The sequence below is a fragment of the Hyperoodon ampullatus genome (genome assembly GCF_949752795.1).
Source record: "Hyperoodon ampullatus genome assembly, chromosome: 1".
Taxonomy (NCBI): Eukaryota; Metazoa; Chordata; class Mammalia; order Artiodactyla; family Ziphiidae; genus Hyperoodon; species Hyperoodon ampullatus.
The window spans coordinates 117,333,141-117,456,475 of record NC_136914.1 but is presented as its reverse complement, the minus strand read 5'-3'; the positions used below and the strand labels follow the sequence as shown (position 1 = coordinate 117,456,475).

The following is a 123,335-nucleotide window of genomic DNA, read 5'->3' as shown; positions in this document are numbered from 1 at the left end:
CAAAAATGAAATGGATAAAGCATTTTCTGCTTTATCATTTCAAGGTGCGCTCAGCTCAGCTATAGTTCTAAATGTCTCCACAGTCTATTGATAGAAGCAGACTTCCAGGAAACGAGACACAATTGTGAAGGGGCGAGTTTTTCTCTCTTGCCATTTGTGGTACTTTCTGCCCTTTCTGGGCAGCACTGCTGAACTCTCTCATACCCCCCGACACCCTCCCTCTCCCTCTCAGCAGATGTCCTTGCTTCCTCCACTTCATTGGTGACTCTAAAAAGCCATCAGACAGAAGCGCCTCATCTTCCGGGGACCATGCCCACAGCCACCCAGTATCTGTGCACGTCTTCACCATCCCCCCACCCTGGGAGCCCCTGCCTCATCCTTATGTGCTCCGATCCCGTTCCCTTCCATTTCACACACACCTTCCTCCCTATTTCTCATTTCTTCCTCGAATGCTTCCTCTCCTGCTCTCTTCTGGATTGTTTCCCTCCACATTCAAATTTGCTCTAATATGTTCTACTTTTCTGTTTTCCTTTCTTTTTTCTTGCCTTTTTATGGATAAAATGTTTTCTTTTTTCCTCAATCCAATTTTTCCCCTTTACTACTTTGAAAGTTATACACCATATTTCTATTCTGTTAGCAGTTAGGTGGGAATTACAACATGATAACTGCTAACTTCTAAAGTTATACAACATCTTTAACTTCCTCCTGGACCATGCAAGGACTGTAGACCACTGTAATGCTGAGCACCTGTTCCTGATTTATATGCTATTGTCCTCATGCCTTTAAATATACATGACAGGGACTTCCCTGGTTGCCCAGTGGTTAAGAATCCTCCTGCCAGTTCAGGGGACACGGGTTCGAGCCCTGGTCCAGGAAGATCCCACATGCCGCAGAGCAACTAAGCCTGTGCACCACAACTACTGAGCCTGCTCTCTAGAGCCTGCGAGCCACAACTACTGAGCCCACATGCCACAACTACTGAAGCCCGCGTGCCTAGAGCCTGTGCTCCGCAACAAGAGAAGCCACCGCAATGAGAATCCACCGCAATGAGAAGCCTGCGCACCGCAACGAAGAGTAGCCCCCGCTTGCCACAACTAGAGAAAGCCCGCACGCAGCAACGAAGACCCAACGCAGCCAAAAAATAAAATAAAAATAAAATTTTTTAAAAATGTAAGAAAAATAAATACACGACATAAAAATGTATAGCAAAACATATATGACATAAACTTTACCAGTTTAACCATTTTTAAGTGTACAGCTCAGAGGCATTAGGTACAATCACATTGCTGTGAAACCATCACCAGCATCCGTCTCCAGACACTTTTCATCTTGCAAAACTGAAATTCTATACTCATTAAACAATAACTCTCCATTCCCTCCTCCCCCAGTCCCTAGCAACTACCATCCTACTTTCTGTCTCTATGAATTTAACTCCTCTAGGTACCTCGTATAAATGGAATTATACAATATTTGTCCTTTTGTGTCTGGCTTATTGCACTCAGCATTAAGTCCTCAAGGTCACCTATGTTGTAGCATGTGTCAGAATTTCCTTCCTTTCTAAGGATGAAATATATATGTGTATATATTTCACACTTTGCTTATCCATTCATCTGTCCATAGACACTTGGGTGGCTTCCATCTCTTGGCTATTGTGAACAGTACTGCTATAAACATGGATGTACAAGTATCTCTTTGAATCCTTGCTTTCAAGTTTTGGGGGTATATACTGGATCCAGGGTAATTCTATATCACTGGATCATATAGTAATTCTATATTTAATTACTTGAGGAAACTCCACACTGTTTCCCACAGTGGCTGGACCATTTTAAATTCTCACCAACACTGCCCAAGGGTTCCAATTTCTCCACATCCTTACCAACACATTATTTTCCACGTGCGGGGTGGCAGATTTGGTTTCCTTTTTTTTTTTTTTTTTTTTGCAGTATGCGGGCCTCTCACTGTTGTGGCCTCTCCCGTCGTGGAGCACAGGCTCCGGACACGCAGGCTCAGTGGCCATGGCTCACAGGCCTAGCCGCTCCGCGGCATGTGGGATCTTCCCGGACTGGGGCACGAACACGTGTCCCCTGCATCGGCAGGCAGACTCTCAACCACTGAGCCACCAGGGAAGCCCTGGTTTCCTTTTAAGTAACATGATGCTTCCATACTCAAATTTTGTAAAACATTATTGATGGAAAACACTGTAGATGATGAAGTCCTCATTTCTTTGTGGGATTTTTCAAGAATATACCTCTGTGTTCATGCAGGTAGTCTGAGTGCTCTGACACTGATTTCCCTCATGAGGTTGGGGCTTTGTAAGATCAAGTGACTTTTGGGTAATAAAGGGAAAATGAAATTGTGTTCCAGTTACCTGTGTGTTCTTTAGGGCAGGAGATGGCTCACTTTGACTGTAAAGGGCTAGATAGTAAATATTTTAGGCTTTGTTGGCTATATATTGTCTCTGTTGCAACCAGTCAACTTATTATATTTATAATAATATAATGATTGTGCTTACACTTTGTACTTATAATAATACTCCATCATACGTGTATTCTATCTTGATTTTTTTTGAATTTTATTTTTTTATACAGCAGTTTCTTATTAGTTATCCATTTTATACATATTACTGTATATATGTCAATCCCAATCTCCTAATTCATCACACCACCCCCCTATCTTGATTTTTTAACCATCAAGACATTACTATTTCTGTTTCACACAGTTAAAAAAATTTTTTTTGTTTATTTTTGGCTGTGTTGGGTCTTCGTTGCTACACACGGGCTTTCTCTAGTTGTGGCGAGTGGGGGCTTCTCTTGTTGCGGAGCATGGGCTCTAGGCGTGTGGGCTTCAGTAGTTGTGGCACTCGGGCTCTAGAGCACAGGCTCAGTAGTTGTGGCACAGGGGCTTAGCTGCTCTGCAACATGTGGGATCTTCCCGGACCAGGGCTCGAAACTGCGTCTCCTGCATTGGCAGGTGGGTTCTCAAACACGGCACCACCAGGGAAGCCCTGGCTTCCATTGTTGATGTTGAGTAGTTGTGAATCTACTTGTTGTTTCTTTGTGGTAAACTAACTGTGTTTTCTAATTGACTAGCATCTCTTTCTCTTTGTTGCTCTGCGGTTAACCATGAGAGGTCTAGGGATGGATTTCTTTTCATTTATCCTGCTTGAAATTCAATACATTTCCAGCATCTTTCACCAGTTGGGACAACCTCATGTAACGACTTCTTTGAAAGTTGCCTCCTCCCTCCTATTCTCTACTTTGTCCTCCTGCAACTCCTACTGGTAGTACCTTAGACTGCCTCACACTCTCCATATTTTTTAAACTTTCTTTCATATTTTCCATCTCCTTTTCTCTATGCTGCCTTCTGAGGTTTTTTTTCCCCCACATCAATCTCTAAGTTATTTATTTTCTCTTCAGAATATCTGGATTCATTTTCTATTGCTGCCATAACAAACTACCACAAACTTTGTGGCTCCAAGCAACACATTTTTTTTTTTTTTTTGCGGTATGCGGGCCTCTCACTGTTGTGGCCTCTACCGTTGCGGAGCACAGGCTCCGGACGCGCAGGCTCAGCGGCCATGGCTCACAGGCCCAGCCGCTCTGTGGCATGTGGGATCTTCCCGAACCGGGGCACGAACCCATGTCCCCTGCATCAGCAGGCGGACTCTCAACCACTGCGCCACCAGGGAAGTCCCAAGCAACACAATTTTATTGTCTCACCAATCAGTAGGTCAGAAATCCACTGAGCTTGGTTGGTTTTCTCTGCCCAACTCCCATAAGGCTGAAATCAAGAACTTCGCAGGACTGTGTTCCTTTCTGGAGGCTCCAGGGGAGAATCTGTTTCCAGCCCATTCAGGTTGTTGGTAGTACTGAGTTCCCTGTGGCTGCAGGACTGATGTCCCCATTTTCTGGCTGGCTGGTAATCAGGATTGTTCTCAGCTTCTAGAGGCTGCCCTCAGCCCTTGGCTTATGGTCCCCTCTGTCTTCCAAGCAAGCAACAGTGGGCTGAGTCTTTCCGACCCTTCTGATGTCTCTCTGACTTCAGCTGGGAAATGTTCTCCACTATAAAAGGCTTGTTACCATAAAAAAGAATGAAATAATGCCATTTGCAACAACATGGATGGACCTAGAGATTACCATACTAAGTGGAGTAAGTAAGACAGAGAAGGACCAATATTATAGGATATCACTTATATGGGGAATCTAAAAAATAATACAAATGAATCTATTTACAAAACAGAAACAGAGGACTTCCCTGGTGGCACAGTGGTTAAGAATCCGCCTACTGATGCAAGGGACACAGGTTCCAGCCCTGGTCCGGGAAGATCCCACATGCCATGGAGCAACTAAGCCCGTGTGCCACAACTACTGAGCCTGTGCTCTAGAGCCCACGAACCACAACTACTGAAGCCCGTGCTCCGCAGCAAGAGGAGCCACCACAATGAGAAGCCTGCGCTCCGCAACGAAGAGTAGCCCCTGCTCACCGCAACTAGAGAAAGCCCATGCACAGAAACAAAGACCTAATGCAGCCATAAATAAATAAATAAATAAATAAATAAATAAATAAATAAATAAAAACAGAAACAGACTCACACATGGAAAACAAAGTTTTGGTTACCAAAGGGGAAAGGGGGAGGGAGGGAGGGTAAATTAGTAGTATGGGAGTAACAGACACACACTACCATATATAAAACAGATAAGCAACAAGGATTTTCTGTAAAACACAGCGAACAATATTCAGTATCTTGTAATAACCTAGGGTGGAAAATAATCTGAAAAAAAAATATATGTATATAACTGCATCACTTTGCTGTAAACCTGACACTGACACAGTATTGTAAATCAACTACACTTCAATAAAGAAAATTAATTAAGTTGAATTAAAGGCTTGTTACTGAACCAGGTTCATTTACCTGACGCACAGCAAGCTGAACGCCGAGATGCTAAGGTCTGCATCAGAGAAAAGGTTTATTCACGAGGCAACCAAGCGAGGAGAAAGGAGAACAAATACCAAATTGTCCTCCGCCAAGACACAGAGCTCAGGATATTGATGGGATAAGGAGCAGGATGGGCCAAGGCGGCGGGGGCCTGTGGCAAGGTGAATGTAAATAAGAAAAAGGTGAGGTAATCATGGTTTTGCGCAGGCGCAACTAAGCTACAGGCATCTTCACAGGACACGTGTTCAGAAATTTGGGCATTAGCATGATCTGAGCGTGGAGCTTCCAGCCCTCTGTTGTCAAAAGGTCATGGAGCGGGGCTTCCCTGGTGGCGCAGTGGTTGAGAGTCCGCCTGCCGATGCAGGGGACACGGGTTCGTGTCCCAGTCCAAGAAGATCCCACTATGCCGCGGAGCGGCTGGGCCCGTGAGCCATGGCCGCTGGGCCTGCCCGTTCGCAACGGGAGAGGCCGCGACAGTGAGAGGCCCCCCCACCAAAAAAAAGGTCATGGAGCGGACACTCGCGCATGCCAGGTTGGGGGGTCGGTGGTCCTAACCAGTCAACTGGCTCAAGCTCCAACTGGACACGGTTGACTCCAGGTTCCTAAAAATCAGCTCAGGCAAACATCTTATTGTTTCTGCCACGTGACGCTTGGAGGACAGGGAAGTCTTTTGTAGCAACAATTAAAGCGAGCTTGATCGGTAAAGGCAGGTCACAGGTGTAAGAGATCTCGCTGATGACTGATTGCCCTCAGTTTCAAGCTCCCAAGATCCATAACCTTAATTACATCTGCAAAATCCCTTTTGTCGTGTAACATAACATTGTCACAGGTTCTAAGGACTGAGGTATAGACATTTGAGGGGAAGGATATTATTTGATTTACCAAAGTATACTTTCAGCTGTGTTTAATCTGTTGTTAAATTCCTTTGGGTTTCGTTTTTTTGCGGGGAGGAAGGTGTTTGGCATGTGGGATCTTATTTCCCCAACCAGGGATCAAACCTGCACCCCCTGCAGTGGAGGCAGGGAGTTTTTACCATTGGACCGCCAGGGAAGTTCCTCCTTTGGGTTTTAATTTTCCATTATTGTAGGCTTATTTTTTTAAGTTTTAATTTATTTCATTATTTTGCAGTATTTAAAATTATTTTACAGTCCTTTATATCTTCTTCATGTTTTTATTTTATTTTATTTTTTTTTTTTTTTGTGGTACGCGGGCCTCTCACTGTTGTGGCCTCTCCCGTTGCGGAGCACAGGCTCCGGATGCGCAGGCTCAGCAGCCATGGCTCACGGGCCCAGCCGCTCCGCGGCATATGGGATCCTCCCAGACCGGGGCACGAACCCGTATCCCCTGCATCGGCAGGCGGACTCTCAACCACTGCGCCACCAGGGAGGCCCTTCATGTTTTTAATTATCTTTTATTTCTTTAAACACAGGAAGCATATTTTATTTTATATTCTGATTTTGTTCATTCCAATATCTGAAATGTTAGTCTGATTTTGATCCTTAATTTTTTCCTGCAGATTTTTTTTTCTGCCTTCCTTCCTTCGGTGTTTTGGGAGTTTCGAACATGAGCTCAGAATCCTTCGAAGCTGATTGATGGGAATTTTTCAACCCCAGTGTTTAAGGTTTCTGGTCTTCCAGACAGCATTTGGATTTACTTCTACCAGGAGACGGTGGGCACTAGCGATTGATAGCCCTTTATATTTTGTTTTGTTTTGTTTTGCTTTGTTTAAAATATATTAAGGCATCATTAACATAATGTATACACATTTAAAATGTATAATTCAATAAAGCTGACATATGTATACACCTGTGAAACCATCACCACAGTCAAGATAATGAACCCCTCCAAAGGTTTTCTTGTGCCCTTTGTAATATCTCATTTCTGCCCTTCCTCACCCCCAGACAAACACTGATCTGCTTTCTGTCTCCATAGTTTGCATTTTCTAGAATTTCACAGAATTTCATAGAAGTGGAATCATGCAATATGTACTTTTTTTTGGTCTGGCTTCTTTCACTTGGCATAATTACTTTGAAATTTAGCCATATTATTATGTGGATGAAGTGTTCATTTCTTTTTATTACTGAATAGTATTCTCTGGTATGTATATTAGTTTCCTGGGGCTTCTGCAACAAATTACCACAAACCGAATGGCTTAAAACAACAGAAATGTATTCTTCCCACAGTTCTGGAGGCTAAAAGTCTGAAATCCAGGGAGACCACTCTTTTTACACGGGCTCTAGGAGAGAAACTATTCCTTGCCTTTTCCAGCTCCTGGGGAAAGTCTCCATTCCTTTACTTGTGACTGCATCACAATCTCTGCCTCTGTGGTCACAGTGCCTCCGCCTCTTCTGTTTGTCTTCTCTTCCTCTTGTCACTCTTATCATGTCACTTACGGTGGTATTTAAGGCTCATCTGGATAATCCAGGATTATCTTTTCTTCACAAAATTCTTAACTGAATCATAAAAACAAAGACGCTTTTCCCAAATAAGGTAACATTCAGAGGTTTCAGGCATTGGACTTGGGTGTCTTTGGGGGGCAATTTTTCAGCCTACTGCAGAATGGATATGCCACAATTCTTTTATCTGCTCACCTGTTGATGGACATTTAGTTTATTTTCAGCTTTTTGGCTACTACAAATACTGTAAGGACATTCATGTATAAGTCTTTGTATGTACATATGCTTTCATATCTCTTGGGCAGATATCGAGGAGTGGATTGATTGGAAGATATGGTAGGCATATATTTAACTTTTAAAGAAACGTCCAAACCGTTTTTCATCAGCAATGTCTGAGAGTTCTGTTTCTTCCATATCCTGGCCAACACTTGGTATAGTAAGTCTTTTTAATTCCAGCCATTCTAACACACATGTGATGTTATCTCATTATGCTTCTGATGTGCATTTCCATAGCAACCACTGATGTTGTGCATATTTTATGGTGCTTAGTTGCCTATATTTTTATTGGTGAAGTGTCTGTTTAAATATTTTGCCCATTTTTTATGGGATTGCTGGTATACCTAAATATGGGTATTTTACCGATAGGATTTGTAAATATTTTCTCTCCTGTGTAATTTGTCTTTTCATTCTCTTACCAGTATCTTTTGAAAAACAGAATTTCCTAATTTTGAGGAAGCCCAATTTGTCAATTTTTTCCTTTCATGGATAATGCTTTTGGTGTCATATCTAATATAATAATGCCAGCTCATTAATGCATTTACAAAGATGTTTTAAAATATTACGTCCTGTCTCTTAATTGATTTATTGTATTGAACTTCTTTCAATCCCAGGCTCCCATTAGAAAAATTCTGACATTTCCCAGATAAGATAATGAAGAGGATGGAAGAAGCCTTCCCATCATTTCATAAACCTCACTGTGCAGGTAATTACCTCTCTCTATAAACAAAACTCATCCTATCAACTTCTCGAAGGTACTTTGTTCTACTATCAATAGAGTCAGGATTATCCCCCCCCTTTTTTTTTGTGGTACGCGGGACTCTCACTATTGTGGCCTCTCCCGTTGTGGAGCACAGGCTCCGGACACGCAGGCTCAGTGGCCATGGCTCACGGGCCCAGCCGCTCCGGGGCATGTGGGATCTTCCCGGACCGGGGCACGAACCCATGTCCCCCGCATTGGCAGGCGGACTCTCAACCACTGCACCACCAGGGAAGCCCTATCCCCTTTCTTAAAAGTTGCTTCTCTATAATAAACGTTTACAAAGTTCTTTTGCATGTATTATTTCATTTGCTCTTCATAATACCCCTGATGAAGTATGCAAGGCAGGAATTATTCACATTTTACAGCTGGGGAAGCTGGAGCTTGGGGGATAATTTGTCCAGCATCACGCAAATAATAAGTAATAATTCTGGGCCTTGAATCTAAATTCTTAAGTCCTGATGATGTGAAATGTGAATTTTATCCGAACAGTAAGTAATTTGTTTATATATGCTTCTAATTTATGTTTTTTAAGTTTAAACACATTAAATGTAATGTTAATATAAATATGATACATAAATAATATAACTATAAATAAATAAAAATAAATAATATACATATACATATAATGTTAATATAATTAGAGTGTTTGTGATCAACACTACAGCACAGAGTGTTTAAACACAGTGATTCTCAAACTCTAAGCCAGTAGTGGATCTTGTTAAAATGCAGAGTCTGATTCACAAGGTCTAGCCTAGGGTTTGACCCACAGGCTCTGCTGTATAATAAGCCCCCAGGTGTAGCTGAAGGTCTGCAGACAGACCACTCTTTGAGTAGCAAGTGTTTCACAATTTTTGCAAACAAGAACTTACGGTGTGAGGGGCAGTAAAGTGTGGTTAAAGTGTCCTGGACAAGCGACCAGGTAATTTTGGCTCTGATCTTAAAAAAGCCACTTGGGGACTTCCTTGGTGGTTCAGTTGTTAAGACTCTGCGCTACCAATGCAATGGGCACGGGTTCAATCCCTGGTTGGGACGACAAAAAAAAAAAAAGCCACTTGGCTGCTCCCCATAACCTTCCCCAGTGTGCACCTCCCTAGCCCCGAGACCTTGGTGGCCATTTGATTGAGGCAGTGGCACGCTCCCCCAAGTTCACATGGTGGTGCAGCACTGTGCATGCAGGCACAATTAAAATAAAAAACAATAAAAAGCCCAACCAACCAACAACAACGAAAAACCATTGTCAGGATGCTGTCACTTGAAGTGATAGTAGAGATTTTATAACCCAGGTTTTTCTTTTTTACATGGATGGAAATCTAGCTCAGAGAGGTAACTAAAGCTACCTGAGGTCTCAGAGCAGGACCAGAAGCTGGGTCAAACTGGCTTTAGTACCAGTTCTTTTCCTGCCACCACACATGGCCTCTCCAGACACCAGTGATGATTAGCCCTAGGGCAGGCCCCTAAATCCATCAGCCTCAGTAAGTATATCCTCACCTGTAAAATGAGAGGGTTAGACATGATCACTATGATCCCACTACCTCTAATACTCTCTGAAAGTTGTATCTCCTTTACTTCTCATGTTGGAAAAGAACAGAAGGACAAGAGATGGGTCCCCCCTCCTACTGTAGCAATTTAGACCTAAGGCAGTTAACCCAAGCACAAAGTGTTGTTTAAAATAAAATTTCAAGTGGGAATGTACTCTTTCCACTGTTAGAAGAAAGTCCCCTGATTCTCAGTCTCTGTCAAGTGAGAAAATTGTTTTGCCTTTTGCCTCGAAGCACTTGTGTTATTTTCAGCTGAGTTGCCTTAAGGACAAATTATAGGGTGGGCTTGGAACTTGGCTTCTTTTTTGTGACAAAGAGATAACAAAAACTCATCATCCTATTCCTTTATCACTGCCAGACCTCCCAGGAGGGAGCTTTAATAGCCAGTTCCGTTGTGGTCTTCCTACATTTCCTCCACTGCTTGACTTTTTATTTTGTTTAAACTGTCAGGGTCCATTACTAGTGATTGGGAAAGAGACAGAGTGGAATTGGTCTTTAGAAGATGTATTTGAAGATTTCTTTTAGAAGAAGGAAATAAAAATTCCTAATGATTTTATAACTTTCTAGAAAAAAAGCATATTTGTATGAACATTCAGAAAAAGAAACCGTATTACTCAATCCCACATACAAAATAAAGAAAAAGGAGACTAAAATAGAGTAGAAAGTTTTCTGGCTTTTTGCCAAAGAAAAACAGCTAGCCTTTTGGTATATTCGGTAGATCCATGCATCCTGATTAAATTCAAACCAACAATAGCTATTTTGAATCTCTACTAATGAAAGTAGGATGCCATTAAAAAAATGATTGTCAAATCAATGAGCAAATCTGCCCACAACTAGTTAATGCTGCAGTCAGGATTCAAACATAGATCTTTCTGATTTAAAACTCCTTAGCTATTGTGGTATACTGCTTTTCTCAAGGCAGTAATCTCAGTCTATCTCATTTTAACTGGTAGATTCTGATGCAAGCTAGGCAAATATCCTCTGATGCAATTTTTTTTATTTTACTTTTTTTAAAAATTAAAGTATATTTGATTTACAGAGTTGTGGCAATCTTTGCTGTGCAGCAAAGTGACTCAGTTACACACATACATTCTTTTTTTTTTGTACTCTTTTCCATTATGGTTTATCACAGGGTATTGAATATAGTTCCCTGTGCTATTCAGTAGGACCTTGTTGTTTATCCACTCTATATATAATAGTTTACATCTGCTCATCCCAAACTCCCAGCCCTTCCCTCCCCCTTCCCCTTGGCAACCACAAGTCTGTTCTCTCTGTCTGTGAGTGTGTTTCTGTTTTGCAGATAGGTTCATTTGTGCCATATTTTAGATTCCACATATAAATGATATCTTATGGTATTTGTCTTTCTGACTTACTTCACTTAGTATGATAATCTCTAGTTGCAGTTTGATGCAATTTTGAATTTAGTGATTCTCCCCAAGAGAGCATAAGGAAACCCAAAGCAAAAGAATTTGCCAGACCTGTGCTTGGGGAAAAGCAGGTTCAACTCTTGTTCTTGAATGATCCACTTCCCTGGGCCACTCCAATTTAGGAATACTCCCGTACAAGTGAGAAACTTCCAGAAGTTCCTCTGTTCTCTGAATCAGCTCTGTGGCAGCCAAACAATCCGGACAAGGCAGGTCAAGAAGGTCACTCCTTTACTCAGCAAATATTTTTTGAGCAGGTTCTAAGTACCAAGGACTTGAATAGGTGCTGGGGATACGAAGAAGAAAGCAAATTGCTCTTACCTTCAAGGAGCTCACAGACTAAAGGGGAGAGAATCACAAATGAAGGGCTGAACGGTAGAATCATTTAGTAGCTGTGATGGGAGTTTGTACAAATGCATGGGTGTAAAGGAAGATGGGACTCAGGTCTGATCAGGTGAGACAAGGCAGACTTTACAGAGGAGGTGGGGTTTGAGCTGAGATGTGAAAGTTGAGCAGGACTTTTCCAGGTACCTAAGCTGGAGTCAGTATTTAGGAAGAAGGAAAAACACATGCAAAGGCATGGATGCCTGTTAGAGCCCTGACAGTGAGAATCTAACATGAGGTGGTGGGGTGGGGCAGAGCAGGAAGTAAGAGCAGACACATCACTCACTCGAGGGCTGGTGCGGACCCTGAGGAGGGGCCTCGTGTACTGCACTGGACAGTGTAGACCTGGTCTATAAGACAGGGGGGAGCTACTGGAGAATTTACTAAGGGCTCATAATTGGATTATCATGTTAGAAAGATCCAAAATTCTGGCCCTGGCACCCTACAGAACCATAATCTGCATTAGAGAGCTTTTAAGGAATTATTCCAGCTATTACCCAAGTTCTATCAAAATTACAAAGTACGTAAAAGTCTTCGCCCACCTTTCTCACTTCCTTCTTCTCTTCCATCACTGTGTTCTGTCCTTTACCATCTAACATCCTACATCCCACCCACCCAGGCATTCCCATTTTCCAAAAGTCCAAATTAAACCTTGCTACCTAGAACCTAAACTCAAATTCACAAGACCATCTCAGACATTGCCTCAATAAAACAGTTGGCACAAATGGATGTTTATGAACAGGTAGGCTTACCACTGTGTGTCCTCCGGCCTTCTACCATCCCCCCACCAGGTGTGGGGGAATGCTGTCCTGGGGTGAACTTGGCTTGAGTGAATCCAGAAGGGCAATTCTGGCAGGGAGAGGGTCCCTTCTCTGGAGATTACCTATCAAAAATTGTAAATGTGCTCTTTGACCCAGAAATTCCATTTTTGTGAACCTACCCTACAGATACAGACAAATGTCCATGTGTAGGGGGTTGATTAAGGAAATTATGGAACATCTCTAAATGTTGATGTCTGTGATTTAGAAATGAAAAGCAAGTGGCAAAAGTGATTTCTTTTCTGGAAGAAAATTACATATGTCTATAAAATGTTTGTATTTAGAAGAAAACACTCCAAGCTCTTCTTATCAGCAAACCTTGGCAAATGGGTAGGGGGTGGAAAGATGCGGGGACTTCGACTATTTATTTCATACCATTTTGTACTATTTGTATTTTTACAGGGAGTACATCACATTTATAATAAATGATAGCCTTTATTACTCCAGCTGTGTTCTCGCCAGCTCAGAGAACAATGCATCATCTAGAACTGAATATCACATCTATTAATCCAGTTTAACTTTGCATTTGATTTTTTTGGTCCGCCTACAGTTGGCTTCTATTGAATTTGCTGTCAGTTAAGACACCTAGGTCTTTTTCACAGAACCAGAAAGCAGTGTGGGTAAAAAAACAAGATAAAATTCAGTCCAATTATTGTTACTTATTGTTAAGAACAGACTTAAAACAACATGAAATCCTTGGCATTTCCAACGTTTATTCATGCATCAACCCACATTCTCTTTCCTATTGATGATGTTTACGGTTTCCTTGAGTTATCATGAGGTTCAGAGTCTCTTAAGAGAGTGAAAAAGGGCAGGTGGGTGGCGTGTGCAGGTAGGGCTATTTGACTGTGCTGGGGGTGTTTCAATTTGTTTGTTTTTTTATAAATGTACATTTTAAAATGTGATGCTTTTCTTTTTTTTTTTTTGCGGTACGTGGGCCTCTCACTGTTGTGGCCTCTCCCGCTGAGGAGCACAGGCTCCGGACGTGCAGGCTCAGAGGCCATGGCTCATGGGCCCAGCCGCTCCGCGGCATGTGGGATCCTCCCGGACCGGGGCACGAACCCGTGTCCCCTGCATCAGCAGGCAGACTCCCAACCACTGCGCCACCAGGGAAGCCCCCAAAAATGTGATGCTTTTCCATAATTTTTAAAAAATTTAAATAAGATTAAACTATATGAACGATTGTACAACTTCCTTTTTTTAATGTAACACTATCTTGGATGTGTTTCTATATCACTGCATGTAGATCATTCTTCCTAAAGGCAGCATTGTCTCAATAATGTTGATTTAACTTCTTGACAGTCAATCTTTTTTTAACTGAAGTATCATTGGTTTACAATGTTTTGTTAGTTTCTGGTGTACAGCAAAGTGATTCAGTTTTATATATGTGTGTGTGTGTGTGTGTATTCTTTTTCAAATTCTTTGAAATATTGAACTATTGAATATACTTCCCTGTGCTATACAGTAGGTCCTTGTTATTTATTTTATATATATGGTGTGTGTTTGTGAATCCCAAGCTCCTAATTTGTCCCTCCCCACCTTTCCCCTTTGGTAACCATAAGTTTGTTTTCTATAACTATGAGTCTGTTGTATAAATAAGTTATTTGTATCATATTTTAGATTCCACATATAAGTGATATCATATGATATTTGTCTTTCTCTTTCTGACTTCACTTAGTATGATAATCTCTAGGTCCATCCATGTTGCTGCAAATGACATTATTTCATTCTTTTTTATGGCTGAGTAATATTCCATTATGAATATACATATATATATATATATATATATATATATATATATATATATATATACCACATCTTCTTTATCCATTCATCTGTCCTTGACCAATCTTTACATGTAGGTGGGAGGAGTTGGGGAGAAGGGGCCAAAGGAAGGGTAGAGATTTTATAAATTTTATTGTTTAAAAATGCTAACCATCTTCTGAGCCTTCAGCAAGTTGTAATTTTTTTGCTGGTGGAGGGTCTTGCCTTGATGTTGATGGGTGGTGGTTGCTGAGCCTGGGGTGGCAGTGGCAATTTCTTACGATAAGACAACAAGGAAGTTTGCCATCAATTGACTCTTCCTTCCATGAACAATTTCTCTGCAATGCTGTTTGATAGCATTTTACCCACAGTAGAACTTCTTTCAGAATTGGAGACAGTTCTTTCAAACCCTGCTGCTGCTCTATCAACTAAATTTGTGTAGTATTTAAATCCTTTGTTGTCATTTCAACAATTTTCGTAGCATCTTCACCAGGAGTAGATTCCATCTCAACAAACCACTTTCTTTGCTCATCCGTAAGAAGCAATTCCTCATCTGTTAAAGTTTTATTGTGAGATTGCAGCAATTCAGTCACATCTTCAGGCTTCACGCCAAATTCTAGTTCTCTTCAATTACTTCCTCCACTGAAATCTTGAACCCCTCAGGGTCACCTATGAAGGTTGGAATCAACTTCTTCCAAAGTCCTGTTGTTGATATTTTGACCTCTTCCCATGAATTGTGAATGATCTTAATGGCATCTAGAATGGTGAATCCTTCTCAGAGGTTTTCAATTGACTTTGTCCGGATCCATCAGAGGAATCACTATCTATGGCAGCTATAGCCTTAAAAATATATTTCTTAAATCATAAGACTTGAAAATTGAAATTACTCTTTGATCAATGGGATGCAGAATGGATGTTGTGTTAGCAGGCACGAAAACAACATTAATCTCGTTGTACATCTCCAGCAGAGCTCTTGCATGACCAGGTGCATTATCATTGAGCAGTAATGTTTTGAAAGGAATTTTTTTTTCCTGTGCAGTGCCTCAACAATGGGCTTAAAATATTCAGTAAACCATGTTGTCAACAGATGTGCTGTCATCCTGGCTTTATTGTTCCATTTATAGAGTCAGAGAAGATTTAGCATAATTCTTAAGGCCCCAGGATTTTTGGAATGGTAAATGAGCACTGGCTTCAGCTTAAAGTCATCAGCTGCATTAGCTTCTAACAAGAGAGTCAGCTTCTCCTTTGAAAATTTGAAGTGAGGCATCGACTTCTCCTCTCTTGCTATGAAGGTCCTAGGTGCTGTCTTCTTCCAATATAAGGCTGTTTCATCTACATGGAAAACCTATTGTTTAGTGTAGCCACCTTCATTAATTCTCTTAGCTAGATATTCTGGATAACTTGCAGCAGCTTCTAGATCAGCCCTTGCTGCTTCACCCCGTACTTTCATGTTATGGAGATGGCACCTGAGAAGAAGCTTCCTCACTTCTCTCAGCCATAGAATTGAAGAGTTAGGGCTTTGCTCTGGATTAGTCTTTGGCTTAAGGGAATGTTGTAGCTGGTTTGTTCTTTTATCCAGACCACTACAACTTTTTCAGTCTTAGCAATAAGGCTGTTTCACTTTCTCATCATTCGTGTGTTCACTGGGGCAGCACTTTTAATATCCTCCGAGAACTTTTCCTTTGCGTTCACAACCTTTGCTCACTGCTTGGCACAAGATGCCTCGCTTTTACCCTGTCTTGGCTTTTGACATGCCTCCCTCCCTAAGCTTAATCATTTCTAGTTTTTTTTTTTTTTTTTTTTTTTAGTTTCTGCTTTATAACAAAGTGAATCAGTCATACATATACATCTGTTCCCACATCCCCTCCCTCATGCATCTCCCTCCCTCCCACCCTCCCCATCCCACCCCTCCAGGCGGTCACAAAGCACCGAGCTGATCTCCCTGTGCTCTGCGGCTGCTTCCCACTATCTATCTACCTTACGTTTGGTAGTGTATATATGTCCATGCCTCTCTTTCCCTTTGTCACAGCTTACCCTTCCCCTTCCCCATATCCTCAAGTCCATTCTCAAGTAGGTCTGTGTCTTTATTCCCGTTTTACCCCTAGGTTCTTCATGACATTTTTTTTTTTAATTCCATATATATGTGTTAGCATACGGTATTTGTCTTTCTCTTTCTGACTTACTTCACTCTGTATGACAGACTCTAGGTCTATCCACCTCATTACAAATAGCTCAGTTTCGTTCCTTTTTATGGCTGAGTAATATTCCATTGTATATATGTGCCACATCTTCTTTATCCATTCATCCGATGATGGACACTTAGGTTGTTTCCAGCTCCGGGCTATTGTGAATAGAGCTGCAATGAACATTTTGGTACATGTCTCTTTTTGAATTATGGTTTTCTCAGGGTATATGCCTAGTAGTGGGATTGCTGGGTCATATGGTAGTTCTATTTTTAGTTTTTTAAGGAACCTCCATACTGTTCTCCATAGTGGCTGTACCAATTCACATTCCCACCAGCAGTGCAAGAGTGTTCCCTTTTCTCCACACCCTCTCCAGCATTTATTGTTTCTAGATTTCTTGATGATGGCCATTCTGACTGGTGTGAGATGATATCTCATTGTAGTTTTGATTTGCATTTCTCTAATGATTAATGATGTTGAGCATTCTTTCATGTGTTTGTTGGCAGTCTGTATATCTTCTTTGGAGAAATGCCTATTTAAGTCTTCTGCCCATTTTTGGATTGGGTTGTTTGTTTTTTTGCTATTGAGCTGCATGAGCTGTTTATAAATTTTGGAGATTAATCCTTTGTCAGTTGCTTCATTTGCAAATATTTTCTCCCATTCTGAGGGTTGTCTTTTGGTCTTGTTTATGGTTTCCTTTGCTGTGCAAAAGCTTTGAAGTTTCATTAGGTCCCATTTGTTTATCTTTGTTTTTATTTCCATTTCTCTAGGAGGTGGGTCCAAAAGGATCTTGCTGTGATTTATGTCATAGAGTGTTCTACCTATGTTTTCCTCTAAGAGTTTGATAGTTTCTGGCCTTACATTTAGGTCTTTAATCCATTTTGAGCTTATTTTTGTGTATGGTGTTAGGGAATGATCTAATCTCATACTTTTACATGTCCCTGTCCAGTTTTCCCAGCACCACTTATTGAAGAGGCTGTCCTTTCTCCACTGTACATTCCTGCCTCCTTTATCAAAGATAAGTTGGCCATATGTGTGTGGGTTTATCTCTGGGCTTTCTATCCTGATCCACTGATCTATCTTTCTGTTTTTATGCCAGTACCACACTGTCTTAATTACTGTAGCTTTGTAGTATAGTCTGAAGTCAGGCAGCCTGATTCCTCCAGCTCCGTTTTTCGTTCTCAAAATTGCTTTGGCTATTCGGGGTCTTTTGTTTTTCCAAACAAATTTTGAAATTTTTTGTTCTAGTTCTGTGAAAAATGCCAGTGGTAGTTTGATAGGGATTGCATTGAATCTGTAGATTGCTTTGGGTAGTAGAGTCATTTTCACAATATTGATTCTTCCAATCCAGGAGCATGGTATATCTCTCCATCTATTTATATCATCTTTAATTTCTTTCATCAGTGTCTTATAATTTTCTGCATACAGGTCTTTTGTCTCCTTAGGTAGGTTTATTCCTAGATATTTTATTCTTTTTGTTGCAATGGTAAATGGGAGTGTTTTCTTGATTTCATTTTCAGATTTTTCATCATTAGTGTACAGGAATGCCAGAGATTTCTGTGCATTAATTTTGTATCCTGCTACTTTACCAAATTCATTGATTAGCTCTAGTAGTTGTTCAGTAGCATCTTTAGGATTCTCTATGTATAGTATCATGTCATCTGCAAACAGTGACAGCTTTACTTCTTCTTTTCCAATTTGGATTCCTTTTATTTCCTTTTCTTCTCTGATTGCTGTGGCTAAAACTTCCAAAACTATGTTGAATAAGAGTGGTGAGAGTGGGCAGCCTTGTCTTGTTCCTGATCTTAGTGGAAATGGTTTCAGTTTTTCACCATTGAGGACAATGTTGGCTGTGGGTTTGTCATATATGGCCTTTATTATGTTGAGGAAAGTTCCCTCTATGCCTACTTTCTGCAGGGTTTTTATCATAAATGGGTGTTGAATTTTGTCGAAAGCTTTCTCTGCATCTATTGAGATGATCATATGGTTTTTCTCCTTCAACTTGTTAATATGGTGTATCACACTGATTGATTTGCGTATATTGAAGAATCCTTGCATTCCTGGAATAAACCCCACTTGATCATGGTGTATGATCCTTTTAATGTGCTGTTGGATTCTGTTTGCTAGTATTTTGTTGAGGATTTTTGCATCTATGTTCATCAGTGATATTGGCCTGTAGTTTTCTTTCTTTGTGACATCCTTGCCTGGTTTTGGTATCAAGGTGATGGTGGCCTCGTAGAATGAGTTTGGGAGTGTTCCTTCCTCTGATATTGTTTGGAAGAGTTTGAGAAGGATGGGTGTTAGCTCTTCTCTAAATGTTTGATAGAATTCGCCTGTGAAGCCATCTGGTCCTGGGCTTTTGTTTGATGGAAGATTTTTAATCACAGTTTCAATTTCAGTGCTTGTGATTGGTCTATTCATATTTTCTATTTCTTCCTGAGTCAGTCTTGGTAGGTTGTGCATTTCTAAGAATTTGTCCATTTCTTCCAGGTTGTCCATTTTATTGGCATAGAGTTGCTTATAGTAATCTCTCATGATCTTTTGTATTTCTGCAGTGTCAGTTGTTACTTCTCCTTTTTCATTTCTAATTCTACTGATTTGAGTCTTCTCCCTTCTTTTCTTGATGAGTCTGGCTAATGGTTTGTCAATTTTGTTTATCTTCTCAAAGAACCAGCTTTTAGTTTGGTTGATCTTTGCTATCGTTTCCTTCATTTCTTTTTCATTTATTTCTGATCTGATCTTTATGATTTCTTTCCTTCTGCTAACTTTGGGGGTTTTTTGTTCTTCTTTCTCTAATTGCTTTAGGTGCAGGGTCAGGTTGTTTACTCGAAATGTTTCCTGTTTCTTAAGGTGGGATTGTATTGCTATAAACTTCCCCCTTAGAACTGCTTTTGCTGCGTCCCATAGGTTTTGGGTTGTCGTGTCTCCATTGTCATTTGTTTCTAAGTATTTCTTAATTTCCTCTTTGATTTCTTCAGTGATCACTTCATTATTGAGTAGTGTATTGTTTAGCCTCCATGTGTTTGTATTTTTTACAGATCTTTTCCTGTAATTGATGTCTAATCTCATAGCATTGTGGTCGGAAAAGATACTTGATACAATTTCAATTTTCTTAAATTTACCAAGGCTTGATTTGTGACCCAAGATATGATCTATCCTGGAGAATGTTCCATGAGCACTTGAGAAAAATGTGTATTCTATTGTTTTTGGGTGGAATGTCCTATAAATATCAATTAAGTCCATCTTGTTTAATGTATCATTTAAAGCTTGTGTTTCCTTATTTATTTTCATTTTGGATGATCTGTCCATTGGTGAAAGTGGGGTGTTAAAGTCCCCTACTATGATTGTGTTACTGTCAATTTCCCCTTTTATGGCTGTTAGTATTTGCCTTATGTATTGAGGTGCTCCTATGTTGGGTGCATAAATATTTACAATTGTTATATCTTCTTCTTGGATCGATCCCTTTATCGTTATGTAGTGTCCTTCTTTGTCTCTTCTAATAGTCTTTATTTTAAAGTCTATTTTGTCTGATATAAGAATTGCTACTCCAGCTTTCTTTTGATTTCCATTTGCATGGAATATCTTTTTCCATCCCCTTACTTTCAATCTGTATGTGTCTCTAGGTCTGAAGTGGGTCTCTTGTAGACAGCATATATATGGGTCTTGTTTTTGTATCCATTCAGCCACTCTGTGTCTTTTGGTGGGAGCATTTAGTCCATTTACATTTAAGATAATTACTGATATGTATGTTCCTATTCCCATTTCCTTAATGGCTTTGGGTTCGTTATTGTAGGTATAGTCCTTCTGTTGTGTTTCTTGCCTAGAGAAGTTCCTTTAGCATTTGTTGTAAAGCTGGTTTGGTGGTGCTGAAGTCTCTCAGCTTTTGCTTGTCTGTAAACGTTTTAATTTCTCCATCAAATCTGAATGAGATCCTTGCTGGGTAGAGTAATCTTGGTTGCAGGTTTCTCTCCTTCATCACTTTAATTATGTCCTGCCACTCCCTTCTGGCTTGTAGAGTTTCTGCTGAGAGATCAGCTGTTAACCTGATGGGGATTCCCTTGTGTGTTATTTGTTGTTTTTCCCTTGCTGCTTTTAATATGATTTCTTTGTGTTTAATTTTTGACAGTTTGATTAATATGTGTCTTGGCGTATTTCTCCTTGGATTTATTCTGTATGGGACTCTCTGTGCCTCCTGGACTTGATTAACTATTTCCTTTCCCATATTAGGGAAGTTTTCAACTATAATCTCTTCAAATATTTTCTCAGTCCCTTTCTTTTTCTCTTCTTCTTCTGGAACCCCTATAATTCGAATGTTGGTGCGTTTAATGTTGTCCCAGAGGTCTCTGAGACTGTCCTCTGTTCTTTTCATTCTTTTTTCTTTATTTTTCTCTGCATCAGTTATTTCCACTATTTTATCTTCCACCTCACTTATCCGTTCTTCTGCCTCAGTTATTCTGCTATTGATCCCATCTAGAGTATTTTTCATTTCATTTATTGTGTTTTTAATCGATGCTTGATTCATCTTTAGTTCTTCTAGGTCCTTGTTAACTGTTTCTTGCATATTGTCTATTCTATTTCCAAGATTTTGGATCTGGGAAATAGAATCTTGGATCAGCTTTACTATCATTATTCTGAATTCTTTTTCAGGTAGACTGCCTATTACCTCTTCATTTGTTAGGTCTGGTAGGTTTTTATCTTGCTCCTTCACCTGCTGTGTGTTTTTCTGCTTTCTCATTTTGCTTATGTTACTGTGTTTGGGGTCTCCTTTTTGCAGGCTGCAGATTCGTAGTTCCCGTTGTTTTTGGTGTCTGTCCCCCGTGGCTAAGGTTGTTTCAGTAGGTTGTGTAGGCTTCCTGGTGGGGGGGACTAATGCCTGTGTTCTGGTGGTTGAAGCTTGATCTTGTCTTTCTGGTGGACAGGTCCACGTCTGGTGGTGTGTTTTGGGGTGCCTGTGGCCTTATTATGTTTTTAGGTATCCTCTCTGCTAATGGGTGGGGTTGTGTTCCTGCCTTGCTAGTTGCTTGGCATAGGGTGACCAGCACTGTAGCTTGCTGGTCGTTGACTGAAGCTGGGTGCTGGTGTTGAGATGGAGATCCCTGGGAGATTTTCGCTGCTTGATATTATGTGGAGCTGGGAGGTCTCTTGTGGACCCGTGTCCTGAAGTTGGCTCTCCCACTTCAGAGGCACAGCACTAACTCCTGGCTGCAGCACCAAGAGCCTTTCATCCACCCGGCTCAGAATAACAGTGAGAAAAAGTAGAAAGAAATAATTAGTAGAAGAAAGAAAGAGAGATTGAAAGAAAGGAAGAAGGGAAGTAAGGAAGGAAGGAAGGAAGAAAGAAAGAAAGGGAGGGAGGAAGGATGGAAAGAAAGGAAAGAAAGGAGGGAGGGAGGGAGGAATGAAAGCAAAAGGAAGAGTGAATGGAAGAAGAGAGGGAGGGAGGGAGGAAGGAAAGAAAGAAAGAAAGACAGGAGGGAGGGAGGGAGGGAGGAAGGAAAGAAAAAGAAAGTGGAAAGAAGAAGGGTGGGAGGGAGGGAGGGATGGAGGAAAGAAACAGAAAGAAGGAAAGGAGGAGCGGAGGGAGGGAGGAAGGGAAGGGAGGAAAAAAAGAAAGAGCAGGTAAAGTAAAATAGAATAAAGTATGAAATATAGTAGCGTTATTAAAATTAAAAAGTAATTATTGAAAAAAAACACGGACCGAAAGAACCCTGGGACATATGGTGGAAGCAAAGCTATACAGAGAGAATCTTACACAGAAGATTACACATACACATTCACAAAAAGAGAGCAGGGGGAAAAATCAAAAATCTTGCTCTCCAAGTCCACCTCCTCGATTTGGGATAATTCGTTGTAAAAAGAGGAAAAGGGCGAAAAGTCTGAAATCTTGCTAAGTCCACCTCCTTAATTTGAGATAATTCGTTGTAAAAAGAGGAAAAAAAAAGGGGGGAAAGTCTTAAATCTTGTCCTCAAGGTCCACTTCCTCAATTTGGGATGATTCGCTGTCCATTCATGCACTCCACAGACGCAGGGCACATCAAATGGACCGTGGAGCTTTAATCCGCTGCCTCGGAGGCTGCACAGAGAGATTTCCCTGTCTCTGCTCTCACAGCTCCCGGGTCTCAGCCTTGGACCTGGCCCCGCCTCTGCGCGTAGGTCGCCGGAGGGCGTCCGTTCTTCGCTCAGACAGGACGGGTTTAAAGGAGCCGCTGATTCGGGGGCTCTGGCTCACTCAGGCAGAGGGGAGGGAGGGGAATGCCCTCTCCTCGCGCACCAGGCAACAAAAGGGAAAAAAGTCTCTTGCCTCTCCGGTAGCTCCAGACCCTTTCCCCGGACTCCCTCCGGGCTAGCACTAACACCTTCAGGGTCTCTTCCTGCCGCCAGCCCCAGACCTCTCCCTGCGCTCCGACTGAAAGCCGATACCCGAGCCTCAGCTCCCAGCCCCGCCCGCCCTGGCGGCCGAGCAGACAAGTCTCTCGGGCTGGTGTGTGCCTGAGGGCACCGATCCTCTGTGCCAAAATCTCTCTGCTTTGCCCTCCACACCCCTGTTGCTGTGCTCTCCTCCGCTACTCCGAAGCTTTCCCCCTCCGCCACCTGCAGTCTCCGCCCTCGAAGGGGCTTGTAGTGTGTAGAAACCTTCCCTCCTTCACGGCTCCCTCCCATTGGTGCAGGTCCCGTCCATATCCTATTGTCTCTGTTTATTCTTTTTTTCTTTTGACCTACCCAGGTATGTGGGGAGTTTCTTGCCTTTTGGGGGGTCTGAGGTCTTCTGTCAGCGTTCAGTAGGTGTTCTGTTGGAGTTGTTCCACGTGTAGATGAATTTCTGATGTATCTGTGGGGAGGAAGGTGATCTCCGCGTCTTACTCTTCCGCCATCTTCCTCCGGCTCCCCATTTCTAGTTTTTGATTTAAAATAAGAGATGTGCAACTCTTCCTTCCACTTGAACACACTTAGAGGCCACTGTTGGGTTTAAGTGGCCTGATTTCAATATTGTTGTGTCTCAGAGAATAGGAAGGCCCGAGGAGAGGGAGAGAGATGGGGAAATGGCCAGTCGGCAGAGTAGTCAGGAAACACACACAACATTTACTGATTAAATTTGCCATCCTGGGCACAGTTCATGGCACCTCAACACAATGACAACAGGAACATCAAAGATCACTGATCACAGATCAGCGTAACAAATATAATAATAATGAAAAAGTCTGAAATGTTTAATTACCAAAATGTGACACCAAGACATGAAGTGAGCAAATGCTGTCAGAAAAACATGGCACCAATACACTTAGCTCAATGCAGGGTTGACACAAACCTTCAATTTGTAAAAAAAAAAAAAAAAAAAAATGCAGTCTCTGCAAAGAGCAACAAAGCGAAGCACAAGAAAACAAGGTAAGCTGGTAGTATATCCTCTCAGGTGAATTATCTGTCAAAGCCATTTGACCATATTTTTACTGGGTTGATTGTTTTCTTAGTGTTGCATGAAGAGAGTTTTAAAAATATATTTTGGATATAAGCTCTTTGTTGGATATGCGATTTGCAAATGTTTTTATTCTTTTTATACATAACCAGTTCAGTTTGCTAATATTTCATTGAGGACTTTTGTATCTAAGTTCATGAGGGAAACTGGTCTAGTTGGAAGAGACCAATTGGAATAGACTAATTAGAATAGTTTTCTCTCTCTCCCTTTTTTTTTGCACTGTCTTTGTCTGGTTTGGGTACCAAGATAATGCTGGCTTCATAAAATGAGTTGGGAAGTGTTCCTGCCTCTTCTATTATCTGGAAGAGAATGTGTAGGATTAGAGGTATTTCTTTTTTAAATTTTGTTAACATTTGCCAGTGAAGCCATTTGGATCAGGATATGTCTTAATACAGTTGATTTTTTGTATACTGATCTTGTATCCTGCAACTTTGATAAATTAACTTATTCTAGTAACTTTTTTGATGATCCCATTGGATTTTCTACATAGATGATCATCGTGAATAAATACAGTTTTACAGGACTTCCCTGGTGGTGCAATGGTTAAGAATCTGCCTGCCAATGCAGGGGACACGGGTTTGATCCCTGGTCCAGGAAGACCCCACATGCTGCAGAGCAACTAAGCCCGTGCGCCACAACTACTGAGCCTGTGCTCTAGAGCCCGCGAGACACAATTACTGAGCCCTTGTGCCACAACTACAAAAGCCCGTGTGCCTAGCGCCTGTGCTCCACATAAGAGAAGCCCCCGCAATGAGAAGCCCGTGCACTGCAACTAGAGAGAGCCCAGGCACAGCAATGAAGACCCAACGCAGCCAAAAATAAATAAATAAATAAAATAAATTTATTTAAAAAAATACAGTTTTACTTCTTTTCCAGTCTTGATCACTATTTCTTTTTCTTGCCTGATTGCCCTGGGTTAGAATCACCAGTACAATGTTGAATAGAAGTTGTGAGAGCAGACATTAACAGTTTTGTTCCTGATTAGTTCCTGATTTTAGGGAGAAAGCATTCAGTTTCTCAAAATTAAATATGGTGTTAGCTATAGTTTTTTTTTTTTAAATAGATGCCCCTTTTCAGGTTCAGAAAGTTCCCTTCCATTTCAATTTGCTGAGAGTTTTATCAGTAATGAATGTTGGATTTTTTCAAATTTTTTTGTATCTATTGAGATGATCATATGGTTTCTTTTTAGTCTGCTTATATGATAAATTAATTGATTTTTGAATATTTAAATCAACCCTGAATTCCTGGAATAAATCCCACTTGATCATCAGAGATTGAATTGGTAAAATTTTGTTGAGGATTTTGCATCAATTTTCATGAGAGATATTGATCTGTAGTTTTCTTTTTTTGTAACATCTTTACCTACCTTTGGTATCAGACCAATACTGGTCTTATAGAATGAGTTGGGAAGTAGTCCCTTCTCTTCAGTTTCCTGGTTATGTATAACCAGGTCTTCCCTGGTGGTGCAGTGGTTAAGAATACACCTGCCAATGCAGGGGACACGGGTCCGAGTCCTGGTCGAGGAAGGTCCCACATGCCGTGGAGCAACTAAGCCCATGCACCACAACTACTGAGCCTTTGCTCTAGAGCCCACGAGCCACAACTACGGAAGTCCGTGTGACACAACTACTGAAGCCCATGCGCCTAGAGCCTGTGCTCCGCAACAAGAGAAGCCACTGCAATGAGAAGCCCGCGCACCGCAATGAAGAGTAGCCCCAGCTCGCTGCAACTAGAGAAAGCGTGTGCGCAGCAATGAAGACCCAATGCAGCCAAAATAAATAAACAAATAAATAAATAAATAAATAAAATTTAAAAAATGTTTGATTGAATTCACTACAGAAGCCATCTGGGCCTTAAGAGTTTTTGTATGCCTGTGCTGGGGGAGAGGGGTGTTTTAAACTACAAATTGAGTTTCTTTAACAGATATAGGGCTATTCCAATTTTTTACTTCTTCTTGAGTGAATTTAGTAGCTTGTGTCATTAAAGGAATTTGTCCATTTCATCTAAACTGTTGACTTCATTGGAATATAGTTGTTAATAGTATTAATAATAGTTGTTATTATATTTTAATGTGTATAGAATTGGTAATGATGCGACCTCTTTCATTCCTGATACAGATAATTTGTGTTTTTTCCCTTTTTTTTTCCTGATCAACAGTGTGGCCTGAAGTGGATCAATTTTATTGATCTTCTCAGAGGACCAGCTTTAAGTTTACTGGGTTTCTGTTTTATTTATTTTATTGATTTCTATATTGATCTTTATTATTTCCTTTCTTTTGCTTACTTTGGGTTTACTCTGCTCTTTTTTCTAGTTTTTAAGGTGGAAGTTGAGGTTACTAATGTAAGATCCTTCTTCTTTTTTAATATAGGCATTTAGTGCTATAAATTTCCCCCTAAACACTGCTTTAATGGTACCCCACAACTTCTGATATATAGTGTTTTCATTTTCCTTCAGTTAAAAAATGCTTTCTAATATCCCTTTTGATTTTTCCTTTCATCCTTGGATTACCTAGAAATGTGTTATTGAATTTCCAAATATCTGGGGATCTTCTAGAAGTCTCTTTGTTTCTGCTTTCTAATTTAATCCTATTGTGGTCTGAGACCACACTTTGTAAGACTTATATCCTTTTAAATTTATTGAGAATTGTTTTATGGCCCTGAATATGGTCTATCTTGCTGCTCATGCTGGTTTTCCATAATTCATAAGTCCTATTGGGGTGATTCAAAGGATCCATAATGGAAGGCTGCACACACTGTGGGTTTCATTATAGGAGAGGAAGACTGAGCTTGGGGACTCATGACTTTCATAGCAAGCAGAAGCAAGAACTGTTCTTTGTTCAAAGGGGTGAACATTACCTCATCTGTCAAGATTGCTCATTGCAAATACAAGCTGGTGAAATTGCCTGGATAAAGTGGCCAGGTTTCTGCAATTTTGGCATACCTGCGAGAATGTGCAGGCATACTCAGGACCCATGGTGGATTACACCCCAACAAGGTCACTGAAGTTCTTTTGATTCTTCTGGATTATTTTTTTCTTTCTGTATTTCATTTTGGATAGCTTCTATTTTTTTAAATTAATTAATTTATTTTTGGCTGTGTTGGGTCTTTGTTGCTGCTGGCGGGCTTTCTCTAGTTGTGGCGAGCGGGGGCTACTCTTCGTTGCGGTGTGCGGGCTTCTCGTTGCGGTGGCTTCTCTTGTTGTGGCACACGGGCTCAGTAGTTGTGGCTCGCGAGCTCTAGAGTGCAGGCTCAGTAGTTGTGGCACACGGGCTTAGTTGCTCCGCGGCATGTGGGATCTTCCCGGACCAGGGCTCGAACACATGTCCCCTGAATTGGCAGGCGGATTCTTAACCACTGCGCCACCAAGGAAGTCCCTTGGATAGCTTCTATTTTTATGCTTTCAAATTCACTGATCTTTTCTTCTGCAATCTCTAACCTGCCCTTAATCCCATCCAGTGTATTTTTCATCTCAGATATTATAGTTTTATTACTAGAAGTTTCATTTGAATCTTTAAAAAAAAGAATCTTCCATGTTTCTCTTTAACTTTTTGAACATATGAAATACAGCCATAATAACTGTTTTAGTGTCCTTGTCTGTTATCTCTAACATCTATGTCAGCCCTCGATCAGTTTTGATTGATTGTTATTTTCATTATGGGTTGTGTTTTCCTGCTTTTTTGTATAGGTGGCAATCTTTGATTGGGAGCCAGATATTTGTGATTTTTACCTTGTTGAGTGCTGGATATTTTTGTGTTCTTATAAATCTTGAGCTTTGTTCTGTGATGTAGTTCAGTTGCTTGCAAACAGTTAACTTGCAAACAAGTTACTTGGAAAACAGTTTTATACTTTAGGGTCTTGCTTTTATGATTTCATGATTGTTTTATGATTTTTTAGGCCAGTTTAGAGCAGTGGTCATGCTAGGACTAGTCTAGGAATAATTAATTCCATACCACTACCAATCTAGGAATAATTCATTCTACACTATTGAAGCAAGACCTTAAGTCCTCTACTCAATGCTCTGTGAATTAAATGTTTCTGCAGTCCTGTGGTTGAAGCAGGCACCCACCTGGCCCTGTGTGAATGCCATACACTGCTCCCTCTAATCCTCTCAGATGGCTCTTTCCTTGGACTTGGGTGGCTTCTTCACAAGCATGCTTTGATCAGCACATGCTCAGGTGGGACACTCTGAAGATCTCCAGAGCTCTCTCTGTGTGTGGCCCTCTCCTCTCTGATACTTTATCCTATGAATACTAGCTGCCTTCTTCTCCCCATACTCTCAGCTTCATGTCCTCAACTCAGGGAGCCCTCAGGACTCTACCTCAATGGTCTGGTCTACAAGCCAAGGCTGTAAACTGAGGCAGTTATAGGACTCTTCCCATTTGTTTCCCATCTCTCAGCATTCCTGTCCTTCATTACATGATTTCTGGTGTATTGGAAAACCATTGCTTCATATGCTTTGTCTCTTTTTTCCCCCACAATTGTTTCAAGAGGAAAGGTGATTCCAGTCCTTATTACTCCATCTTGGCCAGAAGTAGAAGTCGCTTTATTAATTTCTTAACTTTAGCTGTTATTTCTTCAAGTTTGTTTGTTTATTTCCTATCCTCCCACTTAAGGGACTTCAATTACACAAATATTAGGCTGCTTAAAGTTTTCCCATCTCACTCATCCTCTGCTTATTTTTTTAAGTCTTTTTTTTCCTCTCCATGTTTCATATTGCATTGTTTCTATTGCTAAGTCTTCAAGTTCATTCATCTTTTCTTGTCTACCCTGTAGTTAATCCCATTCAGGGTATTTTTAATCTCAGATGTTGTACTTTTCATCTCTAGATATTCAATTTGGGTCTTTTTTTAATCTTCTATGTCTCTACATAGCATGTTCAATCTTTCTTTTAGCTTCTTGAATACATGGAATACAGTAATAGTTGCTTTTAGTGTTCTTTTCTACTAACTCTATCAATCATGTGTCAATTTTGGATCCGTTTTTTTTGTTGTTGTTGTTGTTTTTTGCCATGCCACGGGGCATGTGGGATCTTAGTTCCCTGACCAGGGATTGAACCTGTACCCCCTGCATTGGAAGCATGGAGTCTTAACCAGTGGACTGCCAGGGAAGTCCCCGGATCAGTTTTGATTGACTGTTCTCCTCATTAGAGATCATACTTTCCTGTTTCTTTGCACACTTGGTAATATTTGATAGGTGCCAGAAACTGCAAAATTTACCTTAAGTGTTGAATGTTCGTGTATTACTACGTGTTCAGCTTTGTTCTGGGACACAGTTACATGACTCGGAAACAGTTTGACCCTTTCAGGTCTTGCTTTTGCGCTTTTTCAGGTAGCACCAGTACATCTAGTTTAAGCCTAATGCCCCTTCCCCCACTCCCCCACTTCTGAACACTCTATCTAATGCCCTGTGAATTATGAATGGAAACAAGAACTATTCCCAGACCTTTGGAAATTCTAAGAATCATTCCTTCTAATCTTTTTGGGTGCTTCCTTCCATGGCCTCAGGTGTTTTTCTCCCACACATTCACTGATAAGACTCAAGGGAGACCCTCTGCAAATCTCCAGGGTTCTCTCTCTCTTTGCAGCTCTCTCCTCTTCTGCAACTGGCCTTGAAAACTCTACCTGCCTCTGTCTCTCTGAACTCACAGTTGAGGAAGACCACTGAGCTATGCCTGGGTTCCCCTTATTCTGGTACATCTTGGAAACCTTATCCAGGCAATTACCTGGGGCAATCAGAGTGCTCATGTCATTTGTTTCCTGCCTCTCAGGGATCATCATCTTTCATTGCCTGATGGTCAATGTCTTAAAAAGCTTTGCTTAATATATTTTCCTCCAGATTTTAGTTGTTTCAGGCAGGATTGTAAATCTGATGTCTTTTAATACATCTCATCTGGAACCTGAAGTCCCCACAATTTTTGAAGCCTAACATTAACAGTTTTTGTAATTGCTGGTCCAGTTTCTAATAATTAAATTTACTCATAAACTTGTTCACAGATTATAATTTTAATCCAAAATTTAAACTTTAAATTTTAAATTTAAATCCAAGCAAATTAGCTCAGTTACTGTTCCTAAGGATACTTATTTCGTCAACAAATACTTGAGCACCTAGTGGTTTCTGGGGATTACAGCTGTGAACAGGACAAGAGCCCTGGCCTCATGGAGTTCATATTCTAATGGGCATGTTTTAAAAAAATGTTAGCATGATGTATTTGCTAATTTGTCAAAGTTTTTTTGCAGAAAGCTCAAAAAAATAAAACTAAGTGATGTAAAAATTCTAAGGAACAATGATGAATCCAGGCATACTTTTGGCTTGAAACCTGTCAACAAATTAGTAGCCCTGAACCACAGTTGTGTAGCAGCGGTGGGCAACTTTTATTCAATTTGGACATAAGTTGCATGAGGCAAGTGCCCTGTCAGCTGGCCTCTGGATTCCCAGTGTCTAACACGTATGTGATAAAAAAATTTCAACCTCCTCTTCAAGGGACCTCATCTTGGTTCCTACAGGGGCATAAGGAACAGGAAACAGCCAGCCAGGACGATAGGGAGGAAAAGCCTTAAGTGCAACACATCAGGGGGAGATGGAAATGTAACATGAAGCTGGCTGCTTGTCCTCAATTGTCAGTTGTTTTAAGACTGGCGGTGAGAGCAGACACTTCCTGCCTTTGGTTTGGTTCCTCACTTTTTAACATGGCTGGGCCAACTCGCTTGCCTCGGTTTCCGCAGGTGAGGGCAGGGAGGACAGGAGGAAGAAAGCTTCTAAACTTTACTTTTTAGGGGTGTATGTGCGTGGTATCTATGAATATATGGGAATATGTGGGAATATATGGGAATATGTGGGAATATATGGAAAACGTGAATACGCTGGACAACTTGGATGTGCTGGGGATGGTCAGGAGCCCAGGCCGTGTCCCTCCTCTGATCCGCGAACATCCACTCACCCGGGTAACCCACCTGGGCGCCCTTAAGTCCACCCGCGCAGCGAGGCACAGCGTGGGTGGGAGGCGTGGGCTGGTGCCAGCGGCCTCAGCTCGCAGCGCCGGAAGTTTGGGGCAGCATCAGGAACGCGGACGCGAGCCGCCTGGCCCCGCTGCCCGCCAGCAAGTGCTCGGACGGGCGGGGGCGGGCGGAGGCCGGGGCGGGGCGGGGCGGGGCGCGGGGGGCGCGGCAGGGCGGCCACGTGACGGGCGGCGCGGGTATTAAGCGGCGCGGCCGCTGCTCCGCAGCTCGAGCTGGTGCTTCGCCCGCGACCCATCTCCCAGGCGTGCCGCCCCGAGAGGACCGCGCGAAGGTCACCCCGCGCCCGCCAGCCCGTCCGCCGCCCGCGCCTCCGCCGAGCCCCGCGCGCCTCGCCGGCCCCGCCGCGTCTCCGCCCGCCCGTCCGACCGCCCGAGCCCCGCGCGCCCCGCCTCAGCCCGGCCACCCAAGCGCCATGAACCAGATCGAGCCCGGCGTGCAGTACAACTACGTCTACGAAGATGACGAGTACATGATCCAGGAGGAGGAGTGGGACCGCGACCTGCTCCTCGACCCGGCCTGGGAGAAGCAGCAGAGGAAGGTCAGCCAGGGCCGCGTGCCCGCCGTCTGCGGGCTGGACCCGCGTGTCTCTGTGTCGCCTTCCCCGGGGGGCGACCGCCCGGGGGCGCCGCTGACCGTGTGGACTAGCGGGAGGGAGCTTGATGGAGGGTCGTGTTGTCCCATGTCCTCGTAGCCCGGGAAAAGTCCAGGGACAGGCACGGACCTGGGCGTCGTGAGTGCGCGCACGCGCGATTGTGCGTGGGTGAGCGCGTGTGTCACATAAGAGTCACAAAACGAAGAATGTTAGGGGAAGAACAGTGCAGCCGTTTCTGTTTTAACCTGCATTAGACCAGAATGTGAAAGTCTCAGGTCTGCTCCTGACCCCTTGAGTCTGTGACCTTGGCCACAGAGTTGTGTCTTCTGGTCCCGTTGTGTCCCATTTCCCCCTAACCCGTCTCTCCCCAGATAAAAGAGGTCAAAAGAACATCGGCTTCATTCCGATTTTCACAGGGCTGCCCCAGAGAGTAATTGAAAATCATTTATTACATGTTTTGGGGTTCCCTGGAGAGAGATGCTGTATGAACACTAGACATTCACCGATAAATTAATAGTTATTTCACACTCTATTTACGGTTCATTGAGGTAAGCGCACAGGGACGAGGGAGTCAGCCAGCTCTAAAAGTTCCCTTCCCATCTTGGTTGGCGCTCTCTGGGGGCCCAATGGAACATTCCACTATCTCAAGGTTTCTTCTTGATCCTCTTGGCTAGAATTCTAGGGACTGCTCACCAGGAGGCTAAATCTCGCCTCCTGTTTGGGCACAGAGCCTGGCCGGGTCAGGGATGCCAACCCAGACCTGCTCACCCAACCTTATGATGACAGTGTCCTGGCAAAAGCAAAGTGCCCTCTGCTTTTCCCCCCTATTTTTCTCGGGGTGGGGCAAAGTGGGTTTCCCTTCTAAGGGCCTGCCATTAAGTGGATAACGTCTGTTGACCATCTGTGTGCCTGGGAATGCTCTGTGTAGCTGCCACTGTGGGTGATTATCTGATAGTGCCTGGTGAATGTGTCTGACTATAGGAAACACATACTCTCAACAAACAGTGTTAGCTGAAGGAGAGAGGTCCCATATTTGGATAATTATCAGATAACCATTTTAGGGGTTTTTTGTTGTTATTTATAAAATAACCATGATATTTTCAAATCAAGATTTTTCTTCTGTTGTCTATTCTCTCTTTTAAAACCACTTACTATTATTGTTTTAAAGCTCCAATTTAGCTACATTTCATTCTCCCCCTTAGTTCCATCATCCCTGCCTTCTTGGAAACAGTAGAATGGGAGTGATAAGTAGAAGTTGAGTCTATATAGGAGAATAAAATTTCAAACCTTCTACAATTTTTTAAACACCTGGCTTGAGGATTATTAATGTGTTGTTATTATTATTATTAGTTTGTCATCTGGGCTAATTGCTGCATCATCAATGAGAAAGAAGTTAAATAGTTGCTTTAATTTTTAACAGTGAGTGTTTCTTTTTAAAAATTTTTCCCACAATTTTGATTACTACATTTTTTCATGGATTTTTAAAGTCTTAAGTCTTTGTTGCAGAGATTGCTTTTTTTTTTCCTCATGAGGAAGAGCAAAATAGTTAAGGAATTGGACGGGTAGTCTGCCCATCATTTTTGAAAGTAATAGTCTAATCACAGTGGTTTCTGTTGACTTTTTAAAATTACAGTACAGGATAGAGTTAATTTTAGTTTCCAAAGACCACATTGATATATGTCTTCTGTCATATACATATAATTTTAAAATTATTTTTAATATATGATATATAATTATATATATTTTTTAATTCACAGTATTTTTGGATATAATTTCATTGTGATTTTTTAAAAGTTTGGGGTTCCTGTGTGAATATATTATTATAATTGTATAGCACTTGTATATTATATATTAAAAAACAGACATATGTCATTTTTTTTCTCAGGTAGGTTGAGTGCTGTGTTGTGACTTTACTGACAAACAAAACAGAGCCAAACATTACGTTAGGACACAGACCTGAACAGATCCAGAAGATCCTCTGTTTCTACTTTTGGTAGAGAACCCACTCAAGTCAGTAAAGTAATACTGAACTGTGAGGTCCGGGCAGCCAGAGCAGTAGCCTCTATTTATGTCCTATGAGCCAAACTGCTGGAACAGGACAGGGATAAAATGCCATTGTTTCTATTGTGGGCTACCTTTTCCACACTTGCCATTTCAGTGATATGCCGGGTATGAGATCTGTCAACAGATGCTGGTAACACATGATGACGTCTGTAGCGTTATAATGGATGAGGGACCTAATTATATCCACAGTTCACAGAGTCTTATGGGCTGTGGTAAACCTTGCTCTGGTATGGAATGCCTTGCTACAGAAGGACTTAGTAAAACTGTAGTGCTGTGTGTGTGTGTGTGTGTGTGTGATGGGAGATCTTTTTGTTTTACATAAAATTTACCATCTTAACCATTTTAAAGTGTCCAGTTCAGGCGTGCTACGTACATTCACATTGTTGTGCAATTGATCTCCAAGACTCTTCATCTTGCAAAATTAAACTCTGTATAAAACAATAACTTTCTATTCTCCCCACCCCCCAGCCCCTGGCACCACCCTTCTACCTTCTGTCTCCATGAGTTTGACCCCTAGGGACCTCATATGGGTGGAATCATACACTATTTGTCCTTTTGCATCTGGCTTACTTCACTTAGCATAATGTCCTCAAGGTTCATCCACGTTGTGTCATGTGTCAGAATTTCCTTCCTTTTTAAGGCTGAATAATATTTCACTGACTGTATGGACCACGTTTTGTTTATCCATTCATTGATTGATGCACACGTGGATTGTTGCTACCTTTTGGTTATTGTGAATAATGCTGCTGTGAACGTGGGTGTACAAATACCTCTTCATGTCCCCGCTTTCGGGTTTTTTTGTTTAGATACCTAGAAGTGGAATTTCTGGATCTTGTGGCAATGATGGGTTTACAATTTTTTGAGGACATGCAGTGCTTTTTCCAAAAGAAGGCAATTTAGAAGATGTTGAATTTAGCATGAGTATGTACAGGCATTTCAAAGTGCTCTCCTACTTCAGGGGTGTTTAAGAATATTTGTAGTCACATAAATGAAGCTCTCTTTAGTGGACTTCTGAAACTTCTGGAGCTTTGATGTTTAGAAGTAAGCTTCTCCTGGAAGCAAAGAGCACATTCAGCCTTTAATTCAACTGCGGCCTAATCGGGAGGTGACTTGTCAGAACAGCAATGCTGAATATGTGTGCTATCTCCGTGGGCACAGGGCGCTGTCCTTCACCACTCTGGGAGGCTAGAACAGACCTTTTAAGGAAATGACTGTGTGTTTCAATACATAAAGGGCCCTTACTTCCTTAATCTGTATAGGGCTAGGTGATCGATACTCTTTTTCACCATTTGTGGAGAGCATAAGAGAGTCGTTCATTTATTCCACATTCAGAATTCTGATTAGTTTTCATCGTTCCTAAAGAAATCCAAGTTCTTCTGCAGAGTCACAGTTTAGATGGAGCAGCTCACTGTTCTCCTCAGCACACCTGCTGCCTGTCCTGTCATCAGGCTGAAATGTTGCCACGTGGGGTCAGGCAGTGGGGAAGGATGCTTGTGTGGGAGCAGCTGCGCACAGGTTGGATTAAATAGAGGATCCAGAACCTGCCAGTTTCCCCTTTCTGTGTCTCAAGGAGCAACTGCTGGTTAAGGGTGCAGCTCAAGGCTCTTCTGAAGACCTGCACAGTGGAGTATGCCCTTGCGGGAATTTTTCTTGGGGAAAAAAAGGCACGAATTGTTCCAACGAGGTGAACGATTAACAAGGGGCCTGGGAAGTGTCTCAGATTCCTGAGACCCAGGTGAATCTCAGCTCTGCCTGGTACCCTCTGGCCGTAATCAAGTCACTAAGCCTTTTGAGTTCCATCTCTTCATCTAGAAAATAAAGATAAGGGATTTTTGTCTTTCTTGCCTCAGAGAGTTTTTCAGAATCAAATGGTCAAAGTAGTTTACGTCAAAGGGGCTTTGTACTCTGTACAAGGATCTGTAAATGTTCAAATATTATTACTATCCTAGTGCAGCCAATACTTATTAATTTCATCAGGTGGTGTAGTAATTAGCACTGTGATTGAATTTGTGAGGATGAAGAAGCACGTGATTTGTTCCTTAGTGACTTGGATGTACTTTTCAAAAAAAATTGTGTAAAATCTACATAACATAAAATTTACCATTTTAACCATTTTTAGGTGTACAATTCAGTGACATTAATACATTCACGTTGCTGTGCAACCATCACCACCATCCATCTCCAGAACTTTTCCATCTCATCCTCAAGTTAAACTCTGTGTCTATTAAACAGTAACTTCCTATTACCTCCTCCCCCCATGTACCTTTAAAGGTAGGGTTTACACGCTTCCACACTTAGAACAAGAAATTGTTTAATAACAAGTGCCAGGTGCTTGTTGTATAAAGAACAAAAATTTTAGGAGATGAAATAAGGAAAACCATTGTGGGTGAGGATAATGGGGAAACAGCTTTACAAGGGAGTAGAACTTGGGGTGGGTGTTAATTTGAGGAATAACTAAATACTAGTTGGTTGGCGAGGAGAGAGAAACAGAACATTCCTGGCTAGAGAAATAGAGTGAACAGTCTAGGCTTAACTGAAGCTAAAGATACAGATTCAGATTTAGAGAGAAAATTGCATAGGTAATCCGGGGCCAGTTTACAGAGGACCTAGGATGCCAGGGTGAGCGTGGACTTCGTTCTTCAAGCAGTGCAGAGCTCTGGGAATATTTGAGCCAGGAAGAGCCATGCTTCAAGTAGAATATTGTTTGCAGAATAAATCGGAGTGGGTGAAGGCCTGAGGTGGGGGACCCAGGTAGAAGCCCATTACAGGAATGAAACATTTAAAGCGGTGAGGATTAGAAGCAGTGGTGAGGAAGCCATCAATTTGAGAGTGATCAGGAAGGATTATAAAAAGTATTAAATAACCCCATGTTGTTGCATGGCAGGCTGTTGTATAAATCCAATTAAGCAGACATGATCTCACCATTAGAGCTCCTGGGCTTAAAACTCAAGATAGTGATGTTGACAAGTAATAAACTACTGAGGAGTGTCTGCTTATCTAACCAGGAGAGGTGTCTGGGTGGAAAGCTAACCATTTACAGGATGTATCATTCAGTGCAGGGGCTGAGTGCTGAGGGGCAAGTTGTGTGTCCAGGTGGCCATTGCCTAAATGCAGGGCTGGAGTTTCAGGCAGCCTTTGATGTCCAGAGAGAGTTGCTGATGGGCAGGCTTGCAAAGGCAGAATCTTGTATGAGCCCTAAGAGATCTCTGCCCCCAGAAGGGCTGTTGTTCTCAAGATGCCCTTGGTTTGCTATGGAGAACCACAGGTGCGGGAGTTGTAAGGTGGAGAAATCACTCTTTGTGATTTCTGCATCTTCTCTCAGGCACTGCAGTGTGTCCTGGGGTCTGCCCTACCCCTTCAGCCACATTCGCCGAGGAAGAAACTTGAACCCAAGATACGATTTTCCGGGAGCGTGGGAGGAGGCATAGAACTCTTAGCTGGGAAGCCTAAAGAACAGCAGCTTCAGAAAACTGTCAGAAAGCCCTGCAGCCGGTTGCTGCAGCTGGGCTACAGAAAAGGTGCAGCTCTCGGGTGGGTGGAGGCGCTCCCGTGATGAGCAGAGGAGTTGGTACGGAATACGTTGGAGGACAGTCAGAACTGTACCGCTGTTTCCGTGGGAACGGTACTAGTTCTTCCAGAAAGAACAGAAAGCAAAGATGAGGGGGAAAACGCTTGCTAACTACTGTGCTAGACTTAGTTCCAAGGAAGGAAAATCTTGAGTGCCAGAAACGGGTTTTTCTAAAGAAGCTGAGGAACGTGTTTTACACAAGCACGTATCAGTGTGAGCACTTGCACACTCGCCTCTGAGCCCACACCACACCTGTACCCCTCCCCACAATTTTCTTGGTCAGAAACTAGATGTTTTCTCCTGCAGCCGTACTGAAGGGCAGAATAGAAGTGGAACACAAGCATAGCTGTTTATTCTTTTCATTCCTTTGGTCCTGCTAGAGGCCCGGGTTAGGGAATGGAGTTGACACCACCCCAGGCTTTAAGGAGCTTGCAGCTTAGTTCAAGAGACAGAAAGGGCAGTGAGAAGTACAGAGGAGGGACACCCAGTTCACCCTGGCCGGTGGAAGGGAGTGGAGAGTATTTCCAAAGCCCCTCCTGCATGGTCCCCTGTCAGGGTGCCTGGAAGCATCTTCCTCCCGGGCGCCCGTGCAGGGAAGCTGGGAGTTACCCTTGAGGCTTCCCTCTCTCTCACCTCCTGTGAGCCCACCTCCTAAAGTCCTCTGGACCCTGCCCCTTCCTCCCATCATGTGCTTTAAGGCCTTCAGGGCCTCTGCACTTCCTGCCTGGATGGGGGTGGTGGCCCCTGCTTTGTCACCCTTCCACACACCGTACTTGCCTTCAGGCTTTTTTCTGCCTGATGCTGCAGGAGTGATCTGTATAAAACACAGGCCTGGTCATGGTATTTCTGCTTAAAGCCCCTGTGTGGTTCTTTATCGCCTTCAGGAGGGTGTTGGGAGCCAGGCCTGAGCCAGCCTGTCTGCTCCGCCTCTCCCCCTAGGGCTCCTGGAGCCCACGTGTTTGATTCTCCTCTTTACCCGAGACTACCTCCTCTACCCGCCCTGGGAGTTCTTCTTCCTCGGGCCCCTCCTCTAGAACATGGGTCCCTGGGTGCTGTTCTGGTCTCCCCTATGAGCAGACACTGTCCTGTGGCCCCCTGGCCCTGCAATGGTCCTGCTTAGAGTCTGCGCTCACATTTGTGAAATGCAGGAATTATAAGTCATATTTCTGAAAAGAATTTAGTACAATTAAATTTTTTATTTTTGCAATCTTTGCAACTCCCTTGAGCTACAAATGTATTAACTCCAGCTCATACTTGTTTAATGCTCCTTAAAGATGTTTTCTCAAAGCATTTTCTCAGGTTCCCCAAACGATGGACTTCTCCGACTTAGCTCTTATTCTCAGACTGAGCCTACAAAGATAAGCTGTTTAATTAAAAAAATAAGAATAATTTGTAATTTAGAGATTTGGGGAATAAAATAATATCATACATGTAGATTTATTTAAATGATAATAAAATGTGTCACCATATTAATGAACAAAGCTCTGGTAGCCCAAATTGGATTGGAAATGACTGTTTTGTCCAGATTGAAAACCTTTACCCACATCATAGAGAAGATTCCAAATTCATTTAGATTCAGAGAAGTATACATTTAAATTTGTTCTTCTGAATGTAAAACCTGGTAAGACAAAAACTTTTGGAAGACATGCTAGGCTTCACAGTAGTGGAAATGGAAAAGAGAGAAGAGATGAAGATGATTCTGCAGAGTATGTGGACCCTGGAAAAGAATTGGCCTGGGCGGTATTGATATAAGCCGAACCCAAGACTACAGAGTTAGCATGGCTTTGAGTTGTCTTGCTGTGTTTGTTTGTTTTTGCTAGGGGATAAATGTATTAGTCATCATTCCTAGAAATTACTATATAATGAAAATAGATTCTCATTAGCCTCTGTTATAACCTTTTCATTAAAAGGCATGCTATCTCGGGAAAAACTCTTATTTTTTTAGTGATTGTGAGGATCAAGTGGGCAAGTAAGTGAATATGAGGTTGAGGGGAAATGAGAACAGTATTTGATATTGAAGGTATGACTGAGTCTTATACAGACAATTATAATTGAGATCGGCAACTCAAGAAATCCTCAGGAATTCCCTGGCTGGCCAGTGGTTAGGGCTCCATGCTTCCACTGCAGGAGACACGTGTTGGATCCCTGGTTGAGGAACTAAGATGCTGCATGCCATGCAGCACGGCCAAAAAAAAAAAAAAGAAGAAATCCTATCTTTTAGAGTCATGAAGAGTCTTCAAGTTTCTTCATTATAGTCCAACAGGATGGGAAGATAATAATTATTTAGAAGGTAGGTAATTTAATCTCATTGTGTTTTATTAGGATTTTAAGATATTTTGTATGCATTAGGTTGAACCGTAGGAAATTTTTGACACTGACCATTTTGACCTCCAAAAATTGCAGTTTCTTATGGCTCAACCCAATAAAACCACTTTACCACTATTGTCCCACTGTATTCAAGGTACTTGACCAAGACCACAGCACAGCCAAGCCATAAAACTGAGTTCAGCTTGTTTCTAGTCTTACCTCTAATGCCTTTGGTATTCATTTGGGAAAATAAGGGGTGGTTAGGTTTTGTAGAAGTTAAAAATGTGAGGTTTGGATTGAGGGCTTGACAGCCCGTGGAAGTATCGAGAAGGAAGGTCAAGCCTAGAGATTTAGGTGTGGGAGTTATCTGCTCAGAGGCCATGGTTAAAACTGTAAGGAGGGGATAGTGGAAGAGCTACCTGCCAGGCGCTGAGGTGAGCTAACATCGAGGGCTCCCAGAGGAAGCAGTGATTACCGGAACGTGGAAGCATCGCTTCTCTGGATGAAAACATGCATTTACCGGATGACTTAAAACTAGATGAACTGTCGAAATGTCTAATTTTCTTCCGGGAGAAATCTCACCTTGGTATTTCTCTGGAACTTGGCCAGTCCATCTGAATCTGGCATTTGAATCCGTTTAGTCACTGGAACAGAAACCCAGGGCTTTGGCACCGTGGAATGGGAGATCTTTTAGCTCATGAGATAAGTTATGCTTGCAAAGGAAGTGAAAAGCTGTAAGAAACTATTTATGGCGGTGTGCTCAAATCTGTGACATAAAATCTTTTTGCAGCTGGAATGGCCAAGGCTGGGCTTTATTGAGGAAGACTTTATTGAAAATTTGTAAGGATTACTGAAGAAAGTAGTTTCGTTACTGAAAAGAATTGGTTTCATCTTAACATACCAAGTGTAGCATTCAACCACAAGGTGGGTTTCCCTTTTCTGTTTTATCATTTATAAAATTAAGAAAATAGGATGAGGGTTTCCTTGGTGGCGCAGTGGTTGAGAGTCTGCCTGCCAATACAGGGGACACGGGTTCGTGCCCCGGTCTGGGAGGATCCCACATGCCGCGGAGCGGCTGGGCCCATGAGCCATGGCCGCTGGGCCTGCGCGTCCGGAGCCTGTGTTCCACAACGGGAGAGGCCACAACAGTGAGAGGCCCACGTACCGCAAAAAAAAAAAAAAAAAAAAAAAGAAAATAGGATGAGTGATGGTCCTCATTTAGGGGGTTTGTTTTAAGGTTTAAAAAAATATTATTGATATTTTGGGTGTATCAGTCATGAAAATAGTAAAAGAGATAACAATTGCAATCAGTTTTGAGATTACCCATTGAGGGTAATATTTTTCTATTTTAAAACAAATCCATTTTGGAGGGGTGGCGAGGGTAAGGATCAGGTTGGGCTGGGACATGAGGAGGGGATATTCATTGGAAAAATGCAAACCATGTGTTTTACCTTTTGTAAACCGTACAATTTCTATTCTGTTACTGCAGTTTATGAAATAGGAAGTGTCTGAATATTTCATTGCATACCTTTCCTGTTAAATTTTGGGACAAAATGATGTTTATTTTCATTTTTTCAGTATAACAGCAAAACAAAAATATTCCAGTAAGACAGTAAAAGTGATATTTTAATATATGGATTTTTTTTCCAGTGGATTAAAAAAAGAATGGGAGGGGATTTGGCATATGTTTCCCAGTATCCCAAACTATTTAGTATATAGGGAAGAGCAGCTATTTATTGAGAATTTTCAGGCACTGTTTTGACCATACGTATTATTTTATTCGAACGTCACAACAGTCTTAGAAGATGAGTATTGTGATTCTCATTTTTCAACCAGGGAGGCTAAGTAACTTACCTAAGGGTGGTTGAGGGTGGGGAAGTGGTAGCTGGAACATGCACACAGAATTTTGTCTAAATTACAAAGATATTCTCTCTCACAATCGAAATTTTATAACACATGGAGATGCTAATTATTTTATTGCACATTTTGGTCTGCAAGCGGCAGAGCTGAAGTTTGGATCCGGGATGCTTAACTCCAGAGGCAGTGCTTTTATTTTTATTTTTTTAAAATTTATTTTGTTGAATTTTAGTTGATTTATAATGTATTAATTTCTGCTGTACAGCAAAGTGATTGTTAGACATATAGGTTCTTTTCCATATTCTTTTCCATTATGGTTTATCACAGGATATTGAATATAGTTCCCTGTGCTATACAGTAGGACCTTGTGGTTTATCCATTATATATATATAATAGTTTGCTTCTGCTAACCCCAAACTCTCAATCCGTCTCCTTCCCCCTTGGCAGCCACAGGTCTGTCCTCTATGTCTCTGAGTCTGTTTCTGTTTTACAGATAAGTTCATTTGTGTCTTGTTTTACATTCCACATACAAGTGATACAATATGGTATTTGTCTTTCTTTTTCTGACTTATTTCACTTAGTATGATAATCTCTAGGCCCATCCATGTTGCTGCAAATGGCATTATTTCATTCTTTTTAATGGCTGAGTAGTATTCCATTGTATATATGTACCACATCTTCTTTATCCATTCCTCTGTTGATGGACATCTAGGCTGTTTATTGGCTATTGTGAGTAGTCAAAGGTGGTGCTTTTTAACCACTAAATTTTTCTGTTTTTGTTGCTTTTTTGCTCAGAGTTTTAACCAACAACCCAGAGAAAAAGCCTGGAATTCAGTATTCCTAAGTTTTCACTTATCCAAAACCTACTGCCCATGCATAAGGGTGTGTGTGTGTCTGAATTTTTAATTTCTAAATGGGTCCAGGGGGAACATCTGATGAGAATGTGAAGACTAAATTTTGAGTTATGGAAAATACTGTCCTTCCAAGGTAACCCCAAGTGAGGGCCTTGCAATCACTCTGTCCCACAGAAGTGCCAGAGGAGGAGGAAAGGGATGACAGGAAAAGCCAACTACACCTCTCAAATGGAGGCTTACAGGACATGCCATTAAGGGCACATCTTTGGAATTACCTGCTGGTCTGTCTGACACAGTTCCAAAAAGAAGCCAGAGTTCAGGATGCCTAAGTATTTGAGTCAGTTCCCTTTTGGAACTACAAAAGCAGACTTCCAGAGGCAAGAGCATAGATTAGAGCCATCCTCCTGCAGACGTGATGTCTTAGTGGACAGGGATGCCCTGCAAGATTTGGGCTCCACAGAGATTTGGCCAAAGGCAGTGCCAAGGACTCCCTTCACTTTACATTGAAAAAAATCCTGCCTTTCTTTTATTTATTTTTAACTTCTTATTATGGAAAATTTCAAACATATATAAAAGCAGAGAGAACACATAGCGAATCCCTCTGAATCCCACTGGCCAAGGAAAACCAAAGTTTCATGAATAGGGGATGCCTGGTTCTTTTTTTCCCCCAGCTTTAACGAGATGTCATTGACAAATAAAAATTTTTATATATTTAAAGTGTGCCACATGTTTTGATAAATGTATACATTGTGAAATAATTACCAGGGATGTCCAATCCTAAAAGGAAAAAAAAGTTTTTATGTTCAATAGATGCTTTATTCTCTAAACGAAATTTTGAATCAAAACTGCCAATTAAGCCGACAGTTGCCTTTCCTGTTTTGAAACTCCAGTCTCCTCCCCCCATACCCCACGCTTCCTGCTACCCCTTTTGGCTGTCCAGGCCTCCTCCCTGCTCTGCTGGGATACCTCTCCTAACCCCCCCAGTTCACCTAGTAATTTCTCATGCTGTTAATGTTACAACTGGCTATTTCTAAAAACCAAAGATTGCCAAGACCTGCTTTTCCAGAGATCATCATTATTTTAAAGGTGACCTTTCTAAGACAATAATGCTGTTGTCTAATTCCAGGAAGGACCCTGATGGTGAATTTCAGGCTCTGTAGGAGAAGAGGACCGAATTGTGCAAAGAAAGCACTGTTGGCAGAGGCAAAGCCTTTTAACATCCTGTAAACGGGGATGGTTAACTGCTGTTTGTGGCCCCTTGTAAAGTCAGTACTGATAGGGTATTTCTCTTCTCCTGCTGCAGACTGATCTAATAAACTGACCCCATAACCTCCTTCAGGTTTATTGGTCTAGCTCCTGCGACCACTGCTTTTACTTCTTTTGAGTGGGGAGCCTGAATTTGAGACAGGAGGTGGGCACCGTGTCTGAAGAGGCTGAATTTGATACCTCTGCATCTTTGTTTCCTCCACCACCCCAGAGTGCAGGGAGGAAGGAGCAGAACACACATGTTAAGTGTTCTTGGGGAAAGGTTATTTTTAGGGGCAGTCTTGCCAAGACTGCTTCCTCAGCTTTTCTTTAGGTACAGATCACACCCTCACCTGCTTAGGTATGTGAATTTCTAGGGGAGCCCTGGGAGGGATGGGGGTTGCTGCCTGCATGTAGCAGTTCCAGGCCACCTCCTTCCTTACAAAGATTCATTTTATTTTATTTGTTTCTCAGCTTTATTGAGATGTAATTGACATGTAATATTGTGTCAGTTGAAGGGTTGCAACATCTTGCCCATCTCTCAGGTTCTCTATTCTTTTTTTTTTTAAGAAGATGTTGGGGGTAGGAGTTTATTAATTAATTAATTTATTTTTGCTGTGTTGCGTCTTTGTTTCTGTACGAGGGCTTTCTCTAGTTGTGGCAAGCGGGGGCCACTCTTCTTCGCGACGCGCGGGCCTCTCACTATTGCGGCCTCTCTTGTTGCGAAGCACAGGCTCCAGACGCGCAGGCTCAGTGGTTGTGGCTCACGGGCCTAGTTGCTCCGCCGCCTGTGGGATCTTCCCAGACCAGGGCTCGAACCTGTGTCCCCTGCATTAGCAGGCAGATTCTCAACCACTGCGCCACCAGGGAAGCCCAGGTTCTCTATTCTTTATGAAAGGAAATGAGGAAGGAGGGTGGACTGATTCCAGAGGTAGGGTGACCCCTCATTCCAGGTTTGCCCAGGACAATCCCAGTTGTGGCTCTTGTCCCAGAGTAACTATAAATAGCATCATTTTGACTCTCAGAAGTGGTCCAGTTTAGACTTCGAATTCTGTGGTCACTGTTCAGAGGAGATACACAAGGCCACCTCAGAGAAGGTTAACATAATATTGAGACCCAAATAATTTGTATATTGGACAGTAATGCCTTTTCTCAAAGTACTGGCCTATTTCTGAACTTGAAAAAATGCAAATATTGGTGAAATGAGAGTTCTAAAACTTTGACAGTTTTAAATATCACTGTCTAATAATTTCTGAATCTTCTAACTCATGAATCCTTTAGAAGACCAAGCCTTGTAGCCAGCGGTGGGAGTGAGCCCTGTGTCTGGAGGGTATGGGACCACGGACCCCACTGGATGCCTACTGTAGGCCAGGTTTCCCTCTGAAATCCACATTGTCGTCGTCCTTATGGTAGTTTGTATGCCGTCCGTGTGGTTTTATAAATCGTATATATACTCACACTTCAGATAGCTTGCTATTAATATGTGCTAGGCTTTAAGGATGCTTATTTTGCACATCTAAAAAACTAAGGGTTAAACTTTATTGAAATATCTGGACCAATTTCCAAGGTTGGATCTCTAGGTTTGTTCTTTTGACAGCTTAAGTCTTTTTCTAATAAAATTGTATATATCTTTAGACACTTGAAAGTCTGGAAGTGAAGTGGTGATAAGTATATTTACTGTGGGACAAAATCGTGTTTAATGTAAAATTGTCCCTTCTGTCATGAGACACAGGTGGGGCTGTCACCATTCGAGTCCATTAAGGACTTGGTCGGGAAGCAGGGTGAATGCTGTCAGAAATACTTGGGGAGTGACAGTGGGTTCTGTTGCTGTCACTGGTGTCTGGGTAACTGGATACTAAAGATTTCTCTGCTGCGGTCCTTGGACTTGGACAGTGTGTACCTTCTCCATGGGCATTTTAAAACTTCACGTTGAAATAGGGATTTTAGTGCCAAACTTTAAAAAAGTCCTGAAGTAGCACCTCACCAACTCATTAACTTCAGAAATGTAGGCTTGCTGGAGTGTATCCAATTTAAGTAGTTTTTCTTTTTCAGGTAAAACAATGGAGGCTGAGTGAAAGAAAGCTAGCTAACATAATTACAGATAACCAGGGAAGGGAGAAGAATCTAGCCTAACAAACTTTATAGACTTTCCCAAACTAGCTTTTTAAGATACATTTTCAAATAATCACCCAAGTCATATGTCTTCACTACAGAAAATTTGGAGAAGAAATTTTAAAAAGTCATACCGTAGGGAAAACAAGTGTTAACATTTTGCCATATTGCCTGCTAGATGACTTGACGCTGTACTAGAAAAGCATATATTTCTGTGTTTTATACTATAATATATAACTGTCTGAAATGGCTCAGGGTACAAAGACTTTATTATCTATTTTTATGAACACTTTTTAGTCAGCATGAGTCCTAGGGAAGAACTTCTCGATGGAGGAAATCCCAGCCTGGTTCCCCCAGGGCGGAGTGGGCAGGAACTTTGGAAATGACCAGCTTCCCTGTTTTTTAGCCCTTCTGTTTTCCAGAGCTTTCTGCATATGTAGAGCAAACCTGTAGACGGACCTAATTGGGGGCTGTTCCTCACTTAGAACTGTGCTCTGTCCAAACTACCAACGCAGAGACTGGCGTATTATAGAGAGCTGTTCCCTTTGAAATGAACACTTTAATTTCTCTGTGCAGGCAGCCATTTGTTTGGGTCCCTGAAAATAGTAACAGTATGGTGAACTTGAATTTAAGAATATTTATTTTGGTGTCTGGGTAGTACAAGCTGCTTCCGCAGTTGCTGGGATGGACTGGGGTTGGGAGGGGGACATCAGTGTGCTTTTCTTTAAACTTGAGTTCATCCTCAAGAAGAGAATCGTGAAAGTACAATTAATGTTGCTTTTGCCTATAACCGAGCAACAGTTGGGTCTGACCTGTCCCAGAGCCATGTCTTACACATAATTACCCAGGCTCCAAGGGAACAAGTTATTTTGGAAAGCATAACTTAGGATCAATCATACGTGAGGCTGTTGGGAGCCTTAAATGCTTACTTACCGGCAAGTCGTCAAAGGAATTCTCCACGGAGGTCGTGCCAGCTTGGGGGAGGCAGGTGTGACCCCACAAAACTCCCAGCCAGCGGCTAAGTCAGGCTCTTGACCTCAGGAAATCTTTAAGTTCAGATGACCAGGCACCAATAGCTTTCATGTGGTTCTTTGAGCTTACCGTTTTTGTTTTTGTTTTTAATACTTTAGAGCAAAAATGACCAAAACTTTGATTCTGTAGAGATTTGATTTGGTTAGCGTATGCCTCCAATTGTTTAGGAAGTATCTGCATATTTCTAATCTTAACTTTTTTTTTCCCATTTAACAGTTAAAATGGGGAGTTTCATCAAGATCATTTAACTGTCCTTTAGAAGACAGAAGGCTGTAACTTTTTTTTTTATAATTAAGATTTTGTTTCAAGCATTGCAAAACATCCCTTGGAATTAAAGGAGAGGTAGTTTGGATTGCAAACTAGTATTGGGAGTCAGTGGCTCACAGAAGTGTTTGATGTCCTTGCTAGGTTGCTTCTCTCTACCTTGAGGACTACAGAGATGCAGAGATGAGTAATTGCCCCTGAAAAATAAGAATTAGAATGAGTAATAAGGACTCCTGTAAGTGGTAATAAAATGTTTGTAGGAAATTTCATGAGCTGGGAGGAAATTAACAGATGGAGGTACTTTAGCTTCGAGAGAAATGTAAGATTTTTTATGAAACAGAGAAAAGTGCTAAAGAATTCAACCCAAATCCAATATTATTTCTGGTGATCTGTATAAGAGGGAACACGGGGACGCACATTGGGTTTTAAATGAAAAAGGAATGCAGTAAGCTGAGACTTCAGACAGTTGTCATTTTCACAGGACAAGGGAAGCGTACTGTTATTAACATCAGCAAGTGATAGACTTCAGTTATTTTGGTGTATCATTCTTTTTGTAAAATTTTTGCTCATGTCCTTTTTTATTTTTATTTTTTATTGAAGTATAGTTGATTTACAATGTTGTGTTAATTTCTGGTGTACAGCAAAGTGATTCAGTTATATATATATAACTTATAACTATATACTTCCATTATAGTTTATTACAAGATATTAAATATAGTTCCCTGTGCTATACAGTAGGACCTTGTCATTTTTCTATTTTATATATATTAGTTTGTATCTGCTAATCCCAAACTCCTAATTTATCCCTCCCCCACCCCCTTTCCCCTTTGGTAACCATAAATTTGTTTTCTATGTGTATCATTCTTGTGCATTAATTACTATTTGTCTTCATCAAAATCAGTAAAATTTAGACCAGAATAGTGAATATTTTATTTTAGCACATGTGAATGTTGACCTCTTTTTAGAAGAAAGACTAAAACTATTAAAAGATAGTTCTTAAATAAAGGTAAAACCACGACTCTCATACAGGAAGAAAAATAAACACGTTAAAGATGTTATTTAACTTACTAATGAGAAAACTGGAGAGGTGTTCCAGCCAGTTCAAAAGAGAATCTGAAGAACAGTAACATTTAGAGATCAGTAATATTGAAATTAATGTCCAAATGGTGGCAGATACTTTTCTGTGGGTGGAAGGAGGGTTGTCCCTGAACTGGACAGAATGCATTCCTTGTCTGTAGACAAGAATGACTTTGCATTGCTCTTCATCATCTTTGGCTTAGATAGATGAGCTGTAGAAGAGCGTAGAAGTGATGCCGTAGACAATGCACAACTTTCCCTTTGGAGCTCAGATGCTTCCCGACATAAAGTACCTTATTTAGCTATTTCCTCTTTCCAAATTCCATAACTTTCCATCGCATCCTTTCTGGAAGTTACAGAAGAGACTCCACAAAGTAGGCAGGTCATTCCTTTTTTATTTATTTATTTATTTATTTTTAATTTGGTTGAGGCTGGGTCTTAGTTGTGGCAGGTGGGCGCCTTAGTTGCAGCACATGGGATCCTTAGTTGTGGCATGTGGGATCTTTAGTTGCAGCATGTGAACTCTTAGTTGCACCATGTGGGATCTAGTTCTCTGACCAGGGATTGGACCCAGGCCCTCTCCATTGGGAGTGTGGAGTCTTATCCACTGCTCCATCAGGGAAGTCCCAGACAGGTCATTCCTTAAACCGGAATTAGTCCAGGCTAGACTTGGCTTTGTTAAAAAAAACTGAAAAGGATTTTTGTCCCTTTAGGCAACCTCAAGGGTTTTTAGCACATTTCTTTATCTATTCTGAACATTCAGGGACTAAATGGAAGTCAGTCTTATGAGCCTGGTGATTGAAGCCTAAAATTCATGATGAAAACCAGACCTGGTTAAGACTGTCTTTTCAGAGGCTGGGAGAGCCATCTTTAACCTCCCCACTTCAGTCATCCATCAGCCTGATTCTATTTTTAGGTCCCCTCAGCAGTAAGGTTGCCTTTTACTTTTTATGAGGTGTTTTTTGGGAAGCAAGATTACAGACTTCTCTTTTTTAACGTTTAAGGATTCTCTAGTTAAGTTTGACATGATGATAATAATTTTCAAAAGCCTGGAACTTGAGCAGATAGAGATTTTTAGCTCCACGGTGTTTTTTACTTTTTCAGTTCAAAAAATCTGATTGCTATCTTCTTTGATCTATCCCAGAAGGTCAAATAAGATGTTATTCAGCAAATAGTTACTGAGTGCCACTAGGTCCCGGGCACTGTCTAGAACACAAAACAAAAATCCCAGCTTCTCTGTGTGGCACTTCACAGATATTTTTAGAATGTTCCAGGTGGTGGTGTCACCCACCAGGTATTTCTGAGAGGATTATTCCTGCTTCCCTACCAAGTCCTTAAAGAATTCTAAATGGTGAAAGCCCTACTTGAGTTGTTTGTAGGCTTTGATATTCCTTAATTAGAAATTGTTAGATATTCTCACATTGCCTAGAAAGAGATCCTGAATCCTGCTTGAAGGCAGTATTAGTTGGGGATGAATAAGTGGGAAAAGGCTGCCTCTGTTTTTTTCTTTTACTTTGTCTCTGAGTAATCAAATTTGTATTTATGAGTATTACTGTTACTCAAGTTAAAAGCAGTATGTTGTTACTGTTGAGGCTCCAATTGATTTATGACTGAAATTGTCAAGTTTAAGCTTGAAGTATTAAAAATTTGAATGAGTGCTAGCTCTGTGTGCGTGAATACAGGTGTCCCTGCTGGGTGCTGATACAAAGGTGAATAAGGGAAGACTAGGGGCTACTGTGTTCATTTTGGGGTTCTTTGATTCATAATATGTATGCCTGTGGGCATGTAAAAGCCTGGGAAACCAGTTGTGGGCCTTCCATTTGCAATGGGATGCAATGGAATTTTTTTTTAAATTTTATTTATTTTATTATTTTATTTTATTAAAAAAATTTTTTTGTTTGAGTTGGGTCTTCGTTGTAGTGCGCGGGCTTATTCTTGCGGTGGCTTCTCTTGTTGTGGAGCACGGGCTTCAGTAGTTGTGGCACACAGGCTGAGTAGTTGTGACTCACGGGCTCTAGAGCGCAGGTTCAGTAGTTGTGGTTCACGGGCCTAGTTGTTCCACGGCATGTGGGATCTCCCCGGACCAGGGCTTGAGCCCGTGTCCCCTGCATTGGCAGGCAGATTCTTAACCACTGTGCCACCAGGAAAGCCTGGAATTTGTCTTTTTACACGAGTTAATTTTAAAGTTCGTGGGCAAAATATTTTTACCCTCTATGAGCAAAAACTAGTGTTCTGAGCACCTTGTACCTTCAGGAAGTTAAGATATGCCAGTGGGTGTCCTTGGTTCTTTGAATGGTGGGGTGAGTACTTGTGATAAACCAGCAAAGATGGAGACCTGGCATGGTTCTGGGTTCTTGGATCACAGACCTCCTTGCATCCTTCTCTGTGTACAGCAGTAGGCTATGAAATGTGCTGAGTGACAGCATGTTTATGTTCAGTTATCAGAGGTGGAATATCTCCTCTGTTCAAGTAGACATAAATTGTGACCATGGGCTGTCTTTATTTTTCTATGTGATGACTTACTTCTGTTTCCATTGTAAGCACCTCAGGTTTCTTTGAATTGCCATCACCGACTGCTGGGTTTTTTTTGCATGTGTTCCTGTAGCATTTATATTTGCAAAATATTTTCCAGTCCTTTACAATTCATCACACTTCCCAGCCAACTCGCCGAATTAGGTTCATGGTGCATTGCTTAGGGGAAGAAATAAGCCACATGATTAGCAGAGGCAAACTATTATATATAGATGTATAAACAACAAGGTCCTACTGTATAGAACAGGGAACTATATTTAATATCCTGTAATAAACCATAATGGAAAAGAATATGAAAAAGCATATATGTATAACTGAGTCACTTTGCTGTACAGCAGAAATTAACACAACACTGTAAATCAACTGTACTTCAATAAAATGAAAAGAATACAGGATAAATCCAAGGAGAAACATGCCAAGACACATGTTAATCACACTATCAAAAATTAAATACACAGAAAAAATACTAAAAGCAGCAAGGGAAAAGCAACAAATAACATACAAGGCAATCTCCATAAGGTTAACAGCTGATCTTTCAGCAGAAACTCTGCAAGCCAGAAGGGTGTGGCAGGACATATTTAAAATGATGAAAGGGAAAAACCTACAACCAAGATTACTCTACTCAGCAAGGATCTCATTCAGATTCGATGGAGAAATTAAAACCTTTACAGACAAGCAGAAGCTAAGAAAATTCAGCACCACCAAACCAGCTTTACAACAAATGCTAAAGGAACTTCTCTAGGCGGGAAACACAAGAGAAGGAAAAGACCTACAATAACAAACCCAAAACAATTAAGAAAATGGGAATAGGAACATACATATCGATAATTACCTTAAATGTAAAAGGATTAAATGCTTTAACCAAAAGACATAGACTGGCTGAATGGATACAAAAATAAGACCCATATATATGCTTTCTATAAGAGACCCACTTCAGTCCTAGGGACACATACAGACTGAAAGGGAGGGGATTGGAAAAAGATATTCCATGCAAATGGAAATCAAAAGAAAGCTGGAGTGGCAATTCTCATATCAGGCAAAATAGACTTTAAAATAAAGACTATTACAAGAGACAAAGAAGGACACTACATAATGATCAAGGAATCAATCCAAGAAGAAGATATGAGAATGGTAAATATTTATGCACCCAACATAGGAGCACCTCAATACATAAGGCAAATGCTAACAGCCACAAAAGGGGAAATTGACAGTAACACAATCATAGTAGGAGATTTAGCACCCCACTTTCACCAATGCACAGATCATCCAAACTGAAAATAAATAAGGAAGCACAAGCTTTAAATGATACATTAAATAAGATGGACTTAATTGATATTTATAGGACATTCCATCAGAAAACAACAGAATCCAATTTCTTCTGAAGTGCTCGTGGAACATTCTCCAAGATAGATCATATCTTGGGTCACAAATCAAGCCTTGGTAAATTTAAGAAAATTGAAATCATATCAAGGGACTTCCCTGGTGGCGCAGAGGTTAAGAATCTGCCTGCCAATGCAGGGGATACGGGTTCAAGCCCTGGTCTGGGAAGATCCCACATGCTATGGGGGAACTAAGCGCATGCGCCACAGCTACTGAGCCTGTGCTCTAGAGCCTGTGAGCCATAACTACTGAGCCTGCTCGCCTAGAGCGTATGCTCTGCAACAAGAGAAGCCACTGCAATGAGAAGCCTGTGCACCGCAACGAAGAGTAGCCCCCGCTCACTACAACTAAAGAAAGCCCGCCCACAGCAACAAAGACCCAACACAGCCAAAAATGAATAATAAATTGATTAAAAAAATCATATCAAGTATCTTTTCCATCCACAATGCTATGAGACTAGATATCAGTTACAGGAAGAAAACTGTAAAAAATACAAACACCTGGAGGCTAAACAATACACTACTAAATAACCAAGAGATCACTGAAGAAATCAAAGAGGAAATAAAAAAATACCTAGAAACAAATGACAATGAAAGCACAACAACCCAAAACTGCAGCGAAAGCAGTTCTAAGAGGGGAGTTTATAGCAATACAATCATACCTCAAGAAACAAGAAAAATCTCAACAACCTAACCTTACACCTAAAGCAATTAGAGAAAGAAGAACAAAAAACCCCCAAAGTTAGCAGAAGGAAAGTAATCATAAATATCAGATCAGAAATAAATGAAAAAGAAATGGACACAATAGTAAAGATGAATAAAACTAAAAGCTGGTTCTTTGAGAAGATAAAATTGATAAACCATTAGCCAGACTCAGAAGAAGAAGAGGGAAAAGACTCAAATCAACAGAATTAGAAATGAAAAAGGAGAAGTAACAACTGACACTGCAGAAATACAAAGGATCGTGAGAGGTTACTACAAGCAACTCTGTGCCAGTAAAATATACAACCTGGAAGAAATGGACAAATTCTTAGAAAAGCACAACCTTCTGAGAGTGAACCAGGAAGAAATAGGAAATATAAACAGACCAATCACAAGCACTGAAATTGAAACTGTGATTAAAAATCTTCCAACAAACAGAAGCCCAGGATCAGATGGCTTCACAGGTAAATTCTCTCAAACATTTAGAGGGGAGCTAACACCTATCCTTCTCAAACTCTGCCAAAATATAGCAGAGAGAGGAACACTCCCAAACTCATTCTACGAGGCCACCATCACCGTGATACCAAAACCAGACAAAGATGTCACAAAAAAAACTACAGGCCAATATCACTGATGAACAGAGATGCAAAAATCCTCAACAAAATACTAGCAAACAGAATCCAACAGCACAATAAAGGATCATACACCATGATCAAGTGGAGTTTATCCCAGAAATGCAAGGATTCTTCAATATATGCATATCAATCAACATGATACACCATATTAACAAATTGAAGGATAAAAACCATATGATCCTCTCAGTAGATGCAGAAAAAGCTTTTGACAAAATTCAACACCCATTTATGATAAAAACCCTTCAGAAAGTAGGCATAGAGGGAACTTACCTCAACATAATAAAGGCCATATATGACAAACCCACAGCCAATATCATTCCCAGTGGTGAAAAACTGAGAACATTTCCAGTGAGATCAGGAACAAGATGAGGTTGCCCACTTGCACCACTATTATTCAACGTAGTTTTGGAAGTTTTAGCTGCAGCAATCAGAGAAGAAAAAGAAATAGAAGGAATCCAAATTGGAAAAGAAGAAGTAAAACTGTCACTATTTGCAGATGACATAATACTATACATAGAGAATCCTAAAGATGCTACCAGAAAACTACTAGAGCTCATCAATGTATTTGGTAAAGTAGCAGGATACAAAATTAAGGCACAGAAATCTCTTGCATTCCTATACACTAATGATGAAAAATCTGAAAAAGAAATTAAGGAAATACTACCATTTACCACTGCAACAAAAAGAATAAAATACCTAGGAAGAAATCTACCTAAGGAGACAAAAGACCTGTATGCAGAAAACTATAAGACACTGATGAAAGAAATTAAAAATGATACAAACAGATGGAGAGATATACCGTGTTCTTGGGTTGGAAGAATCAACACTGTGAAAATGACTCTACTACCCAAAGCAATCTGCAGATTCAACGCAATCCCTGTTAAACTACCAATGGCATTTGTCACAGAAGTAGAACAAAAAATTTCACAATTTGTGTGGAAACACCAAAGACCCTGAATAGCCAAAGCAATGTTGAGAAAGAAAAACGGAGCTGGAGGAATCAGACTCCTGGACTTCAGACTATACTACAAAGCTACAGTAATCAAGACAGTATGGTACTGGCACAAAAATAGAAATATAGATCAGTGGATCAGGATAGAAAGCCCAGAGATAAACCCACGCACATATGGTCACCTTATATTTGATAAAGGAGGCAAGAGTATACAATGGAGAAAAGACAGACTCTTCAATAAGTGGTGCTGGGAAAACTGGACAGCTACATGTAAAAGAATGAACTCCCTAACACCATACACAAAAATAAACTCAGAATGGATTAAAGACTTAAATGTAAGGCAGACACTATCAAACTCTTAGAGGAAAACATAGGCAGAACACTCTATGACATAAATCACAGCAAGATCCTTTTTGACCCACCTCCTAGAGAAATGGAAATAAAAAACAAAAATAAACAAATGGGACCTAAGGAAACTTAAAAGCTTTTGCACAGCAAAGGAAACCCTAAAGAAGACCAAAAGACAACCCTCAGAATGGGAGAAAATATTTGCAAATGAAGCAGCTGACAAAGGATTAATCTCCAAAATATACAAGCAGTTCATGCAGCTCATTATCAAAAAAACAAACAGCCCAATCCGAAAATGGGTAGAAGACCTACACAGCCATTTCTTCAAAGAAGATATACAGATTGCCAACAAACACATGAAAGGATGCTCAGCATCACTAATCATTAGAGACATGCAAATCAAAACTACAATGAGGTATCACCTCACACCGGTCAGAATGGCCATCATCAAAAAATATACAAACAATAAATGCTGGAGAGGGTGTGGAGGAAAGGGAACCCTCTTGCACTGTTGGTGGGAATGTAAATTGATACAGCCTCTATGGAGAACAGTATGGAGGTTCCTTAAAAAACTACAAATAGAACTACCATATGACCCAGCAATCCCACTACTAGGTATATATCCTGAGTAAACTAATTCAAAATGAGTCAAGTACCACAGTGTTCATTGCAGCACTATTTACAATAGCTAGGACATGGAAGCAACCTAAGTGTCCATCAACAGATGAATGGATAAAGGAGATGTGGCACATACATACAATGGAATATTACTCAGCCATAAAAAGAAACAAAATTGAGTTATTTGTAGTGAGGTGGATGGACCTAGAGTCTGTCATACAGAGTGAAGTGAGTCAGAAAGAGAAAAACAAATACCATATGCTAACACTTATATACAGAATCAAAACAAAATAGGTTATGAAGAACCTAGGGGCGGGACAGGAATAAAGACACAGACGTAGAGAATGGACTTGAGGACACGGAGGGGGAAGGTTAAGCTGGGACAAAGTGAGAGTGGCATGGACATATATACACTACCAAACGTAAAATAGATAACTAGTGGGAAGCAGCTGCATAGCACAGGGAGATCAGCTCCGTGCTTTGTGACCACTTAGAGGGGTGGGATAGGGAGGGTGGGAGGGAGATGCAAGAGGGAGGAGATATGGGGATATATGTATACGTATAGCTGATTCACTTTGTTATACGGCAGAAACTAACACAACATTGTAAAGCAATTATACTGCAATAAAGATGTTAAAAAAATTAAAAATAAAATGAAAAGAAAAGAAAAGGAAAGAAATAAGCCACAGGAGAGATGAGCTGACTTGCCCACACCAGACGCTGAGCTGGTCACAGAGCCAGGCTTCGGATTTTAGGGTCGCTGTTTTTTAGGGACTGCTAAACTGAGCTGTTGCATGCCATGTTATCCAGCAGGATCTTGGAGACTAAGCAGAGATTTGTGGGTGGTGGAGAAAGGGCTGCCCACTGTGTCGTTAGCTGCCTGGTTATGCCGGTTATGAGAACAGGAGGGCCCCAAATGGACTTCCGAGATATCTGGTAATTGATTGTAGCACATGCAGCATCCTTAGAAGGAACACTCTTCTACTTACGTACTTCTTTTTTTTTTTTTTTTTTTTTGCGGTACGCGGGCCTCTCACTGTTGTGGCCTCTCCCGTTGCGGAGCACAGGCTCCGGACGCGCAGGCTCAGCGGCCATGGCTCACGGGCCCAGCCGCTCTGCGGCATGTGGGATCTTCCCGGACCGGGGCACGAATCCGTGTCTCCTGCATCGGCAGGCGGACTCTCAACCACTGCGCCACCAGGGAAGCCCCCGTACTTCTTGCTTTGATTCAGTTTTTTAAATGTCTGTAGTTGAGAAGGGTACTTGGATGCTTGGTAACGTTGAAGGTTTGGAATGTTTTCAAGATCAGATGATTTTTCGGCGTTCACTGTGCTGAACAGTCGGTGACGACTGTTGAGTGACTGCTGGGCCCAGAGAACTATCCTAAGTTAGTATAAACTCCAGCAGAAGCACCTTTTTTTTTTTTTTTTGGCAATTTACATTAAAAAAATTATTAGGTGTTTTTTTTAATTGAAGTATAGTTGATTTACAATGTTGTATTAATTACTGCTGAACAGTGAAGTGATTCAGTTATACATATATATTCTTTTCCATTATGGTTTCTCATAGGATATTGAATATAATTCCCTGTGCTCTACAGTAGGACCTTGTTGTTTATCCATTCTATGTATAATAGCTTACGTCTGCTAATCCCAACCTCCCGCTCCATCCCTCCTCCAACCCCCTCCCTCTTGGCAACCACCAGTCTGTTCTCTGTCTGCGATCCTGAGAAACACCTTTTAAATGTTTTTAAAGATAGTTGAGTGTCTGAATCTTTCAATTTAAGGTCATTCTGCTGATTTCTCTGATGTGATGCTGGAGTGGCCCATTTTTCTGGGTGTTGTGGCATTGTCCAGGCTCACCCAGTGCTATTCCCCCTGTGATTTGTGGGTCAGGGTCTTTCTGGCTGAGGGGTGGCGAAGCTTTGTGGTGAACCAGCACATCTGCTTCTGCCAGCCACATGGTTTGCAGGAATTTCTGCCCTCTCAAAGGAGCGGCTGCCTGCCCTTCAGGAGGGCAGTGTGTCCTTTCTTAAATGCTGGAGCTGCCCCCCTTCTCCCTTAACCAGATGTTTTACAAAATGTGTGCATCTTTCTAGACACCTGCACCCCTGCCTTACTTTTTGAATATTTAAAAAGAACGAGGAAATGGATTAGGAGGCATCCTGGCAAATTGAGAATTTGTGAAGTGGAAGAGAAGACACTGTTATAATGATTATTGTAAATAGAAAAACAAATGGAGCATTTTTAGAAAATCAACTTAACAGAGCTGTGGTTTTCAACAGTTTTTCCTGGGAGGCTGTTCAGAACCTTTGTGATAATAGGTCACGTGGCCCGGCTGGCCTTTGTATTTCTTCTCCTCCTGATAACCTTTTGAATGGTTTCATTAAGTTGATGATGACAATTTTTTGGTAGCTGGGAAGGTGTTAGGACGTGAAGGACAAATAATTGCATGGTGTCAGAGTCAGAAATAGAATCCGAGTTCTGAGTCACAGCTGTGGGCTGGACAGGGCTCCACCTGCCCTCCCTGCTCCCTTTCAGGGACCACTGCCCCTGCTCACCTGGGGCTCAGTTGTCCCACCCATAGGATGCAGGCCAGGAATCCCCATGCTAGCCACTTGATGTCTTTACTCTCTGAGAACAGTAAGTGATAAGCCAACTCAAAATTGTAGAACACTCTGATGGTGCCCCAAACCTGTTTAGACCTGATAGACAATGCTGTTTTTCTCTTTTTTTTTGATGTATAGTTGATTTACAATGTTGTATTAATTTCTGCTGTATAGCAAAGTGATTCAGCTGCACACACACACACACATATATATACATACTTTCTTTTTTATATTCTTTTCCATTGTGGTTTATCTCAGGATATTGAATATAGTTCCCTGTGCTAGACAGTAGGACCTTATTGTTAACCATTCTATATATAAAAGTTTGCATCTGTTAACCCCAGACTCCCAGTGACAATGCTGTTTATAATTAGTGGATTTAAAAGCTGAAAATTATTCAGGCTTGCCTATCCTGAGCTTCATGCTGCAGGTGCTGTCCAAACGTCCCAGCCCTCAGTAAACCCTGTTCTATTTTGTTCAGAAACGCCCAGTGGCTGTAGTGAGCCTCCATGTTAGGAAATGTGACCTCTAATTAGTATTTTATGCAGTTATTATGAAAATAAAAGCTGGTTAACAGAGTATAAAAGAAATTGATAGCTGTTGTGTTGCCAGATTTTTGTTCGGAGAAAATGGAATAGTAAATTGAACAGGGATAGTCTTATAGGAGGCAGCCCAACCCTAGAGCCTTATTGCTAGAAGAATTAATAATTAACTGATGGTATGAGATGGACTCAAACTCAGAGAACCGTGTCAGATTCAGGATTGATCTTTTTGCTTCTTATTTGTGTCTCCAGCTGATCATCTTTTCCAGGTAGAGATGCAAACTTGTGTTATTTAAACAATATATATAATCACAGATATTACTCGTTTTGATTAAAAGACCTTGTTTTCTCTTCTCTCTTTGGAATAGTCTACAATGTAGGTTGTTGTGTCTGTAGAATTAATTGACTTAATTAACTTAAAAAGAAACCAAATACAAATGCATAATGTTCAGTAACTCAAGCTTATCTCAGTATTTCAGTGAGGACATAAGTGCTATTTTTTTTTTTTTCTGCTCTGCACGGCATTGGGATCTAAGTTCCCTGACCAGGGATCAAACCCGCGTCCCCTGCAGTGGAAGCACAGAGTCCTAACCATTGGACCACCAGGGAAGTCCCTTTTTTTTTAATAAGTGCTTTTTTGCCGTTAAGCACATTGTATTGATTGTCATGGCATATAATTTAACTTTCAGAAAGACAGTGGTCTTAGGATTCCTATGGACTTGGGACTTTGCTAGTATGTTCTTCAAGGAAGAAGGTATGGCCTCTGAATGGGGGTAGCAATTCTTGCTAACAGATATTCCTGGAAAACTCCAACTGACATTCTTCTTTCTTTTTCTTTTTTTAATTTTTATTTTATTTTGGAGTATAGTTGATTTACAATGTTGTGTTTCAGGTGTACAGCAAAGTGATTCAGTTATACGTATACATGTATCCATTCTTTTTCAGATTCTTTTCTCATATAGGTTATTACAGAATATTGAGTAGAGTTCCCTGTGCAATACAGTAGGTCCTTGTTGATTATCTATTTTATATATAGTAGTGTGTCTATGCTAATCCCAAACTCCTAATTTACCCCTCCCCCCAACCCTTCCTCTTTGGTAACCAGAAGTCTGTTCTCTATGTCTGTGAGTCTGTTTCTGTTTTGTAGATAAGTTCATTTGTATCATATTTTAGATTCCAGATATAAGTTATATGATATTTTTCTTTATCTTTCTGACTTACTTCACTTAGTATGGTAATCTCTAGCTCCACCCATGTTGCTACAGATGGCATTATTTCATTCTCTTTTATGGCTGAGTAATATTCCATTGTATATATGTACCACATCTTCTTTATCCTTTATTCTGTCGACGGACATTTAGGCTGCTTCCGTGTGTTGGTTATTCCAACTGACATTTTTCTCAACCACGTTTCAGGGATTGAGGAGCATTTTCTGGATCTCTAGATTATGTTCAGGAAGATAATGGGGCAGCGACCACTGATTGTTTGAGTATCCTTCAGACTTATCCCAGGAAAACATAATACTATAAGTCACAGGCACATGGCCTTAACCCCCAGGCCCTCTTCCTCTGCTCCCTGTCTTTGGAGAGTTTCAGTACCATGACCAGAGAGGGTCCTGTATGAGCAGGGAGACCAGTCTGCAGCCACAGGACTGTCCATCCTGGCCAGTGACTCATGGGTTATGATTCTGTATGTTTCAGGAAGAAATGCTAATATTTGCTCCCATTGCCTAAGGAATATACAAAGTGAGACAGTGACTCCCATGCCTTTCCATCTTTTCCTCTGTGACTTGAACACTCGTTCCCTTAGCTTTTTTTTTTAATATATACATATATATTTATTTATTTTTATTGAAGTATAATTGATTTACAATGGTGTGTTAATTTCAGGTATACAGCAGAGTGATTCAGTTATACATATATATCTATTTTTCAGATTCTTTTCCCTTAGAGGTTATTACAAAATATTGAGTATAGTTCCCTGTGCTATATAATAGGTCCTTGTCAGTTATCTATCTTATATATAGTAGTGTGTATCTGTTAATCCCAAACTCCTAATTTATCCCTCCCCCCACCGTTTCCCCTTTGGTAACCGTAAGTTTGTTTTCTATGTCTTTTAGTCTACTTCTGTTTGGTATATAAATTTATTTGTATCACTTTTTATTTTTAGATTTTACATGTAAGCAATATCATGATATTTGTCTTTCTCTGTCTGGCTTACTTCACTTAGTATGATCATCTCTAGGTCCATCATTCCCTTACCTTTGTCGTGAGCATCTTTGAAGGGTAAGAAGGACTGGAAGCATCAGCCTTTCCTGTCTGCAGGTAGACGGTTCATGCTTTCCCATCTTGGTTCTCTTTGTGTGGCTCTGAGAGGTTTTTTTATGTGCTTGTTTTCAAGATGCAAAAAGTGTATGTATTTATCACTAGGTGAACAGGGGCAGGGAAGAAGCTCTTCTCTAGGAGAGAGGTAGAGGAAGATTTGAGTTGGAAGCAAGGGAGGAGGTTGGAGGACCTCAGATGTGATGAGGCAGCTTCTGAGGTGAGCTTTGGGCTGGGGAGACATTGGCCTCTTTCCTTGAGGGTCTTTATCTGGTTTGTAACACCATGTCTTTTAAGAAAGGACACCTGCCTTCCTAATCTGGTTTGAACCAAGGAGCCTCCCTCCAAAACCACATGGACCTACATTGGTTCCATTTCAGTTCTCCCAGATTTAGTTCACAGGGACCTTAAAGAGGCATGTTGCCATCAAAGATCCACAAAGAAGTCTTTTTTTTTTTAATTTTAATTTTGGCTGCACTGGGTCTTCATTGCTGCGCGCGGGCTTTCTCTAGTTGTGGCGAGCGGGGGCTACTCTTCGTTGCGGTGTGAGGGCTTCTCATTGCAGTGGCTTCTCTTGTTGTGGAGCACGGGCTCTAGGCGCGTGGGCTCAGTAGTTGTGGCACATGGGCTCTAGAGCACAGGCTCAGTAGTTGTGGAGCACAGGCTTAGTTGTTCCGCGGCATGTGGGATCTTCCCGAACCAGGGCTTGAACCTGTGTGCCCTGCGTTGGCAGGCGGATTCCCAACCACTGCGCCACCAGGGAAGTCCCCACAAAGAAATCTTTTAGGTACCATATGTGGGATTTTGTTGCTGCTGTGGTGGATTTTGTTTTTATCTCCTCCACGATTAGTGGGATTTTCACAGAAGCGGAGGACAATGGGGAAGGCGTAGGAACAGTCTCTGTAGACCATGGTAATGGAAACTGTAAATAGAATGAAAATTAAACAGTCTAATAAAGCTTAAAATTCCTTTTCAGAGTGCACTGGCCTCTTTGCAAGCTATTATCACAGAGCCTTGGGGTCCTTTTTCACATTTGAGTTGGTTAGTCATCACCTTTATTGGCTCTTCGGAATACTCATTAAAGAAAGCGAAACTTCATTAGGCTTAACTGACAAAATTGACCTGGTAGATTCAGTTCATTCTCTGGATTTGCACAACTGAAAAATTACCTGTGGTAAGTTACCTTCATCGCATGCATGCCTAGAAAAAGGCGGTATCCAGGGGCTTCCCTGATGGCACTGTGGTTGAGAGTCAGCCTGCCGATGCAGGGGACATGGGTTCGTGCCCTGGTCCCGGAGGATCCCACATGCTGTGGAGCGGCTGGGCCTGTGAGCCATGGCCGCTGAGCCTGCGCGTCTGGAGCCTGTGCTCCGCAGCGGGAGAGGCCACAACAGTGAGAGGCCCATGTACCGCAAGAAAAAAAAAAAAAAAGGTGGTATCCAGCAGATGTTCACAGTGTTCCATAGTGGGGGTCAGGAAACCTGCACTGATTTCATGAAAAGCTTTGGGGTTCTATCCAGAAGTGCTTCTGATACTTATATTATGAAGGGACTTAAATAACATGGTAATAAGTTAAGGTAATTTATACCAGCAATATTTGCCCATTTTTAATTAGAGTATAGATAAAGAAAACTAAATAAATATTTTATATCATTATAATTTTTTCTCTGTCAGTTCCATAACCCACTGTTCTCTTGTGCCTTCCCCAAAAGGTTAGGTATATGGTTAGTCTTGGTATTGTGAAAAAAAGAAAAACAAACAGAAAACCTTTAAAGTAGTTTTGCTTGCTGAAAATGGGGCCTGGGAAGTTTTTCACTGTATGAACTTACTTATCTGGAAGCAACCTAAATGTCCATCCAAGGAGCTGGTTAGAAAATAAAGTATGGTATAGTCACAACAGTGGAATACTATGCAGCCATAAAAAGGAATGCTCTTTGCTGATATTGAATGACCCTAGGTTATAGTTTTCTTTAAAAATATAAAAAAGCCAGGTGCAGAACAATGTGTATATTATGATTTGTGTTAAAGGGATAGAAAAAAGATGTGTGTGCCTTTGTGTTTACGTATGTATAGAATATTGTTGAAGAGAAACACAAGACACTGAATCTCTTTGTTGTTCCCTCTGGGGAAAGGAACTCAGTGGCTGGGAACAGGAGTGAGAGGGAGACTTTCCACTGTATGCCTTTTTGTACCACTTGAATTTTGAACCCAGGTAATAATAGACTCTTGTTAATAATCTTAGCTTCAAAAAACAAAATTTGATTATGTATAGTAGCACTGTCCAATAGAACTCTCTGTGATGCTGGAAGTGTTCCATACACATCTGCACCATCCAGTACAGATGTGCTTGTACACATGTGGCTTTTGAACACTCTGAAAGATGGCTTGTACAGCTGGGAAACTAAAATTTTAATTTCCTTTCATTTTAATTAATTACATTTAAATAGCCAATTATGGTTACTGGCTACCATATTGATTGGGTGCAGACCTAGAGTATATGACTTAGAGTATCTCTTCTGTTTAGACCTGACTAAAGTTTAGATGTGTTTTAGGAGAAATAACTATTAGTTTCGGCTCTCACAATAACATTTATTATTGGAAATCCAAGAAAATACCTACATTTTATTTTTGTCCTAGAATTTAATTCCATCACATATTTCTTTTTCTTAAATTTATTTTATTGAAGTACAGTTGATTTACAGTGTTGTGTTTATTTCTGCTGTACAGCAAAGTGATTCAGTTATACATCTATATTCATTCTTTTTCATGTTCTTTTCCATTATGGTATATCACAGAATATTGAATATAGTTCCCTGTGCCATACAGTAGGATCTTTTTTTAACGTCTTTATTGGAGTATAATTGCTTTACAATGGTATATTAGTTTCTGCTTTATAACAAAGTGAATCTGCTATACGTATACATATATCCCCATATCCCCTCCCTTTTGCGTCTCCCTCCCACCCTCCCTGTCTCACCCTTCTAGATGGTCACAAAGCACCGAGCTGAGCTCCCTGTGCTACACAGCTGCTTCCCACTAGCTATCTCTTTTACATTTGGTAGTGTATATATGTCCATGCTACTCTCTCACTTCATCCAGAGTAGGACCTTGTTCTTTATCCATTCTCTATATAATAGTTTGCATCTGCTAACCCCAAACTCCCAGTCCATCCCCAGCTCCCTTCCCCCTTGACAACCCGAAGTCTGTTATCTGTATCTGTGAGTCTCTTTCTGTTTTGTAGATCAGTTCATTTGTGTCCTATTTTAGATTCCACATATAAGTGATATCATATGGTATTTGCCTTTCTCTTTCTGACTTACTTCACTTAGTATGATCATCTCTAGGTCCATCCATGTTGCTGCAAATACCATCACATATTTCTTGAAATAAGTGCCCATCAGTCAGATTTGAAAATCCTTTTTATTACCCAGAAAAATCATTTTTATGGAAAACTGTGTCTTTTTGTAGTCTTACTTGGAGAAACTCTATTTTTGAGAGGTTCATTTTTTATCTATAACACAAACCCCGTTTGTCTGTCTCTCTGCAGCGTAATGTGCCGGCACTTTGTTCCGGAGCCCAGCAGCTGTTGTGTGACAAGGGCACAGTTTGCATTCTTAGCCAGCAGCTGCCAGAAGCATTTCTAATCTGGTTTTGGCAGGAAATAGTGCACAAGTGGAAACCAAGTTAAAAGAAGTTTGAAAAATAAACAATGACTTTGGATGCCACTTAGTATATAGTTCATCCTTCTGCTTAATATTGCCCTAGTCATTTGTTAACATGACTGGCCTCTGAACCCTTCCAGGGCAGGGCTGTATCTAATTGTCTTTGAAATCCGAGGTCTAGCCCAGGACCTGGAATATGTCAGTAGGAGTTCATTATTATTGCTACTACTACTACTATTGTTATTAATGATTGACTATACTGCAATTTTGTTTAATTGGTTCAGTTACTAGCTTACAACTGTTGTTCATCCAGGATAAACTAGTTGTAGATAATTAGTGGTTATGGGTCCTTCTTCTCTTCCCCTTTCTACTGCACAATGCCGCCCACCCTCTGCTCTAAAGTACGACATTTTGAACATTCTTTAAGCATAATTTATTCATCCATTCTGCAAGCACGCTGATTTCTGTTGTATGCAGGGAATAAGCATATCCTAATTTCCTACAGAATAAGAGGTTTTCAGAAGGCAAAGGCATAGGTGTAAACATAGTATCTTTTAAAAATTTTTTTATTCTTTTTAAATTGAAGTATAGTTGATTTACAATGTTGTGTTAGTTTCAGGTATACAGCACAGTGATTCAGTTATATATATATTATATACATATATATAATATATATATATTCTTTTTTAGATTCTTTTCCCTTATAGGTTATTATAAAATATTGAGTGTAGTTCCCTGTGCTATACAGTAGGTCCTTGTTGGTTATCTATTTTATATATAGTAGTGTGTATATGTTAATCCCAAATGTGTTACCTTTCTAAACTGAAGGCAAAAATTCCTCAGGTGGTTAGACCCCATAAATGATTTTTTTTTTGTCTCTAAAGAGGAAAGTTTATTAAAATCTTACCTTCAGGCCTCAAATCATGCTTTCCATCCAATTCGGTCTGCTTTCTCTCAAAGGTCCAAGATGCCCCAGCCTCCTGTTCTCCCCAGGATGTGTAAGATGTCAGGCCTGGTCCATGTGGAGGGGCTCTGAGTGCTGACGGGGCTGTGCTCAGCACTGTTTGCTTCTCGTTGCAGACCTTCACTGCCTGGTGTAACTCCCACCTCAGGAAAGCTGGCACTCAGATCGAGAACATCGAGGAAGACTTCCGGAATGGCCTTAAGCTCATGCTGCTTTTGGAAGTCATCTCAGGTGAGTCTTAAACATTTTTCATACGTGTTATACCCAATCTTACACGTACTTCTATGTCCAAGCAGTAGATACGCATCTGTTGTTGTTTTTTTTTTTAAAAAAAAACAAAAGCTCCCTTTGAACCTGGCTGGGGGAGATGGTATTATTGGCAAAGCAAACCTTTCCAAAGAGCAGTCTGCCTGGAGTTATTTTTCTGTTCTAAAAAAGGAGTGAATTCTGTTGAAAATTGACTTATTAAAATCATGTTTCTACCACCGACTTCGAAACAGAATAAGAGAAGAGAAAATGACATTTATATGACTGCCCACCAGGCTGCCCTCTCCACTAAGTCCAGCTAGTATGTATTACAGAAATTGTCTTTCACGCCAAAGACCAGTGTACATGTTGGCTTAACTCTGAAAACAGGAGTTAAAGTCCCTGAGGGGTTATCCTTTGCCCTGAATTTCAGCTGGCTGGTTTAGACTTTGGACTGGAGAGTGGATCAGGCTTAATTAAAGAGGTGTGAGTGGGAAGGATGAAGGCAGGGTGGCCCTGACCCAGGTGTCTTCGTAACTCCACATCTGAGATGAGCCCTGTGATTTGAACGAAGCTCCCTGACTTTCTCCCACAGCTGGTCAGCACCTCTGAATGCGGCAGGGGCACCAACCAGCTTCTTTCTTACTCATTCGTACTTTGGCTCAAAGACCAAACCGGACTCTCCCAGCAAATCTGAAAAGCATATGGCCTTAATAGCACAGCTCCCCTCTGGTCCATTTGACCTTGAAAGTACTGTGATTTACAGAAACCGGGAACACATAAGGAACAGTCAAATAATGATTCCCATTTAAGGAGGGCACGGACTCTGAATTTTGGCATCTTGATTCTGCATCAAGGATCTCCTTTCTCTGTGTCTACACGACTCTTGCTTCATCCAACAGGGGAAAGGCTGCCCAAACCTGACCGAGGAAAAATGCGATTCCACAAAATCGCTAACGTCAACAAAGCCTTGGATTACATAGCCAGCAAAGGCGTGAAGCTGGTGTCCATCGGGGCGGAAGGTAAATGGGGTGTGATGGGAATGACCCTGACCGCGCACAGACCTCCCCGTGGGGCAGTGGGCCTGCAGCTGGATGCCTGCTTCCTTCCCCCCATCTGCTGTGTCAGCCTCTCTTGCCAGGCTCCCCGCAGGCACCATGAATGGGAGACAAGGCTCTAGGATCATTTGTACAGAATAGAGTCAAGGGAGTTCCCTGGTGGTCCAGCGGTTAAGACTCTGAGCTTCCACTGCAGGGGCCGCAGGTTCAATCCCTGGTTGGGGAACTAAGATCACACATGCTGCATGGTGTGGCCAAAAATAAAAAAAAAAAGAGTCAAATATGATGCTGTCTTTTTCAAACTGATAATCCAAATGAGAAAGAACTTGTACATCCCAGTGACTCTTAATAAGAACTAGTAGGAAGGATCTCCATTCTCTGTGGGAGATTGGGAGTCCTGGTGAGTCTGGCAGGAGCTGAGACTGCCCTGCCTCTCATTCTATACAACTGAGCCCGAGAACCTGCCAGCTGGGGAGCTCGGGAAGAGGGATCTGGGTAAAGATGACCCGGTGTTCTCTCTGTTTGATTATTTAGAACCTTGGCTCATCTAGTCTTTAAACCTTGGAAACCCCTGGGTTGTTTTCAGTGACTTTGCATATGCAAGCTTTGTGTTCATTATTAATTCACAACTCATTTAAACTGTAGACATTTGATTATGAATACCACATTTATAACTAGACACGCTGCGACACTTACAAAAACAGAAACTGGTCTTTCCATGTGTGTATCTTCCAGTAGCTCTGAAGTCAAAACTTTACAGGAGACTCATAACTTACAGGAAAACTTTATGTGCTGATTATGTTATCTTTACCCTCATTTGTTGCTGTTTTTTCTTACCTAAAGAAATTGTTGATGGCAACGTGAAGATGACGCTGGGTATGATCTGGACCATCATCCTGCGCTTTGCTATTCAGGATATTTCCGTTGAAGGTAAAGGACAGGGTTAAAAACCTGATCGTATTAAGATACTTAGCGTAATTTGTAAATTGAACTGATGAAGTTGGATTTGGATAAGCTTTTGTAAAATTGAACAGTCACTGACAGGATTGAATGAAAGATACGCGACTTGGGTTTTCACAAATTTTCTATTTGTATGAAAAAAGACCCCAGCAATGCTGCTTCATTCATGGGGGTGGAATCATTTTGGAAAAGATGAGTACATGTTCAGAACAGAAGTCGCTTTTTAAAATGAGCATTTTTTGAGCTTCTTTATTGCTTATTATACTAGTAGGTTCACGACTATAACAGTTCTTTAGACTATTATATCTTGAAACGCTTTCCTTCAAGTGCTGAAAGATAATCGATTGAAATCTGAGTTTGTTCATTTGTTCTTTCTTTTTTTCTCTCTCTCCCCTCCCTCTCTGCCCCCCCCCCCCTTTTTAAACAAAATCTCTATTGTAATTGTGTCTTTTGGCCCAATAACTGTTCCATCATTGTAACATAACCCTCATCCTCGGCACTGCCACTGAAGATGCAGATCTTTAGTCTTTTACGCCCACTGAACTCCAAAACATTTTGATGAATTCAGCACTGTCAAAAGTGTCAAATTGACATTCTTAAAATTAGAACTTGGCCTATTTAGCACTCAAATCACAAAAGGTATAGCTGCAGAACATACTTAGGACTTCCCTGGTGGCACAGTGGTTAAGACTCTGCACTCCCAATGCAGGGGGCCTGGGTTCGTTCCCTGGTCAGGGAACTAGATCCTACATGCATGCTGCAACTAAGAGTTCGCATGCCACAACTAAGACCCAGCACAGCCAAATAAATAAATAAATATGAAAAAAAAAAGAACGTACTTAAGGGTGGTCTGACTTGTCCAACCAGGCAGTCTCCTCTAACTTTGTCACCTAGAAGGCAACCACGCACCCAAATGGTCAGGGCTGGGAGCATGGTTCATAATTCTGTCCAGGAGTTTACTTATGCCCTCTAAAAATCAAACTAAGATATAATGATATTAAAACCTCAAGAATTCAGGCTCAGGAATAACAGCCAACTCGAATTTATGAAGAGTCTGAATTTGAAAACTTTCATACAATGTACTCTTATTAAAGTACATTTCTTTCATGCTAGTGAAAATAATAATCTGCTTTTTAAAAGTTCCTGCTTTATTAAAAAAGAATAGTTTGTAATCATTTAATCAATTTTATTATATACTTCGGCATTTAAATATTTAAGCAGTTGAGCCCACTTGATAGAACAAATATTATTTTTAAAAATCTTGTTCACACCACTGCATTTGCTATACTAGCAAATCCTTTTCCCACAAATATTACAGAGGTGAGCTTGACCTCAGGTTTTCTTCTGATTGGTTACAGATTTCAAATTAGTGATAATACTAATTGAAAACTTAATTCTATTTCAAATGTAACTATGAATGGTGTGATCCATTAGAGGTTCCCCAATTTATTATTTATGTGCCCAAGATAAGATAGTCAAAGCATAGTATTTCATAAAACATCATGATAGAAAGATATACTAATCTGCTTTTTTTTTTTTTTTTTTTTTTTTTTCAGTACGCAGGCCTCTCACTGTTCTGGCCTCTCCCGTTGCGGAGCACAATCTCCGGACGCGCAGGCTCAGCGGCCAGCCGCTCCGCGGCATGTGGGATCTTCCCGGACTGGGGCACGAACCCATGTTCCCTGCATCGGCAGGCGGACTCTCAACCATTGCGCCACCAGGAAAGCCCTAATCTGCTTTTAAAAAGACTAAGAAATAGGGCTTCCCTGGTGGCAGAGTGGTTGAGAGTCCGCCTGCCGATGCAGGGGACACGGGTTCGTGCCCCAGTCCGGGAAGATCCCACATGCCGCAGAGCAGCTAGGCCCGTGAGCCATGGCTGCTGAACCTGTGCCTCTGGAGCCTGTGCTCCGCAGCAGGAGAGGCCATAGAAGTGAGAGGCCCGCATACCACAAAAAGAAAAAAAAAAGACTAAGAAATAAACATTCAAAAGTGTGATATCACTGACAAGGTGCTTAAATCTCTTCAAGCAGAAGTCTTCCAGTGTCCCACACAGCAGATGGAGTTAGTTTGCTAACTTATATTTTTACTTGTTTTACTTCCATGGAGTCATTTCTTAACAACCTCACTTAATTTCTGTAAATCTACAGAAAAATTGTCTAATTTATTTTGATGATGTATATTATGTAGGAAAATGACATTGTTATTAAACTGAATTCTTTGAGGAGCCAGTCTCCATCAACAGAATGATGGACCTCTTCGAAGAAGGAAAATGAGAGATTGACATACCTGTTGGTGAGGGCAGTGCGGAGATGCCCAAGTAGATGGGGCTCCTTGGTGCATCCTATGGTTTTTCATGATGGAATAACCAATGACACTACCTATTTATGACATGCTTTTTATACCCACCATCAGGGTTCCGTGTGTGGACTTCTCAGGTTTAACCTACACCTGCGGGGGCGGGGCAGAGGTACCACAGTCATGTACTATTTGGCACAGGCTTGTAACCTTTTGCTGAATGCCTCAGAATGGACTTGGGGTGGGAGAGAGTCAGCTTTGTTAGAGTAGCCAATTCAATAAGGAAAAAACTTTGTTCACCATTCATAACCTAAGAGTGTTCAGACGTATTCAGACAGAAATTAAGTGAAACTCAATGACTGATAAATCTAAGCTTAAGTGGCAGTTGTAAGCTTGTATTGATCTACTTTACCTCTGTTTACTTTTCTAATCTAAGTGTCATTTAAACTTTATAAAAAAGTTTGGATTATTTCCTCCTGTTACACTTTTTCTTACTAATTCCGTTTGCCAGGACCCCAAAGGCAGGCAGTTGTGTGTATAGCAGAACAACTGGGTATGGAGTTCCATATTTCGATATCTATACCATTTAATATTTTAATAAAGTCTTAGAACTTTCAGTTGTTTTCCTTAACAGGAATTTGGTAGATAAGAGACAAGATCAGGAATCATTCAAATTACTCTTAGAGCATGTGGAAGTTTGTGAGGGGTGGGGGGGTGTTTCATATGGGTTATGGGTCAAAGAAAAATCTGAACTAGAAATGGACAATTTAGATAAATAATTACAGAATACTTACTTTGATATGAAAAAATCAACTTAAGCTCTTACTGAAATGGAAGGCCAGGTCCCAATGTTGGTTAGGAGTCCACATGTTCATAGGAGCTTTCTAAATTATTAAGATGTAAATACAAGCATAATCCCAGTTATTTAAGTGGCTTTGAGGAGTGTTTGGATGTATAAAACTTTGGGTCCTCTAAGAAGCAAGTGCCAAGATGGTGTTAGAAGTTGTCTTAGTCTGTTCAGGTTGCCATACAAAATACCATAGACTGGGTAGCTTAAACAACAGAAATTAATTTTCTCACAGTTCTGGAGGCTGGAAGACCAAGATCAGGGTGCCAGCATAGTTAGTTTCTGGTGAGGGCTCTCTTCTTGGCTTGTAGATGGCTCCCTTTTCTCTGTGTCCTCACATGGCAGAGAAAGAAAGGGAAGGGAGAAGGAGGGTGGAGGGAAGAGAGACAGAGGGAGAAGGAGAGAGAGAGAGAGATTGAGCAAGCACTCTGCTGTCTCTTCTTATAGGGGCACTAATTCCATCATGAGGGCCCCACCCTCACAACCTCATCTAACCCTAATTACCTCCCAAAGGCTCCATCTCTAAATATCATCACATTGGGGGTTAGGGCTTCAGTCTATGAATTTGAGGGGACACAAACATTCCATCCATAACAGAAATGCAAGAGATTTGTTGGGGGAAATGCCTGTGGAGGATAAGGGTGGGGAGAAGCAGGAGATGGCAGAGCCCCTTCAGGCATAGCGCCTGGCTGACACCCCGTGCTGGGGAAGGAAGGGCTTGAGAAAGAAGAATCTCATTCTGCGAAGTGATCCTCAGGCAGGGTCAGCAGGCCAATGGGGAGTTCTTCAGCCTCAGTTGCTCTCAGAGGAGTCCTATGTGTGGCAGGAATGGCCCAGCTCTGGTGCCCCTCCCTCACACAGTCTGTGGCTGGAGTAGCCCTGAAGAAGTGTGGCCTCTGGGGAATGCAGGGCGGATTCAGAGTGTGGCAGCTGGGATATCAGTTCTGTCCTGTGTTCCCTGCAGCGGGACATCTGAGCAGCACGTCTTCATGGCTGCCACAGGGTTGGTTGCTTTCTTAACTTGGTCAGAACCCAAGTGGCCAAACTTGGAATTTGCCAGTAAAAACCTTCAGGTATTTTAAAATCAGTGGGTAAGGGAATACATTTCAGACACAGTGGGCTCTGTGAATTCCATTTATTACCTAAGAATATAAATTATAAATGAGATAAATGACGGGATAGCTAGGTCATAAATTATGCACATTAAAACAAATTTTCATCCAAAAGGTACATTACCAGTAACCCTGAAGTCCAGTTTTGTATCCATCATGTCATAACTTGCTGTAGCTCCTGCACTGTCCTTTTCAAGTCCCTTCAAGTGGCCTCAGAAGTCAGTCCCTGGGAGCAGGGTTCCAGCTCCATCCTCTTGCAGAGACTGGAGAAGAGAGGTTACCTTTGGCATTGGCCCCCTGGGAGGTCTCTTTAGCAAGAGACTAGAAGTTGGGTGAGTGAGCAGTGAGGGTGAGTGTTTCCCTGTGGACACTTTTTCTTGGCTGTCATTACAGAAACCTCTGCCAAAGAAGGTCTGCTGCTTTGGTGTCAAAGGAAGACTGCTCCTTACAGAAATGTGAACATTCAGAACTTCCACACCAGGTGCGCATCCAGGGCCCTGGGGTCCTGGTATTCTCTTTGGAATCTGGGTTGGCAGGGAGAACAATGTTTATTTACTCCTGTGTCTCCTCCTGTCTGATGTGCGTTTTCTGTATGTAGTAGAGCTCAGGCTCCAGAATGATTGATGCTTAGGGTCTCTCAGGGGAAAACGTTGGATTAAGGTTTGGGAGGCTGGCACTGTTTATAAGTGAGTATCATGCAGGGATGTGGCAGGGATGGATTCTCAGTGACAAGGAGACACCGTAGCAGGGTCTGCATGTCCCACATACGAGCTCCACCCCATCCCTCCTCTCTGTCGTGCCCAAAAAGATGCTTCATCAGTCAGCTTTGTAGGCTGGGATTGGAGAGAAGTAGGCAAATCATGTTTGAAAAACTGTAGGGAACTGGATGAAGGAAATCCAGATATAATCTGAGAGCATGATATTGTCCCTTGCTTCAGTCTTTTTCTCGCGCAGATCTTTTGTCAGGTGTTTCTATTTTCTCCCTCTGTGTGGTGGGTTACCCTTGAATATAAATAGGTCCCTGGCCCCCATAGATCAGAGAAAAGAAATGAAGGATATGGGGCTTCCCTGGTGGTGCAGTGGTTGAGCGTCCGCCTGCCGATGCAGGGGACGCCGGTTTGTGTCCCGGTCCCGGAAGATCCCACATGCTGCGGAGCGGCTGCGCCCGTGAGCCATGGCCGCTGAGCCTGCGCGTCCAGAGCCTGTGCTCCGCAACGGGAGAGGCCACAACAGTGAGAGGCCCACGTACGGCAAAAAAAAAAAAAAAAAAAAAAAAATGATATGGATAAGCTACCAGGACAGACTGGGGAGGTTATCTAGGTAGATAAGTATTATTAGGCCCTGAGCCAGCCACGCCCTGAGTGCACACAGGTGAGGAGGAGGCTTCCTGTTCTGTACATCATGCCATCAGGGTGTGGGACCTGCTGGGTGGATGTCTCAGGGCCCAGCCTGGCCTCCCACTCACCTTCTTGCTTTTCTTCTTCTGGCCCAAGATGGGCTCGAGCCCTTCGACAGTGTGGCCCCAGGGGCTTCCTTCTTCCCCTACCCTTCCAGGCTCAGGTTCCTGGTCTTCAGTGAACCCGCCGCTCATCACCTGGGAGCTCGTAGCCTGGGGGTGTCGGGGAACAGTGAGCGCTGGTGTCTCTGGGCAGACAGACTAGAAATCCAAACCCTCCCTGCTAAGTCCCTCAGCTGCTTACACGTCTTTTCCTTTAAAAGAAGAAACCTAAAACAAAAAGGAACCTTATGAAGAAAGATAGAGGAGAACTGGGGAGTACTGAGTATACTAAGGAGTGTGCTCTTGGAGGAAAGTGTGTCCTGGGCATTTCTGGGTGGATGTCCTTGTGTCTGTTGGGCAGACTCTGGGGGTCAGGTCTAGAATGCAGACTTGGTGAAGAGAGGAGAAAGCCGGGCTTGCTGGGCACTGAGGGAGGAGGGGGACAGTAGGGAGCATCTTCCCTCCAGTCCCTGCCAGTTCTCCCAGCACAGCAGGGACCAGGGCAGGACATGGCGGGGGTGGGGGGAGGTTAGGGGGAGTCCCAGGCAAGGCTGGGCCTGAAGCTGTAGATGGAAAGGAGACTGGTAAGGGGGGTGGCAGACCCTGGGAGGGAGGCGAGAGTCCAGGGAAGGGGCCAGGGTGTCACTGGGTGGGGGAGGGAGGGAGGTACCTGGGGCCCCAGGTCCGAGATTTCAGGCCAACGTCTGACCAAGGTCAGCCCCTTGCTGCTGCCTGTCCATTAACCTGTGTTCCTGTTCCTCCCGACCGTGACCGTCGTGCAGCTGGAAAGACGGCCTTGGACTCTGTGCACTCATCCACAGACACCGGCCCGACCTCATTGACTACTCAAAGCTGAACAAGGTCATTTGGGGGGCCTGGCATGCTGTGTCTGCCCCGCCCCCAGCATGTGGTCCTGGAAGTGAGCCCATTGGCATTGAACTCACACCAACACCTAGGCTGCTGCCAGCATGCCCTCCCAGCTAGCCTGGCACGGGATGAAAACAGGAAGGGTGGCGAGAAAATACTCACCTGTTATAATTAGGGCAGGACAAGACCCAACGCCAAGTCACCTTTTTGCCCACGTTACGATATGTTTGTTGATTTGGCTTGATTTCCTATGAAAGCTTTTATACATGTTTCTTAGAGATTTTACATTCCCAGGTTGTAAATATGAGAAGTGAAGTGTCTGTTTTGCTGCAGGGCAGGCGGGCCAGGGGCAGAGAGAAAGGTTCAAATACCCCAAACCTTCTTCTTAAATTCCTCTTACCTTTTCTGAAGGATTTAGTTGCTGACATATTTACTTAGAGTTGATTAACTTGTTTCTCACAAAAGGGATGCTTATCTTGCTATTGATACAAGGTATTAGTTGCACCCTTAGAAAAGAAGTTTGGGGGATTTTTTTTCTCTCTCTCTTTTCAGAAAATTTAACTTAGGGAACTTAGGTTTTCAGCTTAGGAAACTTTCATTCTCCCTTTAAGCTTAAGCTTTATTGTGCTTAAGTTTCAAATAGTCTGCACATTCTTTCTTTAAAAGTAGTTTGCACATGTGATCTGTGATGGAAAAAAGAAATCCTGGCCCCTTGTAAATCTTGTGGTGGGCAATCCATCTGTCCTAGAAGTAATGCCGTGTAAAGACTTAAGATGGAAAGTGTTGCCCGCCCCATGACCATTCCTCACAGGAGTAGGGGGGCACATTTCCTCTGGTTGCTGGCGTGCTTCCTTGGCCGTGCACCTCGTGTCGCTGTGTTTGGTGTGGAATCCGGTCCTGCTGCATGCTGCCCTCCCCGTGTGGCACAGGGGGTAGTAGGAAGAGTGTCCTGGCTTTTGCCACCTTTGCAGTTGTCACGTGCTCACCACCCTTCCCCTGGCCTCTCTCCACTGACGACAGGATAGCACATGAAAAATGTACTTGTATCCTGAAGATGAGAGCTACTGTACACGAATGGAAGGTTACCTAAGGGAACGGGGCAGCCAGAGTTTCTTGACTTCCCCAAGCATATATTCTCATCCCTGAGTTATTTTGAAACATTTCAAACATAGAGACGGTGTATATTTTTTTCAATTACTCTTTATCTCATTTGCAAAATGAAGGGATTATACTAGATAGACCTCATTTCATTAGCAGTTTATAATGGTCAGTTTCTATTACAAAAGGTCAACAGACGTGGTAATTGGCCACCTATGATGGGTGGAAAAATGATAATTAACCATAGCAGTGAATACTTCTATAGCTCTAGATTAGACACTGTTAATAAATAAGTATATATGTTTATTATATATATGTATTAGTATGTGTTACCTATGTGAATATTACATATATTAATGTTTTATATGCATATATGTTAATATTAATACATATATTTTATGTATGTTATACATACACAGTCATTCAATCTTCATAATGCACAGTAAACTATATAATATCATGCATCTATAAAGGAGGTACTGATTATCCCAGTTTTACAGATGAAGAAGGGAGGAATTCTTAATCTTCCCAGGGTCACATACCAGTAGCTGAGCCAAGAAAACACTTAATAGCTACATTTTATCTAAGTTACAGTGTAAGTGAGATAGCTTTCACAAAGACTCAGAATCATTACTCTGTTTTTAATGCTGAAAGTTTTCTTATATATTAAGAACAAAAAGAAACTTTTACTTAGCTATTTGGTTTTCTAAACATTTGCATAAAATATGCAGGTAAGACTCACCTTTTTATATGGCTGCTTTTAGTGAAATGATTATATGCTTTGTTAAAATAGCATAGAGTTGAAGAAACATTTTGCCTGAAATGATAGTAAACTCTGAGAGGCCAGGAAGCTTGCTTTGGTTTCTTCCTTGAGCACCGAATGTTTTTGCAGCCTCTATGTTTTAGATGTTTCACTGTATTAAAGTGATTGTGCTTATTGCAAATCATTGCAGTTTCTGAAATGTTTAAATGGCTTTGATGTTAAAATTCATTACAGTCATCCTTGTACTAACACTACTTTTCATTTTGATTTTTCTGTCTTACATACCCCCATCCCATTTCAGATTCACAATACTTAATCTCTTTAGAAGATTAAAACAGGAAATGTTAAATACCTCTTTTAATTTTTCAGTATTTCAGTTATACACCTCTGGTTCAATGTATTTTGTTACGTTGCGTATATATTTAACCAGTTTTACCGTGGAAGACAAACGCAATCGGACGAACAAAAATTTCTTCACAATTTTCTTTTATAATGTTAAGTTTCTTTCATTTCTTGTGGTCTTTAACATCCTAGAAACCTAACTTTTGCTCTTTGTAGCCATCTTGTAATATTCTTACTGACCTAAAAGTTTCACCTAAACATGCTGAAAGCAGCGTGTTTTCTTATATTTAAAACAAAAATAAACAAAGTTAGTGTGGTACTGAATATTCTCCATGATCACCTTCCAGATGTGGAAAATGTATGCTTCATGCTTCCTTTTGGAATCATCTAGATTTTTGTTACCCAGAGTTGAAGCTCAGCGCTGAGGTATCCAGGTGTTTTTCCATCCATGAGAAAATACCTCACAACTTTCCTTCTAGCTGCACAGTATCTCTTCTCTTCAACCTTTTGCTCACATTTTATGAAGTTGGAGTGTGCATGGATTGGGTGATTTTCATGTCATTTTTGATATTTCTCTAAATGTTTGAAATGTTTGGGAAAAGATAAGAAGGAAGATCTTATCCTATTATGGTTATGTGTGGATGGGAAAGTTTCCTCCCCAGAATGAGGTATATAAAAAACAGTCGTAAGTCCTGTTCAAAAAAATATGCTAAAAAGCTGGTTGTGCTGTTTTCCATGCAGGATGACCCAATAGGAAATATCAACTTGGCCATGGAAATTGCAGAGAAGCACCTGGATATTCCCAAAATGTTGGATGCTGAAGGTGAGATGAAAATTATGTTTATTGACTTAAAGAAAATCTATTGCCTCCCTATGTTATGACCACACATAAAGACCTGTAAACTTTATAGCCAGGTTACATCTGAAGGACTTAGGATTCCTAAGAAGTTTCTGTCATTGACCTCATGAATATTAGAGAATTTCGTATGTAGCTTGCTCAAAATTATTTTTTAGAATCCAGCTCAAAACCAAGCCAGCAAAACTACAATGAAAGGGTTGGGTAAAAGGTTCAGCTTTGGCAAAGAAACAGAATGCTTTGGTTTGTGATTTTCAATGGAAAGCTTCCTATTTTTATTTTAACAACATTTTTTTTAAACCACATAGAAATTTAACAAATAAATCTCCTTGTTCTTTAAGACTCCACAAGGAAAAAAATGCTTCCTTCCAACTGGAAGTCATAGAATCTCAATCTAGACTATGGAGCGGTCATGCATCATGTGCCTCTCAAACTTTCAAGTTTCATTTTTAATTTGTCCAAATTAAATTTAGTTTTGTTAGCGCTAGAACCTCTCTATTTTGCAGCTTTAGCGGCCCTCATGCTGGAGACTAGTTTCAGTACCTCCTGTGCCCTTTATCTGAGATGAGTTCATGTGAGTTTCACCCTGGCACAGCATTTAAAGCACAGATACGTGGAGACCATTCCTTCATTTCACTTATGCATGAGTCACCTCTCACTCAGCAGACGCTTACTGAGCACGTACTATGTATAAGACCCTGGAGATGCTGCAGGAGATGATGTGATGTATAAGGCAGGGCCCGGCCCTCAAGGACTTATATTACTGTGCTTGTTGTTAATCTTATTATTCTCAATCGGCTCATTGCTTCTGCTAATTAACATTGTTGGGGAAAAGCAAAGACCTTGATTCTAGTCAGTTGTCAGTCTTCTGTTCCTCCTTAATTTTGGTGACTGCATCATGGCTGCTGTACCAAATCACCACGAAGTAGGTGGCTTTTGAAACAACAGAATTTTACTCTCTTGTAGTTCCGTAAGCTGTAACTCTGAAATCAGGGTGTTGGCAGGGCCAGGCTCCCTCTGAAGTCTGTAGAGAAGGACCTTTCCTTGCTTCTTCCAGCTTCTAGAAGCCCCAGGTGTTCTTTGGCTCGTGGTAGCATCACTCCAGTCTCTGACTCTGTCTTTTTTTTTTTTTTGGGGGGGGGTGGTGGTACGCAGGCCTCTCACTGCTGTGGCCTCTCCTGCTGCGGAGCACAGGCTCCAGATGCGCAGGCTCAGCGGCCATGGCTCACGGGCCCAGCCGCTCCGCGGCATGTGGGATCTTCCCAGACCGGGGCACGAACCCGCGTCCCCTGCATCGGCAGGCGGACTCTCAACCACTGCGCCACCAGGGAAGCCCCTGACTCTGTCTTTACATGGTCATCTTCCCTCTGCGTCTGTCTCTGTGTCTTTTTCCCTCTACTTATGAGGACACCGGTCATCATGGATTCAGGCCACACCTCCCCCCAGCACAACCTCATCTTAACTTGATCACGTCTGCAAAGACCTACTTCCAAATAAGGTCACATTCACAGGTACCAGGAGGTAGGACTCCACCTATCATTTTTGGGGGCACAGTGCAACTGAGGAAAATACCTTTTCCTTCTTGTCTGTCCTCTCTAAGCTAAGTTTGCATTTGGGTGCTCTGTCCTTTGACCTTTCCATACGATAAATAACTACCCAGAGTTTACCACTTGAATCAACAGCTAGGATACTGAAGACAGGAGAAAACAGGCGACATTTAGTAAATTCATCTTTCCATTCATTGGTGCCTCCCTGATTTCCTACAGTTGAGGGTGAGCTCAGGATTACTGTCATTATTACTCTGGGAGGCTAACCATCCTCTCGTTCCTGGGTTTCCCTTAGTCTCTGAGTCCTGGTCTGGGCGTATATTCCGCGTATCCTCTGAGTGGATGGGATGCGTTAGCACTCTGTTCATTTCTTGCTCCCTTGTGACACATCCTAGTCTCTTATTACTTTTCTTTTTCTTTCCTTTTTAATGGCTCAGAAAAATGCTTGCATACGATATTATTTTCCTTGCAGAGCAATTTCTGTAAGAGTCTTCTGGTGAAAGAGTTATGAACTCGACTGACTTGGGTGAGGGGCGAGCTGTGGTATAACCAACTCCCCAGCAGATCAGCCTCCATTTGTTAATTACCCTTTGCATCTTTGCCACCTGCATCCGGACTTAGCTTCCCCACAGCTTCCTATGAATGTGTTCTTACTTCTGCTGCTCTTTTACTGTAATGTCTTGTACTGGTCTCCTCCCCTCAGATCACTTAATCCCTTTGGCGAATCCTTGCCTCTCCACTGCCTGCTGCTGTTGACCTTCCTTCCTGGAATTTGTGATAGTCTCTGAACCCTAAATGGGGATTTTCAAGCGGCTAATTGGGCTGCTCACCCACAAACCTGTAGTGAAAACTGGTGAAACTCTTCCTCATCTTAACTACCTTGCATGCTTTTTATTTTATTTTTTATTTTTTTCGTGGTACGCAGGCCTCTCACTGTTGTGGCCTCTCCCATTGCGGAGCGCAGGCTCCGGACGCACAGGCTCAGCGGCCATGGCTCACGGGCCCAGCCGCTCTGCGGCATGTGGGATCTTCCTGGACTGGGGCATGAACCCGTGTCCCCTGTATCGGCAGGTGGACTCTCAACCACTGCGCCACCAGGGAAGCCCTGCATGCTTTTTAAAAGGTTATGAAAACTGTTTCTCTATTTTCCTCCCTCCGCTGAGTACTGGTTGTAGATTTGTGGATGCCCGTGTTCTGTGTGGACTTGCAGGAGGGACCTTTGCTGACCCCTGGGCCCTCCATCTGTCCAGAGAGAGAAAGTGCTGTTGCGTGCACTCTGCGGAATTCTGGAGGTCCAACTCCGGCTATGGATGTGACTTCCTTGCTAGTTTAGGGCTCTTCTGAGCTGGCCGTGCCCTTCTCTTTGGTGGTTCTTAGAAGTGCACACAGAGTAATGACGTTGCAAATGTGACTTCTTTGATTTGAGCCAAAGTTTGAGCAACACAAGTGTGGGGCTGCTGGGGGAAGATTCATGACCTTGGCCTCTCTGAGGCAGCCCTTAGCAGGAGCCTGCTGCTCTCAGAACATCCGAGCAGTTAACCTTTTTTCCACACAGATTTAGCATACACCGCCAGACCCGAAGAGTCGTAATGACTTATGTCTCCTGTTACTATCATGCTTTTGCTGGTGCACAGAAAGTGAGGAGGTAAAACACAAGTCACCACTCACCCTTTACCTCTGTGTCTTGATTTTTCTTCAATTGTTTTTCTCTTTTCCCCCCACCAACTCCTCTGAGTAAGGAGACCCGTCTGGTTCTGAGGAGGCAGTCGTTTGTCTTTTTTAGTCCAGTTTTCTTTGAAACTTACTTCCTGTCCATGCAGTAGTATGCCGTTCGTGTTTGTTTTCCAGAAGATTCCATGCTGTTCCACATGCCCTCATCCTTTCTATCAATATCCTCTGGAAACCCAATGACTAAGTTTCACCTTAGGGAATTACGAGGCACCTTTTTAACTGCATTCTGTCCAGTGACTGAACTGAGTCTGAAGTTAGAAAGTAATTCAGCCAAAAATGGGGTGAGGCCAAGGTGAGGAAGGAAGGGTGTGTGTTCCCATGGTTCTGTTTTCTCTCTTCCTGGTAGCTGTCTCAGCAGCTCATACGAATAGTGGCAAGAGCCATAGTTAATAAGTACAAGCCGTGTAGACCCTTCTCTTTAGATGCTTTGTTACTCTGGGTAGTTTCTAGCAATGGCATGGCAAGTATGTATAGAAGGATTAGGAAACATGCCATCTTCAACGAACTTCATCCCCACACAAGCCAGGGCCGTGCACAGAGCAGATAGCCAAGGATTATGAGGGCGGGGGCGGGGTGTGGCATCTGAGATGGGGCCAGAGGTCTGCGTGTGTCCCCGCGTCTTGCAGAGGGCCACGCCTTGCTCACAGCCAAAGTGGCAGATGACCTGATCCAGTCAAAAAAGACAGGAAGACGGGGCCCCCCTGGGTCCTTAGGAAGTGGTCATCAGCTCCGATAGGCAGCCCACGGGTTCCCATAGGAATGCCTCGCCTACACTTTTAAAAAAAAGCCATCCAGGGTAGGGGAGGAGGGAAGCCCTTGGTTTGATGATGTGAAAACAAAAAAACGTGCTGGTTGAAAGCATTCTGTTCACGAGTGTGTCAGTTCTGTACAGGCTTCCTGCGGGTCGGGATTGTGGGCCCGAGAAACACAGAAAGTCAAGTGTAAACCAGTTCGTTCTTCCCTTTGTTCACCCTGGTTTCTGCTCTTCATCTGTGCGTGTGTCTGTTTTCTGTGTTATTTTTCCCTCCCTCAGACATTGTGAACACTCCCAAACCCGATGAAAGAGCTATCATGACATACGTTTCCTGCTTCTACCATGCTTTCGCGGGCGCGGAGCAGGTATTTAACCCTCGTCCGTCCGGTTGCCGTGCTGCTCTTGTGCATCGGTTTTAGTTGTGTGGGCGTGCGCGTGCATACCTGGGTGTGTGTTCGTGCACTTCACATCTTACCTTGGACTCTTTCTAAGTGTCTTGTAATGACTTAATATGGCAAGTTCCAAACTGCGAATGCTTTTTTATTTAACAGCTTTACCTTTAGACAGTTCTGAAGTGTTCTTAGCTCTCTGTCTTTCTGAGATATTGCTCTTATCTCATTAATCAATGGTGGGAAACATTTGTGCTTCAGGAGAAAACAAGGGCCATGAAAATTGAGCCACACTGATTGAGCGGTGAAGGGGGACTTGGACAAGGAGAAGTGAACGCCTTTCCAGGGCCCCTTTCCCGTTCTCTGCCTGGAGATTGCCTTCACTGTTCAGTGATGTGTTCAAGCATCTTGCAAGGTGAATCTTAATTTAACTGAAATAGTGAAAGTCTAACAGTGTTAAAACCTCAAAAACATTTATACTCCTTAAGATAAACAGCCTGAGGGACATCATGGGTGGATGTCCCTCTGCTTTCCCCACGTTCCCCTGTTTTCTGCTTCCTGTCCCTCCCCCTATCTCTACTTTCAGAGTCCTGAGACATGGGGCTGGACAGAGTATGTGTCATTTCTGTGATCTCTTTAAGACCATCACTGGGGGACTTCCCTGCCGGTCCAGTGGTTAGGACTCTGCGCTTCCTCTGCAGGGGGTGCGGGTTCAACCCCTGGTCGGGGAACTAAGACTCCACAAGCTGCCTAGCGGGGCCAAAAAAAAAAGACCATCACCAGCAAACAATGATAACTGGAAATCGGCCCCTACTAGGGCTTCAGAGGCAAGGCTGGGGGCCAGGCTGCAGGCCCGGAAGCCGGACGGATCTCATGGTCACAGTTTAAGGCACTTGGCCACTCCTGGCTCAAGCTCCCCACAAAACAATGATCGGGAATTATTGACACCTCAACAGCTACTCACATGGGTTAAACAAAGTATTAAAGCAGGTTCTGCCCCGTGGAAGGATCCCATCTAGCACATTCGACGTATTCATTTCAGGAATGAATGCATAGAGGCCCTCATGAACTCAGTACAATGACAGATATACATTCAGGATCCAGTCTGGTCTGCTTTGATTTCCAAAGGCTAATGTAACTCAGAGAGTTCTCTCCCTGTAGTTGTGAGGTTGGCAGGGGGCTCAGGTGGATGCCCAGGGACCGTTGTTTCCTCAACTCATCAGTTTCTGTTACTAACTTGCTTGATGTTTCACAAAGCTCGTGTTTGCGACTAATGCTATTTCCCTGTTATTCCCTACAGTATATTCAACCTGCCATGTAAGTCTGTGTGAAAACTGTCCCAAAGGTGTGAAATGACCCATAGTGTGAAAGAGCTGTACCCTCAGGCTTACCCCACCCGAACCCAGAACCTACACCACTTACAGCACATGCTGCCTCCCTGGTCACCCCCTGCCCTGCCACCTTCCACCTTGTGTATGCACGTCCCTGTCGACAGAGCTGTCTTGTTTACCTATTGTGTTTTACAGGCCGAGACAGCGGCTAACAGGATATGTAAGGTTCTTGCTGTGAATCAAGAGAATGAGAGGCTGATGGAAGAATATGAGAGGCTAGCAAGTGAGGTAAAGGAAACGGGTCCCTGCAGTCCTGTCCATCCCCCACCCTGAGGGTGAGGAACAGAGGGTGAACACGATTGTCAGTGGGTTTTTTTGTGTTTTTTTTTTGTTTTTTTTTGCATTTTTCATCTCAGACAGAATAAAAGTAGGAAAGTACACTCGCTCTCAGGGGTTGTTCATCTTGCTTAATTACTGGCACAAAGGCAGTGCTGCTGGTCTTTCCAAGCAATGCAAGGCACAGAGGTAGTTTGCATGTTACAAAACGTAGAATGTGATTCCATCCTCAGCTCTGCACCTCTGGGGTCGGGCTCCCCTAGATGACATTGTGTTCCTTGTTTTTTTCCTGCTTCATCGGCTACTGACATCACGTAGGGTGAGCTCCATATTCAGAATCCCAGCTCCATGCGGTGACTCAGCATCTAAGGAACATGCCCAGTGAGACAAGACTCAGCCTTGTGTGTGTATTTAAATATCTAGAGGGAACCTCGGGAGAGGCAGAGCCCTCCGTCCACGACATTTGAGCATGAGTTTCCAGGATGCCTTTCTACAGCTCTTCAGCTAGATTTCTCAGTTAGAATAGCACTTTCCACATTGCTTTTTTTTGGTTCTTATTATAGCATAAATCTTAACTATCAGGATCTGAGTGAGGTCCACAGCCACCTTCTCTCTGGATTGAACTTGATCACAGTGACAGTGTCAGAGACGAAATAATGTTTGCTCTGACTTACTTTGGCTGATACTTGGTCTGTACTGTGCAAAGCATCAGGATACTGGGAACCAGTCTTCCCAAGTAGTGGTGTATATTAGTCCAAGCTAATGATACTGTTTATATTTCCTGCTGCATTGGGAAAATTCCATTTGGCAACATTGTTTAATGCCAGTGATCAATGTCAGGGTTGAAGTGTGACCAGGACCGAAGGACAGATGCTTCTCAGTGATGATAGCCTGCCTTTTCTTACTTGGTCCTTCATTTATACCCCTCAAACAGACTATGCAGGGCCTTTGTAAGGCCTTGGTAGTAATTCAAGAGAAGGGGGCATACTCCATCCTTGGAGTCACTGCCATTTTCACTTTCATCCTGTGGATTTCCTGGAAAGCTAGCTATTAAAATAAAATATACTTTGGCATTGAGTCAGTCCCAGATTTACGATACTTTCGTCTCATAAGTAGGCCCGTTAGATTTGAGCTGATTTAAACTAGAAATACATTTTGAGTTAAACCCAGTTCTTTCCTGATTTTATTCCACCATGTTCCACCACGTGAGGTTTTTGTTTTTTCGTTTGAAAGCTCCATCCAGCATTTGTCTGCTAATGTCTGGTCACCGAGTTTCCTGTAAATGTCCCATTTTTGTAAAACATGACTCGTGCTGACTCAGAATTTTCGATCTGTGCATGGTGTCATTGGGGTGATGGTGAGTGGCCCTGGGTGAGCACAGAAGTTTGTATTTATGCCCTCCTTCCAGTCAGACTTCTGTAATCTCGGGAGCATTCAGTCAATCCATTCCCAATCATTCGGTGCCTTTGTTTTTTATCTGGGGGGCAGTTTGCTGGTGTTTTCAGCAGTTTTGTGTGTGTGTGTTTTGGGAACAGCTTTTGGAATGGATTCAGCGCACGATCCCCTGGCTAGAGAACCGGACCCCTGAGAAGACCATGCAGGCCATGCAGAAGAAGCTGGAGGACTTTCGGGATTACCGCCGGAAGCACAAGCCTCCCAAGGTGCAGGAGAAGTGCCAGCTGGAGATCAACTTCAACACCCTGCAGACCAAGCTGAGGATCAGCAACCGGCCGGCCTTCATGCCCTCTGAGGGCAAGATGGTGTCGGTGAGTAGCCCCCTGGCCCAGGGGCAGCCCCCCCCTTTTTTTTCTTTTCCCAAAGTCCTTCCTCTGATGGGCCACTGAGAAGAGGCATTGACTATAATTTTGGCCCTGTGACCACTTCCTTCTGGATATTTTTCTCCCTGCCATCATGCAGTTCTTGACTCTCCCTGCCCTTGGTGCCTCACACAAAACAGGCCTCTGACAAACACCTAATGATGATGGTCCCCTTCCTCTCCTCCCCGCCTCTAGGTGGACCAGCATCTAGATTACAGGCCCTCTGTTCCCACCTGTTACCATCTCCCCGATTCACCTTCTCCAGGGCTCAGTCCCATATTTACATCCCTCTTTGCATCATCAGTTTCTCCCGCTCTGCTGAAGCTTTCACATCCGCATAGGAAGCACTCTAGAATCTGCCAGACGAAAATGAAAACCTATGACTCCACGCCTCCCTACAGCACCTGTCCTGTTTCTCGGCTCCCCTTTGTAGCAGGACATCTAGAGAGTGTTCTTTATGGTACTGGTTTCTGGTCGCTTCCCGTTCCTTTATGTCTTTTACTCTTCAACCTGCAGTAAGTAATCTGGCTTCCGTCCACCCTAAGACAGACTGTTCTGTTCAAAGTCAACGGCGTCCGTGTTGACAACCTAGTGGTCACTTTTTTTGCAGTACATGGGCCTCTCACTGCTGTGGCCCGTCCCGCTGTGGAGCACAGGCTCCGGACGCGCAGGCTCAGCGGCCATGGCTCACGGGCCCAGCCGCTCCGCGGCATGTGGGATCTTCCCAGAGCAGGGCACGAACCCGTGTCCCCTGCATCGGCAGGCGGACTCTCAACCACTGCGCCACCAGGGAAGCCCCCTAATGGTCACTTTTATTTTCATATTCGCTGTAGCTGTAACCATGGCCTTCTTCTTGAAACTCCTTCCACCCTTGAACTTAGCTGAGTTCCTCCCACCTGACCACCAAGTCCTTCCCGTCGCTGTTCACAGCTTTGCCTCCTCCTGTCCCCAGGCTGTAGGTGGATGGTTTGTGGGTACAGGGATGCTGACCTTCTTCTCGGTTTTGACACCTGCAAGTGACCTCATCCAGGCCCGTGGCTTTAACTACCAGCTGTAATGGCAACACCTCCCAAATTTTACGTCTTCAGCTCTGATTTCTCCCTCAGTTCCAGGTTCATAGAGCCACTTGGATGTCTCAAAACCTAACATCCAAGAGTCCTCCTGCAGTGATCTCTGTCTTAGTAAATAGCATCACCATCCCCTAAGTTACTAAAGCGCCAACCCCAGGTGTCATCACTGATCCTCCTGGTCTGTCCCTTTCTTGTACCTGGTTCCTCAGCCAGTGCCACTGGCTCTGCGTCCAGATTTTATCTTAAATCTGAGCAGCTCTTCAGCTGCTGTCGCCTATGCTAAGCCACCAGTCTCTCCTTCGACCTTGCAGTAATCCTCTCCCTTGCTTTTCTTGTTCTTTTTCCCCTAAAATGCATTCTCCATGTAGCAGCTGCTGTCATCTTTTTAAAATATAAATCAGAGTGTGTCTCCTTTCTTCTCAAAACCCTCCAGTGACTTCCCGAAATACTTAGAATAAGATCCAGATTCCTTATCCGGGATCCGATGTGGTCTGACCCCACGGCCACCCTGCTGACGGCGTCTCTGGCTGCTCTACCCCTCACCCACTACGCGGCTGCCGCGCCTGCTGTGGTCCTTCCCCTACGTGGAGTGCACACCCTCCTCGGGCCTTTAGCTTGTCCCCCACTTCATCACATACCTACCTGGCTTTTCCATCATTGAGGTTTGGGCTCCAGTGCCACCTCCTCAGAGGAGTCTCCTCTCAGTAACCCACCTAAAGGAACTGCCCTGACTGTGCTCTCATCAGCATCACTTGACCGTGATTTGTTTTTCCTTCGGAGTGTATCGCTGTCGGAAATAGGAATCACACTTGTTGTTGAATTCCTTATTTAATGTCTTTCTCCGCCAGCAATCATGAAAGCTGCACAGGGGCCCAGGGAACTTTACAGGTGCTGTTCACTCTTATATCAAAGGCTCTCACTGCGCCTGGCACATGCGTGATGCCGGGGAAACGGTTAGTGGCTGACTGAACCCAGTTGCTGAGTCAGAGTCGTTTTGGGCTGAGTCACTGTGAGGCTTCATCTTCTTGTAGCCAGAAAATTAAAGCCCCGTTAGCCTTTGTCCACATCGGGAGAAGCATCAGGTTAAATGTTTGCCGATGAGAACCGTGATCTTAGTTCTAAAAGGGTGCAGTGGTAATGAAGACGTTTAGAAGCCAAAACATTTGAATGGCTATTTGGGGCGGGTGTGGAGGCACAGTGGTGAGGGAAAGACAAGAAGACACAAAGGAAAGCACTGTTGGACGTGGTGGAGGGGATTGGTAGAGAGGCCCAGGAGGCCAGAGCGTAACGGACGCGCCTTTGCTGGTCCCCACCCATCCCAGGACATCGCTGGCGCCTGGCAGCGGCTGGAGCAGGCAGAGAAGGGCTACGAGGAATGGCTGCTGAATGAGATCCGGAGGCTGGAGCGCGTGGAGCACCTGGCAGAGAAGTTCCGGCAGAAGGCGTCCACGCACGAAACCTGGGCTTACGGTGAGTCCATAGGATGCGGTGAGGCTCCTGGAGAATCGGGCTTGAGCTATGTACAGAGCCCCATGTGCAGTGACCGCTGTCCCTGGCGCCTGTGACCCTGCGGGCAGCGGCCCTCGCCCCTCTCTAGTCTGCTGTCTCAGGTACTGCGGTTCTTCAAGAGGTGGGTGTGGGGAATTCCCTGGCGGTCCAGTGGTTAGCACTTGGCGCTTTCACTGCCGTGGCCCGGTTTCAATCTCTGGTTGGGGAACTAAGATCCTGCAGGCAGCGTGGCACAGCCATAAAAAAAAAAGAAAGAAAAAAAAAAGGAGGTGAGTATGAAGATGGATGTTTTTATAAAACAGGACTCATAACGCGTTCTTCCCACACTTACCTGCATAGGTATCCGACTCCTCCTGACTCCCCCGCTTTCTTCTATCTGATTCCACAAGCATCTGTTTATTCCCTAACTGTGGGTCAGACAGCCCTGGCCCAGACACTAGCTTCTGCTGATAGAAGGTTTATTAAGTGCCGCAAAGCAACGTAATTGCCCACTTAGAAAATCTGCTTGGAAAGGAAGAACACGAGGTGTGATTTTCTATAGTCTTAACTCCTTTGTTTCACTTAGATTCATCTACTCCTTTCAGGCCTTGCAGACATACCTGTTTCCATGGCCGTGATACTATGGTCATGATACTGTTTTTTTGGCTCTGCTGTTTGCTGAGGTTAAAGAACAAAACATTCACCTCATCACATGGTAATCTATTTCGAGAAAGGGCAGGGAGGTTCCCCTCATCCCTTGGGTCCCTTTTGCTGTCTTGCTGCTTGGTTGTCGGTGTTGCTCAGCGAGACGGTCACAGGCACAGACGTGCCGTTGATACTTCCCAGCTGTGGGCCTTGGATGCATTCTCACCTCTCAGGGCCTCAGCGTCCTCTCCAAAGTGGAATAACAATCATACCTCCCTCACAGGGTTTTGATGAAGACTTAATGAGTTTGTATTTATAAAGTGGTAAAATTGGTATCTGGCAGATGGTAAGTGCTGTGTTGTCATCATTAAACATACGAACATTTGCTTTCCATGTCTAGCTTTGTGGAATTAAATTCTTAAAGGTCATCAACCAGGGAATAAAAATGGGTCCAGTTATAACCACAGCAGTTGCTTAACTTAGGAAGTATTTGTGGGGAAATAGGTGGAGTTTCGGAGAGAAGTTTTTCTAATGTTATTACATAAAAAATCACAAGCTGGGGCTTCCCTGGTGGCGCAGTGGTTGAGAGTCTGCCTGCCGATGTAGGGGACACGAGTTCGCGCCCCGGTCCGGGAAGATCCCACATGCCGCGGAGCGGCTGGGCCCGTGAGCCATGGCCGCTGAGCCTGCTCATCCAGAGCCTGTGCTCCACAACGGGAGAGGCCACAACAGTGAGAGGCCTGCGTACCACAAAAAAAAAAAAAAAAAAATTAAAAAAAATCACAAGCTGCATTTAACCACATTAAAAAAATAAAGCTTTCAAACAAATAATTGGAGTAAAGGTTGAGCCCATGGGTAGACAAATAGAGTACAAGTGTTTTACCTAATAATCCCAGGTAATTTCTGTGAGCTAATAATTACTCACTTAACTGAGCATCTCACGGGAAAGTCAGATACTTGTTTCTTAGGTTTATCACAGACTTGTTATTTAGAAAGTGCTCAGTGTGCTTTCCGCCCTGTATTTGTAGACACGAGCTTTCAGAACACAGGGGGACTCGGGGCCTTAGCAGAGTGACAGCCTGAATTCCAGTTGAAATGTGGCCTCTGCCTCTCAGGGCTGTCCTTTCCTCCTCTTGGTTCTCTGGAATCACCCAGGACTTTGCAAAGAGGCTGAAGTGTGACAGCACTCACACTCCCTTGCTACAACCATTGCAGGCAAAGAGCAGATCTTGCTGCAGAAGGATTACGAGTCGGCGTCTCTGACCGAAGTCCGGGCTCTGCTGCGGAAGCACGAGGCATTCGAGAGCGACCTGGCGGCGCACCAGGACCGCGTGGAGCAGATCGCGGCCATCGCGCAGGAGCTCAAGTACGTGCTCTGTGTGGGTGCCAGCGCTGACATTGAGCCCTGGGTCCAAGCGAGGACTTGGTGGAGAGCTTCTCCAGGCGTTCCCAGGGAGGGGCAGGGGAGCTTCCCTTTCCTGTCCTGTCTTAGATGTATCAATAGAACCAAGCCAGGGGACCCTGTGATGGGATTGGTCCTGTTTTTTTTTTTTTAATTGAAATATAGTTGATTTACAGTGTTGTGTTTGTTAGTTTCAGATGTACAGCAAAGTGATTCAGTTATACATACATATATATATATATATATATATATATATATATATATACTTTTTCAGATTCTTTTCCCTTCTAGGTCATTACAAAATACTGAGTATAGTTCTCTGTGCTATACAGTAGGTTCTTGTTGACAACCCAATCAAAAAATGGGCAGAAGATCTGAATAGACATTTCTCCAAAGAAGACATACAGATGGCCAACAGGCACATGAAAAGATGCTCAACATTGCTAATTACTAAAGAAATGCAAATCAAAACTACAATGAGGTAGTAACTCATACCAGTCAAAATGGCCATCATCAAAACGTCTACAAATAATAAATGCTGGAGAGGGTGTGGAGAAAAGGGAACCCTCCTACACTGTTGGTGGGAATGTAAATTGGTGCAGCCACTATGGAAAACAGTATGGAGGTTCCTTAAAAAACTAAAAATAGAGTTGCCATATGATCCTGCAATCCCTGGGCATATTTCTGGAGAAAACTATAATTCAAAAAGATACATGTACCCCTGTGTTCATAGCAGCACTATTTACAGTAGCCAAGACATGGAAGCAACCTAAATGTCCATTGACAGATGAATGGATAAAGAAGATGTGGTACATAAATACAATGGAATACTGCTCAGCCATGAAAAAGAATGAAATAATGCCATTTGCAGGAACATGGGTGGACCTAGAGATTATCATACTAAGTGAAGAAGTGAAGTAAGCCAGACAGAGAAAGACAGATATCATATGATAACACTTATATGTGGAATCTAAAAAAAAAAAAGTCTTTTTTAAAAATAAATTTATTTATTTTATTTGTTTACTTTTGGCTGTGTTGGGTCTTTGTTGCTGCATGCAGGCGCAGGCTTTCTCTAGTTGCAGTGAGCGGGGGCTACTCTTGGTTGCAGTGCATGGGCTTCTCATTGCAGTGGTTTCTCTTGTTGCAGAGCATGGGCTCTAGGCACGTGGGCTTCAGTAGTTACGGCGCATGAGCTCAGTAGTTGTGGCTCGCGGGCTCAGTTTGTGGCGCACGGGCTTAGTTGCTCCACAGCATGTGGGATCTTCCCTGACCAGGGCTCGAACCCGTGTCCCCTGCATTGGCAGGTAGGTTCTTAACCACTGCACCACCAGGGAAGCCCTTTTTTTTTTTTTTTTTTTAAGAGATGCACTGACTTCCGCTCTGGTGCTTTGACTGTGGTAGCGTCCCTGTGTCCTCCCATCGGGCAGCACCCCCAGCCCCAGCACAGGCAGCTTCGTATCCAAGAGGATGAGAAACAAGTAACAGGACAGAGCACGGCTCGCAAAGGCGGCCTCACCCAGGCCTGGGTGCAGGAGACGGGACCACATTGCCTGCCCAGAAACCAAAAACAAGACACCTCTGAAGGAAGAAACATTAAGACCCCACTTTTCTTTGTCGTCAAATAAGTGCTATTTCATTTTCATGCTTTTTATTTTGTGGGAGGAGCTAGCATGAGGTTGAACCCAGGCTGGTTTACCCAGTGGGAGTTGTAGGTCCTGCTGGTCCAGGTAGTGCTGCTTCTGGCTGTGGCCACCCTCCAGGAGAGGGGCCTCCCTGCAGTGTTTCTAAGCTTTTTTTTTTTAAGACCCTTGCTTCTTTTTGATAAATACAGAATTTTATTCCCTACTTCTCTCTCATTATAACCACGGATATATTTGCACAATTTTTAGAGCCTGTCACATAATGACAACTTTAAACAACCAATAATAAATGTTTATTATGATATGTTACATTTTAAGACCCCCAAGTTGCTCACTCTTAACCAGAGCAAATACCTTAATTAACAGAGATGGCCTCTTTTAAGAGTATCTTCCTACTCGGCCTTGCCTAAATATATTCTTAATTATTTGTGGTTTTCATATCTAACTTGTTCACTGTGTTTGTGGCCTTATTCTTATTTCTCATGCTTCTTGCATGTTGGCCGTTTGGCTGCTTGTTAACAATTAAAAATAAAATAAGGGGGAGAAACTCAAGCAATTTAATGCTCTATCATAGCTCCCATAAGTAATTTGGAATGGTTTTAAGTGTTGCCCTTAAAATTTAAGTAATAATTTTATATTATTATTATTCTCGGTTATCCTCAATGCTTATTTCTTTACACAGTCAAGAGAGGAACCACAGAATTTAAAGCTGTGCTCATCTTACTGTTATTAGTCTCCCTTTCCTTTTTACCTTTTCTAAAATAATGAATGTGTTTGTGCAGTTCTTTTTTTTTTTTTTGTGCAGTTCTTAAAGTACAAAAAATAAAAATAGGGCTTCTCTGGTAGCGCAATGGTTAAAAATCCGCCTGCAGGGGCTTCCCTGGTGGCGCAGTGGTTGAGAGTCCGCCTGCCGATGCAGGGGATACGGGTTCATGCCCTGGTCCAGGAAGATCCCACATGCCGCGGAGCGGCTGGGCCCGTGAGCCATGGCTGCTAAGCCTGCGCGTCCGGAGCCTGTGCTCCGCAACGGGAGAGGCCACAACGGTGAGAGGCCTGCATACCCCCCCAAAAAAAAAAAAAAAAAATCCGCCTGCCAATGCAGGGGACACGGGTTTGAGCCCTGGTCTGGGAAGATCCCACATGCCGCGGAGCAACTAAGCCTGTGCACCACAGCTACTGAGCCTGCACTCTAGAGCCCATGAGCCACAACTACTGAGCCTGCGTGCCGCAACTACTGAAGCCTGCGCGCCTAGAGTCCGTGCTTTGCAACAAGAGGAACCACCGCAATGAGAAGCCTGCTCACCACAACGAAGAGTAGCCTCCGCGCACTGCAACTATAGAAAGCCCACGCGCAGCAGCGAAGACCCAACGCAGCCAAAAATAAATAAATAAATAAATTTATTAAAATAATAATAATTAATAAATAAATAAAAATAGTATGCACAGTTATGCAAACCCTAAGTCCTGAAAGCAAGTAGGTGTAGAGCTAGTACGTATGAATTAGAGAAGAGGGAAAAATGTACACCCTAAAGATAATCACGGAGAGATGAGTGTTCATGTCTCCATTGTGGATCAGCAGACAGTTCCTAGGTTTTTGTTTTTGAAATCTTTCTGTTCTTTAATAGTTGCATTTTGAAGGGCCATGGCCTTTTCACTTTGTATTCAAGGCTGTGCACATTGCTGGTGTATTTTGGTTGGTTTTGGTTTTCTGGTTATAATAATCACAGAATCTCAGTCCATCTCAATTAGTGAAGTGTGTGCATGTAGAAAGCTGCTCTTAAGAACTGGACAGATTTTCATTAGGTGATAGGGAGCTTCTTACCCACTGAAATGACACTCGTCACAACTGTATGCATCTTTATTCAGTAACAGAAACAGTAACGTTCAATAAGGACAAGCTAATATCACTTAAGAGAAAAAACAAGTAATAAACAACCATTGCCTTCGTTTAGAGTTGGAAAAAGAAATAAACTTAAGCTTCAGGGAAATGGATTTGGATGGATAGGAGGGAATTTCCTAAAAGTCTCACCTTGGACCATTTTTGAAGGAGAAGTCTCCTGAAGATGTCTTTAAACCTCCCTGAGTCTTGCTTTCATCTTAACTAAAAGGGTGATTACATTTTGTCCAGGATTCAAACTTTTTACCCCCAGAGATAATAGGTTAACCATCTAGCCCAGAATCTGCTTGAATGGTAAGTTCAAGTTACTTCATGTCACAAAGATCCCGTTAGGATGTACAGACGGGGCTGGAGAGGAAGAGGGACTACGGAGTGAGAAATCATTTTATTCCTGCTGTCACACGAATGGCATAAGACGAGTTGGAATCTTTGTCGGAAGAGGAAGGTCTCTGTCCTGCCAGGCTCAGCGTCCCAGTGCCCCTCCTGGACGTGGTGCTCCATCCAGCCCCGTGCCCTTTGAGAGCAGCCAAGGACACAGTGGCGTGCAAGCTGATCCCTCCCTCCCTCCCTCCCTCATGACTCATTTGATGTTCCCATCACCGTGGCTTCAGCACAGCCCCTGGGACTGTCCTCCAGGTCAGATACTTGGCTTCATTTACAGGTACATCACCACTTAAAAATAATGCACTCCGGAGGCCTGGCCAAGAAAACAAAGGGAGCATAGAGTTAGCCTGAGGTGTCGAGAAGACAGCGTTTCTCTCTGTTTAGAAATCTGTTGACCACCAAGAGTTTTCCTAATTCTTCTCGTGATGTAAGGGAGTAGTGATCATGTTTGTGATGGTGATGATGAACAAAACCCTGAAATACCCTGCCAGTTCCCTATCAGATCTTTTTTTAATTATCATCTGTTTATTTTGAGCCCATGTCCACTTTTCTTCACGTCATCTGGGAAAGTCAATCTTTTTTTCCCTTCTGATAGTGAACTGGACTATCACGATGCTGTGAACATCAATGATCGGTGCCAGAAAATCTGTGACCAGTGGGACAGGCTGGGAACACTCACTCAGAAGAGGAGAGAGGCCCTGGAGGTGAGTCTCCAAGCCACCTGCTGGCACAGAATCTTTTAATAGGGGCTCTTTCAGTAAGTCACTGTTACTAACTTTGGTTTTCTGTGGTATGGTGTGTATAAATCGAAACATTATTTAGTGAGAGGAGCTTCTACAGAGAACATGAAAAGTAGGAGAAAGAGGGAAATGGAAAGTTGGTAGTTTTGTACTGTAATTTATCCATACAGCCGTGACGCATCCTTTTGAATTAAAGAAACAAAAGTCCAGTAGTAATGAGATAACGGTATAAACTCATTTTGTGTGAAGTAGTAATGGCAGTTAATTCCCCAGAGTCCTTATCTGAGAGTAAATTGAGCCATGAATGAAGTCAGGAAATCAGGAGGAACGGAAGTTGAGATGTGCAAAGGGAAAATGGCAACACATGTTGAAGTAAGGCAAAATGAATATGAAACAGAATCAGGATGAATTTGGCCTTGTTCAAGTATAAGGCTTGGAGAAACAGCTGGTTTTTAGCTGAAACTCATCGTCTCTCACCACGGAAGACTCAGACGACATGACAGAAAGAAGCAGTTAGCAGTTTTCTGAGTCTTTTCACCCTGACTCTGATGAAACTTTTAACACATGTGATACCAAGCTTCCTGGATGCCAACCAGCTGTTAACATATCCACCTAAAGAAAAAGGCTGAGAGAAAGGAAGGACCAGGCATATAACAGAGACAGCTCAAATATTTTAGAACAGGAGGAAAAATGAATCTAATTATGGAAGACTTGAAGACACCAGATGCTTCCGTGCCAGCTCCCCATCCTCTCTGCCATGGGAAACGCGTAGTACCATTCTCGGTGGCTTGAAGCCTTGTGCTTTCATATGCTCAGAAAGGCAAAGAGGGTCTCTGTGTGAAATCCTGAATGAGGATTTAAGAATATGGAACTGTAGTTCCTTCTGTCTTCTCTAGGCAACTTTTGGGAGAGGCACACTGTTGATTATAAAATGAGGAAGATACCGTGAATTTTCTGTGAACCAGCACGGTTAGGGAATCAGGTCCTATAACTTACAAAGTACTGCTTTAGCTGAAAGCAAGTGCCTATATACCCTATGTGGATTCTCAGTTTTCAAAAGAGTAGCATGTGGTAGAGTATTTTAAATACTTTCAGAACAGTGTGAGACCTGCAGGGCTCAGCCTAATCATTTGAACATCAGTTAATCTTTTGTATACACAAGATAATGATGAGATGATTGTGACCATCAAAACGTCAGATAATAGTTTACTGCTCTGGAGTGCACACCTTTACATGTTCAGAGAATTTTTATGATTTAACCTATGATAACACTGGTTTCTATTTGATCTCCAGAGAACTGAGAAATTGCTGGAAACCATCGATCAGCTTCACCTGGAGTTTGCCAAGAGAGCTGCTCCTTTCAACAACTGGATGGAAGGTGCCATGGAGGATCTGCAAGACATGTTCATTGTCCACAGCATTGAGGAAATCCAGGTGACTGAAGCCAGCTCTGTGCTCTCACTGTACCAGAAATGAATTGTAATTTTAAAAACTTAGAGTTCTCTTTTTGGTTTTGTTTCATTTTTTAACTTAAAAAAAATGTGGTTAGAAAACCCATATTACCCTTTGGCCTTTAGCTTAAAAATGTGTATACTACTCTTTAATGCAACTAAATTAACATCAGCCAGATAATGGTGACTACATCTAAAAGGGTCTGTTCTTTAAAATGGAATGTGGAATCATATGAGCAAAATAGACATATGCTCTTGGAGTTAGTCACAGCAAGTTACGAGTTTATTGGCTGCTGAGTTAACTACTTTGCAAATGTTTGCATATTACCCTTCATTAAGATCTATAGGGTTTTGCCAGATCATAAAGCATAAGAAGCCACAAATCAGTACCCTCTGCTTCCCACCATCCAAAATGTTCTGCTTTTTATTTTTGCTGGAGCTTCAGATTGTAAATAAGACGTCTTAAGTGATCGAGTTAGGGAGGAGCGTTCCTCTCCAATAGCCAGGACCCAATATATTAGAGACCATTGTATACTGAATTTGACGTATAATGGAATATAGAGAAAATACTTTTAGATTCTCTTTTTTCTGTAAAATAGATAGGTCATCGAAAAGAATCCAAATGTAAAGGAAATACTGAAGGTTGGGATTTGAACCCATATCTCCCTGCCAAGGAGCATTCTAGAAGGGTTTGCACCGGGGTGTAAGAGGAAAGAAATTTGTTGAACATTGCCTTTGTCTTCTGAAAGAGGCTGTGATGGTGTTTCTTGCATAGACTCTTAAGCAGAGGTTGGCAACCTAAAACCATTTATTTTTGGAATAAATGAGATGTCTAAGTATGCCTTGGAAGCCGTACTTGACGCATGAAGTAGTTTCTCTGTTTAGTGAAAGGTGTGCTAGCAGATGATCTGTTGTAGCATCTGAACTGAGTGTTAGCTTCGCCCTGGAAGGTGGTCCACGTGGCACCTTCCTACAGCTGAGTATAAAGGGCTGCTGTATTATACTTTAGGGTCCAAGGGTATAGGGTTGTTAAGTGGAGGTTTTATAAAGCCTGAGGGGAAGGAGTTGGTTTCTGTGGCCTTTTCTTTTGGAGAAAGGGATGTACTTCCAGGTGATCTTTAGCTATAGAGGCAGCAAATGTGAGGTTCTTTTCTTGAGCTATAGGTAAACCTGGTCATTAGAAAGGGCAGCTAATTTAAGTTCTTTTTTTTTAAGTGTTACTGGGACACAGCCACACATTTTTTTTTTTTTTTTTTTTGGCTGCATTGGGTCTTCGTTGCTGTGCGCGGACATTCTCTAGTTGCGGCGAGCGGGGGCTGTTCTTTGTTGTGGTGCGCAGGCTTCTCATCGCAGTGGCTTCTCTTGTTGTGGAGCACAGACTCTAGGTGTACAGGCTTCAGTAGTTGTGGCACGCAGGCTCAGTAGTTGTGGCTCGCGGGCTCTAGAGCGCAGGCTCAGTAGTTGTGGCGCACGGGCTTAGTTGCTCTGCAGCATGTGGGATCTTCCCGGACCAGGGCTCGAACCCATGTCCCCTGCATTGGCAGGCGGATTCTTAACTACTGCCCCACCAGGGAAGCCCTGATTTAAGTTCTGTATGTCAGTGGCGAGTAAGACCTAAACAATAGCTGGGGATCATATATGATGAAATCAAACATAATTTTTAAAAAAGAAAACAGTTATTTTTTGAAGACTTTGGATTAATAGCCACCAAGGAGTCATCAGGAGATCTTTTTTCCCCTTTTCGAGGAACTTGACTTTTGTGCACCAGATAGCTTTTCTAAGACATCCAGAATTTGTCTTCCACCGGAGATTCCCGCAGTTATAAAGTCATTTATACGCGTGCTGAAGGGAACAGCAAGCCTATAAAATTCACACTGAAGTAAGTCGGGTTTTCTCCGCTCTGTCTCTGGCTTAGAGCTTGATCACCGCCCACGAGCAGTTCAAGGCCACGCTGCCTGAGGCCGACGGCGAGCGGCAGTCTATCCTGGCCATCCAGAACGAGGTGGAGAAGGTGATCCAGAGCTACAGCATCAGGATCAGCTCGAGCAACCCCTTTAGCACTGTCACCGTGGATGAGATCCGGTCCAAGTGGGACAAGGTGAGCGACTGAGCGGGGAGGGGGCGAGGCTGACATTCTCGAAGCCGAGGTGGAGGGAAGAGGTGAAGCCCTGGGGGAGTTAGAGTGACTGCGTCACGATCAGGGTTGTCTTCACAGACATGTTAAAAGAGAAACTGAGGCATAGTAACAAATTTTAAGTGTTTGAGCAAAAATCGATTCGAATTGGGCAGCATCCAGTCTAGCAGGCAGAAAGGGACTCCAAGGAGCTGAAAAAAATGAAAGGCTTTTATAGGCAGAAGGGAGTAGGAACAGGGAAGTTACCTGGCCAAAAAGAAGTGGATTGGTTATTGCAGAGTTACTTTCCTTTAGGGGAGGGAAGGGGTCTACCCAGATGAATGATTGACTAAGATTCCGTTTCTGGGAGAGTGGAAACTGTAATTAAGTTAAGTCTTGGTCTGGTGGAGTGGGATTTAGCACTCGACTCTATTTTGGGCCTGTTGTTTTTAACAGATGAAATATGTTATACTCTTAAATACCATTCAGCAGCTTCTGTGATTTGTAAGGAAAGAAAGTAGAAATGATTGTCCTTAAGGAAAACCTTTTCAATGTTCGCAAACTCAGTACAGGTTATGATACTAATACCGTAAAGGAAACTATTTTTAAAACCCCAACTGAAAATTTGATGGAATCGGCTTGCCTCTAGTACTTCATTAAAGAAGTTTTAGAATATGGGATAGACATGTCCCAAGTGTGTGTGAATTTTAAATGAGGGAAAATTACTTAGAAAACTGTATCTGGGGAACCAAAGGACTTCCTGCTAATTTGCTGCCTCTTATATTTTGGGAAACCATACAGATTTAATTATAGTCCAGTGGGATCATTTGAGCCTTTTTGTCTCATTCTTAAGAAAGGTTTATTTTCATGTTTAAATTGAGGCACGATCATCTTAGTATGCTACTACATAGTCTTTAAGAAGTCCACCACGTGCATTTGAGGTGGCTTGCTATAAAAACACACATTCAGCAATCGTTTAGTTATAAACGATGCAAAGAGGAAAAAAAAAAACAGGTATGGGAAAGAGAGTGTTCATCTGAGAGACCACAATTAGTTATTGTGTTTGACCTTAAAATTAGCTCTGTTCTTCTGACAGCCGGAGTGAAGAGGGAAACGTGTTGAGCTAAGTAGTTTCCTTGGAAAAAAAAGGGAAATGTGTCATAAAGTGAGACAAACTTTTCTCTTGTCACTAAGTTATAAAGCAAAATTTGCCAGAGGGAGTTTTGTAAAAGGGACATTGAATAATGTCTTTAGCAGCAGTTTTGCCAACACACAGAAAAGCCTTCTTGAAGTAGCTCTTTTGTCTGCGGATTCAAAAAGAACTGAGACATAGCATTAAAGTGTAAATCACAGGGTACAAATGGAATGGAAAAGATGTAGGCGGGGTAGGATACTTTCCTGTGGTCCAACATCATATAGGACTGAGCTCCTGAAACTGGCAGGCGTTCTCAACTTTTTTGTGTCTTGGATGCACTTGGTAGTCAGGGAAGCCCATGGATCCCTTCTGATAATCATATGTGTAAATTCATAAAAAAATATTTAAGGTTACAAAGGAAATAAATTACATTAAAATAGTTATTAAAATATATTATATATATATATGTATAACTTAATCACTTTGCTGTACACCTGAAACTAACACAACACTGTAAATCAATGGTACTTCGATAAAAAATAAATTTTAATGAAAGGCTATATATATATATATATATATATATATATATCTCTAAAGTTGGGATATAGTAATGTATGTGCTTCTTTACTACCACATTTTAAACCATGATCTAATAGCAAGTCTAATAATTGTGAGTAGTGATGAGTGTATATGATAATTTGAGAGGCAGGCAGTAACTAATGTATATGAGAATGTCTGTGATTTCTATTGTGATAAAGTCACAGTGGATTTGGTGCCCGCATTCATAATCAAAGGAAATGCTCATTTTCCATTAGGGGTGGTGAAAATAAGGATGCCAGTTTTCCCTCATTCAAGTTCACAAATTCTCTGCACCCTGGACCCAGCTCCCTGCAGGGTTGGTACTGCAGGCCAAGAGCCCCTGGCTAGAGGAACGGTCAGTGTCCCTCTTGCAGACTTAGCCAGTCTTTCAGCAGGCAGTGGAGGCACTGGGTGGCAGTCGAGGCTAGACTGAGCTCTTCCTTTAGTCCCTAAAGTAGGGGCCCCACTCCCCTTCCCCTCCCTACCTCCTCTCCCCTCCCCTCGCTCTCCCTCCCTCTCTCTCTGCTCCCACCCCTGCCCTTCAGCCACCACCACCGATCTTGGTCCCTCCTCCTGGACCACAGCTGGCCTCTAACCCCTGTTGCCCTTGAACCCTGGCAGGTGAAGCAGCTCGTGCCCATCCGGGACCAGTCGCTGCAGGAGGAGCTGGCCCGCCAGCATGCCAACGAGCGTCTGCGGCGCCAGTTCGCTGCACAGGCCAATGCCATTGGGCCCTGGATCCAGAACAAGATGGAGGTGGGTTAGTGCCCTTCAGAGGGAGCTTGTCACAGCCTCCAAATCGGTCCCTGAGCTGACAGGACGACCCGTCTCCACTCAGTGCCGTGAGAGCACCATCCAGGTCGCCATGGGCCTTACTCTTGATGGCCCCTGGGCTCTTGCAGCCTGGGCGCCCATGAGCATCAGTGCGGGGTGGGGGGCAGGGAGGGCACCTGTGCACCAAAGTTGAGGCTGTTCTTGCTGCCATCCATTCATTCTGTCCTTAAGAACGGTGACAGGGCTCTTTCTCAGTTTTCAGCCTCTGCAGGACCTAGAGTTTTTAACAGTCCGTCCCTAATGAGTCACAAATACTTGGCATTTTCAGAACATTCAGGGAAAAGTAATCTTTGAATGACACTGATTGCTGGGTTCATTTTATCACCAAGAACAGCCAAGAGACATTTATTGGCCTATTTATTCTTCTCCCAGCCTCTCTTTTGGTGATAAAATGTTAACTTTTTTCTTAAGAGGAGGACATCTAAAAATCTAGGAAATTCTTTTGATCAGTGATGAAGCATCCAGTGGTCTGAAGTCTCCCTGGCAGCTGCATTCATGCAGACCATCCCCTGGCCTCCTTCAGAAGAGGCAGGTCCAGCCTGGGGAGGCTTCTGTGTTCACTGGAAGAGGCCTAAATGGCTCCTTTCTTACCCATCTTGCTTTGCTTTTATGGATCTTGGTGGTTTTGTTTTGTTTTTTCCCCATTCTCTAGACAGACTAGAAATAGAGCTTGCTTCATGCTGCGGTACTATCCTGTTTCCTACTTTATCTGAAAAAGCAAGTGTCTCTAGCTGCCGCCTCATGCCGGCATAGCATTGGAAGCAGAAGCAGGAAGGCCCCCATAGTAACTTGAAAGGCCGGCTCACCTTGTTTTCTTCTCCTGTTCATGCCTCCACCAGGAGATTGCCCGGAGCTCCATCCAGATCACGGGAGCCCTGGAGGACCAGATGAATCAGCTGAAGCAGTACGAGCACAACATCATTAACTACAAGAACAATATCGACAAGCTGGAAGGCGACCATCAGCTCATCCAGGAGGCCCTGGTCTTTGACAACAAGCACACTAATTACACCATGGAGGTACAGCCGCCACACAGGCCTGCGGTGCTCTGGTTTCTGGTTGTGACCACTTCACCTTCTCAGGGTGTTTTCCTCCCACGTTTGTCTGCATCTGTTCCTGTTTTGTTCTCTAAGTATGAAAGGGATCATCAAACCTTTCCTGTTACTGTATGTGAAAAAGCCTTGTGAACTAGACCAAGCGCTACATAGTTGTTAATTATCATCACCATCCTCAGCAACTTTATCATCATTATTATCACAACGATGAATTCATTGCACTGCTTTGGAGAGACTAACTGAAATTGGACTATTACGTTTCGGCCAGTTTGACCCAATTTGATCTTACAAATTGGCCAGTGGGTATAATCCAGGGCCCGTCCTGCTATTTGGTAAACGCTAATGACAAATAATACACTGTACATTGTATATTTTATCTCCACAGTGCCAGTTGTCACGGCTAGAACCCTGGTCTCATTTCTGAGTATTTCCCACTATAGAATCTCGAAAAAAGTGGAAAAGTAGAATTAAAAAAAAAAAAGCATAGGGAAGCCCTACTTATCTCCCTTTGGGTTGACTCTCTTGTTATGAAAGTGAGGAGGCAAAGCGAGAGAGAGGCATGGACATATATACACTACCAAACGTAAGATAGATAGCTAGTGGGAAGCAGCCGCATAGCACAGGGAGATCAGCTCGGTGCTTTGTGACCACCTAGAGGGGTGGGATAGGGAGGGTGGGAGGGAGATGCAAGAGGGAGGGGATATGGGGATATATGTATACATATAGCTGATTCACTTTGTTATAAAGCAGAAACTAACACACCATTGTAAAGCAATTATACTCCAAAAAAGATGTTAAAAAAAAAAAATGAGGCAAGATTGACCTGCTGGGAGGACCTGGAGCTGATCGTTTGCTGTTTCCCTCGGTAGCACATTCGTGTGGGCTGGGAGCTGCTGCTGACGACCATTGCCAGAACCATCAACGAAGTGGAGACCCAGATGCTGATGAGAGATGCGAAGGGCATCACCCAAGAGCAGATGAATGAGTTCAGAGCCTCCTTCAACCACTTCGACAGGGTACCTCACTCCCTCTAGTTATTTGAAAGGCACCACTGGGGACATCAAAAGATGTATTTGAAATAATATTCATGCTATTATTTTAAGTTTTAATGCCCTTAAAGGTTATGGGGAAACAGGATGATTAAGGCCAAAGGAAAAGAGCCTCTGAAATGAAGTGTGCTAAGCTCTGGTGTCGCTCCAGGTGACACAAAGTCTAGGTCTGTGGGCTGTTTTATACAGAGCACTTAACGAATAACTTTGTAGTTGGGAGCAACACTAGATTTGTTCTAAGTGAAAGTGTATCCTTAACAAAATGTGGTTTTGGGATTTAGGACATTTTCTAAGTACTTAAATACAGAGCTGTAATGAACTTTTCCTGATTAACTATTGAGGTGAAGCACCTGATGAAAATTAGCCTACTCTTTTGCCATAAAATTTAATTTTCTTTTTTAATTAACAAAATTGATTCATGGAATGTTGAAGGAAAATGCACCAACAAAATGGTGATATATAAAAAGTTAAGTGCAGCTCTTAAAATATTATCTAGTATTTTGATTTGAATACAATTGAGTAAAACCAGTTCTTCACAAGAAAATGCCCAGTTTGCTTATCATCTAGTTAAAAGTGACTCCTAAGGCCACATTCCATTCGTTAAAAGATCCGTAACAAAGTAAGTATATTTCATTACTTTGCTTGGGACCCTGTTTATGGTTTACAGATATCAGTTAAATGGTTCTTAAAATGCCTCTGCTCTAGACCAGCCATATTCAGGCCTATCAAAGAGTTCAGAAAGTAGACTTCTGATCAGGGAGCTGAGGCGTAAATAAAGAATTATACACAGAGTTGGACATTAAAGTTAGCTTGGCTTCAGCACAACTGTACTGTACAAAACATGCTGTAACACTGACCTGACTTCCTTCAGGTTGAGTCATTTTCCTCCCGTGGAGGGAAATAATTGATCATCGTTCCTACACACATCCACCCAGGCTTATGCGAAGACAGCCCTCAATCGTTTGGGCCACCTCATAGGAAAAAAACCCCAAATTTATTTGAATCTAGGATAACGAGACTGTCTTTTGCAACAAAAGTTCAAAGGCAGACAATGCAGAACCTGCCAAGTTTAAAAGTTTAAATTAAGGATTTTTGTGTCTTGGAGGGACATGGGCCTGAGAGTAGCTGTGGGGTAACTTTCCAGTGTGAGTCCTAGCCATGCTTTAATCTTTGGGGGAATTTTACAAGTGAGGACTGCCTGGGGCTGCGAGAGCGTGAGGATTTCTCAGAACACTTAGAGTGTGTTGGAATATCGCTGGGTGGCAGTGGGCAGCTCCTGACGAAGTCATTTTCACTGGCACTGGGTAGTCCCTCCTGCTTTCTTGAACGTGTGGTCTCCTTTCATTTTTGACTGCTGTTTACCCTCCTTTCCTCCTTTTTCCTTTTTAAGAAATTATTTTCTAACATCCCTGTGTCGGGTCTGTCCGTCCTCTAAGTCAGTGATGACATTTACAAATTATTTGGCAAATCTCAAAGTGTCCCTTCTTGTATTGGATTTTGTTCCCTGGTCAAGTAGAGTTTTTTATTTTGCCTCTAACTGTCAACTTCTTTTTATTTATTTATTTATTTATATAATTTATTTGGCTGCGTTGGGTCTTCGTTGCTGCGCGTGGGCTTTCTCTAGTTGCGGCGAGCAGGGTCTACTCTTCATTGCGGTGCACAGGCTTCTCACTGCGGTTGCTTCCCTTGTTGTGGAGGACGGGCTCTTGGCATGTGGGCTTCCATAGTTGTACCACGCAAGCTCAGTAGTTGTGGCTCGCAGGCTCTGGAACGCAGGGTCAGTAGTTGTGGCGCACGGGCTTAGATCCGCGGCATGTGGGATCTTCCCTGCCCAGGGCTCGAACCTGTGTCCCCTGCATTGGCAGGCGGATTCTTAACCACTGCTCCACCAGGGAAGCCCTCAGCTTCTTTGTTCTTTGTATTTGTCGGCAGAGGAAGAATGGCCTGATGGATCATGAGGATTTCAGAGCCTGCCTGATCTCCATGGGTTATGACTTGGTAAGACAGAAGTTGAAAATTTTACTACCATGTGATATTCTCTTGAGCTTAGATTTGTATTATAGGAGACAACTGCCTTAAACTATGGCAGCTCATTTGGGGTTCGTTGACTTACATTGTCTAGGGTAACATTTTTGAAGGTTTGCCTGGTACCATATAAAAATAACTTCACAGAGCCAGAACATATATTTTCATTCAGTCATCGGTCAGCTGGTTTTTTTCTAGTGAAGGAAGAGAACATAAACTTCCCTGATGATTTTTAAACAGCTTTAACTGAGATAATTCACATACCATACAATTCACCCATTGAGCGTATACACTTCAGTGTCTTTTCCTGCTGATTTTTAAAGTATTTTTTCCTCTAGTATTTTAGAAGGTAAAAAGGTTTTAGTAAAGATCAGCTAAGAAATCTTACATTTCCCTGTGGGCTGTGAGTGTGCCCTTATAACCTCACTTCTGTATTACCTGCTAATGTGTAATGTTGAACATGAGCTGCTTTGATTCCTCTCAGAACTGTCAAATAAGCATCATGAGAACCCTCCTCTGACCTGCCTTCTCTTTTGCAGTATTATTCTCAACTGTAGTCTGAGAAAAGGCCTAACCCTCTTTGAATTCCTCTTCCATAACTATATTCAGTCCCAACGGCAACATGGGTTAGAGAGAGGAAGGAATTCTGACATTCAGGAGCTTCTGGGTTGATGCTACAGCAACGTTTAAAAATCATTTGAAGGCAGTAAACTTAAGTCACCCATAAGGGGAATCTGTTCCAAAAATGGAAGGGAAGTGCAGGGAATATGTAAGTTTTCAAGCAAAAAGGAACTTGCATGCCAACAGGTAAAAACAGGAGAACGGCACTGCTGAGAGTTGTGTATGGTTGAAGTAAATGTTTCTTTGCAACCTTGCCTCAGGGTGAAGCTGAGTTTGCCCGCATCATGACCCTGGTGGATCCCAACGGGCAGGGCACCGTCACCTTCCAATCCTTCATTGACTTCATGACCAGAGAGACGGCCGACACCGACACCGCCGAGCAGGTCATCGCCTCCTTCCGAATCCTGGCTTCCGACAAGGTCTGCATGGACATGTTTTCTTCTGCTTTTGTGACAGCCCACTGCTTCATTCTAATAAAAAAAGGAAACAGCATTGCAAATAATAACCATTTTGATGTATTGCATTTTGTATCACAACAGCACTGAATTCAGAAATCATGTAAACATAACAGTGATGCACCCAGAATAGGTTAAATACAGACATTCTGTCCTGGCATTTGTGCTTGTCCTTACGGGGAGTTTTATAGAAGGAACCAAGAGTATGTATTTTGCAGTTTTTTGTGTGTTTTTCTGGTTTGACCCTACTTCACATTCTGGGTTGGTAGATATGACTCTGAAAGAAGGAACAATGCAATTCAAGTGTTATAAAACTGAGAACCTTCTCTCAAGGATCAATGACCCTGACACTGTGCCCCGCCCCTGGAGCAAAGTTAAATAGAGCCATTCATTCATTTAAAAAATTGGCTACTTTTTTATTATCTGAAGCCTAGAAATTAAGTAGGAGTTTAATTGCAAGTACAGAATTTTTAAATCTCTTTCCCAAAACAATATAAAAACATCTCAGTATGTATAAACTCAATTTGGGCTGTGATTCCTTTACCCTGTGTTCTAGCTGAGAGGGAAAGGAAGTTAGGATTCTAAAACACATCAGCATGGGACTTCCCCTGCAGTCTGTTGGTTAAGACTCCACCTTCCAATGCAGGGAGCATGGGTTTGATCCCTGGTTGGGGAACTAAGATCCTACATGCTGTGCAGTACAGCCAAAAAAAAAAACAAACACATCAACATGGCCATGTTTATTACCTTAAAAAACCCTTATCAGACAAGATAAACTATCTCTAAAATAATTACGTTTGTTTTAAAATGAATCCTTTATCATAGGGATAGGGGTGGAGGGGAGGAAGTCCAACTGATGTAGGAGATAATAAACCAAGGCTTATTTAACCCCCAAAAAATCCCTACTATAAATTACAATATGATATTTGCTATTTATCTTGACCAGCCAATCTTTTTTTAAAAAATAAATTTACTTATTTTATTTATTTACTTTTGGCTGTGTTGGGTCTTTGTTGCTGTGTGCGGGCTTTCTCTAGATGCGGTGAGCGGGGGCTACTCTTGGCTTCTCTTGTTGCGGACCATGGGCTCTAGGCGGGCAGGCTTCAGTATTTGTTGTATGCGAGCTCAGTAGTTGTGGCTCGTGGGCTGTAGAGCACAGGCTCAGTAGTTGTGGTGCACGGCTTAGTTGCTCCACAGCATGTGGGGTCTTCCCGGACCAGGGCTAGAACCTGTGTCCCCTTCGTTGGCAGGTGGATTCTTAACCACTGCGCCACCAGGGAAGCCCAGCCTATCTGTTTTATGAGAATTACCCTATTTCCTCTTGGACATTTGACATGAAAAAGAAAAAAAAAAAAAAGACTCCATTGTTCAATGTCAGTTTTGTTTTGTTTTAGAAAGAGCTTTTCTCCAGTGGTAACATGCTGCTAGCTTTTAATAAACTGTGTAAGAAAGTAACTCCATTTTCTAAAAGCGCACATCACATATATTTAAAAAAAAAAACCACATTGATAATTTCAAATTAAATAATCCTGCGTTTTCCTCAGCATATGATGTAAACCAGCCTTCCCTTAATCTTTCTGGTATGAAGTTTACGTGATAGTATTTTTCACTTGCATTGTGGCTCAGTTCGAGAAGTACTGATGGTACTGCTCCCTTTGCCTTTATGAAGTATATTAAATTTCCTGCTGGCCAGATGATGAATTACAAGTAAAACTCAGCCTTTTGTTGGTTGTCCAGTACTGTGCACATTAGACACCCTGCCTTTAGCCCTTTTTGTTTTTATTTCTTTTAATTTTTATTTCATATTGGAGTATAGTTGATTAACAATGTTGTATTAATTTCAGGTGTATAGCAAAGTGATTCAGTTAGTCCTTTTTTAAAATTACACAAATGCAAGCAGTGTATTTAAACCGTTTATGTTCCTGTGTTTTCTGCAGTTGATTTTGCAAACACACGTGTATTTTTTTTCCAGCCGTACATCCTGGCAGAGGAGCTGCGCCGAGAACTGCCCCCTGACCAGGCCCAGTACTGCATCAAGAGGATGCCCGCCTACTCGGGCCCAGGCAGCGTGCCTGGTGCCCTGGATTACGCCGCCTTCTCCTCTGCGCTCTATGGGGAGAGCGATCTGTGAGGCCGGGGTTCTGTAATCGCTGGTCCCGGCAGAACGCAATAAAAGCTCAAGTTATAGTTTGTTTCTTGGAAACTTTGAGAAGCTTTATTCAGTTAAAGAGAGAGAAAACTTTTTTTGCAGCTCAGTTATTGACTGCAATGTAATATGGCTGAAGTTTTTCCAGTAGATGACATAGCGTACTTAACAAATAAGTTTCTTTATTTCTGATTCTAGCCAAATGCAATGAAATATCAGGGTTTTTGTTGGTTTCTTTGATAAAACAAAGCAAATTACTTGAGTAGTGTGAAATTAAGAAGACCTAGGGGCAGAAGAAATGTACAAAATGGGAAAATTCCAAAATACCCAAGATTCAAGAGCAGAATAATAATAGTAAATTTTGATACTTTAAAAAATATTCTTCATATATATAATATGCTTATATGGTTATCCCTAGGGGAATATATTTGGGATACTGGTGTTTTACTTTCTTGCTTATCCAAAGATTAGCTATGTTTAAGATAAATGGTACTGTCGCCTTTTTAGCTGAATTTAATATTGTGAGATGGAACTTCCAGGGAATAGAAACAGACTACCCAAAAGATCTTTAGTACTTAAAACATTTTAGATAGAAATTATAGTCAGCTCTTCATTATTTAGGACTATGTAGTCTAATTAGCGGGTTTCAATGCCTTACTCATCCTCCAAAGTAGGGACCTCAGGAAACATGGAAGTCAGTTTAATTGCCGGGGAAGAAGATGGAATCACTAGGTAAAACGAGTTTTTTAGGATTATTTATTGATTCCAGGTTTCCGTACTTTGTCTAGAGCTTGTTAGTATGTTAGGTTCTCAAGAGATGACAGTACATAAATGCTCTGTTTTTAAACAAACAGGTGTTGATAGTAGTTCATAACAGGGGAAAAGTCAAAAACTGGTATCTTTATAAGCTCTCCAGGCAGAACTTCTCCTTTATACCTTGAGTTTTATGATATGGTGAAGAGAAGGCATTAGAAGGGAAGAGTTAGTACGAAAGGACTAGTTCTCAACAACAGTAGAGGTAAGTTCTTTCACTGTAGAACCTTTACATACTTCAGGTGAATTCATTTCATGTAGTAGGAGTTCCTAGATGTTTCTGCCAGCACTCAGTGCATGTTCCCGCTGTGATTGGGTGATGCATCCTAACACATCCTGAGTCTGGCTCTGTGCGCGTGGAAGCCCCATGCAGAAGATGCCAGTGGCTCCCACCATCAGCTAGATCTGTCAGTGTTCGTTCATTTTCCTGCTTGTGCTACCGTATGCTGTACCTCCCCTGTTTTTCCATCTTGTTGACAGCTTGTAGAGAATAAAGCAGGCATTCTTTTTATATCTGAGTCCTTAATGATCAGGACATGAATTATAAACAAAAACAGTTGTAAACAGCAATTAAAGTGTCACTAGAAAAGCAGTAATGTGTTACCTACAGTTTGTTTCCTCAGATTTTTGTAGATTTCCACCAGTAGTTGGAAATGTGATATTTTCCATTTATAACTGGTAACTTAATACCTTTATACAATTGGCCCACTTAGAACCTTCAACCTTTATAAATTTCATTTAATTTGCTTCATTTTATTAAGTAGTTGATAGTTTACAAATTCCTGAAATATCTAAGTCCTTGAGGTCAGTGCCAAACACTTTTGGGGTGTCATTTAGATGAACTGTGACTCCTTATTTTACTTCAAGCAGGTGCTATATTCCAGCCATAAACATTAAGGAAAAAATGGGAAGTTGTTCTGCCTTTGAGGCTACTAGGGGGATTTGTGGTGTTTTGGAATGGGTATAGGTAGTTCATCTACCTAAAACTTTAATTTCTTTACAACATTCAGGCAAGAGAATGGATCAATACTGTCTGCTAATAAATGAAAAAAGGAAATAAACTCTGAAAACACTTAACATGTTTATACTCTCATTTTAGAAGTTATTTTTATTTCTGAAGCTGAATTATTAAACTTAATTTGTAAAAGAAAAGGATTCCCTGTTTTTTATTATTTCAAAGAATAACCAGCTTCTTTGGTTAACCACAAACTTTTCTCATGTAAAATTTCCATCATCATTAAAAACTCTCATTTGGTTTAGTATTTGCCTTCCTTAAATTATTAGAGAGTGGCTTGTTGGGTAAAGGGTAAATTTGAGATGAGGAATTAAGGTTTGACTCAGTTAGAGGTGAGTGATAAATGGATTACAAAACTAAATGGATTAGGAAGAAATTTTTACCCAGGAGATCACTTCAGAGTCCCCAGCAGGTATTTTGAAAATGTATGCATACCCAGCCCTAACCCCAGAGTTTCAAGTTGTGAAGGTCTGGCTTATGACCTGGACATCTGAATTTTTTAAAAGCTCCATGGAGGATTCTAATAACCCTCAATCGAAAACCACTGGATTAGAGGTAATGGAAAGGATCATTAGTAATTAGGAAGTCTCGGACAATTAGAGAAACTCTTACTGGAAAGGTTAATGGTAGGACCGTATGAATGGCCAGGCCAACCCCTGCACCATCTAGTTGGTAATATACAAATGCTTGGCAATGGCTGAATTTCAGATGGGTACAGTTGGCTTCATATTCTTTCCTGCTATGTACCTGATTCGTGTATGTTCGTGAAATAAGCTGGAGATGAGCTCTCTACAGCCTTTCAGTGAAAAGAAATAAATCTAAATGATATAAAGTCAGAAACTTGTATTTGAAGAAGTAGTAGCTAACTGTTACCAAGCTGACAAAGATTTGCCCACAGTTGCCTTGGAATATTTGACAGGAAGGCATTGAGTGTGTCTGTGTCCATGAACTTTCTCAGATGCAGGAACCTACACAGTGATTGCACTGTCCTGTGTGAGGCATTCTCATATTTCAGCTGGAATCAACAAAGAAGGAGACGTTTTTTTTTCCCTTTTGGATTCATTCATTAATAACTCAATACTTTTTTTGAATTTTATTTATTTTTTTATACAGCAGGTTCTTATTAGTTATCTATTTTATACATATCAGTGTATACATGTCAATCCCAATCTCCCAATTCATCCCACCACCACCACCACCACTTTCCCCCCTTGGTGTCCACATGTTTGTTCTCTATATCTGTGTCTGTATTTCTGCCCTGCAAACCGGTTCATCTTAATAACTCAATACTTAAGCAACTGACAAACCATCATTCTTTTTAAGCAGGGAGCTGGAGGTGGTTGTGATTTGTCAACGAGAATTCCTAGCCAAGGATTCCCCGGGACCTTAAAGTCTTTCTGAAGTTATCTCCACAGCACTGCAGCCTTCCCTGTTGGTAAAACAAATGGGCAGAAGTGGTGGCAAATCAGAGCATCCATAAGAAATAAATGGCTTTTTTTGGTCATCTATTTAAACATGAGCAATTCTTTTCAACTATTTTCAAGAATAATCCTTAGGGTGTGGAGAAAAGGGAACACTCTTGCACTGCTGGTGGGAATGTGAATTGGTACAGCCACTATGGAGAACAGTATGGAGGTTCCTTAAAAAACTAAAAATAGAACTACCATATGACCCAGCAATCCCACTACTAGGCATATACCCTGAGAAAACCATAATTCAAAAAGAGACATGTACCAAAATGTTCATTGCAGCTCTATTCACAATAGCCCGGAGCTGGAAACAACCTAAGTGTCCATCATCGGATGAATGGATAAAGAAGATGTGGCACATATATACAATGGAATATTACTCAGCCATAAAAAGAAACGAAACTGAGCTATTTGTAATGAGGTGGATAGACCTAGAGTCTGTCATACAGAGTGAAGTAAGTCAGAAAGAGAAAGACAAATACCGTATGCTAACACATATATATGGAATTAAAAAAAAAAATGTCATGAAGAACCTAGGGGTAAAACGGGAATAAAGACACAGACCTACTTGAGAATGGACTTGAGGATATGGGGAAGGGGAAGGGTAAGCTGTGACAAAGGGAAAGAGAGGCATGGACATATATACACTACCAAACGTAAGGTAGATAGATAGTGGGAAGCAGCCGCAGAGCACAGGGAGATCAGCTCGGTGCTTTGTGACCGCCTGGAGGGGTGGGATGGGGAGGGTGGGAGGGAGGGAGATGCATGAGGGAGGGGATGTGGGAACAGATGTATATGTATGACTGATTCACTTTGTTATAAAGCAGAAACTAATAAAAAAAAAAAAAAAGAATAATCCTTAGGACAAAGAAAAAACCCACTGAAAAATGGGCAAGAGACCTAAGTAGACATTTCTCCAAAGAAGACATACAGATGGCCAACAGGCACATGAAAAGATGCTCAGCATTGCTAATTATTAGAGAAATGTGAATCAAAACTACAATGAGGGGACTTCCCTGGTGGCGCAGTGGTTAAGAATCTGCCCGCCAATGCAGGGACACAGGTTCGAGCCCTGGTCGGGGAAGATCCCACATGCCGTGGAGCAACTAAGCCCGTGTGCCACAACTACTGAGCCTGCACTCTAGAGCCTGTGAGCCACAACTACTGAGCTTAGAAGATTTTATTTGGATTTCCCCAGGCCCTGAGCACACATTCCTTTCACGGTGAGTATCAGACGGTTTTAAATGCCTGGCCATCAACAGGCTCATGAAAAGATGCTCAACACCGTTAATTATTAGAGAAACGGCAATCAAAACTACAATGAGGTACCACCTCACACTGGTCAGAATGGCTACCGTTAAAAAGTCTACAATTAACAAATGCTAGAGAGAGTGTGGAGAAAAGGGAACCCTCCGGAACCCTCCTACACTGTTGGTGGGAAGGTAAATTGGTACAGCCACTATGGAGAACAGTATGGAGGTTCCTCAGAAAACTAAAAATAGAGTTGCCATATCATCCTGCAATCCCACACCTGGGTATATATCCAGAGAAAACTAATTTGGAAAGATACACTCCAATGTTCATTGCAGCACTATTCACAATAGCCAAGACATGGAAACAACCTAAATGTCCATCGACAGATGAATGGATAAAGAAGATGTGGTACATATATACAATGGAATATTAGCCATAAAAAAGAATGAAATAATGCCATTTGCAGCAACATGGATGGACCTAGAGATTATCATACTAAGTGAAGTGAGTCAGAAGGAGAAAGACAAATATCATATCACTTATATCTGGAATCTAAAATATACAAATGAACTTATCTACAAAGCAGAAACAGACTCACAGACACAGAGAACAGACTTGTGGTTGCCAAGGGTTGGGGAGGGGAGGGAAGGATTGGGAATTTGGGATTAGTAGATGCAAACTAGTATATATAGGATGGATAAGCAGCAAGGCCCTACTGTACAAGGGAACTATATTCAATATCCTGTGATAAACCATAATGGAAAATATGAAAAAGAATGTATATATGTATAACTGAGTCACTTTGCTGTACAGTAGAAATTAACAGCATTGTGAATCAACTATACTTCAATAAAATAAACAAAAAAAGAATAATCCTTAGAATGAGTTAGCCAATTTGAAAAGCAACACTGAATAAAGAAGGCAGCACAGGCTGGTAATAGGAATGCTTTCTGAGACAACCACAGTTTTCAAATTTCACTAGATAAAACCTGTGGTAATTGTTTACATGATTTCTTTTAGATTTGATGTGTATTATACAAAAAGGCACTTAAAACACAGTCATCCAAGCATACAACATTTTCCTGTGACAATCTTGAACTTACTTCATCTTTTAAAATATTCAGTATGTACTATTTCATGTTAGCCAAAAAAAATTCATGCTAGATACCAGAGCAATTAATTTTTGGCAGTTCATACTTTACTCTTTTATTAAATACTTTGAAAGAGTTTGATCAGAATGTCTAAGGAAATTAATGGAATTATTTCCTAATTTTATACATGATTTTTATTTAATTTTTCCCAAACACAACTTCAGTACACATAAACAAGTGCACACACTTATAAAGGAGTGCCACTCCTTTTAGCATCTCCCTTCATGAATAACTTAAAAGTGTAGGTACATATTACACTGCATAAATAAATGAGAAAAATTTACATAATGAAAATTTTAATTCTATTAGCACCCGGCATTTTAACTGCCTTTACAGGGTTTGTTGCAATATTTATTTCTCTGGTTTTTATACTATTCCTCAAAACGTGTTAAGAGTTTATTTGAATTGAAAATGAAGTCAGATTATTATTATTATTTTTTAACAACAGAAAGTAAGGCTGATTTAGTTAATTATTTAGCCTGACTTGGGTAATTAGGCTACATGGGGGACATTTTAGATTTTTTCAATTATCTATTGTAAATCTGTGGCTCCAGTATTTTGATGAGAATATAATTAAAGCACATGATAATATAAAACATTTTACTTAAAAAAAGAATTGGCAAAGGTGTGTTCAAATTAATTTCCCCTAACTCTTCCTGAGTATATTGGACTAAATAAGGAGTCTTTAAGGGAAAAATAGTAGGCATCATTCATAGTTGGTAAGTCGAAGGGATGGCACAGCTACAGCTTAGAAGAAATCTGTGTTCCTGTTTGACAGATGGCCCCAGTGACATGGGCTGCTCTCCTCAAAAGTGACATGTGGAGAAAGAAACTTGTGTATGTTTTAAGCTATTATATTTAGTATCTCTGTTACAACAGTTTAGCTTTACCCTAAATAATATGGTATTAACCTTGACAGCTTTCTAACCTGGTTGTATAGCTACATTTAGGATATTTTAGATTGTACTAAACATTTTCACTTCCTTTTTTTTAAATCTCTCAACATATCTGTATGAGTTTTGATAATGAGAGATAATGACATTTTGTACCAAATTCAACACATTCATTTATTCATTCATTTTACAACCGCTGCATTTCTTTTCAGTGGGGAGCTGTGTGGACACCAAGCTGTTGCTATGGAATTATATGTTTATTGCCTCTTCTTCCAACATCTGGCAGCCCCCAAATGGTTATCATAAACTAACTGTTCATTGCCCCACTTACTCTTGATAACTATGGAAGGCTCTGGGGTGGAGTCTTGACAGGCAGCTGGGGTTTGTGAGGTCAAGCAAATCCGACAGCAGACCTCAGGCATGTAGCCTGGGCAGTGCTGGCCCTCTTGTCAACTCTTCCTTGTCTGTCCTATCTATCAAAAGAAGAAATGTTCTTTCACATACCTAAAATTCTCTTGTTAACCACGTTTTGGGACATATCAATTTAAAGATAGAAAGAAGATTTCAGGGGAATTCCCTGGCCATCCAGTGGTTAGGACTTGGCGCTTTCACTGCTAGGGGCCCAGGTTCGATCCCTGGTCAGGGAACTAAGATCTCACAAGCTGTGGTGCAGCCAAAAAAGAGAGAGAATTTCAGTAAATAAGAGGGACATCCAATGTTAGTTAATATCAACTTTCAAAAGGAGTCTGTGTCAATCTAGTTCATGTTCAGGCATAGAAGATAAAACTAGGCAGGGACACTAAACTGAGTGGTTTCAACTTAGGATCAGAAGACCCATCTGAGGTGTCTCTGTTCTTCTGCCTCTGCCTTAGGCCAATCCCTTATCTCCTATTTGGACTATTGCAACAGCCTCCTCAAAATCATGTCTTCGTTTTCTTCCGTGGATCTTGGAATGATTGTTATTACCATGCATTAAAGAATATTCTGTCGTAAAACTGCCTCAGCTCTCTATGGGGGTGGAAGGTGGGTGTTGGTCTTTGACTCTCTCCCGGTCACTCCACCTGCACACCGCTCACTGTCAGACCAGTCCTCCTACCAAACATTTTCATCAAGCACCTCCTTCATGTACCAGCCAGTCCTCCTCTTATCGATATGGCCGAGATCAACCTTGAGAAAGCTGGCAGCAAGTTCAGGAGTATTCATCATGTCTATTCTGCCAGTGAGCTGCCCTGCAGACAGCCCTCACCCAGGGGCCACAGTCCCTGGGAAATTTCTGGGGACCTAAGCCCTGGGGCAGAAAAAGACAAGCTTTGGCCAGTGGTGGGCACTGGCGTGAAGCAGGTGCAATCACTGACTGAGGCCATATGTCCCTTGCCAAAAAAAAAAAAGCTTAGGAGTTGAGACATTATCATTTATTCAACAAAGATTTATTGAGCTCCTGCTGTATGCAGGCACTGTGATAAAGAGTGGGGATCCAAAGATAAATAAGGCATGGTCCCTGTCTTTAAAGAACTTGCAGTCTGGGCTTCCCTGGTGGCGCAGTGGTTAAGAATCCGCCTGCCAATGCAGGGGACACGGGTTAGATCCCTGGGCCAGGAAGATCCCACATGCCGTGGAGCAACTAAGCCCATGCACCAAAACTACTGAGCCTGTGCTCTAGAGCCCACGAGCCACAACTACTTAGCCCACGTGCCACAACTACTGAAGCCCGCGCGCCTAGAGTCCGTGCTCCGCAACAAAAGAAGACACGGCAAGGAGAAGCCTGTGAACCACAACGAAGAGTAGCCCCCACTTGCCGCAACTAGAGAAAGCCAGTGCACAGCAACGAAGACCCAACGCAGCCAAAAATAAATAAAATAAATTAAAAAAAAAAAGAACTTGCAGTCTACTGGGGATAAAGAACTTCAATTCCATAATCTCATTGGACACTGGACTTTTAAGGAAAGACTTCCCAGCAAGGAGGGGGTTTAAAGAAACAAGATCTATTTTTCCCCTTGTGGGAGCCAGACATTTAAGGAAATCTTTGTAAGGTCAAAGACTGACCGCAGAGACAATGGAAGAGAAACTTCAGTGATCATACCTAATAAGGAATACAAACTTTGCAAAATTAGTTTGGAAAATTCACATGGCTCTAGACCTCAACAAGCAAAAATTAGCAATCCCTGTGGAGTTGGAGAATTAGATTTCCAGAATTACCAAAACATTATACTCAGAATGTTCAGTTCTCAACAAAAAAATTACAAAACATACTAAGAAACAGGAAAGTATGATCCATTCATTGGAAGTAAAGAATTGGACAGCAATCATCCCTGAGTAATTCAGATATTAGAATTATTAATCAAAGACATTTAATCAACTATCTTAAATATGTTCAATGAGATAAAGGAAACCATGGACAGAGGAACTAAAGGAAATCAGGAAAATGGTGTATGAATAAAAGGAGGGTATCAATAAAGATATAGAAATGATCAAAAAGAACCACACTGAAATTCTAGTGTTGAAAAGCACAATAACTGAATTGAAAAACTCACTAGAGGGATTTAATAGAAGATTTGAGCCAACAGAGGAAAGGATCAGCAAACTTGAAGATAAGACATTTGAAATTACCCAGAAAAAGAATATGATAATATGCAACACCTTTGCAAGATAAAAACATTCAATAAACTAGGAATTGAAGGAAACTTCCTTAATGTGATAAAGGCCATATGAAATGAAAAACACATAGCTAATATTATACTCAATAATGAAAGACTGAAAACTTTTCCTCTAAGATCAAGAACAAGACAAGGATGCCTTCTTTCACCACTTCTATTAAACAAAGAATTGGAAGTTGTAGCCAGAACAATTAGGCAAGAAAAAGAAATAAAAGACATTCAAATTGGAAAGAAAGTGAAATTATCTCTGTGCTACAGATGATATGATTTTGGATGTAGAAAATCCTAATGAATCCACAAAAACATTGTTAGAGCAAATAAATGAATTCAGCAAGGTTGCAGATACAACTGATTTTGAGGTGTTGATGTTTTATTTCTACACACTTGCAATTAACAATCTGAAATGGAACTTATGAAGTAATTCCATTTACAACTTCATTAAAAAGAATAAAATACTTAGGAATAGATTTAACCAAGGAAGTGAAAGACTTGCACACTGAAAACTACAAAACATTGCTAAAAGAACCAAATAAGTCTCGTGTTCATGACCTGGAATATTATGTGATGTCAGTATTACCCAAGGCAATCTATAGATTCAATGCAATCCATATCAAAATTTGAATGGCATTTTTTTTTACAGAAACAGAGTCACTCTAAAATTCATATGAACTCTCAAAGAACCCCAAATAGCCAAAACTATCTTAAAAGAGAAAAAAAAAGCACAAAGTTGAAGGACACACACTTCCTGATATCAAAACTTACTACAAAGCTAAACAGTGTGGTACTGACAAGAACAGACATATAGGCCAATGGAATAGAGAACTGAGGAATAATTCAATGTGGAAAGGACAGTCCTTTCAACAAATAGTGCTGGGAAAATTTGGATTCCACATGCAAAAGAATAAATTTGGACTTTTATGTTACACCCTGCACAAAAATTAACTAAAAATGGATCAAAGACCTAAACTTAATAGCTAAAACTCTAAAAATCTTAGAAGAAAACACAGGAAAACTTTCATCACACTGGATTTAGCAACGACTTAGATATGACACCAAAAGCACAAGTAATAAAGAAAATAGATAAACTGGACTTCAACAAAATTAAAAGCTTTTATGCATTAAAGGACACTATCAAGACAGTGAGAAGACAACCCACAGAATGGGAGAAAATATTCACAAATCATGTATCTGATAAGGGATTAATATCCAGAATACACAAATAATTTCCACAATGCAACAACAAAAAATAAACAACCCAATTAAAAAATGGGCAAAGAATTAAAGTAGATATTTTTCCAAAGAAGATATACAAATGGACAATAAACACATGAAAAGTTGTTTAACGTCACTAATCATTAGGGAAATGCATATCAAAACCACAATGAGATACCATTTTACTCCTATTAGGATGGCTATTAACAATAAAATGAAAAATAACAAGTGTTGGCAAGGATACAGAGAAATTAGAACCCTTGTATATTGCTGGTAGAAGCGTAAAATGCTGCAGCCACTATGGAAAACAGTCTGGAGTTCCTCAAAAAGCTATACCAATACCACCAAAATCCACTTAATTATATGCCTTAAATAGGTGAACTGCATGATATGTGAATTATATTTCAATAAAGCTGTTTAAAAAAAAAGAAGACAACGCAGCAATCAGCTTTGAGGGGAAAAGGCTGTGTATCAAGAATTTCATAGGCAGCCAGTTAGTTGTGCATGTAAATGAACAGTAGAAAGACATTTTACATATGGCAGAGTTTAGAACGTCTATTATCTATGTGCCCTTCTTCAAAAAATTACTTGCAGCCAAGTAATAGCCTTTTCCTTCCTACCCATTTGTCTTAGTCTGTTTGGGCTGCTCTAACAAAATACCATGGGCTAGGTAGCTTATTAACAACAGATATTTCTCACAGTCCTGGAGGCTGAGAAGTTCAAGATCATGGTGTCAGCATGGTCAGGTGAGAACCCTGTTCTTGGTTGCAGATTTCCCTTTATATCCTCACAGGGCAGAAGGGACAAGGGAGCCCTGCTGGGCCTCTCATATAAGACCCCAAATTCCATTCCTGAGGGTTCCACCCTCATGACCTAGCCACTTCCCAAAGCCCCATCTCCTAATACCATCACATTGGGCATTAGGATTTCAACATATGAATTTGAACACAAATATTCAGCCCATAGCACCATTTTTTGTAGTCCAAACTCACCTCCTTCCATGAATCTTTCTCATTTCTTCATATTTTGAATTAACTTTACTTCCTTTTCCCTAGTCAGTAGCTTTTCATTTGTATTTCCGTTATTCCATTTATTATGATCTGCTTTGTCTTATTCATTCATAATTTGTCTTGAAGGGTCTTTGGGGAAGGAATCTTATTTTGAACATCTTTATATTCCCCAAAGCACCTGACATGGTTCTTATCCACTTCAGGTATTTAATTGGCACTTGTTTTATTGAATTTTCTAAAGTTCTGCTGTCAATATTAATTATACATTTTGATAATCTGAATGAGGCTATAGGCTTCAGTACCTTTGAAATTAATTTAATTCCTAATAACAAAAATTCCAAGATTGAACACACTGCAGAACTAATCCTGCAATGTACCTTAATAATGTTTGACAAATAGAATGAAAGAATAATTGGTGATTAAATATTCACTTGAAGAAAAATACATTATTTAATTTTAACGTTTTCAGGCTATAGTTCATTTCTGTGCAACATCCAAATTGATGGTTTTATAATAAGAACGCATATATTAAGGTTCTTAATACCAACTGGCTAGCCAAGTGTAAAAGCTACCTCACATAGTTTTATAAGTACATGATACTTATACGTGGCTATTCTTAATCATACACCAGGTATAGTATTTTTCCACTTTAAATGTGAAGAGCAATACCAACATGGTTGTCTGTCACCAGAGAAAGACTAGTTTTCTATAAAGACCCAGGCAATAGTTGAATGGCTTTGAAGACTAGTGCTATCAAACCAGGACAACCTGAGGTATGCAATCTCCATTATAGATACCAGCTGCACTTTCATCTCAGGAACAGGGTTAAAGATTCCAGCAACCAGGTGAACATTCCCAAGTTCCCTAGTCTATGCCTCCAATCCTAACCAGTACTCGACCCCAAACCCCACATTTGCTGACAGACAGGTGTTTCTTCACCAGGATTAATACCTTTAACCAAATTACACTTGACCTGGGGATTATTTTGCTTTATTTAATGTTAACCTTAGTGAGATTTATCTTACCATTGGCTAATTAGGGAATCATATTTCCAATCTTAGAGAATGATTATAGCTTTCAAATTACATCCTGGTGAAGACAAAATAAAACAAAAATCTCTCTTTTTTTGCCAGTAAAGCATCTGCTATGAAAGCTGAGCTAGTGGTGTTCATCTGATAATGTCCAGAAAATGATGACTGCAATATTTCTCCAGTAATTTATTCTTTTTTTTTTTTTTCCGGTACGCGGGCCTCTCACTGTTGTGGCCTCTCCCGTGGCAGAGCACAGGCTCCGGACGCGCAGGCTCAGCGGCCATGGCTCACGGGCCCAGCCGCTCCGCGGCATGTGGGATCTTCCCAGACTGGGGCACGAACCCGTGTCCCCTGCATCGGCAGGCGGACTCTCAACCACTGCGCCACCAGGGAAGCCCTCCAGTAATTTATTCTTGCAAACATTATTTCCTCACATGACACCATGTGCCAGGTATTAAATGTTGCTGTAGCTATAGCTAGGACCAAGCCAGAAAAAGTCTGTACTAAAATAAGACTTTCTTAAACTGAATCAAAGACTTAAGTAAGCAAGGCAAAAGAGCAGGCAAGGCACCTGGCCTACCAGAGCTCAGGAAGGTCTTGTACTAACACTCTGGGGATGATGTTTGGTGACCTTTAAACATGAACCCTTTAAACATTAAAGTTTTATCTGTTCCCAAAAGCCAAGTAGGAATATCTCCCATTGAAAATGCAGTATATTTAAAATTCTATGGTTTCATGAATGAAGATAGCATTTGTTTAATTCTAACGACGTGGCAACATTTTATAAACTCATGTTATTCTGTAAATTAAGGCCAGGGAATCTGAGTAACAATGGAAATTGCAAGCAATTCCGTGTGTCCATTTTTCTTCAGAGAAGGCTCTTTCATCAGCTATTCAAGGGCAAATACTGGCTTACAGATAAAGAGGAGGAATGCTTAAACCAGTTTTCCCCGGATTGAGGCCCAGCTGTACCACCCCTTAGAAGTGTGACCTTGGGCAAGTTGTTTAACTTCTCTCTCTCTCTTCTTTTTTTTTCCTTTTTCTTCTTGATTAGTTAAGTGAAGCAGTGGGGGTGGGGAAGGAACAAAGAAATCTGTACCTGGCTGTGATCAATTAATTGTAAACACTGTTGCACTCTTGCACTCTGACCAGCCAACCTCTCTTTACTTTGGTTTTCTCATCAGTAAACAAGGATGATAACAGAAACTAGCTTATAAAGATCCTCCTCCGTGGCACTAATCTTGTTTTTTTTTTTTTTTTTTTTTTTTGTGGTATGTGGGCCCCTCACTGCTGTGGCCTCTCCTGTTGCGGAGCACAGGCTCCAGACGCGCAGGCTCAGCGGCCATGGCTCACGGGCCCAGCCGCTCCGCGGCATGTGGGATCCTCCCGGACTGGGGCACGAACCCGTGTCCCCTGCATCGGCAGGCGGACTCTCAACCACTGTGCCACCAGGGAAGCCCACTAATCTTGTTTTATAATGATATATTTGATTATCATTTGTCATACCCTCTAGGCTGCAGGACCTGGATCTGTTTTGTCTCATTATTTTAGCTTCAATGCCTGGCACATAACAGTGTCAATAAATATTTGTGAAATAAATAAATGCCCCAACAATTCATAGGATTTCAACAATTAGGTCTTTAAAAGCCAGTATAACAAGAAATCTTATCTTTTAATGAGTTTAATAATGTCCCCCAAACCATAGAATTTCTAGGTTTCAACTTGATTATCTTTTTTTTTTGCCACACCATGCAACTTGCAGGACCTTAGTTCCCTGGTCAGGGACTGAACCCCGGCCAAGGAAAGGAAAGTACCAAGTCTTAACCACTGGACTGCCAGGGAATTCCCCAAAACTTGATTATCTTAATTGCACTTCACCTTTCCAGTCTGAGCCAGAAAACAATACTGGCTAGTTCACTTAATTCTTTTAAATAACCTGTATATTGAAATTTTAAAAGAAAACCAAAGCAAAATACTAACTGGTTTAGGTTCCTGAACTTTAGATTAGTTTAGATCGCATTGAACTTCAACCAGTTTCCTTTTTGGTTATGAGAAAAGAATTCATTCTTCATGTACTCTTTTCAATTTAAAAATTATTTCTGGGACTTCCCTGGTGGTGCAGTGGTTAAGAATCCACCTGCCAATATAGGTGACATGGGTTCGAGCCCTGGTCCGGGAAGATCCCACATGCTGTGGAGCAACTAAGCCCGTGCACCACAACTACTGAGCCCACGCACCACAACTACTGAAGCCCGCATGCCTAGAGCCCGTGCTCCGCAACAGGAGAAGCCACCACAGTGAGAAGCCTGTGCACTGCAACAAAGAGTACCCCTGCTCACCACAGCTAGAGAGAGCCCACGCACAGGAACAAAGACCAAACGCAGCAAAAATAAATAAATAAATAAATATAAAAAAATAAAATAGCACCCAGATTAAATGAAGTGTAGGTTTAAAAAATAAATAAATAAAATAAAAATTATTTATGATTTCCCTCCATGTTTAGGACACAAATTTCCAGGATTCAAAGACAGAACTTTAAAAAGTGTTTGTCAGAGCACTTTCTCCTCATTATACCTCATTTATAAGTCAGATAGATTAGCAATTATCAAGTTTAGCTCTCAATTCAACATCTTAAGTACCAGATTCCTGTCTATTAAACAAAAATATTTGACTACTCTTAGGCAAAACCAAAAGAAAAAAATAGAAAAAAAACCAAAACAAATTCAAAAACCAACCCCCCCAAACAATAAGAACAACAACCCCCCCAAGAAACCAAAAAATCCAAATCAAAGAAGAAAAAAACAAAAACCAAAAAACAGAACACATTGCATTTTCTGAGAAAGTTTTAAAATAATTCTTACAATGACCTACAGGGGAGAATCCTTCCTTGTCTCTTCCAGCTTCTGATGTTTGCTGGAAATCCTCAGCATTCCTTGGTTTTCTCGAAGAAAAATTAATTAGTCAATCTAAGAAAGAAACAGAAAATTTTATTTGAGCCAAATTTGAGGATTATAACCAGGGAAAAGCATCTCAGAAAGCTCTGAGAACTGTTCC

At 42.0% G+C, this 123,335-nt stretch overlaps 1 protein-coding gene across 1 annotated transcript; it reads left to right on the top strand.

Moving 5' to 3' along the window:
- Nucleotides 1-31,380: 31,380 nt before the first annotated feature.
- Nucleotides 31,381-107,764, top strand: ACTN2 (actinin alpha 2; the record flags this gene model as incomplete). The annotated part of the gene is made up of 21 exons (XM_079704465.1): nucleotides 31,381-31,506; nucleotides 65,320-65,434; nucleotides 66,352-66,471; nucleotides 67,351-67,437; nucleotides 72,115-72,202; nucleotides 74,002-74,080; nucleotides 77,031-77,112; nucleotides 81,457-81,542; nucleotides 83,093-83,185; nucleotides 84,769-84,999; nucleotides 87,443-87,590; nucleotides 89,469-89,619; nucleotides 94,172-94,280; nucleotides 95,610-95,750; nucleotides 97,683-97,865; nucleotides 100,216-100,350; nucleotides 101,268-101,447; nucleotides 102,353-102,499; nucleotides 104,465-104,530; nucleotides 105,439-105,597; nucleotides 107,606-107,764. The coding sequence occupies 21 exons, from the start codon at nucleotides 31,381-31,383 to the stop codon at nucleotides 107,762-107,764; spliced, it is 2,685 nt and encodes an 894-aa protein (XP_079560591.1).
- Between the last annotated feature and the right edge of the window lie 15,571 nt (nucleotides 107,765-123,335).